The sequence below is a fragment of the Ranitomeya imitator genome, chromosome 1 (assembly GCF_032444005.1).
Source record: "Ranitomeya imitator isolate aRanImi1 chromosome 1, aRanImi1.pri, whole genome shotgun sequence".
Taxonomy (NCBI): Eukaryota; Metazoa; Chordata; class Amphibia; order Anura; family Dendrobatidae; genus Ranitomeya; species Ranitomeya imitator.
The window spans coordinates 591140941-591285119 of NC_091282.1; the positions used below are offsets into that span (position 1 = coordinate 591140941).

Sequence of the window (144179 nt, forward strand, 5' to 3'; positions counted from 1 at the left end):
AAATTTTTCTCTGCCTGATCCACCGAATTAGGTTCATCGTACAGCAATCCGAGCGCCAGAAAAAACGCATCAATATTACATAATGCAGGATCTCCTGGCGCAAGGGAAAATGCCCAGTCTTGAGGGTCGCCACGTAATAAAGAAATAATAATCCTAACTTGTTGAACTGGGTCACCAGAGGAGCGAGGTTTCAAAGCCAGAAACAGTTTACAATTATTTTTGAAACTCAGAAATTTAGCTCTATCTCCAGAAAACAAATCAGGAATAGGAATTCTTGGTTCTAACATAGAATTCTGAACCACAAAGTCTTGAATATTTTGTACTCTTGCAGTGAGATGATCCACACATGAAGACAGACCTTTAATGTCCATCACTACACCTGTGTCCCGAACCACCCAAATGTCTAGGGGAAAAAAAAGGCAAAACACAGTGCAAAGAAAAAAAATGGTCTCAGAACTTCTTTTTTCCCTCTATTGAGAAGCATTAGTACTTAGGGCCTCCAGTACTGTTATGAATAGGTAATTCAGAACCACAATGGACATTGAAGTTCAGAGCACACAAAGTGACCTGAAAATTACCAAAAAACATAGGACGAGCTCTGAGACGTGGGAACTCTGCTGACCGCAATCCCGTGGAGCGCTCCTGACCAGACCTATGCGCCTCGAGCACAGCCTGAGAAACTAGCTAGCCCTGAAGATAGAAAAATAAGCCTATCTTGCCTCAGAGAGATACCCCAAAGGAAAAGGCAGCCCCCCACATATAATGACTGTGAGTTGAGATGAAAATACAAACGCAGAGATGAAATAGATTTAGCAAAGTGAGGCCCGACTTACTGAACAGACCGAGGATAGGAAAGATTGCTTTGCGGTCAACACAAAACCCTACAAACAACCACGCAGAGGGGGCAAAAAGACCCTCCGCACCGACTAACGGTACGGAGGTGCTCCCTCTGCGTCCCAGAGCTTCCAGCAAGCAAGAAAAACCAATAATGCAAGCTGGACAGAAAAAATAGCAAACAAAAATAACACAAGCAAAACTTAGCTTATGCAGAGCAGATAGGCCACAGGAACGATCCAGGAGGAAGCAAGACCAATACTAGAACATTGACTGGAGGCCAGGAGCAAAGCACTAGGTGGAGTTAAATAGAGCAGCACCTAACGACTTCACCACATCACCTGAGGAAGGAAACTCAGAAGCCGCAGTACCACTCACATCCACCAACGGAAGCTCATAGACAGAATCAGCCGAAGTACCACTTGTGACCACAGGAGGGAGCTCTGCCACAGAATTCACAAAAGGTCTTCATGTGAGCCAGTTTCTTTGTAGCGCTGGATGGTCTTTGCAACTGCACTTGGGGACATAGTAACATAGTAACATAGTTAGTAAGGCCGAAAAAAGACATTTGTCCATCCAGTTCAGCCTATATTCCATCATAATAAATACCCAGATCTACGTCCTTCTACAGAACCTAATAATTGTATGATACAATATTGTTCTGCTCCAGGAAGACATCCAGGCCTCTCTTGAACCCCTCGACTGAGTTCGCCATCACCACCTCCTCAGGCAAGCAATTCCAGATTCTCACTGCCCTAACAGTAAAGAATCCTCTTCTATGTTGGTGGAAAAACCTTCTCTCCTCCAGACGCAAAGAATGCCCCCTTGTGCCCGTCACCTTCCTTGGTATAAACAGATCCTCAGCGAGATATTTGTATTGTCCCCTTATATACTTATACATGGTTATTAGATCGCCCCTCAGTCGTCTTTTTTCTAGACTAAATAATCCTAATTTCGCTAATCTATCTGGGTATTGTAGTTCTCCCATCCCCTTTATTAATTTTGTTGCCCTCCTTTGTACTCTCTCTAGTTCCATTATATCCTTCCTGAGCACCGGTGCCCAAAACTGGACACAGTACTCCATGTGCGGTCTAACTAGGGATTTGTACAGAGGCAGTATAATGCTCTCATCATGTGTATCCAGACCTCTTTTAATGCACCCCATGATCCTGTTTGCCTTGGCAGCTGCTGCCTGGCACTGGCTGCTCCAGGTAAGTTTATCATTAACTAGGATCCCCAAGTCCTTCTCCCTGTCAGATTTACCCAGTGGTTTCCCATTCAGTGTGTAATGGTGACATTGATTCCTTCTTCCCATGTGTATAACCTTACATTTATCATTGTTAAACCTCATCTGCCACCTTTCAGCCCAAGTTTCCAACTTATCCAGATCCATCTGTAGCAGAATACTATCTTCTCTTGTATTAACTGCTTTACATAGTTTTGTATCATCTGCAAATATCGATATTTTACTGTGTAAACCTTCTACCAGATCATTAATGAATATGTTGAAGAGAACAGGTCCCAATACTGACCCCTGCGGTACCCCACTGGTCACAGCGACCCAGTTAGAGACTATACCATTTATAACCACCCTCTGCTTTCTATCACTAAGCCAGTTACTAACCCATTTACACACATTTTCCCCCAGACCAAGCATTCTCATTTTGTGTACCAACCTCTTGTGCGGCACGGTATCAAACGCTTTGGAAAAATCGAGAAAGTGATTGGGACACTTTCAAAGTTTTCCCAATTTTTCGGACTGACTGACCATTTCTTAAAGTAATGATGGCCTCTCATTTTTCTTTACTTAGCTGCTTTTTTCTTGCCATAATACAAATTCTAACAGTCTATTCAGTAGGACTATCAGCTGTGTATTCACCAGACTTCTGCGCAACACAACTGATGGTCCCAACCCCATTTATAAGGCAGGAAATACCACTTATTAAACCTGACAGGGCACACCTGTGAAATGAAAACCATTTCCGGTGACTACCTCTTAGCAAAGTTTGGATTTTCTTTTTACAATTAAGAGTTTGTTCACACTGGGTGTTTTTACTGCTTTTTTTCTGCAGCAAAACCTGATTTCTTGGCAAGAAATAAGCTGCGACAAAAGGGCATGTTTTTGTATGCTTTTTATGCTGTTTTGGTGCGTTTTTTTCATGCGTTTTTAGGGCTAACTTGTGTCTTTGTGCATGCTAATAAAGTTTAGTGCCCCCAAAAGAAAAAAAACTACTTCCTGTAGAACCATACCTCAAAATCCTTAACCCCTTAACCCCCAAGGGTGGTTTGCATGTTAATGACCGGGCCAATTTTTACAATTCTAGCCACTGTCCTTTTATGAGGTTATAACTCTGGAACGCTTCAACATATCCTGATGATTCTGACATTGTTTTCTCGTGACATATTGTACTTTATGATAGTGGTAACATTTCTTTGATATTACCTGCATTTATTTGTGAAAAAAATGGAAATTTGGCAAAAATTTAAAAAATTTCGCAATTTTCCAACTTTGAATTTTTATGCCCTTAAATCACAGAGCTATGTCACACAAAATGCTTAATAAGTAACATTTCCCACATGTCTCCTTTACAACAGCACAATTTTGGAACCAACATTTTTTTTGTTAGGGAGTTATAAAATTTGACCAGCAATTTCTCATTTTTACAACACCATTTTTTTTAGGGACCACATCACATTTGAAGTCACTTTGAGGGGTCTATATGATAGAAAATACCCAAGTGTGACACCATTCTAAAAACTGCACATCCCAAGGTGCTCAAAACCACATTCAAGAAGTTTATTAACCCTTCAACTGTTTCACAGGAATTTTTGGAGTGTTTTAAAAAAATGAACATTTAACTTTTTTCACAAAAAATTTATTCAGCTCCAATTTATTTTATTTTACCAAGGGTAACAGGAGAAATTGGACCCCAAACGTTGTTGTACAATTTGTCCTGAGCACGCTGATACCCCATATGTGGGGGTAAACCACTGTTTTAGACGCCCCCCCCCCGGCTCAATACACACAAAGGTTACCAAAAATGGTTTTCCTGTTATGTAAAACTTAAACTGGGCCTAATGGTGTCACCCCCACATGCCACACCTGTGACTTAATACCACCACACCATGACCAGGCCACATAGTGACCGAATAATACTACATACAAGGGACAAATACCACAACACCATTTCCAGACCACATATTACCACCACATAGTGACTGAATACTACAATACTGATCAGTAATAAAAAAAAAAACACAATACTATCACCATAAGTGCCAGTATTCACAGGAGATCTGTACTTAGTATGCAGTGTCTGTGTAGAGGTAATACAGAGATCACTGGTGACATTATACACAGGACCTCTATATAGTATACAGTGTATAGTGTCAGTGTATAGGTAACACTGACTCACCAGTGACGTCTCTAGGTGAAGTCCTTCATCTTTCATCCAGCACAGACCGCCATCATTCCTTCCAGCCAGGACTCGTTTCTGCAGGAAATAACACAGTTATCTCGAGCTCCGCTTGCAGAACACATTACTTAATTTTTCACAACTTCTACATTACATCACATGAAGAAAAAAAGGTGATATAGTGTCACTCTGCACAGTAACAGGACCGCCCCCCCATTTAAAACAGTATACTCAAAAAATAAAATAAATACATCACTGCAGTAATAATATCCCTTAATTATCCCCTATGGTAATAATATTCCACATCCTGGCCCCGTGTGTCTCATTCCTGGCTCCAGCCATATGTTCTCGCATCCTGCCCTCATGAGTATCCATTCTACCCCATATGATCTCCCCATCCTGCCCCACCAGCCTTCATCGTATCCATCCTGCCCCATGATCCAATCCTGCCCCGTGTCTCCAATCATGCCCCGTATCTACATTCTGCCCATGCCTCAAGTCCTGCCCCCAGTGTGTCCAGCATATTACCCCCATGTTGTCCAGCAATCTGCCCCAGTGTGTCCAGCATATTACCCCCATGTTGTCCAGCAATCTGCCCCAGTGTGTCCAGCATATTACCCCCAGTGTGTCCAGCAATCTGCCCCAGTATGTCCAGCACTGCCCCCAGTGTGTCCAGCAATCTGCCCCAGTGTCCAGCCTTTCCCCAGTGTGTCCAGCAGTCTGCCCCAGTGTGTCCAGCATATTACCCCCAGTGTCCAGCATTGCACCAGTATGTCCAGCATATTACCCCCAGTGTGTCCAGCAATCTGCCCCAGTGTCCAGCATTGCCCCAGTGTGTCCAGAAGTCTGCCCCAGGGTCTCCAGCATTGCCTCAATGTGTCCAGAAATCTGCCCCAGGGTCTCCAGTATTGCCCCAGTGTGTCCAGCAATCTGCCCCATGGTCTCCTGTATTGCCCCAGTGTGTCCAGCATTCTGCCCCATGGTCTCCAGTATTGCCCCGGTGTGTCCAGCAATCTGCCCCATGGTCTCCTGTATTGCCCCAGTGTGTCCAGCATTCTGCCCCATGGTCTCCAGTATTGCCCCAGTGTGTCCAGCATTCTGCCCCATGGTCTCCAGTATTGCCCCAGTGTGTCCAGCAATCTGCCCCATGGTCTCCTGTATTGCCCCAGTGTGTCCAGCATTCTGCCCCATGGTCTCCTATATTGCCCCAGTGTGTCCAGCATTCTGCCCCATGGTCTCCTGTATTGCCCCAGTGTGTCCAGCATTCTGCCCCATGGTCTCCTGTATTGCCCCAGTGTGTCCAGCAATCTGCCCCATGGTCTCCTGTATTGCCCCAGTGTGTCCAGCATTCTGCCCCATGGTCTCCTGTATTGCCCCAGTGTGTCCAGCATTCTGCCCCATGGTCTCCAGTATTGCCCCAGTGTGTCCAGCAATCTGCCCCATAGTCTCCTGTATTGCCCCAGTGTGTCCAGCAATCTGCCCCATGGTCTCCTGTATTGCCCCAGTGTGTCCAGCATTCTGCCCCATGGTCTCCTGTATTGCCCCAGTGTGTCCAGCATTCTGCCCCATGGTCTCCAGTATTGCCCCAGTGTGTCCAGCAATCTGTCCCATAGTCTCCTGCATTGCCCCAGTGTGTCCAGCAATCTGCCCCATGGTCTCCTGTATTGCCCCAGTGTGTCCAGCATTCTGCCCCATGGTCTCCTGTATTGCCCCAGTGTGTCCAGCATTCTGCCCCATGGTCTCCAGTATTGCCCCAGTGTGTCCAGCATTCTGCCCCGTGGTCTCCAGTATTGCCCCAGTGTGTCCAGCAATCTGCCCCATGGTCTCCTGTATTGCCCCAGTGTGTCCAGCATTCTGCCCCATGGTCTCCTGTATTGCCCCAGTGTGTCCAGCATTCTGCCCCATGGTCTCCTGTATTGCCCCAGTGTGTCCAGCATTCTGCCCCATGGTCTCCAGTATTGCCCCAGTGTGTCCAGCAATCTGCCCCATGGTCTCCAGTATTGCCCCAGTGTGTCCAGCATTCTGCCCCATGGTCTCCAGTATTGCCCCAGTGTGTCCAGCAATCTGCCCCATGGTCTCCAGTATTGCCCCAGTGTGTCCAGCATTGCCCCCAGACAGTCAGACATAAAGAAAAAAAAAAAGTAAAATCCTCACCTCTCCCGTTCCTAGCGCAGGTCCGGTGCAGCCAGTCAGCGTCTCTCCGGCTCTGCGACGCTCAGGACAGAGAGGCTGAGCGGCGCGCACAGTAGTGACGTCATCGTGCCCTCTGCTCTGAGACGTCGCAGAGTCAGAGGACGCTGAAGCCGCAAGAACCAGGAGAGGTGAGTATTAGAGCAGGGGCGGGGGTGGGGGGAGCTGGCCCTGGTCGTGGCGGCGGACGGCGCCGCCCGAAGATTTAAAGGGGCGTCTTTTTTTTTTTCTTCTCCTGCAGCGCCGGCCGCCCCCCGCATTGTGCTGCCCGGGGCGGACCGCCCCCCCCGCACCCCACTTCCTACGCCACTGCATGGCAGAGCTCGGAAGGAAAGGAGCGCTGTTTGACTTTTCAATGCAAAATTGAGTGGAATTGAGATAGGATGCCATGTCGCGTTTGGAGAGCACCTGATGTGCCTAAACATTGAAACCCCCCACAAGTGACACCATTTTGGAAAGTAGACCCCCTAAGGAACTTATCTAGATGTGTGGTAAGCACTTTGACCCACTGAGTGCTTCACAGAAGTTTATAATGCAGAGCAATAAAAATAAAAATAAACTTTTTTTCACAAAAATGATATTTCGCCCCCATTTTTTTTCCCAAGAGTAACAGAAGAAACTGTCCCCAAAAAGTTGTGCAATTTATCCCGAGCACGCTGATACCCCATATGTGGGGGTAAACCACTGTTTGGGAGCATGGCAGAGCTCGGAAGGGAAGGAGCGCCGTTTGACTTTTCAATGCAAAATTAACTGGAATTGAGATAGGACGCCATGTCGTGTTTGGAGAGCCCCTGATGTGCCTAAACAGTGGAAACCCCCCACAAGTGACACCATTTTGGAAAGTAGACCCCCTAAGGAACTTATCTAGATGTGTTGTGAGAACTTTGAACCCACAAGTGTTTCACTACAGTTTATAACGCAGAGCCGTTTAAAAAAAAAAACTTTTTTTCCCCCCAAAATTATTTTTTGGTCCCCAGTTTTGTATTTTCCTAATGGTAATAGGAGAAATTGGACCCCAAAAATTGTTCAATTTGTCCTGAGTGCGTTGATACCCCATATGTGGGGGTAACCACTATTCGGGCGCATGGCAGAGCTCGGAAGGGAAGGAGGGTCGTTTGGAATGTAGACTTAAATGGATTGTTCTGTTAGGCGTCACGTTGTATTTGCAGAGCCCTGATGTACCTGAACAGTAGAAACCCTCAACTGGTGACCCCATATTGGAAACTAGACCCCAAGGAACTTATCTAGATGTGTTGTGAGAACTTTGAACCACCAAGTGTTTCACTACAGTTTATAACGCAGAGCCGTGAAAATAAAAAAAAAATTTTTTTCCACAAAAATTATATTTTAGCCCCCAGTTTTATATTTTCCCAAGGGTAACAGGAGAAATTGGACCCCAAAAGTTGTTGTCCAATTTGTCCTGAGTACGCTGATACCCCATATGTTGGGGTAAACTCCTGTTTGGGTGCATAGCAGAGCTCGGAAGGGAAGGAGCACTTTTTTACTTTTTCAATGCAGAATTGGCTGGGATTGAGATCAGACGCCATGTCGCGTATGGAGAGCCCCTGATGTGCCTAAACAGTGGAAACCCCCCAATTCTAACTGAAACCCTAACCCAAACACCCCTAACCCTAATCCCAACCCTAACAATAACCCTAACCACACCTCTAACCCAAACATGCCACTAGCCCTAATCCCAACCACACCCCTAACACGCCCCAACACACCCCTAATCCTAACCCTAACCACACCCCTAACTCCAACACACCCCTTACCCTAATCCCAACCATAACCCTAGCCACACCCCTAACCCTAATCCCAACCCTAATTCCAACCTTAAATGTAATCCAAACCCTAGCCGCAACCCTAACCCTAACCCTAACTTTAGCCCCAACCCTAACTGTAGCCCCAACCCTAACTTTAACAAAAACACACCATAAGAGGAAAAAACCTCCACTATTCTTTACAACAAAAATAAAAATAGTACACAGGAAGAGATGCTTATCTGTTCAAGGCCTCCAAACAATTACACTAACCAAAGTGCAGCGGACCCAAGTTAAGATGGTAGATGACAGAAGCACAGGTGCAATAATACCGATAATGCAGCCAGCCTACAATCAGGATTTGGCCGCCTGGCACACCTGTGGAAAATTATCTGTATGTGGCATGTTCACACAGAAATGCAGAGCATATGGCTCAAGGCCTATTAATGACGCCACAAAGCGGGCCAGCCATTGCTATAATGCATCCTGTGTGAACAAAGGCCACAGTTTACAGAGCCATCTAGGGCCCAGCTGCACCCTGAAAAAAATGACGTGCCCAAAAACATAACAATGTATGCAAGGTATTGGTTGGTATTATGGCCATAATATTTAAGCTGGCAACCCACGCCAAGGGTCCTTACGTATTGCCAGTCCTACACTAAAAAAAACACACCAGAAGAGGAAAAAACCTCCAGGGAGCAGGGTGAGTATTTTAATCACAGCGAAGGGGGCGCACAGGAGGTGGGAGGGGGGTGGGGACATGGATCTTGATTTTACACATGATTATTCATATCTTCTCTACAGCAAACGCTGCTGCAGGGAAGATATGAATGACAGCTTCAGCACCAGTGGGGGGGACAGCGCTTAATGTAGCGCTGTCTCCTGAACGGCACACGGACTGCACACGGACAACGTCCGTATGCGGTACGTGTTTTACACTGACCCATTGACTTTAATGGGTCCGTGTAATCCGTGCGCTCCCACGAACACTGACATGTCTCTGTGTTTGGCACACGGAGACACGGTCGCAAAAAATCAATGACATCTGCACAGATGCATTGATTTTAATGTGTCTACGTGTGTCAGTGGCTCCGGTACGTGAGGAAACTGTCACCTCACGTACCGGAGCCACTGACCTGTGAAACTGGCCTTAACTTGAGTCCGCTGCACTTTGGTTATTGTAATTGTTTGGAGGCCTTGAACAGGTAAGCATCTCTGCCTGTGTACTGGTTTTTTTTTTCCAACCCTAACTTTAGCCCCAACCCTAACCCTAATCCTAATGGGAAAATGGAAATTAATAAATTTTTTACAATTGTATTATTTTTTCCTATCTAAGGGGGTGATGGAGGGGAGTTTGATTTACTTTTATAGCGGGGTTTATAACGATTGGCAGCTGTCACACGTCAGGTTTTTTTCCTGACAAAATCCGGAGAATTCTGGCAGAAAATCACGTTTTTTTCCGCGCGGATTTTTCGCGGTTTTTGCGCGTTTTTTGCGAGTTTTTTGCGCGGATTTTTTGCGGATTTTTTTTTTTTTTCCTGAAAGTCATTTTGGCTTAGAAATCCGCAAAAAATCCGCAAAAAGAATGAGCATGTCCATTTTTTTTGCGGAATGCGTTTTTTTTGCGGAAAAAAACGCATCCATCTGAACAAAAAATCCGGAATGCATTCTAAATAATAGGATGCATATTTTTAGCGTTTTTGATGCGGAATTATAGCGTTTTTATAGCGAAATTCCGCAAAAAAAACGCTAAAAATCCGGACGTGTGCACATACCCTAAAAGAAGCTTTTTATTGCAAGAAATAGTTTTTGCGTCTCCACATTTTGAAAGCTATAATTTTTCCATATTTTGATCCACAGAGTTGGACGAGTTGACGTTTTTACTGGAACCATTTTTGGGCACGTGACATTTTTTGATTGCTTTTTATTCCGATTTTTGTGAGGCAGAATGACCAAAAAACAGCTATTCATGAATTTGTTTTGGGAGGGGGGGCGTTTACACCGTTCCATGTTTTTGTAAAATTGATAAAGCTGTTTTATTCTTCAGGTCAGTACAATTACAGCGATACCTCATTTATATCATTTTATGTTTGGCGCTTTTATACGATAAAAACTACTTTATATAAAAAATAACTATTTTTGCTTTATTCTGAGGACTATAACTTTATTTTTTCGCTGATGATGGCTCGTTTTCAGCGGTACCATGGTTATTTATATCCGTCTTTTTGATCGCGTGTTATTCCACATTTTGTTCCGTGGTATGATAATAAAGTGTTGTTTTTGCCTAGTTTTTTTTTTCACAGTGTTCACTGAAGGTGACAGTTTTATAGGTCGGGTCATTACGGACGCGGCGATACTAAATATGTGTACTTCTATTGTTTTTTTTATTTAGATAAATAAATGTATTTATTGGAGCAATATTTTTTTTTTTATTTAGGAATTTTTTTAATTTTTTTTTTTACACATGTAAATATTTTTTTTTACTTTGTCCCAGGGGGGACATCATACTATAGTGTCAGGTCGCTGATCTGACACTTTGCAAAGCAGTGTGTCAGATCAGCGATCTGACAGGCACTGCAGGGAGGCTTCCCAGCGCCTGCTCTGAGCAAGCGCTTGAAAGCCACCTCCCTGCAGGACCCGGAAAGTGCCCCGCGGCCATTTTGGAACCAAGGCCTGCAGGGAGGAGGAGGTAGGAGACCCTTGGAGCAACGTGATCACATCACGTTGCACTGAGGGTCTCAGGGAAGCATGCAGGGAGCCCCCTCCCTGCGCGATGCTTCCCTATGCCGCCGGAACACTGCGATCATGTTTGATCGCAGTGTTACGGGGGTTACTGTGCCGGGAGCGGTCCTATCATGATTTTGCCTTGCTAGCTGGAAGCTCTGGGATGCAGAGTGGCACCTCCGCACCGTGAGTCGGTGCGGAGGTCTTTTTGCACACTCTGCGTGGTCTTTTTGTAGTTTTTTGTGCTGACCGCAAAGATACCTTTCCTATCCTCAGTCTGTTTAGTTAGTCTGGCCTCCTTTCCTGAAACCTGTTTCATTTCTGTGTTTGTGACTTTCATCTTAACTCACAGTCAATATACAGTGGGGCAAAAAAGTATTTAATCAGTCAGCAATAGTGCAAGTTCCACCACTTAAAAAGATGAGAGGCGTCTGTAATTTACATCATAGGTAGACCTCAACTATGGGAGACAAACTGAGAAAAAAAATCCAGAAAATCACATTGTCTGTTTTTTAACATTTTATTTGCATATTATGGTGGAAAATAAGTATTTGGTCAGAAACAAACAATCAAGATTTCTGGCTCTCACAGACCTGTAACTTCTTCTTTAAGAGTCTCCTCTTTCCTCCACTCATTACCTGTAGTAATGGCACCTGTTTAAACTTGTTATCAGTATAAAAAGACACCTGTGCACACCCTCAAACAGTCTGACTCCAAACTCCACTATGGTGAAGACCAAAGAGCTGTCAAAGGACACCAGAAACAAAATTGTAGCCCTGCACCAGGCTGGGAAGACTGAATCTGCAATAGCCAACCAGCTTGGAGTGAAGAAATCAACAGTGGGAGCAATAATTAGAAAATGGAAGACATACAAGACCACTGATAATCTCCCTCGATCTGGGGCTCCACGCAAAATCCCACCCCGTGGGGTCAGAATGATCATAAGAACGGTGAGCAAAAATCCCAGAACCACGCGGGGGGACCTAGTGAATGAACTGCAGAGAGCTGGGACCAATGTAACAAGGCCTACCATAAGTAACACACTACGCCACCATGGACTCAGATCCTGCAGTGCCAGACGTGTCCCACTGCTTAAGCCAGTACATGTCCGGGCCCGTCTGAAGTTTGCTAGAGAGCATTTGGATGATCCAGAGGAGTTTTGGGAGAATGTCCTATGGTCTGATGAAACCAAACTGGAAATGTTTGGTAGAAACACAATTTGTCGTGTTTGGAGGAAAAATAATACTGAGTTGCATCCATCAAACACCTGTTGTGAATTCTGTTGTCAAGCTCCCTCCTGTGGTCAGGAATGGTACTTCGGCTAGTTCTGTCCATGAACTTCCTTTGGTGGCGGTGAGTGGTGCTGCTGCTTCTGAGTTTCCTTTCACTGGTGACGAGGCTAATTCGTTGACTGGCTGCTCTATTTAACTCCACTTAGTTCTTTGCTCAATGCCACCTGTCAATGTTTCAGTATTGGTCTAGTCCGCTCCAGGATCTTGCTGGTGACCTGTCTACTCTATCAGAAGCTAAGTTCCTGCTTGAATTTTACTGTTTGCTATTTTCCTGTCCAGCTTGCTATTTGATTTTTGTCCTGCTTGCTGGAAGCTCTGGGACGCCGAGGGGGCGCCTTCGCCCCGTGAGTCGGTGCGGAGGTCTTGCACCCTCGGCGTGGTTTTTTGTAGGGTTTTGTGTTGACCGCAAAGTTACCTTTCCTATCCTCTCTCTGTTCAGTAAGTCGGGCCTCTCTTTGCTAAATCTATTTCATCTCTGTGTTTGTGATTTTCATCTTGTTTCACAGTCAATATATGTGGGGGGCTGCCTTTTCCTTTGGGGAATTTTCTCTGAGGCAAGGTAGGCTTTGTTTTCCTCCTTTAGGGCTAGCTAGTTCTTAGGCTGTGCCGAGTTGCATAGGGAGCGTTAGGCGCAATCCACAGCTATTTCTAGTGTGTGCGATAGGATTAGGGATTGCGGTCAGCAGAGTTTCCACTTCCCAGAGCTTGTCCTGTATTTTTGTCACTATCAGGTTTTTTCTGTGTGCTCTTAACCACCAGGTCCATTGTTGTCCTAACCACCAGGTCATAACAGTACAGGTGGCCCAAAGTACTAATGCATCTCAATAGAGGGATAAGAGAAGTTCTGAGACCATTTTTTTTTCTTTGCAGTGTGTTTTGTTTCTCTTTTCCCCTTTACATCTGGGTGGTTCAGAACACAGGTGTAGACATGGACATTCAAGGTCTGTCCTCTTTGATGGATAATCTCACTATAAGTGTACAAAACATTCAAGATTTTGTGGTTCAGAATCCGATGTCAGAGCCTAGGATTCCAATTCCTGATTTGTTTTTTGGTGATAGTTCTAAGTTCTTGAATTTCAAAAATAATTGTAAATTGTTTCTTGCCTTGAAACCTCGCTCCTCAGGTGACCCTGTTCATCAAGTAAAGATCATTGTTTATTTGTTACGCGGTGACCCTCAAGACTAGGCATTTTCCCTTGCGCCAGGAGATCCGGCTTTGCGTGATGTTGATGCGTTCTTCCTGGCGCTTGGATTGCTTTATGACGAACCTAATTCAGTGGATCAGGCAGAGAAAATCTTGCTGGCTCTGTGTCAGGGTCAGGATGAAGCGGAGATATATTGTCAGAAGTTTAGAAAGTGGTCTGTGCTCACTCAGTGGAATGAATGTGCCCTGGCAGCAATCTTCAGAAAGGGTCTCTCTGAAGCCCTTAAGGATGTCATGGTGGGATTTCCCATGCCTGCTGGTCTGAATGAGTCTATGTCTTTGGCCATTCAGATCGATCGACGCTTGCGTGAGCGTAAAGCTGTGCACCATTTGGCGGTACTATCTGAGCATGGGCCTGAGCCTATGCAATGTGATAGGACTTTGACCAGAGCTGAACGGCAAGAACACAGACGTCGGAATGGGCTATGTTTTTACTGTGGTGATTCCACTCATGCTATCTCCGATTGTCCTAAGCGCACTAAGCGGTTCGCTAGGTCTGACACCATTGGTACGGTACAGTCTAAATTTCTATTGTCCGTTACTCTGATTTGCTCGCTGTCGTCCTATTCTGTAACGACATTTGTGGATTCAGGCGCTGCCCTGAATTTGATGGACTTGGAGTTTGCTAGGCGCTGTGGTTTTTCCTTGGAGCCCTTGCAGTATCCTATTCCATTGGGAGGAATTGATGCTACGCCTTTGGCCAAGAATAAGCCTCAGTACTGGACCCAATTGACCATGTGCATGGCTCCTGCACATCAGGAGGATATTCGCTTTTTGGTGTTGCATAATCTGCATGATGTGGTTGTTTTGGGGTTGCCATGGCTACAGGTCCATAATCCAGTATTGGATTGGAAGTCTATGTCTGTGTCCAGCTGGGGTTGTCAGGCGGTACATGGTGATGTTCCCTTTTTGTCAATTTCGTCTTCCACTTCTTCTGAAGTTCCGGAGTTTTTGTCGGATTACCGGGATGTATTTGATGAGCCTAAGTCCAGTGCTCTACCTCCTCATAGGGACTGTGATTGTGCCATTAATTTGATTCCTGGTAGTAAGTTTCCTAAAGGCCGTTTGTTCAATTTATCTGTGCCAGAACACGCCACTATGCGGAGTTATATAAAGGAATCCTTGGAGAAAGGTCATATTCGCCCGTCGTCGTCACCGTTGGGAGCAGGGTTCTTTTTTGTGGGCAAGAAGGATGGTACTTTGAGACCTTGCATTTATTACCGCCTTCTTAATAAAATTACAGTTAAATTTCAGTACCCCTTGCCACTGCTCTCTGATTTGTTTGCTCGTATCAAAGGGGCTAGTTGGTTCACCAAGATAGATCTTCGAGGGGCATATAATCTTGTGCGCATTAAACAGGGCGATGAATGGAAAACCGCATTTAATACGCCCGAGGGCCATTTTGAGTACCTGGTCATGCCTTTCGGGCTTTCCAATGCTCCATCAGTATTTCAGTCCTTTATGCATGACATCTTCCGAGAGTATCTGGATAAATTCCTGATTGTATATTTGGATGACATTTTGGTCTTTTCGGATGATTGGGAGTCTCATGTGAAGCAGGTCAGAATGGTGTTTCAGGTCCTTCTTGCTAATTCCTTGTTTGTGAAGGGATCAAAGTGTCTCTTTGGTGTTCAGAAGGTTTCATTTTTGGGTTTCATTTTTTCCCCTTCTACTATCAAGATGGACCCTGTTAAAGTCCAGGCCATTCATGATTGGACTCAGCCGACGTCTGTGAAGAGCCTGCAAAAGTTCCTGGGCTTTGCTAATTTTTACCGTCGCTTCATCGCTAATTTTTCCAGTGTTGCTAAACCGTTGACTGATTTGACCAAGAAGGGTGCTGATGTGGTCAATTGGTCTTCTGCGGCTGTGGAAGCTTTTCAGGAGTTGAAGCGTCGTTTTTCTTCTGCTCCTGTGTTGTGCCAGCCAGATGTTTCGCTTCCGTTTCAGGTTGAGGTTGATGCTTCTGAGATTGGAGCAGGGGCTGTTTTGTTACAAAGAAGTTCTGACGGTTCGGTGATGAAACCATGTGCTTTCTTTTCTAGGAAGTTTTCACCTGCTGAGCGCAATTATGATGTTGGCAATAGAGAGTTGTTGGCCATGAAGTGGGCATTTGAGGAGTGGCGTCATTGGCTGGAGGGAGCCAAGCATCGCGTGGTGGTCTTGACGGATCACAAAAATTTGACTTATCTCGAGTCTGCCAAACGGTTGAATCCTAGACAGGCTCGATGGTCGCTATTTTTCTCCCGTTTTGATTTTGTGGTTTCATACCTTCCAGGCTATAAGAATGTGAAGGCTGATGCCCTGTCTAGGAGTTTTCTGCCTGACTCTCCGGGTGTTTCTGAGCCGGCGGGTATTCTCAAAGAGGGGGTAATTTTGTCTGCCATCTCCCCTGATTTGCGGCGGGTGCTGCAAAAATTTCAGGCTGATAGACCTGACCGTTGCCCAGCGGAGAAACTGTTTGTCCCTGATAAATGGACTAGTAGAGTTATCTCTGAGGTTCATTGTTCGGTGCTGACTGGGCATCCTGGAATCTTTGGTACTAGAGATTTGGTGGCTAGATCCTTTTGGTGGCCGTCTTTGTCACGCGATGTGCATTCTTTTGTGCAGTCCTGTGGGACTTGTGCTCGGGCTAAGCCCTGCTGTTCTCATGCCAGTGGGTTGCTTTTGCCCTTGCCGGTCCCGAAGAGGCCCTGGACGCATATCTCTATGGATTTTATTTTGGATCTCCCTGTCTCTCAAAAGATGTCGGTCATTTGGGTGGTTTGTGATCGTTTTTCAAAGATGGTCCATTTGGTACCCTTGTCTAAATTGCCTTCCTCCTCTGATTTGGTGCCATTGTTTTTCCAGCATGTGGTTCGTTTGCATGGCATTCCGGAAAACATCGTTTCTGACAGAGGTTCCCAGTTTGTTTCGATGTTTTGGCGATCCTTTTGTGCTAGGATGGGCATTGATTTGTCTTTTTCCTCGGCTTTCCATCCTCAGACAAATGGCCAAACCGAATGAACTAATCAGACTTTGAAAACATATCTGAGATGCTTTGTTTCTGCTGATCAGGATGATTGGGTGTCCTTTTTGCCGTTGGCTGAGTTCGCCCTTAATAATCGGGCCAGCTCGGCTACTTTGGTTTCGCCGTTTTTCTGCAATTCTGGTTTCCATCCTCGTTTCTCTTCAGGGCAGGTTGAGTCTTCGGACTGTCCTGGTGTAGATACTGTGGTGGACAGGTTGCAGCAGATTTGGACTCATGTGGTGGACAATTTGACATTGTCCCAGGAGAAGGCTCAACGTTTCGCTAACCGCCGGCGCTGTGTGGGTCCCCGACTTCGTGTTGGGGATTTGGTTTTGGTTGTCATCTCGTTATGTTCCTATGAAGGTTTCCTCTCCTAAGTTTAAGCCTCGTTTCATTGGTCCGTATAAGATTTCTGAGATTCTTAATCCTGTGTCATTTCGTTTGGCTCTTCCAGCTTCCTTTGCCATCCATAATGTGTTCCATAAATCATTGCTGCGGAGATACGTGGCGCCTGTGGTTCCATCCGTTGATCCTCCTGCCCCGGTGTTGGTTGGGGGGGAGTTGGAGTATGTGGTGGAGAAGATTTTGGATTCCCGTATTTCGAGACGGAAACTCCAGTACCTGGTCAAGTGGAAGGGTTATGGTCAGGAAGATAATTCCTGGGTTTTTGCCTCTGATGTTCATGCTGCCGATCTGGTTCGTGCCTTTCATTTGGCTCATCCTGGTCGGCTTGGGGGCTCTGGTGAGGGTTCGGTGACCCCTCCTCAAGGGGGGGGATACTGTTGTGAATTCTGTTGTCAAGCTCCCTCCTGTGGTCAGGAATGGTACTTCGGCTAGTTCTGTCCATGAACTTCCTTTGGTGGCGGTGAGTGGTGCTGCTGCTTCTGAGTTTCCTTTCACAGGTGACGAGGCTAATTCGTTGACTGGCTGCTCTATTTAACTCCACTTAGTTCTTTGCTCCATGCCACCTGTTAATGTTTCAGTATTGGTCTAGTCCGCTCCAGGATCTTGCTGGTGACCTGTCTACTTTATCAGAAGCTAAGTTCCTGCTTGAATTTTACTGTTTGCTATTTTCCTGTCCAGCTTGCTATTTGATTTTTGTCCTGCTTGCTGGAAGCTCTGGGACGCCGAGGGGGCGCCTTCGCCCCGTGAGTCGGTGCGGAGGTCTTGCACCCTCGGCGTGATTTTTTGTAGGGTTTTGTGTTGACCGCAAAGTTACCTTTCCTATCCTCTCTCTGTTCAGTAAGTCGGGCCTCTCTTTGCTAAATCTATTTCATCTCTGTGTTTGTGATTTTCATCTTGTTTCACAGTCAATATATGTGGGGGGCTGCCTTTTCCTTTGGGGAATTTTCTCTGAGGCAAGGTAGGCTTTGTTTTCCTCCTTTAGGGCTAGCTAGTTCTTAGGCTGTGCCGGGTTGCATAGGGAGCGTTAGGCGCAATCCACAGCTATTTCTAGTGTGTGCGATAGGATTAGGGATTGCGGTCAGCAGAGTTTCCACTTCCCAGAGCTTGTCCTGTATTTTTGTCACTATCAGGTTTTTTCTGTGTGCTCTTAACCACCAGGTCCATTGTTGTCCTAACCACCAGGTCATAACAACACCATACCTACTGTAAAGCATGGTGGTGGAAACATCATGCTTTGGGGCTGTTTCTCTGCAAAGGGGCCAGGACGACTGATCCGGGTACATGAAAGAATGAATGGGGCCATGTATCATGAGATTTTGAGTGCAAACCTCCTTCCATCAGCAAGAGCATTGAAGATGAAACGTGGCTGGGTCTTTCAACATGACAATGATCCAAAGCACACCGCCAGGGCAACGAAGGAGTGGCTTCGTAAGAAGCATTTCAAGGTCCTGGAGTGACCTAGCCAGTCTCCAGATATCAACCCTATAGAAAACCTTTGGAGGGAGTTGAAAGTCCGTGTTGCCAAGCGAAAAGCCAAAAACATCACTGCTCTAGAGGAGATCTGCATGGAGGAATGGGCCAACATACCAACAACAGTGTGTGGCAACCTTGTGAAGACTTACAGAAAACGTTTGACCTCTGTCATTGCCAACAAAGGATATATTACAAAGTATTGAGATGAAATTTTGTTTCTGACCAAATACTTATTTTCCACCATAATATGCAAATAAAATCTTAAAAAAAACAGACAATGTGATTTTCTGGATTTTTTTTCTCAGTTTGTCTCCCATAGTTGAGGTCTACCTATGATGTAAATTACAGACGTCTCTCATCTTTTTAAGTGGTGGAACTTGCACTATTGCTGACTGACTAAATAAAAAAAGCAAAAAAGTGGGGCAAAAAAGCCCCACTGTATGTGGGGAGCTGCCTTTTCCTTTGGGGAATTTCTCTGAGGCAAGGTAGGCTTTATTTTCTATCTCTAGGGCTAGTTAGCTCTTAGGCTGTGAAGAGGCGTCTAGGCAGAGTTAGGTACGCTCCACGGCTATTTCTAGTGTGTGTGATAGGATTAGGGGTTGCGGTCAGCAGAGCTCCCACTTCCCAGAGCTTGTCCTGTGTTAGTTTAACCATCAGGTCGTTCCGGGTGCTCCTAACCACCAGGTCCATAACAGTACAGCTGGCCCAGAATGTTAATGCATCTCAATAGAGGGATAAGAGAAGTTCTGAGACCATTTTTTTTTCTCTGCAGTGTGTTTTGTCTTTCTTTTCCCCTTAACCTCTGGGTGGTTCAGGACACAGGTGTAGATATGGACATTCAAGGTCTGTCCTCTTGTGTGGATCATCTCACTGCAAGGGTACAAAACATTCAAGATTTTGTGGTTCAGAATCCGATGTTAGAGCCTAGAATTCCAATTCCTGATTTGTTTTCTGGGGATAGATCTAAGTTCCTGAATTTCAAAAATAATTGTAAACTGTTTCTTGCTTTGAAACCCCGCTCCTCTGGTGACCCCGCTCAACAAGTAAAAATTAGGGTTGAGCGAAACGGGTCGTTCATTTTCAAAAGTCGCCGACTTTTGGCAAAGTCGGGTTTCATGAAACCCGATCCGACCCCTATGCGGGGTCGGCCATGCGGTACGCGACTTTCGCGCCAAAGTCGCGTTTCAATGACGCGAAAAGCGCCATTTCTCAGCCAATGAAGGTAAACGCAGAGTGTGGGCAGCGTGATGACATAGGTCCTGGTCCCCACCATCTTAGAGAAGGGCATTGCAGTGATTGGCTTGCTGTCTGCGGCGTCACAGGGGCTATAAAGGGGAGTTCCCGCCGACCGCCATGTTACTGCTGCTGATCTGAGCTTAGGGAGAGGTTGCTGCCGCTTCGTCAGAAGCAGGGATAGCGTTAGGCAGGGTTCATTAACCACCAAACCGCTTGTGCTGTAGCGATTTCCACTGCCCAACACCACCTTCGGTGTGCAGGGACAGTGGAAGCTACATTTTTTTTTTTTCCCCCCTCAGCGCTGTAGCTCATTGGGCTGCCCTAGAAGGCTCCCTGATAGCTGCATTGCTGTGTGTACGCCGATGTGCAAACCAACTGCTTTTTTCAAAGCACAAATCCTCTTGTTCCTTCCTTTCTGCACAGCTATCTTTTTGGTTTGTACACACTTTTTATTTAATTTGTGCATCAGTCCACTCCTTATTGCTGCCTGCCATACCTGGCTGAGATTACTGCAGGGAGATTGTAATTGAAGGACACTCCCTGTTTTTTTTTTTTTTTTTTTGTGGGAGATTAAGATTGACATTTCTGCTAGAGTGCCATCCCTGTCTGTGTCATCTCTCACTCAGTGGGCCATAGAAAGCCTATTTATTTTTTTGCTTGATTTGGGTTATAAAATCTACCTGAAAAAATCACTACATCAATCAGTGGGAGAAAAATATTGGCCTCAGGGCTTGTGTGCCACTCTTGACTCCTGTGTGCATCATCACTCACTCAGTGGGCCATAGAAAGCCTATTTATTTTTTTGCTTGATTTTGGTTCTAAAATCTACCTGAAAAAATCACTACATCAATCAGTGGGAGAAAAATATTGGCCTCAGGGCTTGTGTGCCACTCCTGACTCCTGTGTGCATCATCACTCACTCAGTGGGCCATAGAAAGCCCATTTTTTTTTTTTTTTGCTTTATTTGGGTTCTAAATTCTACCTGAAAAAATCACTACATCAATCAGTGGGAGATAAATATTGGCCTCTGGGCTTGTGTGCCACTCCTGACTCCTGTGTGCGTCATCTCTCACTCAGTGGGCCATAGAAAGCCTTTTTTTGTTTTATTTGTTTTCTAAATTCTCCCTGAAAAAATCATTTTATTTTATTTGGTTTCTAAATTCTTCCTGAAAAAATCATTTTATTCTATTTTTTTTTTCCTAAAGTCTCCCTGAAAAAAAAAAAAAAAAAAAAAAATCAGTGGGAGATTAATATTGCCCTTTCTGCTTGTGTGCCAGTCTTGACTCCTGGGTGTGCCATCTCTCTCTCTCTCTCCAATTGTGGGCCATAGAAAGCCTATTATTTTTTTTAGCTTGATTTGGGTTCCAAAATCTACCTGAAAAAATCACTACATCAATCAGTGGGAGATAAATATTGGCCTCTGGGCTTGTGTGCCACTCCTGACTCCTGTGTGCGTCATCTCTCACTCAGTGGGCCATAGAAAGCCTTTTTTTGTTTTATTTGTTTTCTAAATTCTCCCTGAAAAAATCATTTTATTTTATTTGGTTTCTAAATTCTTCCTGAAAAAATAATTTTATTCTATTATTTTTTTTTCCTAAAGTCTCCCTTAAAAAAAAAAAAAAATCAAATCAGTGGGAGATTAATATTTACATTTGTGCTTCAGTGACAGTCCTGCGTGTGTGGCATCTCTCTCATTTGTTGCCACCAACAACAGAGTGTGTAACATTGTGCCTGATTTTCGTTGTGGTCTCACTCACCTGTAAAGGGGTAGCTAAATCATACTGAAGTTATAGCTCACCGTGTAATTTGTGTGACAGCAACAAATACCGTTAGTTTGTTTACGTTTTTAAAACAATGAGGAAGTATGGTGGAAGAGGTCGTGGCCGGGGGCGTTCATTGTCAGCTGGTAATGAGGGTAGTGGTAGTGGTGGAGCATCAGCTGGTCGTGGGAAAAAAAATATTGCACCTAAGTCTGGAGCTGTGGAGCCAGGTTCGTCGTCTGGCTACACAAGGCCTCGAACGCTCCCTTTTCTGGGAGTAGGAAAACCGCTTTTAAAGCCGGAGCAGCAAGAGCAAGTTTTGGCTTATCTTGCTGACTCAGCCTCTAGCTCTTTTGCCTCCTCTCGTGAAACTGGTAAATGTCAAAGCAGCGCGTCGTTCGTGGATGTTCACGGTCAGGGACAAGTCGCTTCCTTGTCCTCTTCAGCAAAAACAACAACAGAGAAGAATGCAGCAGGCGACACAACGGGTTACTCCATGGAGCTCTTTACACATACCGTCCCTGGCTTAGAAAGTGAAGCAGTTAACAGTCCATGCCCATTACAAGTTGAATCTGACATGGAGTGCACTGATGCACAGCCACAGCCAGACTACTATGCTGGTCCTTTGACTCAGACCACAACATTGCCCTCGCAGGGTGCTGATCAAGAATCAGACCCTGATGAGACTATGTTGCCCCATCACGAACGCTATACCACCGACCGACACGGTGACACAGACGAAGTTGCACACGAGCTACAAGAAGAGGTAATAGATGACCCAGTTCTTGACCCCGATTGGCAGCCATTGGGGGAACAGGGTGCAGGCGGCAGCAGTTCTGAAGCGGAGGAGGAGGGGCCGCAGCAGGCATCAACATCGCAACAGGTTCCATCTGCCGGGCCCGTATCTTGCCCAAAACGCGTGGCAAAGCCAAAACCTGTTGGAGGACAGCGTGGCCATCCGGTTAAAGCTCAGTCTGCAATGCCTGAAAAGGTATCCGATGCTAGAAAGAGTGCAGTCTGGCATTTTTTTAAACAACATCCAATTGATCAGCGCAAAGTCATCTGTCAAAAATGTTCAACTACCTTAAGCAGAGGACAAAATCTGAAAAGTCTCAATACAAGTTGCATGCATAGACATTTAACCACCATGCATTTGCAAGCCTGGACTAACTACCAAACGTCCCTTAAGGTTGTAGCACCCTCGGCCAATGAAGCTAGTCAGCAACGCAACATCCCTTCCGGCAGTGTAGGGCCACCATTTTCCGCACCACCTGCAGTATCTGTGCAGGTTTCTTTGCCAGGCCAAAGCAGTCAGGGTCAGGGAATCACCAGTTTCGTAGTAGGAAACACTGCATCTAGGGCACCGGTGGCAACAATACCATCTCCCACCGTCTCTCAGTCTGCCATGTCCACCGGCACCCCCGCTAGTTCCACGATCTCCAGCTCTCCAGTCCAGCTCACCCTACATGAGACTATGGTTAGAAAAAGGAAGTACTTAGCCTCGCATCCGCGTACACAGGGTTTGAACGCACACATAGCTAGACTAATCTCGTTAGAGATGATGCCCTACCGGTTAGTTGAAAGCGAAGCTTTCAAAGCCCTGATGGACTACGCTGTACCACGCTACGAGCTACCCAGTCGACACTTTTTTCCAGAAAAGCCATCCCAGCCCTCCACCAGCATGTTAAAGAGCGCATCGTCCATGCACTCAGGCAATCTGTGAGCACAAAGGTGCACCTGACAACAGATGCATGGACCAGTAGGCATGGCCAGGGATGTTACGTGTCCATCACGGCACACTGGGTAAATGTGGTGGATGCAGGGTCCACAGGGGACAGCAAGTTTGGGACAGTTCTGCCTAGCCCACGGTCTAGGAAACAATTGGCTGTAGCCGTTCGCACCCCCTCCTCCTCCTCTTCGTCCTCCTGCAGAAGCGAGAGCTCGTCCACAGACCGCAGTCGCACAACCACTCCATCCGCAGCTGCCACTGTTGCACACCAGGTCTCCCATTATGGGGCAGCTACTGGCAAACGTCAGCAGGCTGTATTGGCTATGAAGTGTTTGGGCGACAACAGACACACCGCGGAAGTTCTGTCCGAGTTCTTGCAGAAAGAAATGCAGTCGTGGCTGGGCACTGTAGATCTTGAGGCAGGCAAGGTAGTGAGTGATAACGGAAGGAATTTCATGGCTGCCATCTCCCTTTCCCAACTGAAACACATTCCTTGCCTGGCTCACACCTTAAACCTGGTGGTGCAGTGCTTCCTGAAAAGTTATCCGGGGTTATCCGACCTGCTCCTCAAAGTGCGTGGACTTTGCTCACATATCCGCCGTTCGCCCGTACACTCCAGCCGTATGCAGACCTATCAGCGTTCTTTGAACCTTCCCCAGCATCGCCTAATCATAGACGTTGCAACAAGGTGGAACTCAACACTGCACATGCTTCAGAGACTGTGTGAACAGAGGCGGGCTGTTATGTTTTTGTGGGAGGATACACATACATGGGCAGGCAGTAGGATGGCAGACATGGAGTTGTCAGGTGTGCAGTGGTCGAAGATTCAAGACATGTGTCAAGTCCTTCAGTGTTTTGAGGAATGCACACGGCTGGTTAGTGCAGACAACGCTATAATAAGCATGAGCATCCCCCTAATGCGTCTGCTGATGCAAAGTTTGACGCACATAAAGGATCAGGCGTCTGCAGCTGAGGAAGAGGAAAGCCTTGATGACAGTCAGCCATTGTCTGGCCAGGGCAGTGTACAGGACGAGGTAGCGGGCGAAGAGGAGGAGGAGGACGAGGAGGATGATGGGGATGATTATATTTTTAATGAGGAAGCTTTTCCGGGGCCACTGGAAATTGGTGGCGCGGCAAGGCCGGGTTCTGGTTTTTTGAGGGACACAAGTGACGTGGATTTGCCTGAAACTGCCCCTCAACCAAGCACAACCGCAGATTTGAGAACTGGAACTTTGGCCCACATGGCGGATTATGCCTTACGTATCCTCAAAAGGGACACACGCATAACTAAAATGATGAATGATGACGATTACTGGTTGGCCTGCCTCCTTGATCCTCGCTATAAAGGCAAATTGCAAAATATAATGCCACATGAGAACGTGGAACTAATATTAGCAACCAAACAATCAACTCTTGTTGACCGTTTGCTTCTGGCATTCCCTGCACACAGCGCCCGTGATCGTTCTCACACGAGCTGCAGGGGCCAGCAGACCAGAGGAGTTAGAGGGGCAGAAATCAGAAGTGGCGTTGGCCAGAGGGGTTTTCTGACCAGGTTGTGGAGTGATTTTGCTATGACCGCAGACAGGACAGGTACTGCAGCATCAATTCAAAGTGACAGGAGACAACATTTGTCCAGTATGGTTATAAACTATTTTTCATCCCTTATCGATGTTCTCCCTCAACCGTCATTCCCATTTGATTACTGGGCATCAAAATTAGACACCTGGCCAGAATTGGCAGAATATGCATTGCAGGAGCTTGCTTGCCCGGCAGCTAGTGTCCTATCAGAAAGAGTATTCAGTGCTGCAGGTTCAATACTAACAGAAAAAAGGACTCGTCTGGCTACCCAAAATGTAGATGATCTAACCTTCATTAAAATGAACCACAACTGGATTTCGAAATCTTTTGCCCCACCTTGCCCGGCTGACACCTAGCTTTCCTATGAAAAGGTCTTGCCTGTGGACTATTCTGAATGCCTTTTCCAATCTCGTAATTTTCTGCACCTGATTGTCCAGCATACGACATGTTTACACCTCACTAAATGGCCAAACTCCCCACACGGGGCCGTGGTATCGACACTTGGCGACAGCACCCGTGAGAGTGCAGTTTGTCTGAAGAGGTGGGTGAGCCCGCTTTTGGTCGACGGCACTGCCACTGGGTCCCTCCTAGTACAATAAAGTGTCTCTGGCGGTGGTGGTGCGCACCCAACGTCAGACACACCGTTGTAATATGAGGGGCCCTGGGCCTGTACCGCCGGCCACAAGACAGTTTCCCCCCACCCCAGCTCAAACAGTGCTCTACCACTTGCAAAATTATCTCACAGCTCCACCAATGTTTAGTCTATGCGCTGACATCCTTCAATGCCTGCCACTGACAATACCATTGTATTGACATTTTTGTTATGTTAGGCCTTCGATGCCTGTCTGTGGTCACTCCTTCCACTAGGCCTCCACTGACCACACCACTGCTGCCCGTGTACCCCTGTAACCAATTTAAAATTGCCTACAGCCATGTGTTATTATTTTAGGCCTTCGATGCCTGTCTGCGGTGACTCCTTCCACTAGGCCTCCACTGACCACACCACTGCTGCCCGTGTACCCCTGGAACCAATTTAAAATTGCCTACAGCCATGTGTTATTATTTTAGGCCTTCGATGCCTGTCTGCGGTGACTCCTTCCACTAGGCCTCCACTGACCACACCACTGCTGCCCGTGTACCCCTGGAACCAATTTAAAATTGCCTACAGCCATGTGTTATTATTTTAGGCCTTCGATGCCTGTCTGCGGTCACTCCTTCCACTAGGCCTCCACTGACCACACCACTGCTGCCCGTGTACCCCTGTAACCAATTTAAAATTGCCTACAGCCATGTGTTATTATTTTAGGCCTTCGATGCCTGTCTGCGGTCACTCCTTCCACTAGACCTCCACTGACCACACCACTGCTGCCCGTGTACCCCTGGAACCAATTTAAAATTGCCTACAGCCATGTGTTATTATTTTAGGCCTTCGATGCCTGTCTGCGGTGACTCCTTCCACTAGGCCTCCACTGACCACACCACTGCTGCCCGTGTACCCCTGGAACCAATTTAAAATTGCCTACAGCCATGTGTTATTATTTTAGGCCTTCGATGCCTGTCTGCGGTCACTCCTTCCACTAGGCCTCCACTGACCACACCACTGCTGCCCGTGTACCCCTGGAACCAATTTAAAATTGCCTACAGCCATGTGTTATTATTTTAGGCCTTCGATGCCTGTCTGCGGTCACTCCTTCCACTAGGCCTCCACTGACCACACCACTGCTGCCCGTGTACCCCTGGAACCAATTTAAAATTGCCTACAGCCATGTGTTATTATTTTAGGCCTTCGATGCCTGTCTGCGGTCACTCCTTCCACTAGGCCTCCACTGACCACACCACTGCTGCCCGTGTACCCCTGTAACCAATTTAAAATTGCCTACAGCCATGTGTTATTATTTTAGGCCTTCGATGCCTGTCTGCGGTCACTCCTTCCACTAGGCCTCCACTGACCACACCACTGCTGCCCGTGTACCCCTGTAACCAATTTAAAATTGCCTACAGCCATGTGTTATTATTTTAGGCCTTCGATGCCTGTCTGCGGTGACTCCTTCCACTAGGCCTCCACTGACCACACCACTGCTGCCCGTGTACCCCTGGAACCAATTTAAAATTGCCTACAGCCATGTGTTATTATTTTAGGCCTTCGATGCCTGTCTGCGGTCACTCCTTCCACTAGGCCTCCACTGACCACACCACTGCTGCCCGTGTACCCCTGGAACCAATTTAAAATTGCCTACAGCCATGTGTTATTATTTTAGGCCTTTGATGCCTGTCTGCGGTCACTCCTTCCACTAGGCCTCCACTGACCACACCACTGCTGCCCGTGTACCCCTGTAACCAATTTAAAATTGCCTACAGCCATGTGTTATTATTTTAGGCCTTCGATGCCTGTCTGTGGTCACTCCTTCCACTAGGCCTCCACTGACCACACCACTGCTGCCCGTGTACCCCTGGAACCAATTTAAAATTGCCTACAGCCATGTGTTATTATTTTAGGCCTTCGATGCCTGTCTGCGGTCACTCCTTCCACTAGGCCTCCACTGACCACACCACTGCTGCCCGTGTACCCCTGGAACCAATTTAAAATTGCCTACAGCCATGTGTTATTATTTTAGGCCTTCGATGCCTGTCTGCGGTCACTCCTTCCACTAGGCCTCCACTGACCACACCACTGCTGCCCGTGTACCCCTGGAACCAATTTAAAATTGCCTACAGCCATGTGTTATTATTTTAGGCCTTCGATGCCTGTCTGCGGTCACTCCTTCCACTAGGCCTCCACTGACCACACCACTGCTGCCCGTGTACCCCTGGAACCAATTTAAAATTGCCTACAGCCATGTGTTATTATTTTAGGCCTTCGATGCCTGTCTGCGGTCACTCCTTCCAGTAGGCCTCCACTGACCACACCACTGCTGCCCGTGTACCCCTGGAACCAATTTAAAATTGCCTACAGCCATGTGTTATTATTTTAGGCCTTCGATGCCTGTCTGCGGTCACTCCTTCCACTAGGCCTCCACTGACCACACCACTGCTGCCCGTGTACCCCTGGAACCAACATCAGAAAATATAAAAATAAGTATTTTGCTTATAAAAAAGAAAATACTGGAGAGATATCAAATGCAGACATTTTAACATTAAAAACAAACACATACAACAAAAATCTGGTACAGTACTAAAAATGGCCACCAGCTACAATAACTTTCTCCTGCAAGTAGTTAACTGAAAGGTTTTTTCAATTTTAAACACAGATATGGCATCCACCGAGTGTTGTCCTGTCGCGTCTTCTTTATATTATTGCCAAGAAGATGCAAAACAATGAAAATAATAAAATCATTATTTACCAAAAAAATAGAGTAAGTCAAAACCACATTGCAAATAAACATTCATTACAAATAAAGAAGCAGGGCGCGTCCGAGGGTGAGTATATACCTAATAAGAATATAATCACCCTCGGACGCGCCCTGCTTCTTTCCGACAGCCTTCCTTCCTAAGAATCATCCCTTCCGTGGTGTAGAGAGAGGGTTTGTTACACTCCAAGGTGTTCCCCAGGTTGCCTTTCCTGAGCTTCGATCTTCCGGCTCTCGTTTAGTAGTTGTTGGAAACTACGCTGCATTAGGCCTACAAATTGGGTATGGGGTGTAGAGAGATGGTGTGTTACACTCCAAGGTGTTCCCCAGGTTTCCTCTCCATTGCTTCGATCTTCCGGCTCTCGTTTAGTAGTTGTTGGAAACTACGCTGCATTAGGCCTACAAATTGGGTATGGGGTGTAGAGAGATGGTGTGTTACACTCCAAGGTGTTCCCCAGGTTTCCTCTCCATTGCTTCGATCTTCCGGCTCTCGTTTAGTAGTTGTTGGAAACTACGCTGCATTGGGCCTACAAATTGGGTATGGGGTGTAGAGAGATGGTGTGTTCCACTCCAAGGTGTTCTCCAGGTTGCCTTTCCTGAGCTTCGATCTTCCGGCTCTCGTTTAGTAGTTGTTGGAAACTACGCTGCATTAGGCCTACAAATTGGGTATGGGGTGTAGAGAGATGATGTGTTACACTCCAAGGTGTTCCCCAGGTTTCCTCTCCATTGCTTCGATCTTCCGGCTCTCGTTTAGTAGTTGTTGGAAACTACGCTGCATTAGGCCTACAAATTGGGTATGGGGTGTAGAGAGATGGTGTGTTCCACTGTAGATAGATGGTGTGTTCCACTCCAAGGTGTTCCCCAGGTTTCCTCGCCAATGCTTCGATCATCATGCTCTCGTTTAGTAGTTGTTGGAAACTACGCTGCATTAGGCCTACAAATTGGGTATGGGGTGTAGAGAGATGGTGTGTTCCACTCCAAGGTGTTCTCCAGGTTGCCTTTCCTGAACTTCTATCTTCAGGCTCTCATTAAATTGTGGTTAAACGGAACAACTGCATTTGGCGTACTAGTTGGTTTGGGGCCTACTATCGGTGTCTGCCGCTCCTTGCTGTTCTCCTGGTTTCCTGTCCTGAAATTCCGTTTTCAGGCGCTCGTTAAGTAGTTGTTAATGTTAGACTGCATTTGGCCTACTAGTTGGGTTGGGGCCTACTATCGGTGTCTGCCACTCCTTGCTGTTCTCCTCCACTGAACAAAGCTGTGCCGCCTGTTTACTACTGTTGCCAATTTTGAACTGCATTTCGACTACTTACTGATTTGGGCCTACTCTCTGTGTCAGCCTCTCATTCCAGTTGTCCTCCACTGCAATGCCCCCTGATTAGTCCTGTGTTACCAATTTTGAACTGCATTTAGCCCACTTTATTCTTTGGGCCTATATCTGTGTTTCCTCCTCATCCTGCCCATTGCCCAGCCAGTGATAGATGAGTCTGCTGGTACATTGACCCATAACGCAACATTTCCCGTGCACGCTACACTGCAAGATTGTGACCCTGCTGAAAGTCAGGTCCCCCTTCCCGCATACCATACCACCTTACACGGGGACAAACAGGAAGGTGCAGATGAAAGTGCAGGTTCCTTCATCAGGTGGGGGGAGGAATACTAGTTGGCGACGTCACTGGCACAGGGCCTCTCATGGTACGCAAAAGTGTTGCTGCCGGTGGGAGGCGCCCCCGCCGTGCAAACACACCGCTGTACTTTGAGGGGCCCTGTGCCAGTGCCAATGCCAACGAGTGGGCCCCCCCTGCTTGCTCAGGTTCACAGCACTTGCAAAGTTGAAATACTTACCTCTCCCTGCTCCACTGCCGTGACGTGGTCCAGATTTCCTGGGCCCACTAATTACTTGAACCAGCCCTACCCACCACAACTTTAGCCAAATGACCCCCAATTTCAAATGCCTTCCAATTATTATAAGGTAAATTACGCTTGACAAGCTTCATTAAGAAGAATGGATGGTTTTGACATTAAAATGGGCACTCTAGGTGTTTTCCTGGCCCCCACTCACTGCCGACTATGCTGCTCCATTGACTTGCATTGGGTTTCGTGTTTCGGTCAATCCCGACTTTACGTCATAATCGGCCGATTTCACTCGACCCGACTTTTGAGATAGTCGGGTTTCGCGAAACCCAGCTCGACTCTAAAAAGGTCAAGGTCGCTCAACTCTAGTAAAAATCATTATTTCTTTGTTGCGTGGCGACCCTCAAGACTGGGCATTTTCCCTTGCTCCAGGAGATCCTGCATTGCGTGATGTAGATGCGTTTTTTCTGGCGCTTGGATTGCTTTATGATGAACCAAATTCAGTGGATCAGGCAAAGAAAATCTTGCTGGCTTTGTGTCAGGGTCAGGATGAAGCGGAGGTATACTGTCAGAAGTTTAGAAAGTGGTCTGTGCTTACTCAGTGGAATGAGTGTGCCCTGGCGGCAATTTTCAGAAAGGGTCTTTCTGAAACCCTTAAGGATGTCATGGTGGGATTTCCCACGCCTGCTGGTCTGAATGAGTCTATGTCTTTGGACATTCAGATCGATCGGCGCTTGCATGAGCGCAAAGCTGTGCACCATTTGGCGGTATTCTCTGAGCATAGGCCTGAGCCTATGCAATGTGATAGGACTTTGACCAGAGTTGAACGGCAAGAACACAGACGTCGGAATGGGCTGTGTTTTTACTGTGGTGATTTCACTCATGCTATCTCCGATTGTCCTAAGCGCACTAAGCGATTCGCTAGGTCTGCCACCATTGGTACGGTACAGTCTACATTTCTTTTGTCCGTTACTCTGATTTGCTCTTTGTCGTCCTATTCTGTTATGGCATTTGTGGATTCAGGCGCTTGTTGTGAATTCTGTGGCAGAGCTCCCTCCTGTGGTCACAAGTGGTACTTCGGCTGATTCTCTCTGTGAGCTTCTATTGGTGGAGGGAAGTGGTACTGCGGCTTCTGAGTTTCCTCCCTCAGGTGATCTGGTGAGGTCGTTAGGTGCTTCTCTACTTAACTCCACCTAATGCTTTGATCCTGGCTTCCTGTCAATGTTCCAGTGTTGGACTTGCTTTTCCCTGGATCATTCCTGTGGCCTGCTGCTCTGCATAGCTAAGTTCTTCTTTGCTATTTGTTTGCTATTTTTTCTGTCCAGCTTGTCTAATTTGTTGCTGGAAGCTCTGGGACGCAAAGGGTGTACCTCCGTGCCGTTAGTTCGGTACGGAGGGTCTTTTTGCCCCCTTTGCGTGGTTTTCTTTAGGGTTTTGTGTAGACCGCAAAGTTACCTTTTCTATCCTCGCTCTGTTAAGAAAGGCGGGCCTCACTTTGCTGAATCTATTTCATCTCTACGTTTGTCCTTTCATCTTAACTCACAGTCATTATATGTGGGGGGCTGCCTTTTCCTTTGGGGTATTTCTCTGAGTCAAGGTAGGCTTATTTTCTATCTTCAGGCTAGTTAGTTTCTCAGGCTGTGCCGAGTTGCATAGGCAGAGTTAGGCGCAATCCACGGCTGCCTCTAGTGTTGTTTGGAGAGGATTAGGGATTGCGGTCTGCAGAGTTCCCACGTCTCAGAGCTCGTTCTATGATTTTGGGTTATTGTCAGATCACTGTATGTGCTCTGACCGCTATGTCCATTGTGGTACTGAATTGCCTCTCATAACAGGCGCTGCCCTGAATTTGATGGACTTGGAGTTTGCCAGGCGCTGTGGTTTTTTCTTGGAGCCCTTGCAGTATCCTATTCCATTGAGAGGAATTGATGCTACGCCTTTGGCCAAGAATAAGCCTCAGTACTGGACCCAATTGACCATGTGCATGGCTCCTGCACATCAGGAGGATATTCGCTTTTTGGTGTTGCATAATCTGCATGATGTGGTCGTTTTGGGGTTGCCATGGCTACAGGTCCATAATCCAGTATTGGATTGGAAATCTTTGTCTGTGTCCAGCTGGGGTTGTCAAGGGGTACATGGTGATGTTCCATTGCTGTCAATTTCGCCTTCCACTCCTTCTGAAGTCCCTGAATTTTTGTCGGATTACCGGGATGTATTTGATGAGCCCAAATCCAGTGCCCTACCTCCTCATAGGGATTGGGATTGTGCTATTAATTTGATTCCTGGTAGTAAGTTTCCTAAGGGCCGACTGTTCAATTTATCTGTGCCAGAGCACGCCGCTATGCGGAGCTATATAAAGGAATCCTTGGAGAAAGGTCATATTCGCCCGTCGTCATCACCGTTGGGAGCAGGGTTCTTTTTTGTGGCCAAGAAGGATGGTTCTTTGAGACCTTGTATTGATTACCGCCTTCTTAATAAGATCGCAGTCAAATTTCAGTACCCTTTGCCGCTGCTGTCTGATTTGTTTGCTCGGATTAAGGGGGCTAGTTGGTTCACCAAGATAGATCTTCGAGGGGCGTATAATCTTGTGCGTATTAAACAGGGCGATGAATGGAAAACAGCATTTAATACGCCCGAGGGCCATTTTGAGTACCTGGTTATGCCATTCGGGCTTTCTAATGCTCCATCTGTATTTCAGTCCTTTATGCATGACGTCTTCCGAAAGTACCTGGATAGATTCATGATTGTATACTTGGATGATATTTTGGTCTTTTCGGATGATTGGGAGTCTCATGTGGAGTAGGTCAGAATGGTGTTCCAGGTCCTTTGTGCGAATTCCTTGTTTGTGAAGGGGTCAAAATGTCTCTTTGGAGTTCAGAAGGTTTCATTTTTGGGTTTTATTATTATTATTATTATTATTTATTATTATAGCGCCATTTATTCCATGGCGCTTTACATGTGAGGAGGGGTATACATAATAAAACAAGTACAATAATCTTGAAAAATACAAGTCACAACTGGTACAGGAGGAGAGAGGACCCTGCCCGCGAGGGCTCACAATCTACAAGGGATGGGTGAGGATACAATAGGTGAGGGTAGAGCTGGCCGTGCAGCGGTTTGGTCAATCGGTGGTTACTGCAGGTTGTAGGCTTGTCGGAAGAGGTGGGTCTTCAGGTTCTTTTTGAAGGTTTCGATGGTAGGCGAGAGTCTGATATGTTGTGGTAGAGCATTCCAGAGTAGGGGGGATGCACGAGAGAAATCTTGTATGCGATTGTGGGAAGAGGAGATAATAGGGGAGTAGAGAAGGAGATCTTGTGAGGATCGGAGGTTGCGTGCAGGAAAGTACCGGGAGACGAGGTCACAGATGTATGGAGGAGACAGGTTGTGGATGGCTTTATATGTCATGGTTAGGCTTTTGTACTGGAGTCTCTGGGTGATGGGGAGCCAGTGCAGGGATTGACAGAGGGGAGAGGCCGGGGAATAGCGGGGGGACAGGTGGATTAGTCGGGCAGCAGAGTTTAGAATAGGGTTTCATTTTTTCCCCTTCTACTATCGAGATGGACCCTGTTAAAGTTCAGGCCATTTATGATTGGACTCAGCCGACATCTGTGAAGAGCCTATAGAAGTTCCTGGGCTTTGCTAATTTTTTCGTCGCTTCATCGCTAATTTTTCTAGTGTTGCTAAACCGTTGACTGATTTGACCAAGAAAGGTGCTGATGTGGTCAATTGGTCCTCTGCGGCTGTAGAGGCTTTTCAGGAGTTAAAGCATCGTTTTTCCTCTGCCCCTGTGTTGTGCCAGCCAGATGTTTCGCTCCCGTTTCAGGTCGAGGTTGATGCTTCTGAGATTGGAGCAGGGGCTGTTTTGTCGCAAAGAAGTTCTGATGGCTCGGTGATGAAACCATGTGCCTTCTTTTCTAGAAAGTTCTCGCCTGCATAGCGCAATTATGATGTTGGCAATCGAGAGTTGTTGGCCATGAAGTGGGCATTCGAGGAGTGGCGTCATTGGCTTGAAGGAGCCAAGCATCGCGTGGTGGTCTTGACGGATCACAAGAATTTGACTTATCTCGAGTCTGCTAAACGGTTGAATCCTAGACAGGCTCGATGGTCGCTGTTTTTCTCCCGTTTTGGTTTTGTGGTTTCGTACCTTCCGGGTTCTAAGAATGTGAAGGCTGATGCCCTGTCAAGGAGTTTTGTGCCTGACTCTCCGGGTGTTCCTGGGCCGGCGGGTATTCTCAAAGAGGGGGTAATTTTGTCTGCCATCTCCCCTGATTTGCGGCGGGTGCTGCAGAAGTTTCAGGCTGAGAAACTGTTTGTCCCTGATAGATGAACTAGTAGAGTTATCTCTGAGGTTCATTGTTCGGTGTTGGCTGGTCATCCTGGAATCTTTGGTACCAGAGATTTGGTGGCTAGATCCTTTTGGTGGCCTTCTTTGTCACGGGATGTGCGTTCTTTTGTGCAGTCCTGTGGGACTTGTGCTTGGGCTAAGCCCTGCTGTTCTCGTGCCAGTGGGTTGCTTTTGCCCTTGCCGGTCCCGAAGAGGCCCTGGACGCATATTTCCATGGATTTTATTTCAGATCTCCCTGTCTCTCAAAGGATGTCGGTCATTTGGGTGGTTTGTGATCGCTTCTCTAAGATGGTCCATTTGGTACCCTTGTCTAAATTGCCTTCCTCCTCTGATTTGGTGCCATTGTTTTTCCAGCATGTGGTTCGTTTGCATGGCATTTCAGAGAACATAGTCTCGGACAGAGGTTCCCAGTTTGTTTCGAGGTTTTGGCGGTCCTTTTGTGCTAAGATGGGCATTGATTTGTCTTTTTCTTCGGCTTTCCATCCTCAGACAAATGGCCAAACCGAACGAATTAATCAGACTTTGGAAACATATCTGAGATGCTTTGTTTCTGCTGATCAGGATGATTGGGTGTCCTTCTTGCCTTTGGCTGAGTTCGCCCTTAATAATCGGGCCAGCTCGACTACTTTGGTTTCGCCTTTTTTCTGTAATTCTGTTTTTCATCCTCGTTTCTCTTCAGGGCAGGTTGAGCCTTCGGACTGTCCTGGTGTGGATACTGTGGTGGACAGGTTGCAGCAGATTTGGACTCATGTGGTGGACAATTTGACATTGTCCCAGGAGAAGGCTCAACGTTTCGCTAACCGCCGGCGCTGTGTTGGTCCCCGACTTCGTGTTGGGGATTTGGTTTGGTTGTCGTCTCGTTATGTTCCTATGAAGGTTTCCTCTCCTAAGTTTAAGCCTCGTTTCATTGGTCCGTATAAGATTTCTGAAGTTCTCAATCCTGTGTCATTTCGTTTGGCCCTTCCAGCTTCTTTTGCCATCCATAATGTGTTCCATAGGTCGTTATTGCGGAGAGACGTGGCGCCTATGGTTCCCTCCGTTGATCCTCCTGCCCCGGTGTTGGTCGAGGGGGAGTTGGAGTATGTGGTGGAGAAGATTTTGGATTCTCGTATTTCGAGACGGAAACTCCAGTACCTGGTCAAGTGGAAGGGTTATGGTCAGGAAGATAATTCCTGGGTTTTTGCCTCTGATGTTCATGCTGCCGATCTAGTTCGTGCCTTTCATTTGGCTCATCCTGATCGGCCTGGGGGCTCTGGTGAGGGTTCGGTGACCCCTCCTCAATGGGGGGGTACTGTTGTGAATTTTGTTATCGAACTCCCTTCTGTGGTCATGAATGGTACTTCGGCGAGTTCTGTCCATGGACTCCCTCTGGTGGCTGTGAGTGGAGCTGCTGCTTCTGAGGTTCCTTCCACAGGTGATTTAGTTTATTCTTTGGCTGGCTGCTCTATTTAACTCCACTCAGATCGTTACTCCATGCCAGCTGTCAATGTTCTTGTACTGGTTCAGTTCGCTCTTGGATCTTTCTGGTGACCTGTCTACTCCAGCAGAAGCTAAGTCCCTGCTAGTTAATTATTTGTTCATTGTTTTCTTGTCCAGCTTGCTATCATGATTTTGCCTTGCTAGCTGGAAGCTCTGGGATGCAGAGTGGCACCTCCGCACCGTGAGTCGGTGCGGAGGTCTTTTTGCACACTCTGCGTGGTCTTTTTGTATTTTTTTGTGCTGACCGCAAAGATACCTTTCCTATCCTCAGTCTGTTTAGTTAGTCTGGCCTCCTTTGCTGAAACCTGTTTCATTTCTGTGTTTGTGACTTTCATCTTAACTCACAGTCAATATATGTGGGGGGCTGCCTTTTCCTTTGGGGAATTTCTCTGAGGCAAGGTAGGCTTTATTTTCTATCTCTAGGGCTAGTTAGCTCTTAGGCTGTGAAGAGGCGTCTAGGCAGTGTTAGGTACGCTCCACGGCTATTTCTAGTGTGTGTGATAGGATTAGGGGTTGCGGTCAGCAGAGCTCCCACTTCCCAGAGCTTGTCCTGTGTTAGTTTAACCATCAGGTCGTTCCGGATGCTCCTAACCACCAGGTCCATAACAGGCAGGACAGCTGAATTGCAAGTTTCCTGTCCGCCACACACATCTGAAGACACAGTAACACATAGAGCCCGGGGTGTGATAGAGTCCCTGTAAAAAGGCTCGAGTTACCTGTCATACAGGTATTGTCCTATCCTATAGAGGGTCACAGAGATCTGTGAGGACCTCATCAGTAGCCATAGGCTGTAAGGGACTACAACACCAGAAGAGGAAGGATTTTAACTCCACCTGGTAAAGGGGACTCTGGATTCGCTTCTGAGCCGGACTCTGCCTGCCCTGTGATCTGGTACCCTGGACTGTGTCTGCCTGAAGACTTCAGAAAACCAGGTAAAGAGACTGCAAACCTGTGTCCTTGTTCTTTACTGCACCATTCACCATCTTCCATATACACACCGGGAGTCCTGGGGATATACTTCACCTGTGGGAAATTATACTGTACCATCTAGCTGCCATAACATCACCCCAGAGGACCCCTTAAAGCAGCGTCGGTCCCCATTGACCAAATACCACAGGTGGCATCACCAAATACCACAGGTGGCATCACGAACATAAACTTTATTCAATTATGCCTTTTACAAGGGCGCCCAGGGCCACGGTGTAGTGAGCTGGCCGGCTGTGACCGTTCTATTATCATTGACATAGAATCTGTGACAGACACTGCCCCCGTGTGGCCAGAAGTTATACCTATGCCGAATGTGAAGGAAAAAGCAGAAGTCCAGCGCGGGTGATGTCCATAAAAAATACCTTTTATTCCATATTCGTTAAAAGCACATAAATCCAAAGTCCATCTTCATATCCATAGACACAAAAAGGGGTGATTCATACCAGTGACAGTCACAGGCTTAAAGTGCATTAAAATCATACGCGTTTCAACGGTCGTGCCGCCTTACTCATTGTGATAAAAATAAAATGACAGAGGGCTGCCATATAGGACTAGGCCCATTAGGTTACACCCCCTGATCTTGCAGACAACAGAAACAGGGCAACACCTACAGGTAGTTAATGAGTTTAGCCTGAAATTTGCATGTACAAATACTATGCTTAAGGCAGGAGAAAGAGAGAGGGGAAAAAAAAAAAGTCTATGGACTTTTATATGGATGTTATATATACAAGAATTATAACTTATCATTCATAATAATTCATAAGATCCTGCCGGATATTCATGCCTAGGGGGGCTCTGGACTTAAGTTGATACATCCACCATATCTCTCTGTTGGTTATTTTTCTTTTTATATCTCCCCCTCGGAATGAAGCTTTAACCCTTTCAATCCCGCGGACCTCCAATGAGCTGACATCCCCATTGTGTTTATGGATGAAGTGTTTGGATGCAGCAGAGCTCTTATGGGTGATTTTATTCACTGCATCAGACAGGTGCCTCCTTATTCTCACTTTCAGGGGACCCCCTGTGCACCCCACATATTGCTGCTCACAGGTGGTGCAATTAATCAGATACACCACATTGGAGGTGTTGCAGTTAATGTAGTGGTTAATTTTGTAGGTCTTTTTGGTGACAGATGAGTGGAATTCCTTACTGTTCACCATATATTTACAGCAGGTGCAGATATTGTGCCCACACTTGTATGTGCCTTTAGTACTGAGCCAGTTTTCTTTCTCTTTTAACCTTTTGTCTTCACTAACAAAGAGGCTGGGGGATAAGATGTTGTTCAGACTAGGGGCTTTTTTAGCGATATAGCACACTGGTTTGGACAGGATTTGTTTCAGCTTTTTATCCTGGCTCAGCATAGGGATTCTTTTTCTGATGATATCAGTAATCTCTTTGAACTGAGGGCTGTATGTAGTGGTGAAGGTGATGTGCTCCTCACTGGACACACGGTTACTACTCGCCTTATTCAGCACAGTCTCCCGATCTATATCCTCCACAATGCTCTCAGCCCTCTGCAGCATCCAGCTGGGATAGCCCCTATGAGCCAGCCTGCCCCTCACCTCCCTCTTACTCCTGTCATACACTTCCTTGGTGGTACTGTTCCTCTTAAACCTGTAGAGTTCCCCCACAGGTATGTTTTTTATTACATGTCTCGGATGACATGATTTGGCATGTAATATGGAATTAGTCGCGGTATTTTTCCTGAAAGGGGAGATTGTGATGATTGAATCTGAATTTAGATCTAAAGTAACATCTAAAAAATTAATGTTTCTACCACCAATTGTATAGGTGAATTTCAAATTCATTTCATTATCATTCATATATTTGATAAGTTCAGATATCAAGTCCGCAGGTCCCTCCCATATGAGGAGCAGGTCGTCCAGATAGCGCCCCAGCCACCTAATATAGGGGGAGAAGGGGTTAACATGTGAAAACATGAACAAGCTCTCCCAGGCTGCCATATACAGGTTAGCGATAGATGGCGAGAACCTTGCGCCCATCGGGGCTCCGCAAACCTGCAAAAAAAACTCTTTATTAGGCCGGGGACACACACAACGTATAAAAAAACGGTCCGTTTTTGACTGACGAGAATCGCACAAATGTTACCAAAACAGTGATCCGTGTGCAGTGCGAGGATGCGATTTTCTCGCATCAAATGATCCGTTTGACATCCGTGTGACATCCGTATGGCATCCGTATGGTGAGATTTTCTCACACACTTCCAAAATGAGCAAATAATGGCTGAGCCTTTCCTGTCACCTGCCCAATGCCTGAGATTTTCTCGCAAGTCACACTGATGGTCCGTGTGCTGTGCTATTTTTTCTCACCCCCATAGACTTTCATTGGCGATTCTCGGCCGAGATACGCTGACAATCACAGCATGATGCGATTTCACTCGGATCCTGAATACGGCCGAGAAAATATCGGATGATGGGAGCTGCCCCATTGATTAACATTGGGACGAGTGCTATGCGATTTTTTATCGCATTGCACTCGTCCGTATTACGGTCTAGTGTGACCCCGGCCTTAAAGGAAAAAAAGTTATGTTTGAGGAGAAAGTCTCCTCAAACATAACTTTTTTTCCTTTAATAAAGAGTTTTTTTTGCAGGATTGCAGAGCCCCGATGGGCGCAGGGAGAAAGTCTCCTCAAACATAACTTTTTTTCCTTTAACCCCTTCATGACCCAGCCTATTTTGACCTTAATGACCTGGCCGTTTTTTGCAATTCTGACCAGTGTCCCTTTATGAGGTAATAACTCAGGAACGCTTCAACGGATCCTAGCGGTTCTGAGATTGTTTTTTCGTGACATATTGGGCTTCATGTTAGTGGTAAATTTAGGTCAATAAATTCTGCGTTTATTTGTGATAAAAACGGAAATTTGGCGAAAATTTTGAAAATTTCGCAATTTTCACATTTTGAATTTTTATTCTGTTAAACCAGAGAGTTATGTGACACAAAATAGTTAATAAATAACATTTCCCACATGTCTACTTTACACCAGCACAATTTTGGAAACAACATTTTTTTTTGCTAGGAAGTTATAAGAGTTAAAATTTGACCAGCGATTTCTCATTTTTACAACGAAATTTACAAAACCATTTTTTTTAGGGACCACCTCACATTTGAAGTCAGTTTGAGGGGTCTATATGGATGAAAATACCCAAAAGTGACACCATTCTAAAAAATGCACCCCTCAAGGTGCTCAAAACCACATTCAAGAAGTTTTTTAACCCTTCAGGTGCTTCACAGCAGCAGAAGCAACATGGAAGGAAAAAATGAACATTTAACTTTTTAGTCACAAAAATTATCTTTTAGCAACATTTTTTTTATTTTCCCAATGGTACAAGGAGAAACTGAACCACGAAAGTTGTTGTCCAATTTGTCCTGAGTACGCTGATACCTCATATGTGGGGGTAAACCACTGTTTGGGCGCACGGCAGGGCTTGGAAGGGAAGGAGCGCCATTTGACTTTTTGAATGAAAAATTGGCTCCACTCTTTAGCGGACACCATGTCACGTTTGGAGAGCCCCCGTGTGCCTAAAAATTGGAGCTCCCCCACACGTGACCCCATTTTGGAAACTAGACGCCCCAAGGAACTTATCTAGATGCATAGTGAGAACTTTGAACCCCCGGGGGCTTCACAAATTGATCCGTAAAAATGAAAAAGTACTTTTTTTTCACAAAAAAATTCTTTTAGCCTCAATTTTTTTCATTTTCACATGGGCAACAGGATAAAATGGATCCTAAAATTTGTTGGGCAATTTCTCATGAGTACACCGATACCTCACATGTGGAGGTAAACCACTGTTTGGGCACATGGTAAGGTTCGGAAGGGAAGGAGCGCCATTTGACTCTTTGAATGAAAAATTATCTCCATTGTTAGCGGACACCATGTCGTGTTTGGAGAGCCCCCGTGTGCCTAAACATTGGAGCTCCCCCACAAATAACCCCATTTTGGAAACTAGACCCCCCAAGGAACTTATCTAGATGCATATTGAGCACTTTAAACCCTCAGGTGCTTCACAAATTGATCTGTAAAAATGAAAAAGTACTTTTTTTTTCACAAAAAAATTCTTTTCGCCTCAGTTTTTCATTTTCACATGGGCAATAGGATAAAATGAATCCTAAAATTTGTTGGGCAATTTCTCCCGAGTACGCCGATACCTCATATGTGGGGGTAAACCACTGTTTGGGCACACGGCAGGGCTCGGAAGGGAAGGCGCGCCATTTGACTTTTTGAATGGAAAATTAGCTCCAATTGTTAGCGGACACCATGTCGCGTTTAGAGAGCCCCTGTGTGCCTATGCATTGGAGCTCCCCCACAAGTGACCCCATTTTGGAAACTAGACCCCCCAAGGAACTTATCTAGATGCATATTGAGCACTTTAAACCCCCAGGTGCTTCACAGAAGTTTATAATGCAGAGCCATGAAAATAAAAAATAATTTTTCTTTCCTCAAAAATGATTTTTAGCCTGGAATTTCCTATTTTGCCAAGGGTAATAGGAGAAATTGGACCGCAAATGTTGTTGTCCAGTTTGTCCTGAGTACGCTGATACCCCATATGTGGGGGTAAACCACTGTTTGGGCGCACGGCAGGGCTCGGAAGGGAAGGCACGCCAATTGGCTTTTTAAATGGAAAATTAGCTCCAATCATTAGCGGACACCATGTCACGTTTGGAGAGCCCCTGTGTGCCTAAACATTGGAGATCCCCCACATATGACCCCATTTTGGAAACTAGACCCCCAAAGGAACTAATCTAGATGTGTGGTGAGGACTTTGAACTTCCAAGTGCTTCACAGAAGTTTATAACGCAGAGCCATGAAAATAAAATAAAAATTTTATTTTCTCTAAAATGATTTTTTAGCCTGCAATTTATTATTTTCCCAAGGGTAACAGGAGAAATTTGACCCCAAAAGTTGTTGTACAGTTTCTCCTGAGTACGCTGATACCCCATATGTGGGGGTAAACCACAGTTTGGGCACATGTCGGGGCTCGGAAGTCAAGTAGTGACATTTTGAAATGCAGACTTTGATGGAATGCTCTGCGGGCGTTACGTTGCGTTTGCAGAGCCCCTGATGTGGCTAAACAGTAGAAACCCCCCACAAGTGACCCCATTTTAGAAACTAGACCCCGAAAGGAACTTATCTAGATGTGAGGTGAGCACTTTGAACCCCCAAGTGCTTCACAGAAGTTTATAACACAGAGCAGTGAAAATAATAAATACGTTTTCTTTCCTCAAAAATAATTTTTTAGCCCAGAATTTTTTATTTTCCCAAGGGTTACAGGAGAAATTGGACCCCAAAAGTTGTTGTCCAGTTTCTCCTGAGTACGCTGATACCCCATATGTGGGGGTAAACCACTGTTTGGGCACACGTCGGGGCTCAGAAGGGAAGTAGTGACTTTTGAAATGCAGACTTTGATGGAATGGTCTGCGGGCGTCACGTTGCGTTTGCAGAGCCCCTGGTGTGCCTAAACAGTAGAAACCCCCCACAAGTGACCCCATTTTGGAAACTAGACCCCCCAAGGAACTTATCTAGATATGTGGTGAGCACTTTGAACCCCCAAGTGCTTCACAGACGTTTACAACGCAGAGCCGTGAAAATAAAAAATCATTTTTCTTTCCTCAAAAATGATGTTTTAGCAAGCAATTTTTTATTTTCTCAAGGGTAACAGGAGAAATTGGACCCCAGTAATTGTTGCCCAGTTTGTCCTGAGTACGCTGATACCCCATATGTGGGGGTAAACCACTGTTTGGGCACATGTCGGGGCTCGGAAGTCAAGTAGTGACGTTTTGAAATGCAGACTTTGATGGAATGGTCTGCGGGCGTCACGTTGCGTTTGCAGAGCCCCTGGTGTGCCTAAACAGTAGAAACCCCCCACAAGTGACCCCATTTTGGAAACTAGACCCCCCAAGGAACTTATCTAGATATGTGGTGAGCACTTTGAACCCCCAAGTGCTTCACAGACGTTTACAACGCAGAGCCGTGAAAATAAAAAATCATTTTACTTTCCTCAAAAATGATGTTTTAGCAAGCAATTTTTTATTTTCTCAAGGGTAACAGGAGAAATTGGACCCCAGTAATTGTTGCCCAGTTTGTCCTGAGTACACTGATACCCCATATGTGGGGGTAAACCACTGTTTGGGCACACGTCGGGGCTCGGAAGGGAAGGAGCACCATTTGACTTTTTGAATAAAAGATTGGCTGGAATCAATGGTGGCGCCATGTTGCGTTTGGAGACCCCCTGATGTGCCTAAACAGTGGAAACCCCTCAATTCTTACGCCAACACACCCCTAACCCTTATCCCAACTGTAGCCGTAACCCTAACCACAACCCTAACCGCAACACACCCCTAACCACAACCCTAACCCCAACACACCCCTAACCCTAACCACAACCCTAATTCCAACCCAACCCTAACCCTAAGGCTATGTACCCACGTTGCGGATTCGTGTGAGATTTTTCCGCACCATTTTTGAAAAATCCGCGGGTAAAAGGCACTGCGTTTTACCTGCGGATTTACTGCGGATTTCACCTGCGGATTCCTATTGAGGAATAGGTGTAAAACGCTGCGGAATCCGCACAAAGAATTGACATGCTGCGGAAAATACAACGCAGCGTTTCCGTGCGGTATTTTCCGCACCATGGGCACAGCGGATTTGGTTTTCCATAGGTTTACATGGTACTGTAAACCTGATGGAACACTGCTGCGGATCCGTAGCGGCCAATCCGCTGCGGATCCGCAGCCAAATCCGCACCGTGTGCACATAGCCTAATTCTAAAGGTATGTGCACACGCTTTGGAAAACGCTGCGGATCCGCAGCAGTTTCCCATGAGTTTACATTTCAATGTAAACCTATGGGAAACAAAAATCGCTGTACACATGCTGCGGAAAAACTGCACGGAAACGCAGCGGTTTACATTCCGCAGCATGTCACTTCTTTCTGCGGATTCCACAGCGGTTTTACAACTGCTCCAATAGAAAATCGCAGTTGTAAAACCGCAGTGAAATGCGCAGAAAAACCGCGGTAAATCTGCCATAAATCCGCAGCGGTTTAGCACTGCGGATTTATCAAATCCGCTGCAGAAAAATCCGCAGAGGACCAGAATACGTGTGCACATACCGAAACCCTAACCCTACCCCTAACCCTACCCCTACCCCTACCCCTAACCCTAACCCTACCCCTAACCCTAACCCTACCCCTAACCCTACCCCTACCCCTAACCCTACCCCTAACCCTACCCCTAACCCTACCCCTAACCCTAACCCTAACCCTAGTTCTAACTCCAACCTTAGTGAAAAAAAAAAAAAATTCTTTATTTTATTATTGTCCCTATCTATGGGGGACAAATGGGGGGGGTCATTTACTGTTTTTTTTATTTTGACCACTGTGATAGATTATATCACAGTGATCAAAATTCACATTGGAACGAATCTGCCGGCCGGCAGATTCGGCGGGCGCACTGCGCATGCGCCCGCCATTTTGGAACATGGCGGCGCTCGGGGAAGAAGACTGACGGACCTCGCCAGGATCGGTAAGTATAAGGGGGGGAGATCAGGGCACAGGGGGGGGGAGATCAGGGCACGGGGGGGCGTCGGAGCACGGGGGGGGAGGGATCGGAGCATGGGGGAGAGTGATCGGTGTGCGGGCGGGTGGATCGGTGTGCAGGGGGGGGGATCGGTGTGCAGGGGGGGTGGTTCGGAGCACGGGGGGGGATCGGAGTGCGGGGGGGTTTGATTGGAGCACGGGGGGGTGTGATTGGAGCACGGGGGGAGCGGACAGGAGGACGGGGGAGCGGAGCACAGGACGGAGGGGAGCGGACCACCGATCGGGGGGCTGGGGGGGCGATCGGAGGGGTGGGGTGGGGGCACATTAGTATTTCCAGCCATGGCCGATGATATTGCAGCATCGGCCATGGCTGGATTGTAATATTTCACCATTTTTTTAGGTGAAATATTACAAATCGCTCTGATTGGCAGTTTCACTTTCAACAGCCAATCAGAGCGATCGTAGCCACGAGGGGGTGAAGCCACCCCCCCTGGGCTAAACTACCACTCCCCCTGTCCCTGCAGATCGGGTGAAATGGGAGTTAACCCTTTCACCCGGCCTGCAGGGACGCGATCTTTCTGTGACACAGCATATGCGTCACAGGTCGGATTGGCACCGACTTTCATGACGCATACGCTGTGTCACAGGTCGGGAAGGGGTTAATAAAGAGTTTTTTTTGCAGGTTTGCGGAGCCCCGATGGGCGCAGGGTTCTCGCCATCTATCGCTAACCTGTATATGGCAGCCTGGGAGAGCTTGTTCATGTTTTCACATGTTAACCCCTTCTCCCCCTATATTAGGTGGCTGGGGCGCTATCTGGACGACCTGCTCCTCATATGGGAGGGACCTGCAGACTTGATATCTGAACTTATCAAATATATGAATGATAATGAAATGAATTTGAAATTCACCTATACAATTGGTGGTAGAAACATTAATTTTTTAGATGTTACTTTAGATCTAAATTCAGATTCAATCATCATAATCTCCCCTTTCAGGAAAAATACCGCGACTAATTCCATATTACATGCCAAATCATGTCATCCGAGACATGTAATAAAAAACATACCTGTGGGGGAACTCTACAGGTTTAAGAGGAACAGTACCACCAAGGAAGTGTATGACAGGAGTAAGAGGGAGGTGAGGGGCAGGCTGGCTCATAGGGGCTATCCCAGCTGGATGCTGCAGAGGGCTGAGAGCATTGTGGAGGATATAGATCGGGAGACTGTGCTGAATAAGGCGAGTAGTAACCGTGTGTCCAGTGAGGAGCACATCACCTTCACCACTACATACAGCCCTCAGTTCAAAGAGATTACTGATATCATCAGAAAAAGAATCCCTATGCTGAGCCAGGATAAAAAGCTGAACCAAATCCTGTCCAAACCAGTGCGCTATATCGCTAAAAAAGCCCCTAGTCTGAACAACATCTTATCCCCCAGCCTCTTTGTTAGTGAAGACAAAAGGTTAAAAGAGAAAGAAAACTGGCTCAGTACTAAAGGCACATACAAGTGTGGGCACAATATCTGCACCTGCTGTAAATATATGGTGAACAGTAAGGAATTCCACTCATCTGTCACCAAAAAGACCTACAAAATTAACCACTACATTAACTGCAACACCTCCAATGTGGTGTATCTGATTAATTGCACCACCTGTGAGCAGCAATATGTGGGGTGCACAGGGGGTCCCCTGAAAGTGAGAATAAGGAGGCACCTGTCTGATGCAGTGAATAAAATCACCCATAAGAGCTCTGCTGCATCCAAACACTTCATCCATAAACACAATGGGGATGTCAGCTCATTGGAGGTCCGCGGGATTGAAAGGGTTAAAGCTTCATTCCGAGGGGGAGATATAAAAAGAAAAATAACCAACAGAGAGATATGGTGGATGTATCAACTTAAGTCCAGAGCCCCCCTAGGCATGAATATCCGGCAGGATCTTATGAATTATTATGAATGATAAGTTATAATTCTTGTATATATAACATCCATATAAAAGTCCATAGACTTTTTTTTTTTTTTTTTTTCCCCTCTCTCTTTCTCCTGCCTTAAGGCCCCTTCACATTTAGCGACGCTGCAGCGATACCGACAACGATCCGAATCGCTGCAGCGTCGCTGTTTGGTCGCTGGAGAGCTGTCACACAGACCGCTCTCCAGCGACCAACGATGCCGGTAACCAGGGTAAACATCGGGTAACTAAGCGCAGGGCCGCGCTTAGTAACCCGATGTTTACCCTGGTTACCATGCTAAAAGTAAAAAAAAAAAAAACAGTACATACTTACCTACAGCCGTCTGTCCTCCAGTGCTGCGCTCTGCTTCTCTGCTCTCCTCCTGTACTGTCTGGGAGCCGGAAAGCAGAGCGGTGACGTCACCGCTCTGCTTTCCGGCTCACAGCCAGTACAGGAGGAGAGCAGAGCACAGCGCTGGAGGACAGACAGCGGTAGGTAAGTATGTACTGTTTGTTTTTTTTTACTTTTAGGATGGTAACCAGGGTAAACATCGGGTTACTAAGCGCGGCCCTGCGCTTAGTTACCCGATGTTTACCCTGGTTACCAGTGAAGACATCGCTGGATCGGTGTCACACACGCCGATCCAGCGATGTCTCCAGGGAGTCCAGCGACGAAATAAAGTTCTGGACTTTATTCAGCGACCAACGATCTCCCAGCAGGGGCCTGATCGTTGGTCGCTGTCACACATAACGATTTCATTAACGATATCGTTGCTACGTCACAAATAGCAACGATATCGTTAACAATATCGTTATGTGTGAAGGTACCTTTAAGCATAGTATTTGTACATGCAAATTTCAGGCTAAACTCATTAACTACCTGTAGGTGTTGCCCTGTTTCTGTTGTCTGCAAGATCAGGGGGTGTAACCTAATGGGCCTAGTCCTATATGGCAGCCCTCTGTCATTTTATTTTTATCACAATGAGTAAGGCAGCACGACCATTGAAACGCGTATGATTTTAATGCACTTTAAGCCTGTGACTGTCACTGGTATGAATCACCCCTTTTTGTGTCTATGGATATGAAGATGGACTTTGGATTTATGTGCTTTTAACGAATATGGAATAAAAGGTATTTTTTATGGACATCACCCGCGCTGGACTTCTGCTTTTTCCTTCAAACTACTTGCTGCACTGCATGATCCGTGCGCTGGGCCTGAGAGGAGGTGAGCTGATCTTCGTTGCTTTTTCTATGCCGAATATGGTTACAGAGAAACAAACTGTATTGGCAGAACTTCCCCCTGTGATGTCATGTGAACAGGAAGGGGAGGGAATAAGAGAGCCCGGGAAACTGGTGTGTGCAGAGAGAGGTCTGTGTGTGCTGGCGTCCTCCTGTAGATGCGATATAGAAGATTGCCTGGATGACCGCTATCTCTTGGAAGCCGACATCCAGATTGTTCCCAGCTCCCACACTGCGGAGCACCCAACGGTGACATCTTCACAGATCCTGGAGCCCATGAACTGTAAGCGGGTCCTCTGTTGAGAGGCCGAACATTCCACCCTTACCTGTTGAATCCCAAGGACTACAGTCTGGACCTGAGAGACGGAGTTTTGTTTGACCCCTGTTGTTTTCTCTTCGGCTGGAGCGTCCCCCTGCAGTGACAGACAGGCCTGCGACGTGGGAAGATAACCTCCTGGAGCAAAGGAACTGGTAACGTGTGGATAGGGAAAGTGAGGGACAGTTTGTTATTACACGTTATTTCCGTGAATAGGCATATTTTGTACTGTCTATTATTGTGTTCCGCTGTGTTAAGGAAAATGTATAACAGTAAAGATACGGTTGTTAAAATGGAGTCTGAGTGTGGAAGTTTTGCTGGGCCAGATTATGGATATACATGGGCGACCTTACCCTCGGTCACTTCAACGGACTGGGTCGCCACCGTGACATCCCCCTGTGAACACCAGACCCGGTACCAGGTACCCCACGGCCCTGGCGAGCGACTCATCATGGCGTCACAAACAGGATGGACTAACCCAGCAAATCCGGTCATGTGAGCCTAAGAGACTGTGTTGTGCTAAGAGACTGTGCATTGTGAATTGTCATTAAAAAAAAAAGGTCCACCATTATAGCACCACGAGGAGCGCTGGAAAAGACAATTGCGCCATCGTGGGCGAGAACTAACTGTGTGTCGTGAAAATAATGGCCGCCCACTCCAAATACTACTGTAACATCCCACAAGCTCGCTGCCTCTGGGTAATCCTTGATGCTGATCTCTCCTTCAAACCACATATCCAAGACCTTTCCACTTCCTGCCGACTTCAACTCAAAAATATTTCACGAATCCGTTCATTCCTCAACCAAGAATCTGCAAAAACCCTAGTCCATGCCCTCATCTCTATCCTTGACTACTGCAACCTTCTGCTCTATGGCCTCCCCTCTAACACTCTCGCACCCCTCCAATCTATTCTAAACTCTGCTGCCCGACTAATCCACCTGTCCCCCCGCTATTCCCCAGCTTCTCCCCTCTGTCAATCCCTTCACTGGTTCACCATTGCCCAGAGACTCCAGTACAAAACCCTAACCATGACGTATAAAGCCATCCACAACCTGTCTCCTCCATACATCTGTGACCTCGTCTCCCGGTACTTACCTACATGCAACCTCCGATCTTCACAAGACCTCCTTCTCTACTCCCCTCTTATCTCCTCTTCCCACAATCGTATACAAGATTTCTCTTGCGTATTACCCCTACTCTGGAACCCTCTACCCCAACATATCAGACTCTCACCTACCATTGAAACCTTCAAAAAGAACCTGAAGACCTACCTCTTCCGGCAAGCCTATAACTGTCATGTCAGATGCTATTCACACTAGGGCGTCCGACAGACAGCGGTAATTCCACATTTGTCCACTATACGCTCAGTGGCGCCGGCTAGATTTTATCCAGGTTATCCAGGGTTAATCTGGCTGGTAATCTGGTTGGAGGCTGGGTAACGTCCGTGGCCTTTATATAGTCATTCTGGACTTTGGGCGTCGCCGATTATAGCTTGTGTCTTGTGCCTGGTGATCTCGGTTTGGAGTGGTGGTCTAGAAGTTGGAGTATCGTATCTGGTGGTGTATTATCCTTTGTCATATTTATCCTTCCTATATTTGTGTTATTTTTGCCCTGTGCACATTATAGTGTTTTCCTGTGTGTCTGCGGCGTGGTGCGTTTTCAGTTTTCCCTGTCTGTACTTTCTGTGTAGGTTGGTGTGTGGTCTTATCACTGGGTGGTGGGTGGAGGTTTCAGCATAGGGCTGAAACAGGAGTTAGGGTCAGGCCTGGCAGCCCAGACAAGCACACCATCAGTGTAAATGCTGGGAGAGGGACAGACAGGGTTTTCCCTAGTCTGAGGGATATCGCAAGGGCCCGGGTTAGCAGCTTTAGTCTACCCAATACCCCCGTGACATAATCGGCCTAAATAAATTTTGGATGCCATGGATCCCATGACTTCCATAACCCGCCAGTTGGAGGCGCTGTCCTTACAGGTCACTGAGTTGAAGGGGGCAGTTCAGCAACAAAGTCTTGTAGTGTCTAATGTACAAGCTGAAACTGCAGGTAGAGTCGCAGAGCCAAAGATCCCTTTACCTGAGAGGTTTGCTGGGGAACGCAGTAAATTTCTTGTTTTTCGTAAAGCTTGCAAATTATATTTTCGTATGCACCCGGTTTCCTCAGGTAATGAAGCTCAGCGTGTGGGCCTAGTATTGTCATTACTGAACGGAGACCCACAAGCATAGGCGTTTTCATTATCATCTGATTCAGCTGCATTTAACTCAGTGGAGACTTTTTTTTCTGCTCTTGGACTCATTTATGATGATCCTGACAGACTGGCTCTAGCAGAGTCTAAAATACGCGCTCTCCGCCAGGGGGAGCGAATGGTGGAGGATTACTGTTCTGAATTTCGCCGCTGGGCAGTGGACACACAATGGAATGACCCTGCGCTGCGGAGTCAATTTGTACATGGGGTTTCGAGAAGGGTTAAACAAGCCCTCCTTCTGTATGAGACTCCTGTTTCTCTAGAGTCTGCCATGAGTCTTGTTGTCCGCATTGATCGCCGTTTGCATCAGGGGGCGCAAGAGACGCCGTCTATGGGGGGGGGGGCGTAGGTGCACGTGTGGTTGCTGCAGGTGAGCCCACGGAGCCTATGCAAATCGCAGGGGTATCACATCATCTTGCCTCCTCAGGAAGCAGGGAGCCTGTTTTTGCTGTGGTAAAAAAGGGCATTATGTAAATGCTTGTGTTCTGTTTTCTAAGAAAAGCACAACGGTGGAAAACTTCTAAGCTCAGAGGGTGTGGAGGAGGCCAATCTGAGCTTATGCATATCCTCCATGGGGGTCTCTCAATGTATGCTCCCTGTCAGAGTTATTGTCGCTGGCAGAGAGCTGCCAATCACTGTTTTTGTGGATAGTGGGTCGGCCACTAATCTCATTGATGCGGAGTTTGGGCGCACGGCCGGGTTCACGGTCGATAAACTGCCTCATCCTATCTGGGTGGTCACCATCAATGCTACTCCACTCCCACAGGGGGAGATTACTGAGTTTGTGGCTGAGGTTAAACTCCACATTGGGGTCCTACATTCTGAGCAAGTTACATGTAGGGTGCTCAGTAATCTTTCTGCACAAATGGTTCTGGGTTTTCCATGGTTGTCTATGCACAACCCGGTGATTGACTGGAAAACTCAGGATATTATTCAGTGGAGCGGATTTTGCCAGGAGAATTGCCTGGCCACATGTGTGTCTGCTGTGACTTCCAGCATTCCTGAGTCACTGCTGGATTTCGCAGATGTGTTCTCTGAGAAGGGTTGCTCTGAATTGCCACCACATTGACCCTATGACTGTTCTATTAGGCAACGTTCACATTTGCGTTGTTGTGTGCTGCGTCGGCGACGCAACGCACAAAGCATGCAAAAACGCAGCAAAACGCAGTGTTTTGTGACGCATGCATTTATTTTTATAGCGCAAAAAAATGCAACAAGCAGTGTCCTCTGCGCCCTGACGCTTGTGCCCAAAAAACCGCATGCGTCACAAAACGCAACACAACGCATGTCCATGCGTCCCCCCATGTTAAATATAGGGGCGCATGACGCATGCGTCGCCGCGGCTGTGCCCGACGCAACGCAAATGTGAACGTAGCCTTAGGTTTAAACCAGGGGCCAAGTTGCCAAAAGCTAGGATGTTTAACTTCTCTGGTCCTGAGAGGCAAGCCCTAAAGGACTACATTGCTGAAAGTCTGAGCAAAGGGCACATCAGGCCTTCGTCCACACCGGTGGCAGCGGGGTTCTTCGTTAAGAAGAAAGATGGCGGACTACGCCCGTGTCTGGATTTCAGGGAGTTAAACCAGATTACGGTTCGTGATCCATACCCTATGCCACTGATACCTGATTTGTTCAACCAGGTGGCTGGTGCTAAGTGGTTTTCCAAGCTTGACCTCAGGGGGGCGTACAACCTCATAAGAGTCCGTCAAGGTGATGAGTGGAAGACGGCTTTTAATACTCCTGAGGGTCATTTTGAAAATTTGGTGATGCCATTTGGGTTGACAAACGCGCCTGCTGTATTCCAACATTTCATAAATGATGCGTTCTCGCATGTATTGGGGAAATTCGTTATTGTGTACCTAATTGACATTCTCATTTATTCATGCGAATGTGATACTCATTTAGAGCATGTGAGGCAGGTGTTATAGCTACTCAGAGAAAATAAGCTCTATGCAAAACTTGAGAAATGTGTTTTTTTCGGTTCAGGAGTTGCCTTTTTGGGTTATATTGTGTCTGCTTCAGGGTTTAAAATGGACGCTGCTAAGGTGCAAGCAGTGCTGCATTGGGAACGGCCTGATAACCTAAGAGCACTCCAGCGGTTCCTTGGATTTTCTAATTATTATAGAAAATTTATCAAAGATTTTTCTACCATTGCTAAACCGCTTACTGACATGACGAAAAAGGGTACCAATTTCTCTGCCTGGCCGGAGGCTGCTGTGCGCGCATTCGAATTTCTGAAGAACAGTTTTGCTTTGGCCCCCATTCTGGTGCAACCGGACGTATCAAAACCATTTTACCGTGGAGGTCGATGCGTCTGAGGTTGGAGTGGGGGCGGTGCTGTCAAAAGGCTCATCCTTGGGCGAGTTGCGTCCATGCGCCTACTTTTCCAAGAAGCTGTCGTCCGCCGAACGTAACTACGATATCGGCAACAGGGAGTTGTTGGCTATCAAGTTGGCTTTTGAGGAATGGCGACATTTCTTGGAGGGGGCGGTCCATTAGGTTACAGTTATCACCGACCATAAAAATCTGCTCTATTTAGAGTCAGCCAAGCGTCTGTCCCCCAGGCAGGCTCACTGGGCATTGTTTTTCACGCGTTTCAACTTTTTTGTCACGTACCGTCCGGGGTCTAAGAACACTAAGGCAGATGCTTTATCCAAGTGTTTTCCACAGGGAGAACCTCGGGAAGATCCGGTACCCATCCTCCAAAAGAGTGTAGTGGTCTCGACTCTCACGACAGAGGTTGAGGCGGAGATTGTCGAGGCTCAGGAGGAAGTACCACCAGAGCTTCCCATTAACAAATCATTTGTACCGCTCCATCTTCGCCTAAAGGTGTTGGGTGAGCATCATGATGCTGTTCTGGCTGGCCATCTAGGGGTTAAGGGTACCTTGGAGTTGGTGTCGCGTTGGTTTTGGTGGCCCAAAATCCAACAGGACGTGGTCTCGTACGTATCAGCATGTACCACGTGTGCTAGGGCTAAGACACCACGCTCCCGTCCTGCTGGCTCATTACATCCTCTAGGGGTACTCAGTAGGCCATGGATGGAGATCTCCATGGATTTTATTACAGACCTACCTTCCTCTGCTGGGAACACGGTCATCTTGGTGGTTGTTGATCGGTTCTCAAAGATGTCGCACTTTGTGTCCTTGCCTTCGTTGCCTAACGCAAAGACTCTGGCTCAGGTTTTTGTGCAGGAGGTGGTCAGACTTCACGGGGTCCCGTCTGACATAGTGTCTGATAGGGGTACTCAGTTTGTGGCGAAGTTTTGGAAAGCTTTTTGCTCACGGCTGGGGATCAAGTTGTCGCATTCTTTGGCGTTTCATCCTCAGTCAAATGGTCAGACCGAGCGTATGAACCAGAATTTGGAGCAGTACTTACGCTGCTTTGTTTCTGACAACCAGGAGGAATGGTCGACTTTCCTTCCTTTGGCTGAGTTTGCCATTAACAATCACCGCCAGGAATCGTCTGGGGAGTCCCCGTTCTTTTGTGTTTATGGATACCATCCTCAATTTTGTACTCTGCGTCAGGGTGTCTCTGCTGGCGTTCCTGAGGAGGACCAGCTAGGAGCACAACTGTCATCTGTTTGGAAGAGAGTGAAACAGCGCTTGCTGAGCGTGGGTGCTAGGTACAAACGACTGGTCAACAAGCCCTTCATTCTTGAGGTAGACGCTTCTGCCATTGGTGCTGGTGTGGTACGTTCCCAAAGGTCTTCTTCCAGACAACTGACTACTTGTGGTTTCTTTTCCAAGATCTTCACCGTCTCAGGGAGGAATTACGCCATTGGTGACAAGTAACTATTGGCCATAAAATTGGCGCTGGAGGAATGGCGTTATCTATTGGAGGGAGCCGTTCATCCTATCAAAATCTACACTAACCACAAAAATCTGGAATACATCCGCTCTGCGCAAAGACTTAAGCCAGGTGGTCTTTGTTCTTTGCCCGTTTTGACTTTGAGCTACATTTTCGTCCAGATAATAAGATCTGCAAAGCTGATGCCTTGTCCAGATCCTTTCTCGTAACCGACGTTGTGGAGGAACCTTCACACATCGTGGATCCCAGCAAGATCATTCCTGAAGCTCCTATCAGCATGACTTACTTACCTTCGGGTAAAACCTTTGTGCAGGAGAACAAGCGGAGTCGAGTGTTACGTTGGGGTCACACCTCTAAGCTGGCAGGCCATGTGGGATTCAAGAAAACACTCTCTCTTATCTCGCACTATTATTGGTGGCCGTCCCTTCTACAAGATGTCCGAAGTTTTGTGGTATCCTGTCCTTCCTGTGCAAAGAACAAAGTTCCTAGACATCTGCCCTTCGGTCTTCTGCATCCGCTGCCTGTTCCCTCGGTTCCCTGGCAACACATTGCTATGGATTTTTTGCTATGGATTTTATTACTGATCTGCCTCGGTCTTCTGGTCATATGGTCATTTTTGTAGTAGTGGATCGATTCTCCAAGATGTCTCATTTTGTCTCTTTGCCTGGATTACCTTCCGCTCCTGAATTGGCAAGAATCTTCATTGCTCATATTTTTCGGATTCACGGCTTTTCTCTTCACATAGTTTCTAAGAGAATGAGTTCAGTCTACCTCTCGGTTCTGGCGTGCTCTTTGCAAACTGATGAATGTAACTTTGGATTTCTCCTCAGCCTACCATCCTCAAACTAACGGACAAGCGGAGCGCACAAACCAGATTCTAATGACCTATCTACGTCATTTTTCTAATGTCCATCACAACGATTGGTCTGATTTGCTTCCTTGGGCCGAGTTTGCGTACAATAACCACACTAATGACTCTTCTACCAAATCACCCTTCTTCATCGTTTATGGGCAACATCCTGGTGTCCCTCTGCCGGTACTTCCTGCCTCGGGTGTGCCTATCTTCTGTCCGAGGAGTTCTCCAGGGTTTGGCAGGAGACCAAAGTCGCCTTAGAACAGGCACAGAACAGGATTAAGAGACATGCCGACAAAAGACGCCTGGATCCTCCGTTATACCAGCCTGGAGATAAAGTGTGGTTGTCGTCCAGGTTCATTTGTCTTAAGATTCCTTCGTATAAATTAGGTTCACGGTACATTGGTCCATTTGAGGTTTTGGCTCGTATCAGCGATGTTGTCTACAAACTAAAACTACCTCCTTCACTTCGCATTCCCAATTCTTTTCATGTCTCCCTTTTGAAACCTGTCATTTTCAATCAATTCCATGCTTCTCCTGGTCAATCACCTCTGCCAGTTTCCGCTCAAGATGTCTTTGAAGTTAAAGATATTCTTGCCATGAAAAAGTCTAGAGGTAAGACTTTCTTTTTGGTCGATTGGAAGGGTTTTGGTGCTGAGGAGAGGTCTTGGGAACCACGTGAAAGCATACAGGCTCCTCAGATTTTGACCAAATTTCTTTCCGGTATTAGAAGGAAGGAGTGTAAGGGGAGGAGTACTGTCACGGCGCCACCTGCCGCCGTGCCTGCCGCTCTCTCTGCACGCTGACATAACCGTCCCAGCACGCTCCAGTGTGCGCGCGTCTTCCGGACTCTTCTCCTGACTCGCCGCCAGTCCCTGGCTCACGTCGGGTGTGCGCCTCTCACTGCGCACGCGCACTTTCTCTCTCTGGTCTGCAGACGCTCCGTTCCTCCACTCTATGATTCTGGAGGATCTTGACCCGGAAGTTCTGCAGCACTCAGTCTATTTAAGGTAACTCCTTCCTCTGCTCCATGCCTGGTTGTCATTTGTCCTCATTTGACCCAGGTCCCTCTGTACCTTGCTCTGTCCTGTGCGTCCGCCATACCTTGCTCTGTCCTGTGCGTCCGCCATACCTTGCTTTGTCCTGTGCATCCGTCATACCCTGCCTGTCCTGTGTTTCCACCATACCCCGCCTGTCCTGTGTTTCCGTCATACCCTGCCAGTCCTGTGTTTCCGCCATACCCTGCTAGTCCCGTGTTTCCGCCATAACATGCCTGTCCTGTGTTTCCGCCATACCCTGCCTGTCTTGTGTTTCCGCCATATCCAGTCTGTCCTGGGCGTCCGCCATATCCTGCCTATTCTTAGTCTCAGTCATTGCCAGTCTGTCCTGTGTCTCCGTTATAGCCAGTTCTGCGTCTTTTCCGCTCCTACTTCCTGTCCCTGGGTGTCAGCTTCTGCGGCAATAGTCTTCCTTGGGCCTGCCCCTAACACTCCCTGTATTGGGGTGGTCCACCAGGCCAGCTCACCCTTGGGAGGTTCGTTGTCGTGGTTCTGCGGGTTCACTTTAGGAGTTCCAAAAGATCTGACAATCGGAGGAAGATGCTAAAAGTAATGTGGAGGACGACATGGCAAGCAGCCCGGACCCGGAGCGTGGGGTGGAAGCGGAGGACACCCCCAGCCACCTGGATGGAAGCCACGGCGCCCCGAACTCCTGCAAGCCGGAGTGGACAAACTCACCGACCAGCTCCTGCGGATGCAGCTGAATGCTGAGACCACGTGGAAGGCGGCGCAAGGAGAAAAGCTGCAGGAACCGCGTACCGTCCGACGGCCCTTGATACCAGAAGTGGAGTCCAGCACCGGAGACATCGCAGTGGCAGGTAAGGAGACCGACCCTGACCCGGTAGCCGAGGAACTCCTGATGGGCCCGCTAGCTGCACCACCCTTTTGTGGATCTGGGTGGATTCAGATCCTGGGGGAATGGGACCAGGCCACGGGGATGGAACATTTCATGAAGGCCCCGATCCAGCCCACCAGTCTGCCAGGCGAGGTATACGCTGAAAGAACTGTGTATCGCTGAGTGAACCCTGGGACAGATCTTATGGGGTTCCCCGGGGCAGAAAAGAAGGCAGGAGAGGTTATGGAGGTCCTGAGCTGGGATGAGTACCAGCAGCAGCTCTTCTGCAATGGAAGGAGAAGGACCAGGCCCGGCACAAAGCCTTTGATGAAAGGGACCTGTGCACTAAGGCTCAGGCCCACAAGGACCGACAGACCCATCAGGCCCCGCTGAAGCAGGGCGCGGTGGTAGCCTTCAAACTAAAAGAAGGCTGAGGATTTATGAAAGAGCCAGGCCTGTACGCTGAGATCTTTGTTAATAGGAGGGACGTGGAATCCCACCTCTGGGAAGGACACTCGGACAGGGACCTCTACCCCAGTGATCGCGTGACATACACAGGCATCTTGGTGACAAAGGGTGGTACGCTTTAAATGTGAAGAAGCTCAGGGACACTGCTCCAAAGCTGCCCAAACCAAAGACACCAGTAGCGCCGCCTAGAGCCAAAGAGGCCACCACTACTACCACTCCCACTGTGACACCACCCTCAAAAGCTATTAAAAAAACCACAGTGTGCACAATAACAATGCCCAAGTCCAGTTCCCTTCCACCGCACAGAGACTGTGATTGTGCGATTGATTTGATTCCAGGCTGTAAGTTTCCTAAGGGTCGACTTTTCAACCTGTCTGTGCCTGAACATACCGCTATGCGGAGTTATGTTAAGGAGTCTTTGGAGAAAGGGCATATTCGGCCATCTTCTTCACCGTTGGGAGCGGGATTTTTTTTTGTTGCTAAGAAGGATGGCTCCTTGAGACCCTGTATTGATTATCGCCTCTTGAATAAGATCACGGTCAAGTTTCAATACCCTTTACCTTTGCTTTCCGATTTGTTTGCTAGGATTAAGGGGGCTAGTTGGTTTACGAAGATTGACCTTCGGTGGGCATATAATCTTGTTCGTATTAAGCAGGGTGATGAATGGAAAACTGCATTTAATACGCCCGAAGGCCATTTTGAATACCTTGTGATGCCATTCGGGCTTACTAATGCTCCATCCGTTTTTCAGTCCATCATGCATGATATCTTCCGGACTTATATTGATAAATTCTTGATTGTATATTTGGACGATATTTAGATTTTTTCCAATGATTGGGAGTCTCATGTGGAACAGGTCAGGATGGTATTTCAGATCCTTCGTGACAATGCTTTGTTTGTGAAGGGGTCTAAGTGTCTCTTTGGGGTGCAGAAGGTTTCTTTTTTGGGCTTCATTTTTTCTCCCTCATCTATGGAGATGGATCCGGTTAAGGTTCAGGCCATTCATGATTGGATTCAGCCCACATCCGTGAAGAGCCTTCAGAAATTTTTGGGTTTTGCAAATTTTTATCGCCGTTTCATTGCTAATTTTTACAGCGTGGTTAAACCCTTGACCGATTTGACGAAGAAAGGCGCTGATGTGGCGAATTGGTCCTCTGCGGCTGTCTCTGCCTTTCAGGAGCTTAAACGCCGATTTACTTCTGCTCCGGTGTTGCGCCAACCGGATGTTTCTCTTCCTTTTCAGGTTGAGATTGATGCTTCTGAGATTGGGGCAGGGGCCGTTTTGTCTCAGAGGGATCCTGTTGGTTCCTTGATGAAACCGTGTGCCTTCTTTTCCCGTAAGTTTTCACCTGCTGAACGCAATTATGATGTCGGCAATCGGGAGTTCTTGGCTATGAAGTGGGCGTTTGAGAAGTGGCGACATTAGCTTGAGGGAGCTAAGCACCGTATTGTGGTCTTGACCGATCATAAGAATCTGATTTACCTCGAGTCTGCCAAACGGCTGAATCCTAGACAGGCTCGATGGTCCTTGTTTTTTTCCCGTTTTGATTTTGTGGTCTCGTATCTTCCGGGTTCTAAGAATATTAAGGCTGATGCCCTCTCTAGGAGTTTTTTGCCTGATTCTCCTGAGGTCCTTGAATCGGTCGGCATTCTGAAAGAAGGGGTGGTCCTTTCTGCCATTTCCCCTGATTTACGACGGGTTCTTCAGGAATTTCAGGCTGACAGACCTGACCGCTGTCCAGTGGGGAAACTGTTTGTTCCTGACAGATGGACTAGTAGAGTGATTTCTGAGGTTCACTCTTCTGTGTTGGCTGGTCATCCTGGTATTTTTGGTACCAGAGACTTGGTTGGTAGGTCCTTTTGGTGGCCTTCTTTGTCACGTGATGTGCGTTCTTTTGTGCAGTCCTGTGGGACTTGTGCGTGGGCCAAGCCTTGTTGTTCCCGTGCTAGTGGGTTGCTTTTGCCATTGCCGGTCCCTGAGAGGCCCTGGACGCATATTTCTATGGATTTTATTTCTGATCTTCCGGTTTCCCAGAGGATGTCGGTTATCTGGGTTGTTTGTGACCGGTTCTCTAAGATGGTTCATTTGGTGCCTTTGCCTAAATTGCCTTCCTTTTCAGATTTGGTTCCGTTGTTTTTTCAGCATGTGGTTCGTTTGCATGGTATTCCGGAGAATATTGTGTCCGACAGAGGTTCCCAGTTTGTTTCTAGGTTTTGGCGGGCCTTTTGTGCTAGGCTGGGCATTGATTTGTCTTTTTCTTCTGCATTTCATCCTCAGACAAATGGTCAGACCGAGCGAACTAATCAGACTTTGAAGACTTATTTGAGATGCTTTGTGTCTGCTGATCAGGATGATTGGGTGGCCTTCTTGCCATTGGCCGAGTTTGCCCTTAATAATCGGGCTATTTCGGCTACTTTGGTTTCGCCTTTCTTTTGTAATTATGGTTTTCATCCTCGTTTTTCTTCAGGGCAGGTTGAGCCTTCTGACTGTCCTGGTGTGGATTCTGTGGTTGACAGGTTGCAGCAGATTTGGGCTCATGTGGTGGACAATTTGGTGTTGTCTCAGGAGGAGGCTCAAAGTTTTGCTAACCGTCGTCGGTGTGTTGGTTCCCGGCTTCGGGTTGGGGATCTGGTCTGGTTGTCTTCCCGTCATGTTCCTATGAAGGTTTCTTCTCCTAAGTTTAAGCCTCGGTTTATTGGTCCTTATAAGATTTCTGGGATTATTAATCCGGTGTCTTTTTGATTGGCGCTTCCGGCCTCTTTTGCTATCCATAATGTCTTCCATAGATCTTTATTGCGGAAATATGTGGTGCCCATTGTTCCCTCTGTTGATCCTCCGGCCCCTGTGTTGGTTGATGGGGAGTTGGAGTATGTGGTTTTTCGAGGCGGAGGCTTCAGTACCTTGTCAAATGGAAGGGTTATGGCCAGGAGGATAATTCTTGGGTTTTTGCCTCTGATGTCTGTTATGGCTGGCAATCAGGCAACACAGCGTGCAGTAATCAGCGCACATACAGAGATCTGGCAATAACCCAAAACAATAGGACGAGCTCTGAGACGTGGAATCTCTGTAGACTGCAGTACCTGATCTATCCTCACACAACTGGAAGCAGCAGTGGATTGCGCCTATCCACTACCTATGCAACTCGGCACTGCCTGAGGAGCTGACTAGCCTGAAGATAGAAATACAAGCCTGACTTACCTCAGAGAAATACCCCAAAGGAATAGGCAGCCCCCACATATAATGACTGTTAGCAAGATGAAAAGACAAACGTAGGAATGAAATAGATTCAGCAAAGTGAGGCCCGATATTCTAGACAGAGCGAGGATAGCAAAGAGAACTATGCAGTCTACAAAAAACCCTAAAACGAAAACCACGCAAAGGGGCAAAAAGACCCACCGTGCCGAACTAACAGCACGGCGGTGCACCCCTTTGCTTCTCAGAGCTTCCAGCAAAAGATAATAACAAGCTGGACAGAAAAAACAGAAAACAAACTAGAAGCACTTATCTAGCAGAGCAGCAGGCCCAAGGAAAGATGCAGTAGCTCAGATCCAACACTGGAACATTGACAAGGAGCAAGGAAGACAGACTCAGGTGGAGCTAAATAGCAAGGCAGCCAACGAGCTCACCAAAACACCTGAGGGAGGAAGCCCAGAGACTGCAATACCACTTGTGACCACAGAAGTGAACTCAGCCACAGAATTCACAACAGTACCCCCCCCTTGAGGAGGGGTCACCGAACCCTCACCAGAACCCCCAGGCCGACCAGGATGAGCCACATGAAAGGCACGAACAAGATCTGGGCATGGACATCAGAGGCAAAAACCCAGGAATTATCTTCCTGAGCATAACCCTTCCATTTGACCAGATACTGGAGTTTCCGTCTAGAGACACGAGAATCCAAAATCTTCTCCACAATATACTCCAATTCCCCCTCCACCAAAACAGGGGCAGGAGGCTCCACAGATGGAACCATAGGTGCCACGTATCTCCTCAACAACGACCTATGGAATACATTATGTATGGAAAAGGAGTCTGGGAGGGTCAGACGAAAAGACACCGGATTGAGAATCTCAGAAATCCTATACGGACCAATAAAACGAGGTTTAAATTTAGGAGAGGAAACCTTCATAGGTATATGACGAGAAGATAACCAAACCAGATCCCCAACACGAAGTCGGGGTCCCACACGGCGTCTGCGATTAGCGAAAAGCTGAGCCTTCTCCTGGGACAAGGTCAAATTGTCCACTACCTGAGTCCAGATCTGCTGCAACCTGTCCACCACATTATCCACACCAGGACAGTCCGAAGACTCAACCTGTCCTGAAGAGAAACGAGGATGGAACCCAGAATTGCAGAAAAATGGAGAGACCAAGGTAGCCGAGCTGGCCCGATTATTAAGGGCGAACTCAGCCAACGGCAAAAATGACACCCAATCATCCTGGTCAGCGGAAACAAAACATCTCAGATATGTTTCCAAGGTCTGATTGGTTCGTTCGGTCTGGCCATTAGTCTGAGGATGGAAGGCCGAGGAAAAAGATAGGTCAATGCCCATCCTACCACAAAAGGCTCGCCAGAACCTCGAGACAAACTGGGAACCTCTGTCAGAAACAATATTCTCAGGAATGCCATGTAAACGAACCACATGCTGGAAGAACAAAGGCACCAAATCAGAGGAGGAAGGCAATTTAACCAAGGGCACCAGATGGACCATTTTAGAAAAGCGATCACAGACCACCCAAATGACAGACATCTTTTGAGAAACGGGAAGGTCAGAAATGAAATCCATCGAAATATGTGTCCAAGGCCTCTTCGGGACCGGCAAGGGCAAAAGCAACCCACTGGCACGTGAACAGCAGGGCTTAGCCCTAGCACAAATTCCACAGGACTGCACAAAAGCACGCACATCCCGTGACAGAGATGGCCACCAGAAGGATCTAGCAACCAACTCCCTGGTACCAAAGATTCCTGGATGACCGGCCAGCACCGAACAATGAAGTTCAGAGATAACTTTACTAGTCCACCTATCAGGGACGAACAGTTTCTCGGCCGGACAACGATCAGGTTTATTAGCCTGAAATTTCTGCAACACTCTCCGCAAATCAGGGGAGATGGCAGACACAATGACTCCTTCCTTGAGGATACTCGCCGGCTCAGATAACCCCGGAGAGTCGGGCACAAAACTCCTAGACAGAGCATCCGCCTTCACATTTTTAGAGCCCGGAAGGTATGAAATCACAAAATCAAAACGAGCAAAAAACAACGACCAACGGGCCTGTCTAGGATTCAAGCGCTTGGCAGACTCAAGATAAGTAAGGTTCTTATGATCAGTCAAAACCACCACGCGATGCTTAGCACCCTCAAGCCAATGACGCCACTCCTCGAATGCCCACTTCATGGCCAGCAACTCTCGGTTGCCCACATCATAATTACGCTCAGCAGCAGAAAATTTCCTGGAAAAGAAAGCACATGGTTTGAACACTGAGCAACCAGAACCTCTCTGTGACAAAACCGCCCCTGCACCAATCTCAGAAGCATCAACCTCGACCTGGAACGGAAGAGAAACATCAGGTTGACACAACACAGGGGCACAGCAAAAACGACGCTTCAACTCCTGAAAAGCTTCCACGGCAGCAGAAGACCAATTAACCAAATCAGCACCCTTCTTGGTCAAATCGGTCAATGGTCTGGCAATGCTAGAAAAATTACAGATGAAGCGACGATAAAAATTAGCAAAGCCCAGGAATTTCTGCAAACTTTTTAGAGATGTCGGCTGAGTCCAATCCTGGATGGCCTGAACCTTAACCGGATCCATCTCGATAGTAGAAGGGGAAAAGATGAACCCCAAAAATGAAACTTTCTGCACACCGAAGAGACACTTTGATCCCTTCACGAACAAGGAATTAGCACGCAGTACCTGGAAAACCATTCTGACTTGCTTCACATGAGACTCCCAATCATCTGAGAAGATCAAAATGTCATCCAAGTAAACAATCAAGAATTTATCCAGATACTCACGGAAAATGTCATGCATAAAAGACTGAAAAACAGATGGAGCATTGGCAAGTCCGAACGGCATCACCAGATACTCAAAATGACCCTCGGGCGTATTAAATGCCGTTTTCCATTCATCTCCCTGCCTGATTCTCACCAGATTATACGCACCACGAAGATCAATCTTAGTAAACCAACTAGCCCCCTTAATCCGAGCAAACAAGTCAGAAATCAATGGCAAGGGATACTGAAACTTAACAGTGATCTTATTAAGAAGGCGGTAATCAATACACGGTCTTAGCGAACCATCCTTCTTGGCTACAAAAAAGAACCCTGCTCCCAATGGTGACGACGATGGGCGAATATGTCCCTTCTCCAGGGACTCCTTCACATAACTGCGCATAGCGGTGTGTTCAGGTACTGACAAATTAAATAAACGACCCTTAGGGAATTTACTACCAGGAATCAAATCGATAGCACAATCACAATTCCTATGCGGAGGTAGGGCATCAGACTTGGACTCTTCAAATACATCCTGAAAGTCCGACAAGAACTCTGGGATGTCAGAAGGAATGGATGACGAAATAGACAAAAATGGAACATCACCATGTACTCCCTGACAACCCCAGCTGGTTACCGACATAGAGTTCCAATCCAATACTGGATTATGGGTTTGTAGCCATGGCAACCCCAACACGACCACATCATGCAAATTATGCAGTACCAAAAAGCGAATAACTTCCTGATGTGCAGGAGCCATGCACATGGTCAGCTGGGCCCAGTACTGAGGCTTATTCTTGGCCAGAGGTGTAGCATCAATTCCTCTCAACGGAATAGGACACCGCAAAGGCTCCAAGAAAAATCCACAACGTTTAGCATAATCCAAATCCATCAGATTCAGGGCAGCGCCTGAATCCACAAACGCCATGACAGAATATGATGACAAAGAGCACATTAAGGTAATGGACAAAAGGAATTTGGACTGTACAGTACCAATAACGGCAGAGCTATCGAACCGCCTAGTGCGTTTAGGACAATTAGAAATAGCATGAGTAGAATCACCACAATAGAAACACAGTCTGTTCAGACGTCTGTGTTCGTGCCGTTCTACTTTAGTCATAGTCCTGTCGCACTGCATAGGCTCAGGTTTACTCTCAGACAATACCGCCAGATGGTGCACAGATTTACGCTCGCGCAAGCGACGACCGATCTGAATGGCCAAGGACATAGACTCATTCAAACCAGCAGGCATAGGAAATCCCACCATTACATCCTTAAGAGCTTCAGAGAGACCCTTTCTGAACAAAGCCGCTAGTGCAGATTCATTCCACAGAGTGAGTACTGACCATTTTCTAAATTTCTGACAATATACTTCTACATCATCCTGACCCTGGCATAAAGCCAGCAGATTTTTCTCAGCTTGATCCACTGAATTAGGCTCATCGTAAAGCAATCCCAGCGCCTGGAAAAATGCATCAACATTACTCAATGCAGAGTCTCCTGGTGCAAGAGAAAACGCCCAGTCCTGTGGGTCGCCGCGCAAAAAGAAATAATAATCAAAACCTGTTGAATAGGATTACCAGAAGAATGAGGTTTCAAGGCCAAAAATAGCTTACAATTATTTCTGAAGCTCAGGAACTTAGTTCTGTCACCAAAAAACAAATCAGGAATCGGAATTCTTGGTTCTAGCATCGATTTCTGATCAATAGTATCTTGAATCTTTTGTACATTTACAACGAGATTATCCATTGAGGAGCACAGAGCCTGAATATCCATGTCCACAGCTGTGTCCTGAAGCACTTTAATGTCTAGGGGAAAAAAAAGACTGAAGACAGAGCTAAGAAAAAAAAATGATGTCAGGATTTCTTTTTTCCCTCTATTGGAAATCATTGAATGGCTCCTTGTACTGTTATGGCTGGCAATCAGGCAACACAGCGTGCAGTAATCAGCGCACATACAGAGATCTGGCAATAACCCAAAACAATAGGACGAGCTCTGAGACGTGGAATCTCTGTAGACTGCAGTACCTGATCTATCCTCACACAACTGGAAGCAGCAGTGGATTGCGCCTATCCACTACCTATGCAACTCGGCACTGCCTGAGGAGCTGACTAGCCTGAAGATAGAAATACAAGCCTGACTTACCTCAGAGAAATACCCCAAAGGAATAGGCAGCCCCCACATATAATGACTGTTAGCAAGATGAAAAGACAAACGTAGGAATGAAATAGATTCAGCAAAGTGAGGCCCGATATTCTAGACAGAGCGAGGATAGCAAAGAGAACTATGCAGTCTACAAAAAACCCTAAAACGAAAACCACGCAAAGGGGCAAAAAGACCCACCGTGCCGAACTAACAGCACGGCGGTGCACCCCTTTGCTTCTCAGAGCTTCCAGCAAAAGATAATAACAAGCTGGACAGAAAAAACAGAAAACAAACTAGAAGCACTTATCTAGCAGAGCAGCAGGCCCAAGGAAAGATGCAGTAGCTCAGATCCAACACTGGAACATTGACAAGGAGCAAGGAAGACAGACTCAGGTGGAGCTAAATAGCAAGGCAGCCAACGAGCTCACCAAAACACCTGAGGGAGGAAGCCCAGAGACTGGAATACCACTTGTGACCACAGAAGTGAACTCAGCCACAGAATTCACAACAGATGTCCATGCTTCTGATTTGGTTTGTGCCTTTCATCTTGCTCGTCATGATCGGCCTGGGGGCTCTGGTGAGGGTTCGGTGACCCCTCCTCAAGGGGGGGGGTACTGTTGTGAGTTCTGCTTTTGGGCTCCCTCCGGTGGTTGTAGGTGGTAATGCAGTTGTCCCTGGGTTGCAGTCCTGGTCAGGTGTATCTGCTGATTGCAGTTCTGACTGGGGTATTTAGGTGTACAGGATTCATTAGTCCTTGCCAGCTGTCCATGGTTTCTGGGAGGTGTTGGACCTCTGTCTGGTGCCTCCTGCCTTGTTGCCAAATCAGCAAAGATAAGTGTCTGGTTTTGTTTCTGTGGCACACATGCTGTGTGCTTGATAATGTAGTGCTATTCATTTGTTTTTTCTTGTCCAGCTTAGATTGTGTCAGTATTTTCTCAGTCTAGTTGGATTCTCTGGAGTTGCAGATATACGTTCCACGTCTTTAGTTAGATGGTGGAATTTTTTGTATTATCTGCTGTGGATATTTTTGGAAGGGTTTTAATATTGACCGCTTAGTATTCTGTCCTATCCTTTCCTAATTATCTAGAGTGGCCTCTTTTGCTAAACCCTGTTTTCTGCCTGCGTGTGTCTTTCCTCTCCTACTCACAGTCAATATTCGTGGGGGGCTGCCTATCCTTTGGGGTTCTGCTCTGAGGCAAGGTAGAATTCCTATTTCCATCTATAGGGGTATTTAGTCTTCCGGCTATGTCGAGGTGTCTAGGGTTTATTAGGCACACCCCACGGCTACTTCTAGTTGCGGTGTTAGTTCAGGATTTGCAGTCAGTACAGTTACCACCTACTCCAGAGAAGGTCTCATGCGGCTCCAAGGTCACCGGATCATAACAGGAAAGTTAGTTAGAAAGTGCCAGGAAGCAGACTGGAGCAGTCTGAGGCAGGAAGAACGTATGAGGGGCTGTGCAGCCACGACAAAGTGCTGCAGCTCCTGGATAGAGATACAGAAGGAAAGGACATTGTTCAGTGAGAGTGAAGGAGAGCGAGGCACAGGCAAGGACACCAGTGGAGGACAGCAGTGAGCAGACTGTCTCCCTGGCAAACCGCAGATAACCGGTAGCCCCCACACCAAGGTTGTAAGGGACTCTAGGACTTACATCAGAGACCGGCAGGACAGCTGAATTGCAAGTTACCTGTCCACCACACACACCTGAAGATACAGTAACACATAGAGCCCGGGGCGTGATAGAGTCGTATCCAATATGGGGGACAGAGAGAAGAATTGTGAGGACCTTATCAGAAGCCATAGGCAGTAAGGGACTACAACACCACCATGCTAGAGGAAGGATTTTAACTCCACCTGGTAAAGGGGACTCTGGATTCGCTTCCAAGCCGGCCAGACTCTGCCTGCCCTGTGATCTGGTACCCTGGACTGTGGCTGCCTGACGACTTCAGTAAACCAGGTAAAAAGACTGCAAACCTGTGTCCTCGTTAGTTACTGCACCATTCACCATCTTCCATTTACACACCGGGAGCCCTGGGGATATACTTCACCTGTGGGAAGTTATACCATCTATCAGCCATAACATCACCAAGAGGACCCCTTAAAGCAGCATCGGTCCCCACTGACCGAATACCACAGGTGGCATCACGAACATAATCTTTATTCAATTATCCCTTTTACATGGGCGCCCAAGGGCCATGGACCGGGTCGCCACCGTAACATCCCCCTGTGAACACCGGACCCGGTATCAGGTACCCCATGGCCCTGGCGGGTAACTCATAGATATATACACATAGAATACATAGATATCAGTGACACACACATATATATGTACACTGCTCACAAAAATAAAGGGAACACTAAAATCCCACATCCTAGATATCACTGAATGAAATATTCCAGTTGTAAATCTTTATTCATTACATAGTGGAATGTGTTGAGAACAATAAAACCTAAAAATGATCAACATAAATCAGAACTAATATCCCACGGAGGTCTGGAGTTGAAATTATGCTCAAAATCAAAGTGGAAAATGAAGTTACAGGCTGATCCAACTTCAGTGGAAATGCCTCAAGACAAGGAAATGATACTCAGTAGTGTGTGTGGCCTCCACGTGCCTGTATGATCTCCCTACAATGCCTAGCATGCTGCTGATGAGGTGGTGGATGGTCTCCTGAGGGATCTCCTCCCATACCTGGACTAAAGCATCTGCCAACTCCTGGACAGTCTGGTGCAACGTGACATTGGTAGTTGGTGCGAGACATGATGTCCCAGATGTATTTAATCGGATTCAGGTCTGGGGAATTGGCAATCCAGTTCATAGCTTCAATGCTTTCATCTTGCAGGAACTTCTGACACACTCCAGCCACATGAGGTCTGGCATTGTCCTGCATTAGAAGAAACCCAGGGCCAACCGCACCAGTATATGGTCTCACAAGGGGTCTGAGAATCTCATCTCGGTAGCTAATGGCAGTCAGGCTACCTCTGTCAAGCACAAGGAGGGCTGTGCGGCCTTCCAAAGAAATGCCACCCCACACCATTACTGACCCACTGCAAAACCGGTCATACTGAAGGATGTTGCAGGCAGTTCGCTCTCCACAGCGTCTTCAGACTCTGTCATGTCTGTCACATATGCTCAGTATGAACCTGCTTTCATCTGTGAAGAGCAAAGGGTGGCAGTGGCAAATTTGCCAATCCTGGTGTTCTGTGGCAAATGCCAAGGGTCCTGCACGGTGTTGGGCTGTGAGCACAACCCCATCTGTGGACGTCAGGCACTCAGACTCATGGAGTCGATTTCTAACCGTTTGCGCAGACACATGCACATTTTTGATCAGTGGAGGTCATTTTGCAGGGCTCTGGCAGTGTTCCTCCTGTTCCTCCTTGCACAAAGGCTGAGATAGTGGTCCTGCTGCTTGATTGTTGCCGTCCTACAGCCCCCTCCACATCTCCTGGTGTACTGGCCTGTCTCCTGGTAGCGCCTCCAGCCTCTGGACACTACGCTGACAGATACAGCAAACTTTCTTGGCACAGCTTGCATTGATGTGCCATCCTTGATGAGCGGCACTACCTGAGCCACTTGTGTGGGTTGTAGAGTCCGTCTCATGCTACCACGAGTGTGAAAGCACCACCAACATTCAAAAGTGACCCAAACATCAGCCAGAAAGCATTGGTACTGAGATGTGGTCTGTGGTCCCCACCTACAGAACTACTCCTTTATTGAGTGTGTCTTGATAATTGCCAATAATTTCCATCTGTTGTCTATTCCATTTGCATAACAGCATGCGAAAATGATTGTCAATGTTGCTTCCTAAGTGGACAGTTTTATTTCACAGAAGTTTGATTTACTTGGAGTTATTTTCTGTTATTTAAGTGTTTCCTTTATTTTTTTTGAGCAGTATATATATATATATATATATATATATATATATATATATATATATATATATATATATATATATACAGTATATCTATAATATAAGGCTGGGAGCGTCACTCTGTCCGAAGCCTTTATAGACTGCGCAAGCGCAAGCGCCGGCGCAGTCTGGACCCCACAGAGTGACGCTCCCAGGAGATCGCGGTATGCGTAAACACTGAACGCACACCGCGATCTCCAACGGAGAGGCAGGGACACGCCAGGAGGGTAAGTATAAGCTATATTCACCTGGCCCTGATCCAGCACTTCGTGCGGCTCCGTGTTCCGGGTCCTCTGCCTGTGACGTTCACAGTTCAGAGGGCGCGATGACGCGCTTAATGCGCGCCGCCCTCTGACTGAACAGTCACAGCCAGAGGACCCGGAAGAAGCGGCACGCAGCGCTGGATCAGGGCCAGGTGAATATAGCAAGTCTTGGGGGCCTGAGCTAGCGGCGACTCCGGCACCTGATCCCCACAGCGCGCCGGTGTCCTCGCCTGCTCAGGCCCCCCAGCACTCGGCGCTCAGCGACGATAGGTGAGTATGTTATTTTTTTTTATATATCGCAGCAGCATACGGGGCATATAATACTATGGAGCATGTTATGGGGGCCATAAACCTTTATGGAGCAGTGTACGGGGCATATACTATGGAGCATCTTATGGGAGCCATCAACCTTTATGGAGCAGTGTACGGGGCATATACTATGGAGCATCTTATGTGGGCCATAAACCTTTATGGAGCAGTGTACGGGGCATATGGATGGGAGCAGCCAATTACAGAATGGTGGCGCAGGATGGGAGCAGCACATGACAGAACGGGGGCGCAGGATGGGAGCAGGACATGACAAAACGGGGGCACAGGATGGGAGCAGCACATGACAGAACTGGGGCGCTGGATGGGAGCAGCACATGACAGAATAGGGCAGCACATGACAGAACAGGGGTGCAGGATGGCAGCAGCACATGACAGAACGGGGGCGCAGGATGGCAGCAGCACATGACAGGATGGGGGCGCAGGATGGGTGCAGCACATGTCAGAATGGAGGCGCAGGATGGGTGCAGCACATGTCAGAATGGAGGCGCAGGATGGGTGCAGCACATGTCAGAATGGAGGCGCAGGATGGGTGCGGCACATGTCAGAATGGGGGCGCAGGATGGGTGCAGCACATGTCAGAATGGGGGCGCAGGATGGGAGCAGCACATGTCAGAATGGGGGCGCAGGATGGTAGCAGTGCATGTCAGAATGGGGGCGCAGGATGGAGCAGCACATGACAGAATGTGGGAGCAGGATGGGTGCAGCACATGACAGGATGGGGGCGCAGGATGGAGCAGCACATGACAGGATGGGGGCGCAGGATGGAGAAGCTCATGACAAGATGGGGACGCAGGATGGAGCAGCACATGACAGAATGGGGACGCAGGATGGCAGCAGCACATGACAGAACGGGGGCGCAGGATGGGAGCAGCACATGACAGGATGGGGCGCAGGTTGGGTGCAGCACATGTCAGAATGGAGGCGCAGGATGGATGCAGCACATGTTAGAATGGAGGCGCAGGATGGGTGCAGCACGTCAGAATGGGGGCGCAGGATGGGAGCAGCACATGACAGAATGGGGGCGCAGGATGGGTGCAGCACATGACAGGATGGGGGCGCAGGATGGAGCAGCACATGACAGGATGGGGGCGCAGGATGGAGCAGCACATGACAGGATGGGGGCGCAGGATTGAGCAGCAGATGACAGGATGGGGACGCAGGATGGAGCAGCACATGACAGGATGGAGACCATATACCAATATAAATGCTCGCCACCTGGGTGTAGAATGGGTTCAATAGCTAGTATATTTATATTATGTGATGAAGTGACCCCTGTTACAGGTAGGGGGCGCTGCATGGTCTCTTCAGAATATGCATGGAGGCCATAAGAATGCATGGCAGTCCTGGGTATAACTGTGGTGATGAGACAAAGTGTGGAAGGATTGTAAATGGCCGGTATGTGTCGCAGAGGAAGTCTGCGTAGTAAGCCTGCAGTATTGTTGTTCTGGGACCTGTAGTCCCTCAAGTATTTGTATAGTTTATAGAGGGAAACTTACTGGGCTAGTTTGAAGAGCTGGGCGGGTCGAACTAGCCACACACACCTCCCACCTGTGGGGGTGGTTACAGCTTCATAATGTGACCAGGGTGTGGGTCACATGGTTGAGAGTGTTTGGACCTCTATTGTCTGTACTGTAGGTCCCAGAAGAGGTCAGGTCTGTGTTGGAAGCTCCTGTGAGTGGAGACTTCCTGGAAGCACCTGCAGAGACCGTGGACCTGGATGGTTGGTGTTGGAAGCTCCTGTGAGTAGAGATTTCCTGGAAGCACCTGGTGAGACCATGTACTTGCACAGCCTGGGACGGCTTCTGTGTTGTCAAAGACAGGACTGACAAGGAGACGGCATGAAGAGCGGCGCTCCTGGAAGGTAACCCCGGACAAGAGGCTTGTAATATATGGCAGAGAGGTTTATCTAATGCATGAACAGACTGGTGGTCGTGATATGTTCATGGATGTAATGAAATGGACTTTATGTTGTGTGGTTTATGCCGTATAAATAAACCAAATAGACTGTCTTTGTGAGAAAACTGTGCCTGACTACGATAATCCGCTGCCATGCGAGTGTTCCCCAACACAAACGGCAGGCGCAACGCTACATTATATATAGATACATATCTTTATATTCCAGAAATAGAAGAATAGCCAGTAATTCATTTGTCGGCTTCTGTAAAATCACTGCAGGAGCCGACAGAAGACATGGTTTACATACACTAAATAGATGCAGAATAGTTAGATATGAGACCAATACAATTACTACAGTGTGTGCAAATTAGAGGACATGTATGTAATTAATAAAAGATTATTTCTGGGGGAAAAAAATGGCGTGGGCTCCTGCGTAATTTTCCAACCCAGAGAGGGAAAGCCAGCGACTGGGGGCTGATGTTTATAGTCTAGGAAGGGGTTAATACCCATGGATCTCCCCAGGATATGAATATGAGCCCACAGCTGTATATTTAGCATTTACTGGCTGTTAAAATAGGGTGCCCCCCCCCAAAATGATGTGGGGTACCCTTATAATTAATATCCAGAAAAGGCTATGCAGACAGCTGCTGGCTGATATTCATAGCCTAGGAAGGGGCCATGGATATTGACCTTCCCCCCTGGCTACATACACTAGCTCTCAGCCACCCCCAAAATGGCGCATCTTTAAGATGCACCAATTCCGGCACGTAGCCTTTCTTTTCCCTCTGTCCTGGATCGGTGGCATATGGGGTAATAGTTTGGGGGCTGATGTGTTCTTTGTATTGTAAGGTCACATCAAGCCCAGCTTAGTAATGGAGAGGTGTCAATAAGACACCAATCCATTACTAATCCTATAGTTGTTACAGGTTCAATAACGACGCAGCCAGAATAAAGTATTTTAATTAAATAAAACACTAAACACAGTTTTTCATCTTTATTATCCATCTAATCCATACGACGCCCTCTTTCTCCTGTAATAAATAATTTTAAAAAAAAATATATACCATACCTGACCGTTGTTCTGTCCTACGCAGTAATCCATATCTGGGGAAAATACAGTTTGCAACCAGGAGCGGTGCTAAAATGACACCTGGTTTTGATGTGGGGCTCCCTGTTCTATATGGTTTCACTGTGATATCAGTGGCCCAAAGTAATTTAGTCCTTCAGACGGAACCTGAAAACCCATCTCTTCAGGAAAGCCTACAGCCTGCACTGACCCTGCTGCCGCCTCATCACTACCGAAGCTACCGCCTCACCAACGCCGGAGCTCCTGCAACCCTCAACCTACCGTCTCCTTCCCCATAATCCTGTAGAATGTAAGCCTGCAAGGGCAGGGTCCTCGCCCTTCTGTATCAGTCCATCTTTGTTAGTTTGTTTACTGTAAGTGATATCTGTAACTTGTATGTAACCCCTTCTCATGTAAAGCACCATGGAATCAATGGTGCTATATAAATAAATAATAATAATTTAACCCCTTAAAACATCAGTACTTATTCAAATATGTGAAAATTAGCTTTTTGCCAACTGTGATGCCAGATCTAATGCCCAGAACCCATTTGGGCCAGTCTAAAGAGACCTGTTTTTGATGTGGGGCTCCCTGTTCTCTATGTATGCACTGTGGTATCAGTGGTCCAAAGGCATTTAACCCCTTAAAATCATCAGTTTCTTATTCAAATATGTGAAAATGGGCTGTTTGCCCACTTTGATGCCAATTCTGGTACCCAAAACCCTTTTGGGCCAGGCTGGAGGGACCTGGGTTTGATGCAGGGCACCACTATCTGTGTATTTTAATTGTCAGAACAGTGGCCCAAAGTAATTTAACCCCTTAAAAACATCAGTTACTTGATCAAATCTGTGAAATCTTGCCCACTTTGATGCCAGTTCTGATGCCCAGAACCCATTTGGTCCAGGCTGGAAGGACCTGGGTTTGATACGAGGCATCACTATCTGTGTATTCGAAGTGTGACATACGATACGATACACTTTATTGATCACGGGGGAAACTACAGTATTACAGCAGCAATACAAACAGCAGTACATAAAATATTAGGACACAAATCTTGCACAAGTATACCATTACATAACAAGTAAATATGGGTAGTTCAGGTATATAAGTCACTGTTAATTGACATTAGTACACCAGCAATCAGTCGTTGTCTACCATCCTTAGGAAATTCTTATACATCCCCATAGCAGTGGGTACAAACGATTTCCTGAATTTCTCCTTGCACCTTACTAGGATTAGACGGCTGCTAAATGTGCTCTTCTGCTGAGATTAGTGGCTCAACGTAATTTAACCTCTTAAAAACACCAGTTAGGCCGGCCTCACACTCAGCGTATAAAATTACGGTCCGTTTTTTACGGCCGTAATACGCAGAAAAGTCCCCAAAATAGTGATCCGTATGTGATCCATAGGCAGGGTGTGTCAGCGTATTTTGCGCATGGCATCCTCCGTATGTAATCCGTATGGCATCCGTACTGCGAGATTTTCTCGCAGGCTTGCAAAACCGACATACGGACATACAATGGATCCATGGGCTCAAATAATCGTAAAACACACACACACACATATATATATACACACACATATATACACACACATACATACATATATAAACATATATACACATATATATATATATATATATATATATATATATATATATATATATATATATATATACACAGTACAGACCAAAAGTTTGGACTCAACTTATCATTTAAAGATTTTTCTGTATTTTCATGACTATGAAAATTGTACATTCACACTGAAGGCATCAAAACTATGAATTAACACATGTGGATTTATATACTTAACAAAAACGTGTGAAGCAACTGAAATTATGTCTTGGGGTTTTGTGTTTTTGATTCACCCTTTCCTTACCCGCTGGCTGCATGCTGGCTGCAATATTGGATTGAAGTTCATTCTCTGTCCTCCGTAGTACATGCCTGCGCAAGGCAAGATTGCAGCCAGCGGGTAAGGAAAGGGTGAATCAAAAACACAAAAACCCCGCCTCCATGGCTGAAGATTGTTCCCTCCAAATTCAGGTGACAGTGTCCCTTTAAGTATATAATTCCACATGTGTTAATTCAGTTTTGATTAATTCAGTTTGAATTTACAATTTTAATAGTCATGAAAATACAGAAAAATCTTGAAATGAGAAGGTGTGTCCAAACTTTTGGTCTATAATATATATATATATATATATATATATATATATATATATATATATATATATATATATATATATATATATAAATTTTTCATACAGCGCTAGATAGCTTAAAAGCCCAAATTTTGCACATCCACACTACTAACATTAGTAGCGTGGAATATGCAAAAAAAAAAAAAGGGGATATGAGATGGTTTACTGTATGTAAACCATGTCTCATATCATGTCGGGTTTGAGGAGGAGATAGGAAAAGCCGGCAATTGAATTACCGGCTTTTAAGCTATCTAGCGCTGTATGAAATATTAATTTATATACATATGTGTCTCACTGACACATATATGTATATATATTTATCCCTATACTATGTGTAGACATTTATCTTAGATATTCTATTCTAACCTGTCAGTGTGATTTTACTGTACACCGTGCTGAATTGCCGGCTTTTCTATAGAACACCGCTGTGTATTTATCTCAAGTCACACTGTTGGTCTGTGGGTAATCCGTATTTTTCTGGCCCCCATAGACTTTCATTGGCGTATTTTTTGCGCAATACAGTGACAAACGCAGCATGCTGTGATTTTCTACGGCCGTAGAAGACCGTATAATACGGATCAGTAAAATACGGCAGATAGGAGCTGGGCCATAGAGAATCATTGTACCGTGTGCAATCCGTATTTTCAGCACCTCTCTTACGTCTGTGAAACTCGTAAAGGCAAGGAAAACAAAACAGGCAAGACCGTATACACCCTCTCCTCATGATGTCACAAAGAGATATAAATGAGAGGTAACCGATGCCTGTTTATGGAACAGTGTAGGACACACCAAATACTGCTAAGCAAAAGGACAAAAAAAGGTGCAAAAAAGTCCGAAAGGGATAACAATATCTTTATTAAATATATATAAATATAGCAATACAAGTAATCAAGGATAATAGTGGGTTAAAATCTACAAACATGATATATAGAACGCATGGAGACAGACAACAGACTCCACAGCAGCAGTCAGGTAAAGCATACTGGGAAATATAAGGCACAAAATAGCCTCTGCACGCTCCATAGTAGTAACAATCAATCGTATCATATCAAGACCGGAGCCCGCAGTTATAAATAACAAGATAGTATATATCTAATATAATCACCCAGAGAAATACCGTGCCAGCTCATGATGTGGAGAGCGCGTCCACTCCAGACCCACCCCGACGCGCGTTTCGGAGATGTCCTTCCTCAAGTTTCGTGTCATGGCACTGCCGCAGACGAACATTATAGTCACCAGGGACAAGAATTGGCCAATGCGCAAACCCCCAGCTAATCAAGGCGCTCAGACCGGCACCGGAAAGCACGGGCCCATGCAGTCCGGCACCAGGCCGCGACCCGGAAGTAAGGGGATGATAATTACCCATGCGCATGACCGGAAGTAAATACATGGCCATCTTGAGAAGGGAAAAACACACATACATACAATATATATATATATATATATATATATATATATATAATATATATATATATATATATATATATATATATATATATATATATATATAATAGTGGTGCTAATGCGCAGGACCGGAAGCTTACTCGCGGCCATTTTTAAGAGGAGAAAATGCCCCTTATATGTAACCGGTCACCAAGTAACTATAATGCTGAGTGCACACACATACGTAGCATACATAACGACAAGGAATAGCAAGAATTCCACAACATACCACCAATGTGACAAATCGATATGTAATATAGATATCAATATCAATGTATAGTAAGTAACAGTATGTACATCGCGTTATTATAAACCAATAACAAATACTTTAGACAATCAAATATATTAATAATTACAAGGGAATATTAAAGGAATAAACATAACATAGGGCAGCGAAGAATTATACAGTTATATGTATCTGTCAATACAGTGGACCTCCAAGTATATACATGCACACAAAACACCACAGTAGATAGTTCGGAGCCAGGTTCATATCCTAAATATGGAAGCAGATATGGAATAAATCAATCCTGCGATATTCCCATGCCACAGCAATGATGGTATAAACTGCGGATAGATGTCATGACTGGTAGCGTAGTAATACTACAAGGATATAAAAAACACAGAAAATAAAAAAAACACATTAACAGAAGATAAAATAACTATACACAAGTCCGTAGACTAGGCGAACCCGAAGAAAAGCAGCCAATTCATAGGAAGGGAGCAAATGAAAGACATTCATTTAGGCCATGTGGATGAACCGTGTTTAGCTGCCAAATCCATCTCACCTCCAGCTAAGACGATTGGACAGATTGCCACCTTGAATATTGATTTTAACACTATCTATGCCACGTACTCGTAAAAGAGCACTGTTGCAATTGTGAAATAACTTAAAGTGGCGAGGGATAGTTTTCAGGGTGGCCGGTTCCGTGTGGCCAGCTGCCGCCTCAATGCCCAAAACATGTTCCCTGATACGAATCTTAAACTGCCTTGAAGTAAGTCCAGTATATACAAGACCACATGGACACGTGGCATGATATACCACGTATCTTGTTTTACATGTAATATACTGGTTAATTGTGTAGATCTTAGTACCATCAAAGTTAGTGAACATATCAGTACGGTCCATGTTAGGATAGGCGACACAGCCACCACACGGAACACAGCCAACCCTCCTTGGGAATCTGTCCAAAAATGTTGTTTTATGTTAATTATCATAGTGGCTGGAGACGAGAAGGTCACCCAGATTTTTCCCACGTCTATATGCTATAGACGGTCTATCAGGAATAATTTTGTCAAGAGTGGTATCCACTTTGAATATAGGCCAAGCATTTAAGATAGCGGAATGAACCCTGTCGGACTGGGAGTAAAAGGTGGTGACAAATCGTGTAGAGGATTGGAGTCGTGAATGATTATACAGAAGTTCCTGCCGGGAAGAGTATTTGGCCCTATGATATGCATATGTCGGCTATAACCCCTAGAAAGGAAACGTTGTTTAAGTTCCTCCGCCCTATGTTCAAAATCGGTATCCACAGAACAAATTCTACGGATACGGAGGAACTGACCAGTAGGGACCGACCTAATCATGTGCCTAGGGTGACCAGATGTAGCATGTAGGAGGGTATTTGTGGCAGTTTCTTTTCTAAAGACATCTGTCTGTAACATGCCAGAAGAATCCCTCCTTAATGTCACATCCAAAAAGTCCAACGTCACTTCACTAAAACAAAACGTCAAATGAATATTGCGGTCATTGCTGTTCAACAACTCAATAAACTGCGCAAGGTCGAACGGAGTGCCCTTACTTCCGGGTCGCGGCCTGGCGCCGGATTGCATGGGTCCGTGCTTTCCGGTGCCAGTCTGAGCGCCTTGATTAGCTGGGGGTTTGCGCATTGGCCAATTCTTGTCCCTGGTGACTATAAAGTTCATCTGTGGCGCTGCCATGACATGCCCCCTGAGGAAGGACATCTCCGAAACGCGCATCGGGGTGGGTCTGGAGTGGACGCGCTCTCCACATCATCAGCTGGCACAGTATTTCTCTGGGTGATTATATTAGACTAGATGGCAGCCCGATTCTAAAGAATCGGGAGTCTAGAATCCATATATACTTTATTTATTCAAATGTAAGAATAATACAATTAATAAATAATAGTAAGAAAGAACAAAAAATGGCTGCACTCACCAGCTCTTGATAATTCTTGTTATTTAAGGTACAGTTACACAGGATCCATGAACATGCTTATGAGGGGAGGGATGAAAGACATCAGACGACAACTTTGCGTGTTTGAATGCAGATATTAATAAATAGGCAGTTTATATTGCAGAGAAATTGCTGGGCAATAATTGACAATGTCCTTATGTGGCAAATAATAGAGCAATATACCCAATGTGGCAAAGAAGAGGTTAATAAACGGCAGTCTCTCAGTATAACAGTCAGTGAATAATAGGCAGTATATGGAGAAAACACCAAACAAAAGTTCAAAATTGGTGTGAAAATGTCACTGAACCACTTCACAACTAAATATATATAGTTTTGGTAAATGGTATTATCATTTTTTTGACGAAATTCGGCAGGAGCTTGAAGAGCAACGTCACTGGGCCGCCTCCACGCAGTAGAAACTTGCTGTGAGGTAAAAATTCAAAAATCACACCAAAATGGCGGGCGGAGAGTGTCACAGTACGGCACGTTTCTGATTGGTTGCTCGCAGCAGGCGGCAACCAATCAGACACTGGACACTGTTGACGTCACTTATCTCCGGACATTAGCTCCGGACATTAGCTCCGGACAAAGCCACGGAAGTTGGCACAAATTGCAGGAAGTAGTATTCTAGGCAATTATATATTAGATATGTAATATCTTTTTATTTATAACTGCGGGCTCCGGTCTTGATATGATACGATTGATTGTTACTACTATGGAGCGTGCAGAGGCTATTTTGTGCCTTATATTTCCCAGTATGCTTTACCTGGCGGCTGCTGTGGAGTCTGTTGTCTGTCTCCATGCCTTCTATATATCATGTTTGTAGATTTTAACCCACTATTATCCTTGATTACTTGTATTGTTATATTTATATATATTTAATAAAGATATTGTTATCCCTTTTGGACTTTTTTGCACCTTTTTTTGTCCTTTTGTCCGTAAAACTCGCTAGTGTGAGGCCAGCCTTACTTATTCAACTGGCCAAAATTGACTGCCCACTTTGATGCCAGTTCTGATGCCCAGAACCCATTTGGGACAGGCTGGAGTGACCCGGTTTTGATGTGGGGCTCCCTCTTTTATATGTGTGCAGTGTGAGATCAATGGCCCAAAGTAATTTAACCCTTTCTTCAACGCTCTTTGATACCTACTTTGATGCCCATTTTTGTGCCAGGTTTATTGTTTTTGTAGCAGTTTTTAAGTGTTTCACATCGGGGCACCTTGCTGCATTGTATGTTATTATTGTGATGCTTACTTTTTGTGGTTAAACCTATAAAAACAGAAAAGAAAAAAATTGCCGAATAAGAAACTGACGAATAAGAAATCAACTTCAGCTCCCAATAAGAAACCAACTTCAGCCTCCACCATAGGTGGCCCTCCAAATAGTGAGTGGGCAAACCTGATGTTCCTATTACATATAGATGAAAAAGAGAAAGGAAGGAAAACAATGGGACTGAGGTTTTATGAAACCGGGCAGTAGAAAACCCCAGTCCCATTGTTTTCCCTACTTCTCAGGCACATGTCCATGTGGTACTGCTGAAGCACATGGTTGCCACACATATGCCCCAAGTATACACACACAGACACGGATATCACTGGTGCCAGTTTTTCAAATCAGGACGTGTGAAACCGCCCTAAAGTGGTTAATATGGAGGCTATTAGGGCGTCGCTATTCTGAACGCCACCAAAACACAAGGCATTGTGGGCAGTCCCGTAGAATGACAGCGCATGCGCCACATGCATGCACGGCCGCGCGCACCTGGCGCATGCGCAGTAGCTAGGGCTACTGCGCGCCGCCCGAGGCTGCACGGCCTGGCGCACCTGGCGCATGCGCAGTGGCTAGGGCTACTGCGCGCCGCCCTAGACTGTAATAGCAAGTGGGCGTGTGCTCTCCCAGCGAAACATGCCCCAACCCCCTTCTTCCGCCTTCTCGTTTTGGCGGCATGCCAAGACAGCGGACACTGCTACTGGTATTAACCCTTTAGGGGGGGTGCCAAGTGATACCGGTATTAACCCTTTAGGGGAGTGCCAACAGTGATACCGGTATTAACCCTTTAGGGGGGTGCCAACAGTGATACCGGTATTAACCCTTTAGGGGGGTGCCAACAGTGATACCGGTATTAACCCTTTAGGGGGGGTGCCAACAGTGATACCGGTATTAACCCTTTTGGGGGGATAGGGCGCGGGGGGGCTCAGAGAGGGGGACAGGGCGCAGGGGGCTGTGTATGGATAGATAGGGGGTCCCTTAGGGCAGGGGTCAGTGTATGGATAGATAGGGGGTCCCTTAGGGCGGGGGCCCGTGTATGGATGGATAGGGGGTCCCTTATGGATTCTGGAGCGCGCATTTCGAATGTAAGGAAGCGCGCATTCAGGATCTGTATTCTGCCTGTAGTAACCTGTTGCCTTTATTCCCAGCGGATCCGTATTCTGCCTGTAGTAACCTGTTGCTTTTATTCCCAGAGGATCCGTATTCTGCCTGTAGTAACCTGTTGCCTTTATTCCCAGCGGATCCCTATTCTGCCTGTAGTAATCTGTTGCGTTTATTCCCAGCGGATCCGTATTCTGCCTGTAGTAACCTGTTGCCTTTATTCCCAGCGGATCCGTATTCTGCCTGTAGTAATCTGTTGCGTTTATTCCCAGCGGATCCGTATTCTGCCTGTAGTAATCTGTTGCGTTTATTCCCAGCGGATCCCTATTCTGCCTGTAGTAATCTGTTGCGTTTATTCCCAACGGATCCGTATTCTGCCTGTAGTAACCTGTTGCCTTTATTCCCAGCGGATCCGTATTCTGCCTGTAGTAATCTGTTGCCTTTCTTCCCAGGTGCTGCATCTCCTGGAACGTGTGCTTTTGCCAGAGCTGCTGATTCAGTTAGCAACATTGGCTATTTCGGAGACTGTGGATGACCTTAACAGTCAGGTAATGCCATGTACAAGCTCTCATCTCCTTCTCTATGTATCTGATATTTTTTGGTGAGTGACCAGATGTCTCCTGATTGTAGGCAACTTTGAGGACTTGTATCTTCAAGCATCACCTGGATTTCGGACACAATTCCCAGTCGTACAACGCTGTCGCGCATATTCCTGATCACAGCAGGTGAGATGGAAGTCTGATTACTCGTGGTGTGGGGTGCAGGGCCGACAGCTCGTGGTGTGGGGTGCAGGGCTGACAGCTCGTGGTGCAGGGCCGACAGCTCGTGGTGTGGGGTGCAGGGCCGACAGCTCGTGGTGTGGGGTACAGTGCTGACAGCTCGTGCTCTAGGGTGCAGGGCCGACAGCTCTTGGTGTGGGGCGGAGGTGTGTACGTTGTGCCTGAGCCTTAGACCCCAGTGTATGCTCCATACATGGCCAAATGGAGGATGGAAGCATATCTTTTTAGTGACAGGCCCTGATCATGAGCCGCTCCGTACACCGGCTCCTGGCCTGTAATGTACATGCACCTCAATGGTTGGGAATGTATTAAAGGCACCGCAGGAAATGGCAATGGGCAGAAATCTCACAGTGACCCCACTTGTTAAAGTGAACCTGTCACGTCGGTTTGCCCCTGTAAGCTGCGGCCACCGTCTTTCAGGGCTTATATACAGTATTCTATAATGCTATAGATAAGCCCCCGGTCCAACCTGAAATAGAAGAAAAACAAGTTTTATTATACTCACCCTGGGGCGGTTGGTTCCGATGGGTGTCCGGCGCCTCCCATCTTCATGCGATGACATCCTCCTCCTTGCTTTGTGTCGGCTCCTGCGCAGGCGTACTTATCTGCCCTGTTGAGGGCACAGTAAATTACAGCAGTGCGCAGGTGCCTGGAAAGGTCAGAGAGTCCCAGAGACTGCAGTACTTTGCTGTGCCCTCAACAGGGCAGACCAGTACGGCTGCGCAAGAGACGCGACACGAAGCAAGGAGGAGGACGTCATCGTATGAAGATGGGAGGCTCCGGACCGCGATTCCCATCGAACGGGACAGCCCCCCCCCCCCCCCTCTCCCGGGTGAGTATAATCTTGTTTTCCTTCTATTTCAGGGTAGATCGGAGGCTTATCTACAGCATTACAGAATACTGTAGATTAGCCGTGATAGGCAGTGGCCGCAGCTTAGGCCTCTTTCACACTTCCATCTTTGAGCTCCCGTCACAATCCGTCGATTTTTGAAAAAACAGGATCCAGCAAATTTTTCTGCTGGATCCGGTTTTCCTCATAGACTTGTATTAGTGACGGATTGTGACGGATGGCCTTCCATTTCATCGTGCACTGGATCTGTTGGAAAATTGCTGTCCGTCGGGTGGAGAAAACGTTCAGAGGAACGTTTTTTCTGCACGTTATAAAATTGCTCAGCGACGGGTTCTGCGCTGTCCGTCGTTGGCTATAATGGAAGCCTATGGACGCAGGATCCGTCGCTGACCGTCAAAAGCAGGAATCCAGCGACTGGTCCCGTCTTTTGAAACTGATCATGCGTGTAAGAATTTCCCGTGAGGGAAATTGTCTCTCGCGCTCTCTCTTTTTACAATTGATGCTCCCTATGCAGCATCAATAGTAAAAAGATATCATGTTACAAATATTAAAAAAAAAAAATAAAAAAAAACAAACCACGCAATATTCTTACCTTCCGGCATCCCGCGCAGCGTTACCGATGCTCCCGATGCCGCCGGCATCTTCCGTTTCCAGAAATGATACGATGACCTCGAGACCGCTAGGTCTTCTGGGTTATTGCCGCAATGCATAACTGGGAACGCTAGCTGCCGGGAGCCGGGATTTTTTTTTTTTTCCCTTTTTCACCTGGGTTGTGTTGTGTATTCGTTTTCGCAGCGGAAAACTGCTGCGAAGACGCATACACAACAGGTGCACATAGCCTCGACGGGTCTGTCAGGAAAACGGGCCCAGTGCACACGTTTTCCACAATCTGCACAGGATCCGTCATTTCAACTTCTTGACGGATCCTGTGCAGATTTGGAAGACGGAAGTGTGAAAGAGGCCTTACAGGGCTAAAACGACGTGACCGGTTCCCTTTAACCCTCACTTAGCCAGAGTAGGTGCCTAGTTACACTCTGCGGTCAGGAGTGCTGGAATATTAGGGGCTGGTTGGTTCCTCATCCCCCGTCCCCCCTTTTTGCAGACAGCTGGATTGCCTTCGGCAGCTGGTCATCCTGTGTGAACATTCACAGCTCCATGAACTTGTGGAATTCCCTTAGGTGAATTTACAGTGAGGTGAGCGTCGCCCGGCCGGAGCCATCGTCTTCTTACCGAGCCGGCTGTACATCACTGCTGTGTCTCCCTCAGGTTGTGAGCATCATTGAAGCTCGGGCTCGAGCCGCGGATCTGCTGACCCATAATATGCTTCCATATTCATTGGCACAACTATCCGAAAGGTATCGGGGGTTTTACTCTTCTGATCTTATCTCTAGTAAGAGATTGTATTACAAATTCTGGAGCCGCTAATTTTAGTACTGTACATTCCTCCTGGACATTATGTGAAGCCCCTCCATTTGTCTCTGCACACAGAGGGAAGGGGGGGGGGGCACACTCGGGGGTCAGGTAGTTATCCGTCGTATTTGAGATTGTCCCCTCTAGTGATCTCCATTCATCTTTTGATTTCCATTCATCTCTGCTGAATGTCGTTGTCTCCTTCCTCAGCCGGCGCCGTAATGTTTGTGTACAGGATGCATCTCAGCAGAGAGGTCCGAACCCATAAAGGTCTTCAGAAGCAAGTGAATGCGTACCTGGTGTGTCTGACCTGTCTGCGGCTTATACGGCCCGAATACTCCGGGATTGTGCAGCCGGCGTCAGGGGCAGTGGGAAAGAAATGTCTAGTTACAGGGGTTTTCCTGTCCATGGGGTGGATTCTCGTCTCAGGCGTTCACGGTAAAATCTGTCAGCCAGCACAAGTGTATGCCATTTATTATTATAGCGCCTTTTTTTTTAATTACAGCACCATTTATTGCAGTACGCTATAATACGCCATTTACCAAACTCTTCATTAAGAGTCACAGAACCGGCGCAGCACACCCATATCCATAGCTTCAACCCTTAGACTTATATTGGGGTCCAAGCCGTGAACGAACTCCGTCTATGCGCTGGTCGGAGCTGTGGAAATGGCTGAGCTGGTCGTGCAATGCCATTTCTGTAAGTGGATGGGCTCCGGCCGATGTGTCTGTAACCCTAAACACTTGACATATTCCCATCAGTGAGTGAGATAAAGTCCCTTTAAGGGTATGTGCACACGTCCGGATTTCTTGCAGAAATTTCCTGAAGAAAACCGGAAATTTTCTGCAAGAAATCCGCATTTTTTTTTTTTGCGTTTTTCTTAGCATTTTGCAAGCGTAATTAGGCTACGTTCAGATTAGCGTTGCGCGCCGCTGCGTCGGCGACGCAATGCACGACGCACGAAAAAACGCTGCGTTTTGCGACGCGTGCGTCGTTTTTTGACGAAAATCGGACGCAAGAAAAATGCAACTTGTTGCAAAAACGATGCACGTGTCGGAAAACGCAACAAGAAAAATGCATGCGTCCCCCATGTTAAACATAGGGGCGCATGACGCGTGCGTCGCCGCTGCGTTTCCCGACGCAGCGTCGGGAAACGCTAATCTGAACGTAGCCTTAGCTTGCAGAATGCTAAAGTTTTCCAAGCGATCTGTAGCATCGCTTGGAAAACTGACTGACAGGTTGGTCACACTTGTCAAACATAGTGTTTGACAAGTGTAACCAACTTTTTACTATAGATACAGCCTATGCCGCATCTATAGGACAGGACCGCGACGTCATCGCAGGTCCTTCACACAGAGCATCTATAGGAACAGAAGCGGCAGCATGCAGCGCAGAGAGGCGGGAAGACTCCGGGGCCATCAGAGGGTGAGTATATCACTATTTTTTATTTTAATTCCTTTTTTTTTTTTATACTAATTATACGGTGCCCAGTCTGTGGAGGAGAGTCTCCTCTCCTCCACCCTGGGTACCAACCGCACATGATCTGCTTACTTCCCGCATGGTGTGCACAGCCCCATGCGGAAAGTAAGCAGATCAATGCATGCAATGGTGTGCAGAATCCCCGCAATTCCGCATTTTTAATGAACATGTTGCTTTTTTTTCCGCAATGCGATTTTTTCACGGAAAAAAAAGCAACATTTGCACTAGAAATGCGGAATACACTGTAATTAATAGGAGGCATATGTAAGCGTTTTTATCACGTTTTTATAGCGAAAAATCCTGAACGTGTGTACATGGCCTTAGGCGTCCTTAGAAAAGCTGGTAATTCATGTGCAGTGTACAGTAAAATCACACTGACAGGTTAGAGTAGAATAATAGAATAGATATCTATGTACATAGAATAGGTATATATCTACTATATAAAGCTGAATGTGTGTGTGTGTGTGTGTGTGTATGTGTGTATGTCCGGGATTGGCATCTGCACCGTCGCAGCTACAGCCACAAAATTTTGCACAGTCACACGTCTGGACCCCGAGAGCGTCATAGGCTATGTTGTGAGGCGAAATTTTAACCCCGCGTGTTCCAATTCACCAAACAATTTTTCCCCTATCTACATAATGGGGAAAAGTGAAAGGAAAAGTGTTGGAGGCGTCGCAGCTACAGCCACAAAATTTTGCACAGTCACACGTCTGGACCCTGAGAGCGTCATAGGCTATGTTGTGAGGTGAAATTTTAACCCCGCGCTTTCCAATTCACCAAACTATTTTTCCCCTATCTACATAATGGGGAAAAGTGAAAGGAAAAGTGTTGGAGGCAAATTGACAGCTGCCAGATGTGAACAAGGGGGACTTAAAGAGTGAGAGCGATGGCGCCAAATATATAGTATATACCTGTGTGTCATCTCCTCCTGTATATAGTATGTACCTGTATGTCATCTCCTCCTCTATATAGTATATACCTGTGTGTCATCTCTCCTGTATATAGTATATATCTGTGTGTCATCTCCCCTGTATATAGTATATACCTGTGTGATCTCCTGTATTAGACCTCGTTACCACGTTATTTCCTCAGCATTTTTATACGGAGCCTATGACGCTCTCAGGGTCCAGACGTGTGACTGTGCAAAATTTTGTGGCTGTAGCTGCGACGCCTCCAACACTTTTCATTTCACTTTTTCCCCATTATGTAGATAGGGGCAAAATTGTTTGGTGAATTGGAAAGCACGGGGTTAAAATTTCACCTCACAACGTAGCCTATGACGCTCTCAGGGTCCAGACGTGTGACTGTGCAAAATTTTGCTTCTGTAGCTGCGACGCCTCCAACACTTTTCCTTTCACTTTTTTCCCCATTATGTAGATAGGGGCAAAATTGTTTGAATTGGAAAGCGCGGGGTTAAAATTTCACCTCACAACGTAGCCTATTACGCTCTCAGGGTCCAGACGTGTGACTGTGCAAAATTTTGTTGCTGTAGCTGCGACGCTTCCAACACTTTTCCTTTCACTTTTTTCCCCATTATGTAGATAGGGGCAAAATTGTTTGGTGAATTGGAACGCGCGGGGTTAAAATTTCGCCTCACAACATAGCCTATGACGCTCGCAGGGTCCAGACGTGTGACTGTGCAAAATTTTGTGGCTGTAGCTGCGACGGTGCAGATGCCAATCCCGGACACACACACACACACACACACACACACACATTCAGCTTTATATAGTAGATATATATATATATATAGTAGGTATATATATATATATATATATATATATATATATATATATATATCTTAACATTTCATAGATAGCAGAAAAGCTGGTAATTTGGTAATTCAATTGTCGGGTTCTGCATAATTATTACAGAAGCCGACAGGATATGAGACATGGTTTACATACAGTGAACCATTGCATATCCGTTGAATTTTTTTATGTCCCTCACTAGTAGTGTTAGTAGTGTGTGTGTGTGTGTGAAAAATTTTGGAGCTGTAGGTGTTAAATTAAATGATTAATACACACAACAGTGTCACGAACCTGCCTGTTGTGCTCCTTGGTCTTCATGATGCTCTCTGTGCTTCAAACAGAGCCCTGAGACTATCACAGAGCAGGTGCATTTATACGGAGACTTGATTAAACACAGGTGGATTATATTTATCATCATTAGGCATTTAGGACAACATTGGATCATTCAGAGATCCACAATGAACTTCTGCACTGAAAGTAAAGGGGCCGAATAATATTGCACGCCGCACTTTTCAGTTTTTGAATTTCCACAAAAATTTAAAATAACCAATAAATTTCGTTCAACTTCACAATTATGTTCCACTTGTTGCTGATTCTTCACCAAAAATTTACATTTGGTATCTTTATGTTTGAAGCCTGATATCTGGGAAAAGGTTGAAAAGTTCCAGGGGGCCGAATACTTTCGCAAGGCACTAGATATATATATATATATATATATATATATATATGTGTATATATATATATGTATATATATATATATGTGTGTATATATATATATATATATATATATATATATATATAATATACACACCTATACTATTTGTATATTTCTATTCTATCTATTGTATTGTAACCTGTCAGTGTGATTTTACTGTATGCGCACAGGAATTGCCAGCTGTTCTATCTATCTATCAATCACATTTATATTTATTTTTATATATAGTTATATATATATATATATATATATATATATATATATATATATATATATATATATATATATATACTAGATGGTGGCCCGATTCTAACGCATCGGGTATTCTAGAATATGTATGTATATAGCAGCCACATAGTATATAGCACAGGCCACGTAGTATATAGGAGCCATGTAGTATATAGCAGACAAATACTACCTGGCCTGTGCTATATACTATGTGGCTGCTATATACATACATACATATTGTAGAACACCCGATGCGTTAATACAGGCCACGCAATATATAACAGTGGCCACGCAGTATATAACACAGCCCAAATAGTATATAACACAGCCCACACAGTATATAGCAGCCACGCAGTATATAACACAGGTGACGTAGTATATAACACAGGCCATGCAGTATATAAAAGTGGCCATGTAATATATAGCACAGGCCACGCAGTACATAACACAGCCCACATAGTATTTAACACTGGCCACGTAGTATATAGCAGCCACGCGGTATATAACACTGCCCACGCGGTATATAATACTGCCCACGTAGTATATAACACTGGCCATGTAGTATATAGCAGCCACCTGATATATAACACTGCCCACGCAGTATATAACACTGCCCACGGGGTATATAACACTGCCCACGTAGTATATAGCAGCCCACGCGGTATATAACGCAGCCCACGCGGTATATAACGCAGCCCACGCGGTATATAACGCAGCCCACGCGGTATATAACACTGCCCACGCGGTATATAACATTGCCAACGCGGTATATAACACTGCCCACGTAGTATATAACACTGCCCACGTAGTATATAGCAGCCATGCTGTATATAACGCCGCCCACGCGCTATATAACACTGCCTATGTAGTATATAGCCGTGTGGGCACATATCCGTGTTAAAAAAAAGATAATTAAAACAAAAAATAGTTATATACTCACCCCCTGGGATCCCGCGAAGCTGTCCCTATGCGCGCGGCTGCCACCATCTTCCGTTCCCAGGATGCATTGCGAAATTACCCAGATGACTTAGCGGTCTCGCGAGACCGCTAAGTCTTCTGGGTAATTTCGCAAAGCATCTCTGGTAACGGAAGATGGCGGCCGTCGTGAGCGCATCGTCGGACTACGGAGGGTGAGTATAGCAGGTTTTTTGTTATTGTATTATATGTAACATTAGATCTTTTTACTATTGACGCTGCATAGGCAGCATCAATAGTAAAAATTTGGGGACACACAGGGTTAATAGCAGCGGTAACGTTACCCGCGGCATAGTGCGGTACGTTACCGCTGGCATTAACCCTGTGTGAGTGGAGGGGAGTATGCGGGCGCCGGGCACTGACTGCAGGGGAGTAGAGAGGGACTAATCAGACTGTGCCCGTCGCTGATTGGTCGCGGCAGCCATGACAGGCAGCTGGCGAGACCAATCAGCGACGCGGGATTTCCGTGACGGAAGTTGCAGACAGAAAGACGGAAGTACCCCTTAGACGATTATATATATATATATATAGATATATATACATACATGTGTGTTTTGATAAATATTTAGTATTAAAATGATGTGTAAATGACAGAGAACTGCTTATTGCAAATGGGTATGAAGCCTAAGGATGAGAACCGGCAAAGCCAAAGCTTGTCCTCCGCATGCGCCTGGACTCCCTGACCGTTTATGGTGAGAATTCACATCACATGACCGTCGTGACTAATGGTGAGGTCATTCATGGTGACGTAATGCCACACTCAGAAACTGTGAGGGATTAGAGCCATGGCAGCCGGGCTCAGACCATGTGTGCACCATTAATATCTTCCTCCATTTCCTTTACAGCTGCGGGAGAAGCTCAGTGACAAACTGAACTACTACTTTCAGAAGTTGGGAGACTCCAAGTTGCATCTGCTCCATTGGAGAAGCGAGCGCCGCTATGTGCTCCATGGTTTTCCCCTTTATATCTGTATTTAGTCATTTTTGTATAATAAAATTTTATATTTTCTATGTTTTTGCGATACTGAGTCGCTGGTTTCTCGGTAATGGGCCGTATCCTCAGCGTTAGTTAATTTACATCAAGTTTATGGCTTATATTTAATTCATTCATTAAACCACTAGCAGACTCCGCCCCTCCCGCTAAGCCCTTCCCACTTTTTAGAACTGTGTCATAAAGGAGGGCCCAGCTGGCGGAGCGTAAGTAATGGCTTTTTGTAGCTGCTTGCAAGCAGTGAATTGAAACATCCCCGTTCTTGCATTTTCACAACTGCCACGATATAAACACGAGCGGCTCGTGGTCCTCGTCCTCACGGGTCTCTTGTGTACAGATGTCATCGGTACGGCCGACGATGTGGTGCTGATCTGCTGCAGCAGCGTTGGAGGCGCTACCATGGTGGCCATGAGCTTTCATCCCTTGAACTGTTCTCTTTTTAAAGGGGTTGTCCATGACCGTGACATTGATGGTCTCTCATTAGAGTATGTCATCTGTGTGTGATCTGTGGGGGTGCGACACCGGCACCTCCGCCTTTTAAGTTGTTGGATGGAACGTGTCAGTCCCTGCGCTGCACTGCTCCGCCGACAGACGTGCTATACCCGACCTTGGACTCCGGTAGCACCACAAGGCCCAGCAAGACAAGATCTGGCTGTGTGACCGCTTTGCAGGAGTCCTCAGCTAGAGTGGGGACCCCTGCAGAGTGGTCAGACAGGTCACCTGCAGGTGACAAGACAGGTCACAGAGCAGTCACACCGCTGCTATGAGCTGTCATTGGTGGGATCGAATGATAACATCGATCCCACTAATCCCTGCAGGCCCTGTTGACCAGGCAACTGCCTAGGATCCCTCCGATCCTAGGCAGGTCACCAGCAGGGCACACAGCGGTCACAACGTGACCGCCGCTGTGCCCTATGATTGGCACGATTGTCGATAGCATCGATCGTGCCAATCAGCTCCTGCACTAGTCTCTGGCCTGCGATCGGTGCGATTGCAGCACCGATCCAGGCCGCTACAGCAGGAGATAGCCGGGTACATCAGGGCACAGTGCGGTAATACCGCCGCTGTGCCCTGCGATTGGCACGATCGGCGATCGCGCCAATCCAGGGGTCTTTTGCCGGTGCCTGACGTTGCCAGGCACCGGCCCTAGGATCAAGTACATCGGTACTCGATCCTAGCCTGGGACCTTATTGTTTCAGCCACTCCGATTGGCTGAAACAATGAGAAACGCTGTGATTGGCTGTTCAGAATTGAACAGCCAATCACAGCGATCATGAGGCCTGGGGGGCGGAGCCAGACCCTGGGATGCCGACGCCATCTTCCTGCAGGTAAGATGGCGCCGGAAATTTAATACGATCACCGTGACTTAAGTCGCGATGTCGCATTAAACAGTATGATGTACTATCCCGTCACTGGGAATTAAGTCCCAGGTCACCTTGACGGGATAGTGCGTCATATGGGATTAAGGTGTTAATAGCCTAGAGAGGGACCATGGTTATTGGTTCCCCCCTGGCTAAAAACCTCTGCCCCCAGCCACCCCAGAAAAGGCACATCTGTAAGATGCGCCTATTCTGGCACTTAGCCCCTCTCTTCCCACTCCACTGTAGCTGTGGGATATGGGGTAATAAGGGGAATACGGATATACTGGGAATAAAGGCAACAGGTTAGTACAGGCAGAATACGGATCCACTGGGAATAAAGGCAACAGATTACTACAGGCAGAATACGGATCCGCTGGGAATAAAGGCAACAGATTACTACAGGCAGAATAGGAATCCGCTGGGAATAAACACAACAGATTACTACAGGCAGAATACGGATCCGCTGGGAATAAACGCAACAGATTACTACAGGCAGAATACGGACCCGCTGGGAATAAAGGCAACAGGTCACTACACGCAGAATACGGATCCGCTGGGAATAAACGCAACAGTTTACTACAGGCAGAATACGGATATGCTGGGAATAAACGCAACAGATTACTACAGGCAGAATACGGATCCGCTGGGAATAAAGGCAACAGGTCACTACAGGCAGAATACGGATCCGCTGGGAATAAACGCAACAGATTACTACAGGCAGAATACGGATCCGCTGGGAATAAAGGCAACAGGTTACTACAGGCAGAATAGGGATCCGCTGGGAATAAAGGCAACAGGTTACTACAGGCAGAATACGGATCCGCTGGGAATAAACGCAACAGCTTACTACAGGCAGAATACAGATCCGCTGGGAATAAAGGCAACAGGTTACTACAGGCAGAATAGGGATCCGCTGGGAATAAGCGCAACAGATTACTACAGGCAGAATACAGATCCGCTGGGAATAAAGGCAACAGGTTACTACAGGCAGAATACGGATCCGCTGGGAATAAACGCAACAGATTACTACAGGCAGAATACGGATCCGCTGGGAATAAAGGCAACAGGTCACTACACGCAGAATACGGATCCGCTGGGAATAAACGCAACAGCTTACTACAGGCAGAATACGGATATGCTGGGAATAAACGCAACAGATTACTACAGGCAGAATACGGATCCGCTGGGAATAAAGGCAACAGGTCACTACAGGCAGAATACGGATCCGCTGGGAATAAATGCAACAGATTACTACAGGCAGAATACGGATCCGCTGGGAATAAAGGCAACAGGTTACTACAGGCAGAATAGGGATCCGCTGGGAATAAAGGCAACAGGTTACTACAGGCAGAATACGGATCCGCTGGGAATAAACGCAACAGGTTACTACAGGCAGAATACAGATCCGCTGGGAATAAAGGCAACAGGTTACTACAGGCAGAATAGGGATCCGCTGGGAATAAGCGCAACAGATTACTACAGGCAGAATACAGATCCGCTGGGAATAAAGGCAACAGGTTACTACAGGCAGAATACAGATCCGCTGGGAATAAACGCAACAGATTACTACAGGCAGAATACGGATCCGCTGGGAATAAAGGCAACAGGTCACTACACGCAGAATACGGATCCGCTGGGAATAAACGCAACAGCTTACTACAGGCAGAATACGGATATGCTGGGAATAAACGCAACAGATTACTACAGGCAGAATACTGATCCGCTTGGAATAAACGCAACAGATTACTACAGGCAGAATACGGATCCGCTGGGAATAAAGGCAACAGGTTACTACAGGCAGAATAGGGATCCGCTGGGAATAAAGGCAACAGGTTACTACAGGCAGAATATGGATCCGCTGGGAATAAACGCAACAGGTTACTACAGGCAGAATACAGATCCGCTGGGAATAAAGGCAACAGGTTACTACAGGCAGAATACGGATCCGCGATCCTGAATGCGCGCTTCCTTACATTTGAAATGCGCGCCGAAGTGCATAAGTGTGCGCTCCTGAATCCATAAGGGACCCCCTATCCATCCATACACGGGCCCCCGCCATAAGGGACCCCCTATGTATCCATACACTGACCCCCTATCTATCCATACACCCCCCGCCATAACGTACCCCTCTAATCTATCCGTACTCACCCCCCACCATAAGGGACCCCCTATCTATCCGTACACAGCCCCCTTCGCAGTAAGGGACCCCCTATCCATCCATACACTGACCCCCGCCCTAAGGAACCCCCTATCTATCCATACACAGCCCCCCGCACCCTGTCCCCCTCTCTGAGCCCCCCCGCGTCCTCTCCCCCCTCTCTGAGCCCCCCCGCGCCCTATCCCTTTTCTCTGAGCCCCCCCGCGCCCTATCCCCCCAAAAGGGTTAATACCGGTATCACTGTTGGAACCCCCTAAAGGGTTAATACCGGTATCACTGTTGGCACCCCCCAAAAGGGTTAATACCGGTATCACTGTTGGCACCCCCCTAAAGGGTTAATACCGGTATCACTGTTGGCACCCCCCTAAAGGGTTAATACCGGTATCACTGTTGGCACCCCCCTAAAGGGTTAATACCGGTAGCAGTGTTGGCACCCCCCTAAAGGGTTAATACCGGTAGCAGTGTTGGCACCCCCCTAAAGGGTTAATACCGGTATCACTGTTGGCACCCCCCCTAAAGGGTTAATACCGGTATCACTGTTGGCACCCCCCCTAAAGGGTTAATACCGGTATCACTGTTGGCACCCCCCTAAAGGGTTAATACCGGTATCACTGTTGGCACCCCCCCCCTAAAGGGTTAATACCGGTATCACTGTTGGCACCCCCCCCCCCCCCCCTAAAGGGTTAATACCGGTATCACTGTTGGCACCCCCCCCCTAAAGGGTTAATACCGGTATCACTGTTGGCACCCCCCCTAAAGGGTTAATACCGGTATCACTGTTGGCACCCCCCTAAAGGGTTAATACCGGTAGCAGTGTCCGCTGTCTTGGCATGCCGCCAAAACGAGAAAGCGGGAGAAGGGGGGTTGGGGCGTGTTTCGCTGGGAGAGCACCCGCCCACTTGCTATTACAGTCTAGGGCGGCGCGCAGTAGCCCTAGCCACTGCGCATGCGCCAGGTGCGCGCGGCCGTGCGCCTCGGGCGGCGCGCTGAAGCCCTAGCTACTGCGCATGCGCCAGGTGCGCGCGGCCGTGCGGATGCGGGTGCCGCGCGTGCATGTGGCGCATGCGCTGTCATTCTACGGGACTGCCCACAATGCCTTGTACCAAAACGACACGTGTTATTGAAAAAAAAACATGGCGACATCAAGCAGGTACGTCACCAGCCTCCTGGCCTGAAGAAAGCCGCCTATCAGAGCCCGGCTACGCCCACAGACGTAGTTGGAGTCACGTGGGCGAACCGGCGCTAGCACTATAAAATACGTACTGTTGACGTCAGCGGTCTCTTCCGCCTGTGTGTCTGCTGTAAGGCAGGCAGTCCGCTCCGGCTTTTTTCTCCCGTGAAGCGAATCAACCGTCATCCGCCACAATGGTAAGTAGCAGCCCTCTGCCTTGCCGCCCTGTTGTCCCATACGGTGCTATTTACCGAGGCTTGGCCCTATTTGTGGGGTGTGCAGCTATGCTCCAGACGTCCCGGCCAAACAAAAACCGCGGCCTATGGCTTTGTCTGCCCTCAGCTCCGGCCCCGCCCGCCTCTGGCCTGGCGGAGCAGGCAGCTGTGTAGCCAACTCCTGACCATGGGCTTCTCTCCGTGTCTCCCCGCAGACTATCCTCTTTAGGGTGACTGAGGCAGCCATGACGCTGCAGTTTTCTGCCTCCGGTGACGTTACCGCTGTGTTACGTCTCTGGACGTCTCAGGAAGCCAGCCTGTTTCTAGGTGATCCATTCTCTAGCACTGGTCTGTAACTGGTGCTCCTGAATGCTATGTATCTGGATGGGTCAGGAAGCCAGCCAGTTTCTAGGTGATCCATTCTCTAGCACTGGCCTGTAACTGGTGCTCCTGAGTGCTATGTCTCTGGACGGGTTGGGAAGCCAGCCAGTTTCTAGCACTGGCCTGTAAACCCCCCCCCCAACACTGCGGGCTGTTGTGCATTTGAACTTAAAGGGAACCTGTCACCCCGAAAATCGCGGGTGAGGTAAGCCCCCGATGTTACCTGAAAGAGGAGATAAAGACGTTATATTATACCCACCCAGGGGCGGTCCCACTGCTGGTCCGGTCAAACGGGCATCTCTGGTCCGCTGCGGCGCCTCCCATCTTCATTACAAGACGTCCTTCTTCTGATCTTCAGCCATGGCTCCGGCGCAGGCGTACTTTGCCTGCCCTGTTGAGGGCAGAGCAAAGTACTGCAGTGCACAGGCGCCGGACTTCTCTGACCTTTCCGGCGCCTGCGCACTGCAGTACTATCCTCTATCCGCAGAGCAAAGTACGCCTGCGCCGGAGCCGTGGCTGAAGATCAGAAGAGGACGTCTTGTAATGAAGATGGGAGGCGCCGGAGCGGACCAGAGACGCACGTTTGACCGGACCAGCAGCGGGACTGCCCCTGGGTGAGTATAATATAACGTCTTTATCTCCTCTTTCAGGTAACATCAGGGCTTATCTACAGCATTACAGAATGCTATAGATAAGCCCCTGATGCCGGTGGGCTTACCTCACCCACGGTTTTCGGGGTGACAGGTTCCCTTTAAGCTGTGGGTGAGTTTACGCAGCATCAAAGAGGCAGAATGTAGCCTTTTGAAGGCAGTGTGGGTGAGCTGGGTTTAACGTTGATGTTCCTGATAGTAAGCATGTACCCTGAATTGGAGCATCTTTAAACGTTTCGAAGCTAGTGGTCTAGTCACTTCTGCTGCCTGAGACATGTCATGATGTACTTGTTGCTTCTGGAACTTGTACTGGATCCATAGGGGTGAGGAAACTATGGAACAGGAAACCCTTTAAGTAATACATGGATATATACAGTAGGAGTTCTTGTTTCCCTCTGGGCATATGTAGCAATTTTGTAAGTTTAAACTTGATAAGGATAACTTGCCATTGATTTTTTTTTTTTTTTCTCTGCCTTCTAAAGAACCATAGCTTTATTTCCCCCCTCCACATGACTGTCATGATTTGCAAACAAATTGCTTGGTTCACATGTAAAAACTGCTGCCAAATTTTTAGGTTATGTTCACATATGGTTTTTATGCAAATTTTCAGCTGCACTAATCACCAGCTAAGTCTGATATTTCAGAAATCTCATGCACACAACTTGGTTTGTATTGAGGTTTTTGAGTAATACCTTAGTTATTGCAGAATAGAGCATGTTTCAGTGTTTTCAGCACTTTTCACCCATTAAAGGGAATCTGTCACCCCCAAAATCGTATTGGATAAGGCCACCGGCATCAGGGGCTTATCTACAGCGTTCTGTAATTCTGTAGATAAGCCCCCTATGTAACCTGAAAGGTAAGGCTAAAGTTCACACTGTTAGCAGCAGCCCGTTCAGCACATACGCTAACGGGCTGCTGTAAAGCAAAGTGCCGCCATTTGCATCGCACTAGCGCAGATAGAGCATCTGCTAGCTCTATCTGCGCTAGCAGTGACAGACCTGGAAATGCTGCGGCCCACGTCTCGGGGTCCGTCACTCAACGACTGCACATCCCAGTGGGCGTGCGCTAGCGATGCATCCGACACTGCTTTCAATGGTGGCGTTAACAGACTACGTTACACCGCATTATGCTACGGTGTAACGTAGTCCGTTTAACGGAGACACTGAACGCAATGTGAACCTAGCCTAAGAATAACAGGTTATATTACTCGTCCAGGTCCGATGGGCGTCGCAGTCCGGCACTTCCTATCTTCATATGATGTCCTCTTCATGTCTTCCTGCCGTGGCTCCGGCGCAGGCGTACTTTGTCTGCTCTGAGGGCTGAGCAAAGTACTGCAGTGTGCAAGCACCAGGAAAAGTCAGAGAACGTATGAAGATAGGAGGCACTAGATCCGCACTGCGACACCCATCAGACTCAGACCGCCCCTGGGTGAGTATAATGTAACCTTTATTTCTCACCTTTCAGGTTACATCGGGGGCTTATCTACAGCATAACAGAATGCTGTAGATAAGCCCCTGATGCCGGTGGGCTTATCTTGTACAATTTTTGGGGTGACAGGTTCCCTTTAAAAGCAATGGGTGGTGCAAAAGACCCTGAGATGCAGGGATCATTTTTTGTGTGAACGTGGCCTTAAATTGCACTAATGAATGTAGATATCTCTGGGTGAATGTGCCCTTACAGCTGACAGATGGGAAGTAATTCGACAGTTTGAACAGTCACTTAACTAAGTACTCCTTATTCAGGTGAACTTCACGGTTGACCAGATTCGTAACATCATGGACAAAAAGGCAAATATCCGAAACATGTCTGTCATAGCCCATGTGGATCATGGAAAGTCAACTCTGACAGACTCACTGGTGTGCAAGGCTGGCATTATTGCCTCTGCTCGTGCTGGTGAGACTCGTTTTACCGACACTCGTAAGGATGAACAGGAGCGGTGCATAACCATTAAATCTACGTAAGTAAATCCTATTGTCCCCATTTAACAATTTCAACTGTTAAAGTTGATTTGTAATACTTTTTTTTAATGTTTTAGTGCAATCTCTCTGTTCTACGAGCTTTCTAACAATGACTTGGCCTTCATCAAGCAGAGCAAGGATGGCTCTGGCTTTCTTATCAACCTGATTGACTCACCTGGCCATGTTGACTTCTCTTCTGAAGTAACTGCTGCTCTACGTGTCACTGATGGTGCATTGGTTGTTGTAGATTGTGTTTCTGGTGAGTTTACTTTGTTTACCAAGCTCTGGACACTCCTTGCAGTTGAGCTTTATTTTCTTCCTCTTTTCCTCATATTAGGTGTGTGTGTACAAACTGAGACTGTGCTTCGTCAGGCTATTGCTGAACGTATTCGCCCCGTGTTGATGATGAACAAGATGGATCGTGCACTTCTGGAGCTTCAACTAGAACCAGAGGAGCTGTTCCGGACATTCCAACGCATTGTTGAGAATGTAAATGTAATAATTTCTACATATGGTGAAGGAGAGACTGGTCCAATGGGTAACATAATGGTAAGTACTGGCAACTCTGAGGCTGCCGTCACACTAGCAGTATTTTACATCAGTATTTGCAAGCCAAAACCAGGAGTGGCACAATTAAAGGAAAAGTATAATAGGAACATATGCACCACTTCTGCATTTATCACCCACTCCTGGTTTTGGCTTACAAATACTGATGTAAAATACTGACCAAATACTGCTAGTGTGACGGCAGCCTAAGATGTGGTGCTCCAGGAACATGTTTCAAAGAACCTAAAACTGTCTAAAGTAGACTCAACATCCAGTCGTTTGTCTCCTTAGATTGACCCAGTCCTTGGTACTGTTGGCTTTGGCTCTGGGTTGCATGGCTGGGCATTCACACTGAAGCAGTTTGCTGAGATGTATGTAGCAAAGTTTGCCTCAAAAGGGGAAAGCCAATTGTCACCTGCAGATCGAGCAAAGAAAGTTGAAGACATGATGAAAAAGCTATGGGGTGACAGGTAAGGTTATGTGAGAAACTTTAACCTTTTTAGAGGCTTGGTGAGCTTTTTCTTGATGATTCTCTTTTCTTAATCAGATATTTCGATCCATCTACTGGAAAATTTAGCAAGACTGCCACCACTGCTGATGGGAAAAAACTTCCAAGAACATTCAGTCAGCTGATCCTGGACCCAATTTTCAAAGTGAGTAGTTGGTTTTTGTTTTTTTTTCCACTGTATTTACAGGTTTGTACTTGCTAGCAGCACCTGTGACACTTATTTGTGGGGATGTATATTCAGTATGCCACCCATGGTCTGTAAATGATGACTAAATATTTCTTCACTTTGACCTGAGAATTGATGAAGATATATTTTGACTGAAATCAGTGTGGTAGTGTTTTTTTTTTTTTATTTTTATTTTACCAAAACTAACTCATGTGTTTTTTTTTTTTTATAAGGTGTTTGATGCCATCATGAACTTCAAGAAAGAAGAGACTGCAAAACTGGTTGAAAAATTGGACATTAAGCTGGACAGTGAAGACAAAGAAAAAGAGGGCAAGCCTCTACTTAAGGTAAGAAACTTCTAATGTGATAAGTATATTACATTTTACTAAAAGGTTAATGATTTGTTTTCCTTTGCATTTAGGCTGTTATGAGACGCTGGCTTCCAGCTGGTGATGCTCTTCTTCAGATGATCACCATCCATCTGCCATCACCTGTGACTGCTCAGAAGTACCGTTGTGAACTTTTGTATGAGGGACCTCCTGATGATGAAGCTGCCATGGGTATGAATCTATGGCACTTTAAGTCAAGAATCCTACAATCGGTATTTGAAAACAAGGGCTTTTGGTATTTAAAGAAAACAAAACTCAATATTGCATTTTACAATGTCTTGAAGCCTACCTGGGCAACTGCAGGCCACATCTGGCCCTCTGGCTGTTCCAGTCCAGCCTGCAGACAAGACTAAAAGTGGCCCACAGGCTGCCCCATCCCCACAATCTACATCCTCACCTTTGCCATAGATGAATGCTATATACTATAATAAACTTAAGTAACAGAGCCCTACTAAAAAGCAAATTGCCAAAAATCAAGCCTAAACGCAAGGACATTGAATTAAAAAAACCTCAAACTCCATTAGTTTAATGTATAGGTTTTCAATCTTACCCCTTTATTAAAAAAAAAAAAATCTGTACAAACATCTGTCATGCACTTACTATGAACAAGAACTTATTGATCAACCTAACATATGGGTCACTGAATAAAAATGTAAGGGCATTTTCACTGCATCATGCAGTGTAAACTGTCTGCTAATCTCCCAACAAACCAGTAGGATTCTCATGTCAGGTGAAATCTTCTGGATTGCTAGAGGGATGCGTGTTGGCAGCATATCTACCTCTTGTGAGTTGTGCTGTCAATAACAATGGCAGTTTTTGTGCTTGGAATCTGTTAAATGGGTTGTGCAACCGTAAAAAATACATTTAAAAAAGCAGAAAAGATGAGAAAATTGGCTTTGCAATTTACAAGCTTAAGATTATGCTCCATTAAGTGTCATCTGAAGGATACTCCCTGGCATAAAATCTTGGAGGCTTTATCCATTCTTAGTGGCTGAGCTTGTGCACCTATATAAGGGGTCCAACTCCAGTGTGCAGTATATTCTCCCTGTGCTCACCTCACACAGGTCTGACAGCACTGAGAGCAGATTTTTGAAGGCACAAAAGATGTGAGTGATTCTCCACCCCCACACTCGCAGGTCTGACCTCTGGGTGAGCTCATTCTGCATCAGAGCTGTGTGCATGGGAAGCTTTGAGAGCAAATGCACTTCTCAGCTATATGCTCTCTGCTGTTAGACCTGTGAGGTAAGTGTAGGGAGCATATATTGGGCATACTGATTTTGTGGACCTCTTATGATGGGTACTGTGCTAGCTTGGCCAGCTGATCAGGGATGACATAATTTAAATAACCATTTGTTTCCACATTTTTGGCTTGGTTAAATGTATTTAATGGTGGCACAAGACCTTTAACCCCCTTTCTGACCTCGGACGGGATAGTACGTCCGAGGTCAGATCCCCTGCTTTGATGCAGGGCTCCGCGGTGAGCCTGCATCAAAGCCGGGACATGTCAGCTCTTTTGAACAGCTGACATGTGCCTGTAATAGGCGCGGGCAGAATCGCGATCTGCCCGCACCTATTAACTAGTTAAATGCCGCTGTCAAACGCAGACAGCGGCATTTAACTACCGCTTCCGGCCGGGCGGCCAGAAATGACGTCATCGCCGACCCCCGTCACATGATCAGGGGTCGGCGATGCGTCAGGATGGTAACCATAGAGGTCCTAGAGACCTCTATGGTTACTGATCACCGGTGGCTGTGAGCGCCACCCTGTGGTCGGCGCTCACAGCACACCTCCATTTCTGCTACATAGCAGCGATCAGCAGATCGCTGCTATGTAGCAGAGGCGATCGAGTTGTGCCTGCTTCTAGCCTCCCATGGAGGCTATTGAAGCATGGCAAAAGTAAAAAAAAGTTGAGAAAAATAAAAAAAATAAGGTTAAATCACCTTTCGCCCCAATCAAAATAAATCAATAAAAATCAAATCTACACATTTGGTATCGTCGCGCTCAGAATCGCCCGATCTATCAATTAAAAAAAAAGCATTAACCTGATCGCTAAACGGCGTAGCGAGAAAAAAATTAAACTCCAGAATTGTTTTTTAGGTCACCGCAACATTGCATTAAAATGCAATAACGGGCGATCAAAAGAACGTATCTGCACTCAAATGCTATCATTAAAATGTCATCTCGGCACGCAAAAAATAAGCCCTCAACCGACCCCAGCTCACGAAAAATGGAGACGCTATGAGTATCAGAAAATGGTGCTTTTTTTTTTTTTTTTTAGCAAAGTTTGGAATTTTTTTTTTTCATTACTTAGATAAAAAATAACGTAGTCATGTTAGGTGTCTATGAACTTGTACTGACCGGGAGAATCATAATGGCAGGGCAGTTCTGGCATTTGGTGAACCTAGCAAAAAAGCCAAACAAAAAACAAGTGTGGGATTGCACTTTTTTTGCAATTTCACCGCACTTGAATTTTTTTTTCCCGTTTTCTAGTACACGACATGCTAAAACCAATGATGTCGTTCAAAAGTACAACTCGTCCCGCAAAAAATAAGCCCTCACATGGCCAAACTGACGGAAAAATAAAAAAGTTATGGCTCTGGGAAGGAGGGGAGTGAAAAACAAACACGGAAAAATGAAAAATCCCAAGGTCATGAAGGGGTTAAGGATTGTTCTTTACTCGGTCTCCCTGTTTAAACAGGCATTGCATGGTGGCTGACAGCTGTTGTAAACCAATCACATTTTTTTGTTCCTAACAGGCATTAAGAACTGTGACCCTAAAGGACCACTTATGATGTACATATCTAAAATGGTTCCCACTACTGATAAAGGTAGATTTTATGCCTTTGGACGAGTGTTCTCGGGTGTTGTATCTACTGGCCTCAAAGTTAGGATTATGGGACCAAACTTTACACCTGGTAAAAAAGAGGATCTCTATCTGAAGCCCATTCAGAGGTAATTATTATAAATACCACAAGACTCTAAATGTTATCTGAAACCTATATATATATATATATATATATATATATATATATATATATATATATATATATATATATATATATATATATATATTTTTTTTTTTTTTTTTCTTTTTTATTTTTTCTCCCACCACCCCATAGAACTATTCTGATGATGGGACGTTATGTAGAGCCCATTGAAGATGTGCCCTGTGGCAACATTGTTGGTCTGGTTGGAGTGGACCAGTATTTGGTGAAGACTGGAACAATCACTACTTTTGAACATGCACACAACATGCGTGTTATGAAGTTCAGTGTGAGCCCTGTTGTCCGTGTTGCTGTGGAAGCAAAGAACCCTGCTGACCTTCCAAAACTTGTTGAAGGATTAAAACGTCTGGCAAAATCTGACCCTATGGTGCAGGTAAGCATTCAATTATTGGGTGACTCTCCTATAGTACATGGTAGAAATGTGTCAGACTGCCCTAAAAATTTTTGCTTCTGGGTAACTTTTCCTTACATGCATACAACCTTTTGTTCTCTTAAGTGCATCATTGAAGAGTCTGGAGAGCACATCATTGCTGGAGCTGGAGAGCTTCACTTGGAAATCTGTCTAAAAGATCTGGAAGAAGACCATGCCTGCATTCCAATCAAGGTAACCAAAACCACTGGCCTTTGTATGCAAGATGGCTGATTAAATCCATGTCTATAAGCACATTTTAATTTTTAATTGTGTGTTTTTTTTTTTTTTTTTTTTTTTTTTTTTTTTTTTTTTAGAAATCTGATCCAGTTGTGTCCTACCGTGAGACAGTCAGTGAAGGATCCAACCAGCTATGTCTGTCAAAGTCACCCAACAAGCACAACCGTCTGTATATGAAGGCTCGTCCTTTCCCTGATGGTTTGGCTGAAGATATCGATAAGGGAGATGTGTCTGCTCGTCAAGAGCTTAAAACAAGGGCCCGTTATCTCGCTGAGAAATATGAATGGGATGTCACTGAAGCAAGAAAGATCTGGTGTTTTGGGCCTGATGGGACTGGGCCAAATATCCTCACTGATGTCACAAAAGGAGTTCAGTACTTGAATGAAATAAAAGACAGTGTAGTGGCTGGCTTTCAGTGGGCTACAAAGGAGGTATGTCTTAATCTGAATACAAGAGCCTGTACCCTTTTTAATAGTTAAGATCCTAAATCTAATCTCGGGTTTATAGTCGAGTTAACATTCCAAGAGATTGATGCGTGACTTGGTACTTTCTGTGATGCACCTAACAGCCTTATTCAGTAAAATTACTGGATAGCGTCATGTTTTCATTTACATTTTGGTGCTAGTTTTCAATTTACTAAAAATCTAAACTTTTTTTTTTCTCAGGGTGTTCTTTGTGAAGAGAACTTGAGAGGTGTACGTTTCGATGTGCATGATGTGACCCTTCATGCTGATGCTATTCACAGAGGAGGTGGACAGATCATCCCCACTGCCCGTCGCTGCCTCTATGCTTGTGCACTAACTGCACAGCCCCGCTTGATGGAACCAATTTATCTTGTAGAGATCCAGGTTTGTACACTGAGCAAGAGATCTAAATCTGTATGTACAATTTTCCTGAGGCCCCCCCCCCCAAGATCAATGTTCCCTTACTGCTAAGTCTGACACGAGGCAGTGTTCAAACCAGTTTAAAATTTTGCAGTTGCAAAGATAAAACTTAAATTTCCATTGATTAAACTGCAGATTTCTTCTCTGAAGTTGGCTATTAAATCAATAATCACCTTTTGCTCATAACTTTAGTTTAACATGCATGATTCTGAGGTTCTTAAATGCTGTTCAAACCATAACTTTTTTCCTTTCATGGTTTTCTCCCTACTCAATTTTAAAAACTGTAATTTCACTAACTCTGCTAGTTGAGGCACACTGTCATGCAGTCTGGCCTAAGATAATGGGTATAGAAAAGTCTAAACTTTATATTAACAGTCCTATTATTTTAACAGTGCCCAGAACAAGTGGTTGGTGGAATCTATGGTGTCTTGAACAGAAAGCGTGGACATGTGTTTGAGGAATCACAAGTTGCTGGCACACCTATGTTTATTGTTAAAGCTTATTTGCCTGTCAATGAATCATTTGGTAAGAGTAATCCACCATCCCCCCCCCCCCCCCCCAATTGTTTTGTAGGATAATGTAAACTTGATGTGCAGCTTACATAATTATAATTAACAACTCACTGATGCAGAAGACATCTCCCAAATGCTCAGGGCATTTAACTTTTACTAATGAAGTTCAGTGTGAAAGATCTGGATTTAGTCAGTCTGCTTGTTTCAGTTCTGATAAATTTTATTTTCTGCTGCAGATTTAGAGCACAGAATTTTGAGTACTGCTAGATGACCCCACCCTACTGTCAGTTTAGCTATGGGAAGAAAGCTTCACAATTTGTGGCACGATGTACAGAGTTCCTCTTTAAGGAGGACAACATGGCAGCCAGTCATGTGTCTAAAACCGCTTTATGAAACCTGCAGCCCAGTATGACCATGCTGGAATTGGGCTGTTTTCCTCTACATCATGCTTTCAGACTAAGTGGCAAAAACCTGGTTCCATGCTAAGTTTTTTTTTTTTTGTTTTTTTGTTTTTTTTCTGGATTAGAGGAACAAACTGCTAGTGTCTTTGATTTAATAAAAAAAAATAAAATCAGCTACTAGTGCACATTATGCTGATGTATTGACATGTAAGTCTCTAACTTACATGTTAAGAATTTGAATTTAACAATACTTGCAGGAGCTGTTCCATGTAATCTAATTCTTCTGTTTTGTAGGCTTCACTGCTGATCTGCGATCCAATACTGGTGGCCAAGCCTTCCCCCAGTGTGTGTTTGACCACTGGCAGATTCTTCCTGGTGATCCTTTTGATGCTACTACAAGACCAAGCCAGGTTGTTGCAGAGACCCGTAAACGAAAGGGTCTTAAAGAGGGTGTTCCTGCCTTGGACAACTTCCTGGACAAGTTGTGAGCTCTGAACACATTTTCTGAATCTGAACTTGACAACTTTGTTTCTCAGTTTGACATCTTAACTTTGCAACATGAAATGCTTGCTCCTCCCATTAATGTCAGGCCATAAAAAAAACCTATCTTGATGCTGTAACACTTACAAAATGGTAACTCTTAAAACTTAGTCTCCTTATCAAGTTGGATTTATAGGGACTGCTTTGAGCATCACTGAGAATCCTGTACTGTCACAGCATGAATATCAGCATTGTATTGGTGCCATTAATAAAACTTGTATTTGAGCACAGTGTCCGTAATGTGTATGTGTGTATTTTTTTTTTTTTTTTTTTCTCACAAGCTGGATGGCATTTAAAGATGGTCATTTCTTGCAGCTTAATATACATCTAAATCAATGAACACTTAAGGGGTTGTCTTGCAGTAGTAACGTAAATAAATTTGCTGACCTAGTTTGGTTCTGGAAACTCACTACCATGCTGCATTTGGTCATATGTTGACTTGTTCGACTCTGGCCAGCAGCTTGGCTGGGAAGAGAGGCTAGATTCTGCTCCTCATCTATAAATGTAATTTCGCCATTGATTAATGCCTACACTAAACATGTATTTTTGTTTAAGTTGTAGATGCTGCAAACAATCTAAATACTGTAAGACTTTTTCCCATCGCCCATGACAGCACAAGAGAGGGGATCTGCCCTTCAAGATAAAAGGCAGCTCTTCTCTCCTCATCAGTTGGTTTCCTGTCCTTGACAGGGAATCTTCAAGATGAAGATCTTAAGAAATGAAGAGGATGCCCGTGCCCTCGACGGGTGGTATTGGGCAGCTGAGCTGCTGCATCCATCGCCGGGTATCGGTAGTTCCTTCGGAGGCCATATCTCACCATGCCCTCCCTGAGTGAAGCATGGTCACAGCCCGTGAGGCAATGCCCAGTTAAAGATAATACAATTGAATGGTGGCCATGCAGACCCTTGAGGCACGTCGGTGCCTGGGAGAAATAAATTCCTCGGAGGCCATGAGTAACCATGACCTCACTGTTGAATGCAGTGTCCACTCAGCCCACGAGGCAATGCCTGGGTGAAAAGGAAGCCACGTCTCGCTGTGCCCTCCCTGGTGTGTATTGTAGCCACGCAGGATGCCAGAGGGAGATAACATACTTTGGTGGTGCTGTGCAGTACTCTCTCTGGTGTGAATACCCTGCAGCCCCCTGAGGCAGGTGAAAGCAGCGCGTCCCCCCTCCCTCCTACAGAGCTCTAATCCTGGAGAGGGTGGCTGCGAAGTGTCATAGCAGACAACACGTGGAGGCGGTTAGGGATGCTGGATATAACTCCTGCACAGGCAGGAAGTGAAATGCCGGCTACGAGCTATTACAGCCAGGGGCTGGGGGCATATACCGGAGGCGACACCAGTGCAAACCAGAAGTAAAATACCAGGAGCAGGTGGGGTCAGGAGTGACATGGCAACCGCATGGGGTTTGTTAACCAGAATTGCAAGCATATACCCAGCGTGCACCAGAAGTAGGATACTGGGGGCGTGTGGTGGTCAGGTGCTGTGGGCGCTCTTTAGGATGCAAAAAAAAAAAAAAGATGCGCATGTACCTCTAGAGAACGGGCGAGAAAAAACGTGTGGGAAGGGGAGGCACCCTTCTCAGGCTAATGAAGCATAGGAGTATTTAAAGATGGCAGGCTTGCAGGTGGGTGACAATCATGGAAGCCTTGTCGCCTGAACACTTTTAGCCTAACCAGCAGCAGGAGCCAGAAACATGGTCACGCTCACAGGATAAGAAATAACCATGCTACAACAGTGGAGGTCACTCCAGCAGCATATGTGCGGGGGGGGGGGGGGGGGGGGGTAGATATGGGGAATCGCCATAGGGGTCCATAGTCTCTCAAAGAGACATTATGACCAGGCAACCTCCAGATCCGCTAAGCATCCAAGTGGTGAGTGAGCTTCAAGAAAGTATAGCAGTCTGTTTCTATATATTGGTGGGGTGGAGTATTGGGGATCCTTAAGAGTAAAGCCAAGTTTAAAAATAGTGTCCCCTATGCAGATGACTTATAGAGGCCCACTGGAGTAAAAAGCTATGTCAGGTCACCTATGATAGGACGATTGCAGAAGACTCCCACCTCTTCTGAAAACTTAAAATCTGATACAATCCGAAGTCTGTAGGTCCCATCAGGGCATTACAAGCCACAGCAGATGCAGACTAAGGCCAGCCTCACACTAGCGAGTTTTACGGACGAAAGAGAGGTGCAGAAAATACGGATTGCATACGGTACAATGCATCTCTATGGCCAAGCTCCTATCTGCCGTATTTTACTGATCTGTATTATACAGGCTTCTACGGCCGTAGAAAATCGCAGCATGCTGTGTTTGTCACTATTGCGCAAAAAAATTGCCAATCAAGTCTATTGGGGCCAGAAAAATATGGATTACACACGGACCAGCAGTGTGACTTGCGAGAAATACACAGCGGTGTTAGAGAGAAAAGCCGGTAATTCAGTGCGGTGTACAGTAAAATCACACTGACAGCTTACAATAGAATAGGTAGAATAAATGTGTACACATAGAATAGATATATATATACCTGTAGTTACCTTCAGTTGCGGTGAGGCGCCCTCTGCTGGTTGTCCTCATGAACTCAAGCCTGGGAGCTTTTTGAATAATTTCCCACTCTCGAGTTCGTATGAGGACAACCAGCAGAGGGCGCCTCACTGCAACTGAAGGTAACTACAGGTCATTGACCTACATTACCTTCATTCGCTGCTCTTTTACAGCCAGGAGCACAGCTGCATTAGCAGAGCTCCTGGGTGTAAAATTAGTTAACCCCTTCAGATAGATTTACATCGTTGGACGTGACAGATCGTCGGAAGGTAAGGATATTGTTGTTTTATTTTTCTTTTGTTACAGTGCGAGGGTCTTCAGGTGGATTACCAGGATAATTAACTACTCCAACAACCTGTGTCTTTATTTCATTAAAATACTTTGAAATGTGTTTTTTATTAATCCTTTCATACAATTGGATTAATAATGGATAGGTGTCATAATTGACGCCTCCATTATTAATCTGGCTTAATGTCACCTTACAATAGCAAGGTGACATTAACCCTTCATTACCCCATATCCCACCGCTACACGGGAATGGGAAGAGTGGCCAAGTGTCAGAATAGGCGCATCTTCCAGATGTGCCTTTTCTGAGGTGGCTGGGGGCAGATGTTTTTAGCCAGGGGGGGGCAATAACCATGGACCCTCTCCAGGCTATTAATATCTGCCCTCAGTCACTGGCTTTACTACTCTGGCGGAGAAAATTGCGCGGGAGCCCACGCCAATTTTTTCCGCCATTTAACCCTTTCCTAATAGAGCGCCCAAATTTTGCACATACACACTACTAATAGTAGTGTGTAATATGCAAAAAAAATGGGGATATCAGATGGTTTACTGTATGTAAACCATGTCTCATATCATGTCGGGTTTAGGAAGGAGATAGCAAAAGCCAGCTATTGAATTACCGGCTTTAACGCTATCTAGCGCTGGATAAAATAATAATATATATACATATGTGTCTCACTGATTATATATTTATATTTTATGTCCGTATGTCGGTTTTGCAAGCCTGCGAGAAAATCTCGCAGTACGGATGCCATACGGAGGATGCCATGCGCAAAATACGCTGACACACCCTGCCTACGGAGGAGATATGGACCACTATTTTGGGGACTTTTCTGCGTATTACGGCCGTAATTTACAGACCGTATTTTTATATGCTGAGTGAGGCCGGCTTAAGGCTATGTGCACACGATGCTGATTTAGTGCGGATCCGCAGCGTTTTTTTTTCCCGTGCAGAAATGCTGCAGATCCACAAAGAGATTTACAGTACAATGTAAACAAATAGGAAAAAAATGCATAAAACCCACAGTCCCAAAAACAGCCTAACAACCTCACGCTATCCGGGTGAACCGGCAACAAACGGAAGGCAGACTCAATGTCGGTCTTAGCTAACAATGCCCCCCATTAAGAACTTCGAAACATTACAGGAGGAATTTCGGCTGCCAAGCTCTGAACTGTACCAATATAACCGCATCTCTCATGCATATCGGGCACAATGTAAGAGGGGGGCCTATGGAGATCCAGGTGGATCTAATGCTAGATTTTATCCTCATGGGGGAAGGCACGAAGGGGGTGATCTCAGGAATATATGAATTCCTTCTATTTTCCTTTTTAGAGGGGCACCCTATCAGAGCCAGAACGAAGTGGGAGGCAGACTTGGGGGCGATTGACGGCAATCAGTGGGACTCAATATTGGAATACGTGCCCAGGATCTCGATGAGTGAGCCTGGGAGGCTGTCACAGCTGTTGGTTATTCATAGGGCTTATAGAACTCCGGACATGTTGTACAAAGCTGGTCTAAGACCTAACTCCGAATGCCCTAGGTGCTCGCAGTCCGAGGCGGGTATCCTCCATATGATGTGGCAGTGCCCCAGGTTGTCCTCGTTTTGGATCGTGGTGCTAAATAAAGTGGAACTAACTTACAAATGTTTGATACCACGGGATCCTCTGGTATGCATATTGGGTTACGTGGAGGAGATTGCAACTGATAACTCGTACAAAACAGTTATTGCGAGATTGCTCGAAAGTTGATCGCTAAGTTTTGGATAAGGGTAGAGCCACCAACGAGAAGAGATTTCATGACACAAGTGGACTATATCGTGGCATTGGAGAAGAGCATTTATTCTAAAAGAAACAAGATGGACCTTTTCAACAAGTTGTGGAATCCTTGGCTCGAGTCGACGTGATCTGGAGATTGTTTTCTAGCTTTTGGGTACTCTGCCCCCGTGGGAGCAGTATTGACATGACACCTTCTTGTTCTTGGTTAAGGATAGATGTTTGGGAGGATCGGAGTGGTTCTTGTTGGGTCTCCGGGGGTGGGGGGGAAGGGAGGGGAGGGAGGCTGGTTTGGGATTAAAAAGTTTATTGAAAATGCAAAACATATGTATGTACTGTTTACAGCAATGTAATCTACATATACTTTTCTTACTGTTTAATAAAAATATTTGATTAAAAAAAAACTGCCACAACTCCGCACCCATTTAGCCGCCTTATCAAACGACGTATAAACAACGGAACAAAGCTCCAGGTCGATTCCATCATTCACCGACCTCCCTTTTGGATACGATAAGTGCTGAATAAGCGTAAACTTGTTAGGATCTTTTTTGGGAACCACACCCAAAGGTAACACAACCAGGTCGTCCAAAGGAGGAATGGCAAATGGTCCTGACATCCTACCTGAAGCGACCTCCTTACTCAGTTTCTCCGACACAACCGGTGCATGTAACTCAGCCAATCTAAGGTTCTTCAAACTATGGGGTATAACAAAATCCAGAGCGGGTATCCAAAACCATCACAAAACCCCGCCCACAACAACTCCGCCCTTTCCCTGTCAGGAAACCTATTTAGATAGGGGACCATCGTGTCCAGCTTCACTGGTGTCGCCCCCTTTGGAATTACTATCCGGCTTCCCTTTTTTCTTAAAGCATCTGGCTGCTCCATGGGAAGACCTGTTGCAGTGTGAACACAAGTGCTTGAACCTACATGTGGCTCCGAACTTACACTGGCCCTCGTTAAATTGCCAGCACACACCGTGTTTTTGCCCTCCAGCCTGCCCTGACTGACCCCTGGCACCTGAAGAACTGCCTTGCGAAGCGGCCTGGCCAGAAGTTCCGGCCTCGCTTTGAAAGGAATGGCCAAATTTTGTTGGCGCTATCACCCGCAACCACAACCCTATGTCCTTCTGATCCCACCGAATCGCAGGACAAACCGCCTTCCTTTTTCTAAACTGTTCGTCGTAGCGCAACCACGCTTGGACCCTGTAAGCCCTATGCGCCTTCCCTATGGAATCCATGTAGCAAAATAAAGCGGAACAATTCTCCGGGGCCCTCTCACCAATGACGCTAGCCAGGATCGCAAATGCCTGGAGCCAATTCACAAAAGTCTGAGGAATGAGGTGCCATCTCCGTTTTTCCTCATCCTCCTTCTTGCTATCCTCCTTCTTGCTCTTGTCTAAATTAAATTTCTCCAACGGCAAAAGCGAAAAAATCTCCACGTACTCGTCTTTCCAAATCTTTTCGTGCACCTCCTTCTTCAAATGAGCCCCTCTAACGGACCCTGAAAACAAACGTAGACCTCGCCCCACGCCTTATCATCCAAACGGATCCCACCCTCCTTTTCCTTCTCGGACTGTACGGACACAGATACCGGCTCAGCCGACCTGACCCGCACCGCTGTACCGCTACTCAACGACTCCTGGCCCACATCAGAGGGTCCCACCCCCGCCGACAATGGGGACGGCCCAGGCCTAACGCCGCCCAACCGCAACAGCAGCTCACGAACATTTAACAAAACCTCCCCCACCTCGACACCACCCGCGTCGGCCCTCGATCCAACCCAATCACTCTGCCCTACGGACCCCAACACCCGATTACCAACAACAGACGAAGATGTTAAAAAAGCTGGTGACAAACAAGACAGACGCATGCTCACCAGGCTGCAGGGGAGCTGTGATGCCGCAGATACCCCCAGCCGCAGATGCCGTGGTCGTTCAGCTGTCTCCGGATGTCGATACCATCCTGGGACTGTCCTGAAGATGAGGTCCGCCTCCCAGAGAAGATCTCGCCGTCCCAGCATCAGCAGAGTTCGCTGCCATGGAGCCGTCCACCACTAGTGCAGCCCAATGTAGGGGAGCCCCAATACCGAGCCCACCGATCATGTCGCCGCCGTCCGATCCCGACGAGGTAACGAGTCCCGCCCCGATTGCAAGTGGCATGTGGGGTCCGGGATCCGAGGCCAGGTCCAGCCTGCACGCCCTGGCTGGAGCTCTGCCCAGCGCCGCGTCCGCACTCCCACGCCATCGCCCGATGCCAGGTGTAGTAGGCCGCTCAGCGCGGTCATCGTTAGGGCGACCCGCCGCACCATCCCTGTGCACACCGCTGATGCTGGCAAGCATGGGCCCCGCCCCCCGGCGCGAAGGAGAAGGCCCAGCCGCCGCAGGCCCCAGCACAGCTGGCGGATTCCTCCCGGACCGTGGCCTGCTCGCGCGCTTACGAGCAGGTACCCGGTCCGGAGGGTCCTGTTTGGGGCTCCTGCGCCATCGCTGGGAGGTCTGAGGGAGGCCGGGAGACAGCCATTCCGGAGGATGCACACACACAGGATTGCCGCTCACCGGAACCGCTCGGCGTGGAACCCTCGCTGCTAGGGTTGAGCGAAACGGATCGTTCATTTTCAAAAGTCGCCGACTTTTGGCACAGTCGGGTTTCATGAAACCCGACCCGATCCCTGTGTGGGGTCGGCCATGCGGTACGCGACTTTCGCGCCAAAGTCGCGTTTCAATGACGCGAAAAGCACCATTTCTCAGCCAATGAAGGTGGACGCAGAGTGTGGGCAGCGTGATGACATAGGTCTTAGTCCCCACCATCTTAGAGAAGGGCATTGCAGTGATTGGCTTGCTGTCTGCGGCGTCACAGGGGCTATAAAGGGGCGTTCCCACCGACTGCCATCTTACTGCTGCTGATCTGAGCATAGGGAGAGGTTGCTGCCGCTTCGTCAGAAGCAGGGATAGCGTTAGGCAGGGTCCATTAACCCCCAAACCGCTTGTGCTGTAGCGATTTCCACTGTCCAACACCACCTTTTGTTTGCAGGGACAGTGGAGGCTACATTTTTTTTCCTCAGCGCTGTAGCTCATTGGGCTGCCCTAGAAGGCTCCCTGATAGCTGCATTGCTGTTTGTACACCGCTGTGCAAACCAACTGCTTTTTTCAAAGCACAAATCCTGTTGTTCCTTCCTTTCTGCACAGCTATCTTGTTTGTTTGTCCACACTTTTTATTTAATTTGTGCAGCAGTCCACTCCTTGTTATTGCTGCCTGCCATACATTGCTGAGATTACAGGGAGGGAGATAGTAATTGTATGACAGTCCCTTTTTTTTTTTTTTCGTTACATCTGTTCAAGCCACGTTCTGCCAAAGAAAATTTACTCTAATACAGTGGCCCAGATTTATTCACTAGTCTCCCTGAATAAAAAAAAGGGTGCAGATTAAAATTGGCAAATCTGCATCAGTGATAGTCCTGTGTGTGGCATCTGTGTCTCATTTTCTGGCACAGAAAACATACAGTCTAACAGTGGGCCTGATTTCTTGCCAATTCTCCCAGAAATAAAAAAAAAAATAGTGGGAGATTAATATTGGCATTTGTGCTTCAGTGCCAGTCGTGTGTGCCATCTCTCTCAAATTGTTGGCCACAGAAAGCCTAGTGTGTTTTTTTTTAATTTTGGTTTTTAAATTCTCCCTGATAAAAAATAAATAGTGGGATATTAATATTGGCATTTGTGCTTAAGTGCCAGTCGTGTGTGCCATATCTCTCAAATTGTGGGCCACAGAAAGCCTAGTGTCTGTTTTTTTTTATTTTGGTTTTTAAATTCTCCCTGAACAAAAATAAATAGTGGGAGATTAATATTGGCATTTGTGCTTGAGTGCCAGTCGTGTGTGCCATCTCTCTCAAATTGTGGGCCACAGAAAGCCTAGTGTCTGTTTTTTTATTTTGGTTTTTAAATTCTCCCTGAAAAAAAAAAAAGTAGTGGGAGATTAATATTGGCATTTGTGCTTGAGTGCCAGTCGTGTGTGCCATCTCTCTCAAATTGTGGGCCACAGAAAGCCTAGTGTCTGTTTTTTTTATTTTGGTTTTTAAATTCTCACTGAAAAAAAATAAATAGTGGGAGATTAATATTGGCATTTGTGCTTGAGTGCCAGTCGTGTGTGCCATCTATCTCAAATTGTGGGCCACAGAAAGCCTAGCCCCTTCACCCCAAAGCCTGTTTTCACCTAAGTGACAGGGCCAATTTTTACAATTCTGACCACTGTCACTTTATGAGGTCATAACTCTGAAACGCTTCAACGGATCCTGGTGATTCTGACACTGTTTTCTCGTGACATATTGTACTTCATGATAGTGGTAAAACTTCTTCGATATGACTTGCATTTATTTGTGAAAAAAGCAAAAATTTGTCGGAAATTATGAAAATTTAGCAATTTTCAAACTCTTAGTTTTTATGCCCTTAAATTAGAGAGTTATATCACATAATATAGTTAATAAACAACATTTTCCACATGTCTGCTTTACATCAGCACAATTTTGGAAACATAATTTTTTTTTGTTAGGACGTTATAAGGGTTAAAAGTTGACCAGCGATTTCTCATTTTTGCAACAAAATTTGCAAAACCATTTTTTTACGGACCACCTCACACTTGAAGTGACTTTGAGGGGTCTATATGACAGAAAATGCCCAAAAGTGACACCATTCTAAAAACTGCACCCCTCAAGGTACTCAAAACCACATTCAAAAAGTTTATTAACCCTTCAGGTGCTTCACAGGAATTTTTTGAATGTTTAAAAAAATTGAACATTTAACTTTTTTTTCACAAAATTTTTACTTCAGGTCCAATTTGTTTCATTTTACCAAGGGTAACAGGAGAAATTGGACCACAAAAGTCGTTGTACAATTTGTCCTGCGTACACTGATACCCCATATGTGGGGGTAAACCACTGTTTGGGCACATGGCAGAGCTCGGAAGGGAAGGAGCGCCATTTGACTTTTCAAAGCAAGATTTGCTGGAATTGAGATCGGAGCCCATGTCACGATTGGAGAGCCCCTGATGTGCCTAAACAGTGGAAACCCCCACAAGTGACACCATTTTGGAAAGTAGACCCCCTAAGGAACTAATCTAGATGTGTGGTGAGCACTTTGAACCTCCAAGTGCTTCACAGAAGTTTATAATGTAGAGCCGTTATAAAAAATTTATATTAATTTTCACAAAAAATGATTTTTTGCCCCAAATTTTTTATTTTCCCATGGGTAAAAGGATAAATTGGACCCCAAAAGTTGTTGTGCAATTTGTCCTGAGTACGTCGATACTTCATATATGGGGATAAACCACTGTTTGAGCGCATGGCAGAGCTCGGAAGGGAAGGAGTGCCATTTGACTTTTCAATGCAAAATTGGCTGGAATTGAGATCGGACGCCATGTTGCATTTGGAGAGCCCCTGACGTGCCTTAACAGTGGAAACCCCCCACAAGTGACCCCATTTTGGAAAGAAGACCCCCTAAGGAACTTATCTAGATGTGTGGTGAGCACTTTTAACCCCCAATTGTTTCACTAAAGTTTAGAATGTAGCATTGTGAAAATTAAAAAATCATTTTTTCTTTCCACAAAATGATGTTTTAGCCCGCAATTTTTTTTTCCCAAGGGTAACAGGAGAAATTGGACCACAAATGTTATTGTCCAATTTGTCCTGAGTACGCTGATACCCCACATGTGGGGGGGAACCACCGTTTGAGTGCATGGCAGAGCTCGGAAGGGAAGGAGCACCGTTTGAAATGCAGACTTAGATGGAATGGACTGCAGGTGTCATGTTGAATTTGCAGAGCCCCTGATGTACCTAAACAGTAGAAACCCCCCACAAGTGACCCCATATTGGAAACTAGACCCCCCAAGGAACTTATCTAGATGTGTTGTGAGAGCTTTGAACCAACAAGTGTTTCACTACAGTTTATAACGCAGAGCCGTGAAAATAAAAAATATTTTTTTTTCCACGAAAATGATATTTTATCCCTTATGTTTTTATTTTCCAAAGGGTAACAGGACAAATTGGACCCCAAAAGTTGTTGTCCAACTTGTCCTGAGAACGCTGATACCCCATATGTTGGGGGGAACCACTGTTTGGGTGCAAGGCAGAGCTCGAAAGGGAAGGAGCGCCATTTGAAATGCAGACTTAGATGGATTGGTCTGCAGGCGTCATGTTGCATTTGCAGAGCCCCTGATGTACCTAAACAGTAGAAACCCCCCACAAGTGACCCCATATTGGAAACTAGACCCCCAAAGTAACTTATATAGATGTGTTGTGAGAGCTTTGAACCAACACGTGTTTCACTACAGTTTATAATGCAGAGCCGTGAAAATAAAAAATATTTTTTTTTCCACGAAAATGATATTTTATCCCCTATGTTTTTATTTTCCCAAGGGTAACAGGACAAATTGGACCCCAAAAGTTGTTGTCCAACTTGTCCTGAGAACGCTGATACCCCATATGTTGGGGGGAACCACTGTTTGGGCACACAGGAGAACTCGGAAGGGAAGGAGCACTGTTTTACTTTTTCAAAGCAGAATTGGCTGGAATTGAGATCGGACGCCATGTCGCGTTTGGAGAGCCCCTGATGTGCCTAAACAGTGGAAACCCCCAATTATAACTGAAACCCTAACCCCAACCCTAACCCTAGCCCTAGCCCTAACCCTAGCCCTAACCCTAGCCCTGGCCCTAACCCTAGCCCTAACCCTAGCACTAATGGGAAAATGGAAATAAATACATTTTTTTACATTTTATTATTTTTCCCTAACTAAGGGGGTGATGAAGGGGGGTTTGATTTACTTTTATAGCGTTTTTTTGGCGGATTTTTATGATTGGCAGCTGTCACACACTAAAAGACGCTTTTTATTGCAAAAAATAGTTTTTGCATCACCACATTTTGAGAGCTATAATTTATCCATATTTTGGCCCACAGAGTCATATGAGGTCTTGTTTTTTGCGGGACGAGTTGACGTTTTTACTCGTAACATTTTCGGGCAGATGACATTTTTTGATCGCTTTTTATTCCGATTTTTGAGAGGCGGAATGAACAAAAACCAGCAATTCCTGAATTTCTTTTAGGGGGGCGTTTATACCGTTCCACGTGTGGTAAAATGGATAAAGCAGTTTTATTCTTCGGGTCAGTACGATTACAGCGATACCTCATTTATGTAATTTTTTTTATGTTTTGGCGCTTTTACACAATAAAAACTTTTATATAAAAAAATAATTGTTTTTGCATCGCATTATTCTGAGAGCTATAACTTTTTTATTTTTCTGCTGATGATGCTGTATGGCGGCTTTTTTTTTGCGGGACAAGATGACATTTTCAGCGGTACCATGGTTATTTATATCCGTCGTTTTGATCGCGTGTTATTCCACTTTTTGTTCGCCTGTATGATAATAAAGCAATGTTTTTTGCCTTGTTTTTTTTTTTTTTTTTTTGCGGTGTTCACTGAAGGGGTTAACTAGTGGGATAGTTTTATAGAGCGGGTCGTTACGGACGCGGCGATACCAAATATGTGTACATTTATTTATTTTTTTTTTACATAAATAAATGGATTTATTGGGAAATGTTTTTTTTTTTTATTTGGGGATTTTTTTTATTTTTTTTTACACATTCTATTTTTTTTTTTTTTACTTTCTAACATTGTCCCAGGGTGGGACATCTCTGTATTAGATCAGATCGTTGATCTGACACTGTGCATAGCACACTGTCAGATCAACGATCTGACATGCAGTTTAGCTGGCTTCCAGCGCCTGCTCTCAGCAGGCGCCGGCTAGCCAGGTCACTTCATGACCCGGAAGGAGTCCGGCGGCCATCTTGGATCCGGAGACTCCTTCCGGGTCACCGGAGCAACGCGATCTCATTGCGTTGCTCCGGTGGGAGAGCGCAGGGAGCCCCCGTCCCTGCGCGATCCCCCTCTATGCCGCTGTCACTACTGACAGCGGCATCAGAGGGGTTAAATGCCCACGATCGGCGATAGCGCCGATCGTGGGCATTGCTGTGGGGTGTCAGCTGTCATATACAGCTGACACCCGCACCCGATCACCGCGGCGCTCAGCGCGAGACCGCGGTGATCGGTGCGCCGTACTAGTACTACTGCTGGCACTAATGCAGTGCCGGCAGCGCAGTACTAGTACGGCGCATGTCACGAAGGGGCTAGTGTCTGTTTTTTTTATTTTGGTTTTTAAATTCTCCCTGAAAAAAAATAAATAATGGGAGATTAATATTGGCATTTGTGCTTCAGTGCCAGTCGTGTGTGCCATCTCTCTCAAATTGTGGGCCATAGAAAGCCTAGTGTCTGTTTTTTTTATTTTGGTTTTTAAATTCTCCCTGAAAAAAAATAAATAGTGGGAGATTAATATTGGCATTTGTGCTTCAGTGCTAGTCGTGTGTGCCATCTCTCTCAAATTGTGGGCCACAGAAAGCCTAGTGTCTGTTTTTTTTGGGGGGGGAGTTTAAATTCTCCCTGAAAAAAAATAAATAGTGGGAGATTAACATTGGCATTTGTGCTTCAGTGCCAGTCATGTGTGCCATTTCTCTCAAATTGTGGGCCACAGAAAGCCTAGTGTCTGTTTTGTTTTGTTTTTAGTTTTTAAATTCTCCCTGAAAAAAAATAAATAGTGGGAGATTAATATTGGCATGTGTGCTTCAGTGCCAGTCGTGTGTGCCATCTCTCTCAAATTGTGGGCCACAGAAAGCCTAGTGTCTGTTTTTTTTTATTTTGGTTTCTAAATTCTCCCTGAAAAAAAATAAATAGTGGGAGATTAATATTGGCATGTGTGCTTCAGTGCCAGTCGTGTGTGCCATCTCTCTCAAATTGTGGGCCACAGAAAGCCTAGTGTCTGTTTTTTTGTTTTGTTTTTTGGTTTTTAAATTCTCCCTGAAAAAAAAAAAAATAGTGGGAGATTAATATTGGCATTTGTGCCTGATTTTCCTTGCATTCTCTCCCACCTATAAAGGGATATCTAAATCCTACAGAAGTTTGAGTTCACCTTGTAAGTTGTTTTACAGTAACAAATACCGTTACTTTGGTTACGTTTTTAAAACAATGAAGAAGTCTGGTGGAAGAGGTCGTGGCCGTGGGCGTTCATTGCCAGCTGGTAATGATGGTAGTGGTGGTGGAGCATCAGGTGGTCGTGGGAAAAACAATATAGCACCGAGCTGTGGAGCCAGGTTCGTCGTCTGGCTACACAAGGCCTCGAACGCTCCCTTTTCTGGGAGTAGGAAAACCGCTTTTAAAGCCGGAGCAGCAAGAGCAAGTTTTGGCTTTTCTTGCTGACTCAGCCTCTAGCTCTTTTGCCTCCTCTTCTGAAACTGGTAAATGTAAAAGCAGCGCGTCGTTAGTGGATGTTCACGCTCAGGGACAAGTCGCTCCATTGTCCTGTTCAGCAAAAACAACAACAGAGAAGGATGCGTCAGGCGACACAATGGGTTACTCCATGGAGCTCTTTACACATACTGTTCCTGGGTTAGAAAGTGAAACAGTTAACAGGCCATGCCCATTACAAGTTGAATCGGACATGGAGTGCACAGATGCACAGCCACAGCCAGATTACTATGCTGTTCCTTTGACTCAGACCACCACATTGCCCTCGCAGTGTACTGATCCAGAATCAGACCCTGATGAGACTATGGTGCCCCGTCACAAACACTATACCACCGGCTTACACGGTAACACAGACGAAGTTGCACATGAGATAGAAGAGGAGGTCATAGCTGACCCAGTTGTTGACCCCGATTGGCAGCCATTGGGGGAACAGGGTGCAGGCGGCAGTAGTTCTGAAGCGGAGGAGGAGGGGCCGCAGCAGGCATCAACATCGCAACAGGTTCCATCTGCCGGGCCCGTAGATGGGACAAAACGCATGGCAAAGCCAAAACCTGTTGGAGGACAGCATGGCCATCCGGTTAAAGCTCAGTCTGCAATGCCTGAAAAGGGATCCGAGGCTCGAAAGAGTGCAGTCTGGCATTTTTTTAAACAACATCCAATTGATCAGCGCAAAGTCATCTGTCAAAAATGTTCAACTACCTTAAGCAGAGGTCAGAATCTGAAAAGTCTAAATACAAGTTGCATGCATAGACATTTAACCACCATGCATTTGCAAGCCTGGACTAACTACCAAACGTCCCTTAAGGTTGTAGCACCCTCGGCCAATGAAGCTAGTCAGCAACGCTACATCCCTTCCGTCACTGTAAGGCCACCATTTTCCGCACCACCTGCAGTATCTGTGCAGGTTTCGTTGCCAGACCAAAGCAGTCAGGGTCAGAGAATCACCAGTTTCGTAGTAGGAAACACTGCATCTAGGGCACCTGCAAGAATACCGTCTCCAACCGTCTCTCAGTCTGTTATGTCCACCGGCACCCCCGCTAGTTCCGCGATCTCCAGCTCTCCAGTCCAGCTCACCCTACATGAGACTCTCGTTAGAAAAAGGAAGTACTCATCCTCGCATCCGCGTACACAGGGTTTGAACGCCCACATAGCTAGACTAATCTCGTTAGAGATGATGCCCTACCGGTTAGTTGAAAGCGAAGCTTTCAAAGCCCTGATGGACTACGCTGAACTACGCGATGAGCTACCCAGTCGACACTTCTTTTCGAGAAAAGCCATCCCAGTTGTCCACCAGCATGTTAAAGAGCGCATTGTCCATGCACTCAGGCAATCTGTGAGTACAAAGGTGCACCTGACAACAGATGCATGGACCAGTAGGCATGGCCAGGGACGTTACGTGTCCATCACGGCACACTGGGTGAATGTGGTGGATGCAGGGTCCACAGGGGACAGCAATATTGGGACAGTTCTGCCTAGCCCACGGTCTAGGAAACAGTTGGCTGTAGCCGTTCGCCCCCCTCCTCGTCCTCCTGCAGAAGCGAGAGCTCGTCCACAGACCGCAGTCGCCGAACCACTCCATCCGCAGCTGCCACTGTTGCACACCAGGTGTCCTATTATGGGGCAGCTACTGACAAGCGTCAGCAGGCTGTATTGGCTATGAAGTGTTTTGGTGACAACAGACACACCGCGGAAGTTCTGTCCGAGTTCTTGCAGAAAGAAACGCAGTCGTGGCTGGACATTGTAGATCTTGAGGCAGGCAAGGAAGTGAGTGATAACGGAAGGAATTTCATGGCTGCCATTGCCCTTTCCCAACTGAAACACATTCCTTGCCTGGCTCACACCTTAAACCTGGTGGTGCAGTGCTTCCTGAAAAGTTATCCGGGGTTATCCGACCTGCTCCTCAAAGTGCGCGGACTTTGCTCGCATATCCGCCGTTCGCCCGTACACTCCAGCCGTATTCAGACCTATCAGCGATCTCTGAACCTTCCCCAGCATCGCCTAATCATCGACGTTGCAACAAGGTGGAACTCAACACTGCACATGCTTCAGAGACTGTGCGAACAGAGGTGGGTTGTTATGTATTTGTGGGAGGATACACATACATGGGCAGGCAGTAGGATGGCAGACATGGTGTTGTCAGGTGTGCAGTGGTCGAAGGTACAAGACATGTAACATAGTAACATAGTTAGTAAGGCCGAAAAAAGACATTTGTCCATCCAGTTCAGCCTATATTCCATCATAATAAATACCCAGATCTACGTCCTTCTACAGAACCTAATAATTGTATGATACAATATTGTTCTGCTCCAGGAAGACATCCAGGCCTCTCTTGAACCCCTCGACTGAGTTCGCCATCACCACCTCCTCAGGCAAGCAATTCCAGATTCTCACTGCCCTAACAGTAAAGAATCCTCTTCTATGTTGGTGGAAAAACCTCTCCTCCAGACGCAAAGAATGCCCCCTTGTGCCCGTCACCTTCCTTGGTATAAACAGATCCTCAGCGAGATATTTGTATTGTCCCCTTATATACTTATACATGGTTATTAGATCGCCCCTCAGTCGTCTTTTTTCTAGACTAAATAATCCTAATTTCGCTAATCTATCTGGGTATTGTAGTTCTCCCATCCCCTTTATTAATTTTGTTGCCCTCCTTTGTACTCTCTCTAGTTCCATTATATCCTTCCTGAGCACCGGTGCCCAAAACTGGACACAGTACTCCATGTGCGGTCTAACTAGGGATTTGTACAGAGGCAGTATAATGCTCTCATCATGTGTATCCAGACCTCTTTTAATGCACCCCATGATCCTGTTTGCCTTGGCAGCTGCTGCCTGGCACTGGCTGCTCCAGGTAAGTTTATCATTAACTAGGATCCCCAAGTCCTTCTCCCTGTCAGATTTACCCAGTGGTTTCCCGTTCAGTGTGTAATGGTGATATTGATTCCCTCTTCCCATGTGTATAACCTTACATTTATCATTGTTAAACCTCATCTGCCACCTTTCAGCCCAAGTTTCCAACTTATCCAGATCCATCTGTAGCAGAATACTATCTTCTCTTGTATTAACTGCTTTACATAGTTTTGTATCATCTGCAAATATCGATATTTTACTGTGTAAACCTTCTACCAGATCATTAATGAATATGTTGAAGAGAACAGGTCCCAATACTGACCCCTGCGGTACCCCACTGGTCACAGCGACCCAGTTAGAGACTATACCATTTATAACCACCCTCTGCTTTCTATCACTAAGCCAGTTACTAACCCATTTACACACATTTTCCCCCAGACCAAGCATTCTCATTTTGTGTACCAACCTCTTGTGCGGCACGGTATCAAACGCTTTGGAAAAATCGAGATATACCACGCCCAATGACTCACCGTGGTCCAGTCTATAGCTTACCTCTTCATAAAAACTGATTAGATTGGTTTGACAGGAGCGATTTCTCATAAACCCATGCTGATATGGAGTTAAACAGTTATTCTCATTGAGATAATCCAGAATAACATCCCTCAGAAACCCTTCAAATATTTTACCAACAATAGAGGTTAGACTTACTGGCCTATAATTTCCAGGTTCACTTTTAGAGCCCTTTTTGAATATTGGCACCACATTTGCTATGCGCCAGTCCTGCGGAACAGACCCTGTCGCTATAGAGTCACTAAAAATAAGAAATAATGGTTTATCTATTACATTACTTAGTTCTCTTAGTACTCGTGGGTGTATGCCATCCGGACCCGGAGATTTATCTATTTTAATCTTATTTAGCCGGTTTCGCACCTCTTCTTGGGTTAGATTGGTGACCCTTAATATAGGGTTTTCATTGTTTCTTGGGATTTCACCTAGCATTTCATTTTCCACCGTGAATACCGTGGAGAAGAAGGTGTTTAATATGTTAGCTTTTTCCTCGTCATCTACAACCATTCTTTCCTCACTATTTTTTAAGGGGCCTACATTTTCAGTTTTTATTCTTTTACTATTGATATAGTTGAAGAACAGTTTGGGATTAGTTTTACTCTCCTTAGCAATGTGCTTCTCTGTTTCCTTTTTGGCAGCTTTAATTAGTTTTTTAGATAAAGTATTTTTCTCCCTATAGTTTTTTAGAGCTTCAATGGTGCCATCCTGCTTTAGTAGTGCAAATGCTTTCTTTTTACTGTTAATTGCCTGTCTTACTTCTTTGTTTAGCCACATTGGGTTTTTCCTATTTCTAGTCCTTTTATTCCCACAAGGTATAAACCGCTTACACTGCCTATTTAGGATGTTCTTAAACATTTCCCATTTATTATCTGTATTCTCATTTCTGAGGATATTGTCCCAGTCTACCAGATTAAGGGCATCTCTAAGCTGTTCAAACTTTGCCTTCCTAAAGTTCAATGTTTTTGTGACTCCCTGACAAGTCCCCCTAGTGAAAGACAGGTGAAACTGCATGTGTCAAGTCCTTCAGTGTTTTGAGGAATGCACACGGCTGGTAAGTGCAGACAACGCCATAATAAGCATGAGCATCCCCCTAATGCGTCTGCTGATGCAAAGTTTGACGCACATAAAGGAGCAGGCATCTGCAGCAGAGGAAGAGGAAAGCCTTGATGACAGTCAGCCATTGTCTGGTCAGGGCAGTGTACAGGACGAGGTAGCAGGCGAACAGGAGGAGGAGGACGAGGAGGATGATGGGGATGAGTATTTTTTTAATGAGGAAGCTTCTCCGGAGCCACTGGAAATTGGTGGCGTGGCAAGTAGAGTTGAGCGACCTTGACCTTTTTAGAGTCGAGCCGGGTTTCGCGAAACCCGACTATCTCAAAAGTCGAGTCGAGTGGAATCGGCCGATTATCGCGGAAAGTCGGGGATCGACCGAAACACGAAACCCAATGCAAGTTAATGGGGGAGCATAGTCGGCAGTGAGTAGAGGCCAGGAAAATATGTACAGAGCCCATTGTATTGGCAAAAACATCCATTCTTGCTACTGAAGCTTGTCAATCGTAATTTAGCTTATAATAATTGTAAGGCATTTGAAATTGGGGGTCATTTGGCTAAAGTTATGGGGGGTAGGGCTGGTTCAAGCAATTAGTGGGCCAAGGACATCTGGACCACGTCACGGCAGTGGAGCAGGGAGAGGTAAGTATTTCAACTTTGCAAGTGCTGTGATCCTGAGCAAGCACGGGGGGCCCACTTGTTGGCATTGGCCCTGCACAGGGCCCCTCAAAGTACAGCGGTGTGTTTGCACCGCGGGGGCGCCTCCCACCGGCAGCAACACTTTTGCGTACTATGAGAGGCCCTGTGCCAGTGACGTCGCCAACGAATATTCCTCCCCCCACCTGATGAAGGAACCTGCACCTTCATCTGCACCTTCCTCTTTGTCCCCGTGTAATGTGGTATGGTATGCGGGAAGGGGGACCTGACTTTCAGCAGGGTCACAATCTTGCAGTGTAGCGTGCACGGGGAATGTTGCGTTATGGGTCAATGTACCAGCAGACTCATCTATCACTGGCTGGGCAATGGGCAGGATGAGGAGGAAACACAGATATAGGCCCAAAGAATAAAGTGGGCTAAATGCAGTTCAAAATTGGTAACAGGACTAACCATGGGGCATTGTTTTGTTCAGTGGAGGACAACTGGAATGAGAGGCTGACACAGAGAGTAGGCCCAAATCTGTAAGTAGTCTAAATGCAGTTCAAAATTGGCAAGAGTAGTAAACAGGCGGCACAGCTTTGTTCACTGTAGGAGAAAAGCAAGGAGCGGCAGACACAGATAGAAGGCCCCAACCCAACTAGTAGGCCTAATGCAGTGTAGTTTTCAACAACTACTAAACGAGAGTCGGAAGACCGAAGCAATGGAGAGGAAACCTGGGGAACACCTTGGAGTGGAACACACCGTCTCTACACCCCATACCCAATTTGTAGGCCTAATGCAGTGTAGTTTTCTACAACTACTAAACGAGAGTCGGAAGACCGAAGCAATGGCGAGGAAACCTGGGTAACACCTTGGAGTGGAACACACCGTCTCTACACCCCATACCCAATTTGTAGGCCTAATGCAGTGTAGTTTTCTACAACTACTAAACGAGAGTCGGAAGATCGAAGCAATGGCGAGGGAACCTGGGTAACACCTTGGAGTGGAACACACCGTCTCTACACCCCATACCCAATTTGTAGGCCTAATGCAGTGTAGTTTTCTACAACTACTAAACGAGAGTCGGGAGACCGAAGCAATGTAGACAAAACCTGGGGAACACCTTGGAGTGGAACACACCGTCTCTACACCCCATACCCAATTTGTAGGCCTAATGCAGTGTAGTTTTCTACAACTACTAAACGAGAGTCGGAAGACCGAAGCAATGGCGAGGAAACCTGGGGAACACCTTGGAGTGGAACACACCGTCTCTACACCCCATACCCAGTTTGTAGGCCTAATGCAGTGTAGTTTTCTACAACAACTAAACGAGAGTCGGAAGACCGAAGCAATGTAGACGAAACCTGGGGAACACCCTGGAGTGGAACACACCATCTCTACACCCCATACCCAATTTGTAGGCCTAATGCAGTGTAGTTTTCTACAACTACTAAACGAGAGTCGGAAGACCGAAGCAATGTAGACGAAACCTGGGGAACACCTTGGAGTGGAACACACCGTCTCTACACCCCATACCCAATGTGCAGGCCTAATGCAGTGTAGTTTGCAACAATTACTAAACAAGAGTCGGAAGACCGAAGCAATGGCGAGGAAACCTGGGGAACACCTTGGAGTGGAACACACCGTCTCTACACCCCATACCCAATTTGTAGGCCTAATGCAGTGCAGTTTTCTACAACTACTAAACGAGAGTCGGAAGACCGAAGCAATGTAGACGAAACCTGGGGAACACCCTGGAGTGGAACACACCGTCTCTACACCCCATACCCAATTTGTAGGCCTAATGCAGTGTAGTTTTCTACAACTACTAAACGAGAGTCGGAAGACCGAAGCAATGTAGACGTAACCTGGGGAACACCTTGGAGTGGAACACACCGTCTCTACACCCCATACCCAATTTGTAGGCCTAATGCTGTGTAGTTTTCTACAACTACTAAACGAGAGTCAGAAGACCGAAGCAATGGCGAGGAAACCTGGGGAACACCTTGGAGTGGAACACACCGTCTCTACACCCCATACCCAATTTGTAGGCCTAATGCAGTGCAGTTTTCAACAACTACTAAACGAGAGTCAGAAGATTGAAGCAATGGCGAGGAAACCTGGGGAACACCTTGGAGCGGCAGACACCGTTAGTAGGCAATACCGAAGTAGTAGCCCCAATGCAGTTTTCAAATTCCTAGAGGCTGAAAACCAGACTATTGATGCTCAGCTTTTTTCAAAGGAGGACAGCTGTATTGAGTGGCGCTGACAGACACAGGTAGTAGGCCTTAAACCAAAAATGTGGCTCAATGCAGTTTAAAAAAGGTTACAGGGGTACACAGGCAGCATTGGTCTGGTCAGTGGAGGACTATTTCAATTATGGACCGCAGACAGACTTTGTATGCCTACTATTAAAAAAAGGATGCTCTATGCAATTAAAAATAGGTTCCAGGGGTACACGGGCAGCAGTGGTGTGGTCAGTGGAGGAGTATTGGAAGGAGGAACCACAAACAGGCTGTTACGCTCACGCCCTGACTGGTGGGCGTGAGCTCGGGGGTTTTGTGGCCCCACTGTGCCACAAACCAGACTACCCTGGAAGGGGCGTGACTATGACAGCTGCCTGGGTTTTCACTGGAGCCTCTGATGGTGAGGACAGGCTTGTGCAGCAGGCAGCTGCCAGGTGCTACTCCAGGGTGGTGTCTGGCTGTGGCTGCTGATCCCACTTGGGAGACAGGAAGACCAGGATTGGTGCGGGCATTAGGCAGGACTGGCAGAAGAGCACGGCTGGAACACAGACGAGTAGGCTGGCATGGCTGAGACAGGGCTGGCAGAGACACGGCAGAGAACACAGGGCTGGCAGAGACACGGCAGGAAACAGGACTGGCTAGGACAGCAGGAACACAGGACTGGAAGGCAGGGCAGGAACGGCAGGACTGGCAGGAACACAGGATTGGGAGGCACGGCAGAGAACACAGGACTGGTTGATGTGGTATATGAAGGAACAGGTAAGGGCCTGTTCACACTGGACGTGCAGGTACAGATTTGTAGTTTGGAACACAGGGCTGGCAGAGACACGGCAGAGAACACAGGGCTTGCTAGGACGGCAGGAGACACAGAACTGACTTAGGACGGCAGGAGACAGGACTGGCTAGGACGGCAGGAAACACAGGACTAGCTGATGAGATATTAGAATCAGGCTGCACTCAGATGACACCCGAGTGCAGTCCAATTGTGAGTGAGATGAAGGAACAGGTAGGGATATATAGTTTGGAGGAACAGGTGGGGATATATAGTTTGGAGGAACAGGTAGGGACCTGTTCACACAGGAGAGGAGTGAAAAACTGCAGATAGGAATGGAAAAGCAGCAAGCGGTAGCGTAGCGACAAAAGCTGAGCAGAGCCACAAAGAATGTGGAGAGAAGCTGCAGCAAGAGATACTGCAGAAGCTAAGCAAAGTGGAACCGCAAGGATTGCAGAGGGGAACTGCAGCAAGAGGTTTCTGCAGAAACGGGAGCGGAGCAGAGCAAGACGGAGCAGAACCGCAGAAGTGCGGAGCAGCGGCTAAGCCACCAAGATGCAGAGCAGGCAGAGCCGCAAGAGTGCGGAGTGCAAGCAGACCGAGAACACAAGGAAAGACACAGCAGGGAAGGAAGGCACACACAAGGAGACCGAGACAAGACTAAGTACAGACAAGGCAATGGAACAAGACACAAGGACCAGGATATTCTGCCTCCTGGAGGGCGGACAAAGATAAAGGCAAATGCACAGAGAAAAGCCTCCAGAGAGGGAGCAACACAGAGCTAGACCTGGCAAACTCAGAAGCAAAACACTAACTGAGCAAACACATTGCACAGGCCCAGACCACAGGGTGGAGCTGCACTATATACAGGAGGCCTCTTGATAATTGGTCAGGAACTGATTAGACAGGTGCACCTGATTCCTATAAGAACCAGAGAGTTCAGGCGCCGACCCCCTATACACATAGCTATGAGGCATGCACAGAGCAGAGGAACAGACTATGGAGCTGGCAAGAAACAGAAACCACATCATGGCCTGGAGCAGTGGGTAAGATTGTGTGAGAGATGTGAGGCCATGCCGTGATGCCAGCAGAGTTGTTACACAGGCCTAACATAACAAAATTTGGCTGTAGGCACTTTAAAATTGGTTCCAGGGGTACACGGGCAGCAGTGGTGTGGTCAGCGGAGGACAATTTGAATTAGGGACTGAAGACAGACTTTGTAGGCTGTCCCCTGTGGACCATGCATCCAACACATTAACCCAGTGCGCCGTAATGGACACGTGACTTTTTGTGGACATGCCTACTGGTCCATGCGTCTCTTGTCAGGTCAGGTGCACCTTTCTACTGTTTGATTGCCTGAGTGCTATGACAATGCAGAATTTTTCATGCCGGTGGAGGGCTGGGATGGCTTTTCTCGCAAAAGAAGTGACGACTGGGTAGCTTGAACCGTGGTACAGAGTAGTTCATCTGGGCTTTATAAATATAAAACAAAGAAAAAAAGTAGGCTCCATGCACTTTCAGCTGGGTTCCAGGGGTACACGGCCAGCATTGGTCTGGTCAGTTGAGAACTATTGGAAGGAGGGCCCGCAGACAGGCTTCGAAGGCGTAACATAATAAAATTGGGCTGTAGGCACTTTAAAATTGGTTCCAGGGGTACACGGGCAGCAGTGGTCTGGTCAGTGGAGGCCTAGTGGAAGGAGGGACCGCAGACAGGCTTCGAAGGCCTAACATAATAAAATTGGGCTGTAGGCACTTTATAATTGGTTCCAGGGGTACACGGGCAGCAGTAGACAGGTCAGTGGAGGCCTAGTGGAAGGAGGGACCGCAGACAGGCTTCGAAGGCCTAACATAATAAAATTGGGCTGTGGGCACTTTATAATTGGTTCCAGGGGTACACGGGCAGCAGTGGTCTGGTCAGTGGAGGCCTAGTGGAAGGAGGGACCGCAGACAGGCTTCAAAGGCCTACTATTAAAAAAAGGATGCTCTATGCAATTAAAAATAAGTTCCAGGGGTACACGGCAGCAGTGGTGTGGTCAGTGGAGGAGTATTGGAAGGAGGGACCACAAAAAGGCGTAGTAGGCCTAACATAACAAAATTTGGCTGTAGGCACTTTATAATTGGTTCCAGGGGTACACGGGCAGCAGTAGAAAGGTCAGTGGAGGCCTAGTGGAAGGAGGGACTGCAGACAGGCTTTGAAGGCCTAACATAATAACATTGGGCTGTAGGAACTTTACAATTGATTCCATGGGTACACGGGCAGCAGTGGTCTGGTCAGTGGAGGCCTAGTGGAAGGAGGGACCGCAGACAGGCTTCGAAGGCCTAACATAATAAAATTGGGCTGTAGGCACTTTATAATTGGTTCCAGGGGTACACGGGCAGCAGTAGACAGGTCAGTGGAGGCCTAGTGGAAGGAGGGACCGCAGACAGGCTTCGAAGGCCTAACATAATAAAATTGGGCTGTGGGCACTTTATAATTGGTTCCAGGGGTACACGGGCAGCAGTGGTCTGGTCAGTGGAGGCCTAGTGGAAGGAGGGACCGCAGACAGGCTTCGAAGGCCTAACATAATAACATTGGGCTGTAGGCACTTTACAATTGATTCCATGGGTACACGGGCAGCAGTGGTCTGGTCAGTGGAGGCCTAGTGGAAGGAGGGACCGCAGACAGGCTTCGAAGGCCTAACATAATAAAATTGGGCTGTAAGCACTTTATAATTGGTTCCAGGGGTACACGGGCAGCAGTAGACAGGTCAGTGGAGGCCTAGTGGAAGGAGGGACGGCAGACAGGTTTCAAAGGCCTAACATAATAAAATTGGGCTGTAGGCACTATATAATTGGTTCCGGGGGTACACGGGCAGCAGTGGTCTGGTCAGTAGAGGCCTAGTGGAAGGAGGGACCGCAGACAGGCTTCGAAGGCCTAACATAATAACATTGGGCTGTAGGCACTTTACAATTGGTTCCAGGGGTACACGGGCAGCAGTGGTCTGGTCAGTGGAGGCCTAGAGGAAGGAGGGACCGCAGACAGGCTTTGAAGGCCTAACATAATAACATTGGGCTGTAGGCACTTTACAATTGGTTCCATGGGTACACGGGCAGCAGTGGACTGGTCAGTGGAGGCCTAGTGGAAGGAGGGACCGCAGACAGGCTTCGAAGGCCTAACATAATAAAATTGGGCTGTAGGCACTTTATAATTGGTTCCAGGGGTACACGGGCAGCAATAGACAGGTCAGTGGAGGCCTAGTGGAAGGAGGGACCGCAGACAGGCTTCGAAGACCTAACATAATAAAATTGGGCTGTAGGCACTTTATAATTGGTTCCAGGGGTACACGGGCAGCAGTGGTCTGGTCAGTGGAAGCCTAGTGGAAGGAGGGACCTCAGACAGGCTTCGAAGGCCTAACATAATAACATTGGGCTGTAGGCACTTTACAATTGGTTCCATGGGTACACGGGCAGCAGTGGTCTGGTCAGTGGAGGCCTAGTGGAAGGAGGGACCGCAGACAGGCTTCGAAGGCCAAACATAATAAAATCGGGCTGTAGGCACTTTATAATTGGTTCCAGGGGTACACGGGCAGCAGTAGACAGGTCAGTGGAGGCCTAGTGGAAGGAGGGACCGCAGACAGGCTTCGAAGGCCTGACATAATAAAATTGGGCTGTAGGCACTTTATAATTGGTTCCGGGGGTACACGGGCAGCAGTGGTCTGGTCAGTGGAGGCCTAGTGGAAGGAGGGTCCGCAGACAGGCTTCAAAGGCCTAACATAATAACATTGGGCTGTAGGCACTTTACAATTGGTTCCATGGGTACACGGGCAGCAGTGGTCTGGTCAGTGGAGGCCTAGTGGAAGGAGGGACCGCAGACAGGCTTCGAAGGCCTAACATAATAAAATTGGGCTGTAGGCACTTTATAATTGGTTCCAGGGGTACACGGGCAGCAGTAGACAGGTCAGTGGAGGCCTAGTGGAAGGAGGGACCGCAGACAGGCTTCGAAGGCATAACATAATAAAATTGGGCTGTAGGCACTTTATAATTGGTTCCAGGGGTACACGGGCAGCAGTGGTCTGGTCAGTGGAGGCCTAGTGGAAGGAGGGACTGCAGACAGGCTTCGAAGGCCTAACATAATAACATTGGGCTGTAGGCACTTTACAATTGGTTCCATGGGTACACGGGCAGCAGTGGTCTGGTCAGTGGAGGCCTAGTGGAAGGAGGAACCGCAGACAGGCTTCGAAGGCCTAACATAATAAAACTAGATTGTGGCCCGATTCTAACGCATCGGGTATTCTAGAATATGCATGTCCCTGGCGGCCTCGACCAATCAGAGACGCGGGATTTCTACGTCGATGCTGTGCCCCTGGCGGCCTCGACCAATCAGAGAGGCGGGATTTCCAGGACAGACAGACAGACAGACAGAAAAACCCTTAGACAATTATATATATAGATTGGGCTGTAGGCACTTTATAATTGGTTCCAGGGGTACACGGGCAGCAGTAGACAGGTCAGTGGAGGCCTAGTGGAAGGAGGGACCGCAGACAGGCTTCGAAGGCCTAACATAATAAAATTGGGCTGTAAGCACTTTATAATTGGTTCCAGGGGAACACGGGCAGCAGTGGTCTGGTCAGTGGAGGCCTAGTGGAAGGAGGGACCGCAGACAGGCTTCGAAGGCCTAACATAATAACATTGGGCTGTAGGCACTTTGAATTCTCTTGCAGGGGTACACAGGCAGCATTGGTGTTGTCAGCGGAGGCCGATTGTAATGAGTGTCTGCCAGTTAGTAGTCCCAAACAATACATACATGTTAATGTCTCGCATTACAACAAAACGAAAACACAAAAGGGTGCAATCATTAGGTACAGGGGTGGGCTCCTCTGCGTAGTTTCAGACCTAGTAATTTGGCACAAACTATTTACTTGGGTAAATATAGGACACTGCCCCTGACTATGTTAAGTACCATCATACATGTCAACACAATGGTATTGTCAGTGGCAGGAATTTACGGATGTCAGCGCATAGACTAAACATTGGTGGAACTGTGAGAGATAATTGTGCAAGTGATAGAGCAATGTTTGAGCTGGGGGTGGGGGAACTCTCTTGTGGCCGGCGGTACAGGCCCAGGGCCCCTCATGATACAACAGTATGTCTGACGTTGGGTGCGCACCACCACCGCCAGAGACACTTTATTGTACTATGAGGGACCCAGTGGCAGTGCCGTCGACCAAAAGCGGGCACACCCACCTCTTCAGACAAACAGCACTCTCATGGGTGCTTGCGCCAAGTGGCGATACTACGGCCCCGTGTGGGGAGTGTGGCCATTTAGGGAGGTGTAAACATGTCGTATGCTGGACAATCAGCTGCTGCAAATTACGAGATTGGTAAAGTCATTCAGAGTAGTCCACAGGCAATACCTTTTCATAGGAAAGCTAGGTGTCGGCCGGGCAAGGTGGGGCAAAAGAATTCGAAATCCAGTTGTGGTTCATTTTAATGAAGGTTAGATCATCAACATTTTGGGTAGCCAGACGAGTCCTTTTTTCGGTTAATATTGAACCTGCAGCACTGAATACTCTTTCTGATAGGACACTAGCTGCCGTGCAAGCAAGCTCCTGCAATGCATATTCTGCCAATTCTGGCCAGGTGTCTAATTTGGATGCCCAGTAATCAAATGGGAATGACGGTTGAGGTAGAACATCGATAAGGGATGAAAAATAGTTAGTAACCATACTGGACAAATGTTGTCTCCTGTCACTTTGAATTGATGCAGCAGTACCTGTCCTGTCTGCGGTCATAGCAAAATCACTCCACAACCTGGTCAGAAAACCCCTCTGTCCAACGCCACTTCTGATTTCTGCACCTCTAACACTTCTGGTCTGCTGCCCCCTGCAGCTCGTGTGAGAACGATCACGGGCGCTGTGTGCTGGGAATGCCTGAAGCAAACGGTCAACAAGAGTTGATTGTTTGGTTGCTAATATTAGTTCCAAGTTCTCATGTGGCATAATATTTTGCAATTTGCCTTTATAGCGAGGATCAAGGAGGCAGGCCAACCAGTAATCGTCATCGTTTGAGGATACGTAAGGCATAATCCGCCATGTGTGCCAAAGTTCCAGTTGTCAAATCTGCGGTTGTGCTTGGTTGAGGGGCAGTTTCAGGCAAATCTACGTCACTTGTGTCCCTCAAAAAACCAGAACCCGGCCTTGACACGCCACCAATTTCCAGTGGCACCGGAGAAGCTTCCTCATTAACAAAATACTCATCCCCATCATCCTCCTCGTCCTCCTCCTCCTGTTCGCCCGCTACCTTGTCCTGAACACTGCCCTGACCAGACAATGGCTGACTGTCATCAAGGCTTTCCTCTTCCTCGGCTGCAGATGCCTGCTCCTTTATGTACGTCAAACTTTGCATCAGCAGACGCATTAGGGGGATGCTCATGCTTATTATGGCGTTGTCTGCACTAACCAGCCGTGTGCATTCCGCAAAACACTGAAGGACTTGACACATGTCTTGTATCTTCGACCACTGCACACCTGACAACTCCATGTCTGCCATCCTACTGCCTGCCCGTGTATGTGTATCCTCCCACAAAAACATAACAGCCCGCCTCTGTTCGCACAGTCTCTGAAGCATGTGCAGTGTTGAGTTCCACCTTGTTGCAACGTCTATGATTAGGTGATGCTGGGGAAGGTTCAAAGACCGCTGATAGGTCTGCATACGGCTGGAGTGTACGGGCGAATGGCGGATATGTGAGCAAAGTCCGCGCACTTTGAGGAGCAGGCCGGATAACCCTGGATAACTTTTCAGAAAGCACTGCACCACCAGGTTTAAGGTGTGAGCCAGGCAAGGAATGTGTTTCAGTTGGGAAAGGGAGATGGCAGCCATGAAATTCCTTCCGTTATCACTCACTACCTTGCCTGCCTCAAGATCTACTGTGCCCAGCCACGACTGCGTTTCTGTCTGCAAGAACTCAGACAGAACTTCCGCGGTGTGTCTGTTGTCACCAAAACACTTCATAGCCAATACAGTCTGCTGACGCTTGTCAGTAGCTGGCCCGTAATGGGACAACTGGTGTGCAACAGTGTAGACACAAAAGAGAATAGTAAAACCAAAAACACTCAGTTTGAAAAAATGTTGCAGTAATCCGCAAGTGCTAGTAAAAGATGTAAAAAACAGGGTATTTGGTTGATACGTTTTTTGCAAAAAATGTATACTAAGCTGCTCTACCAATCTTCACGGTATACCCTTATCAGAGCAGTCCTAACTAATGTATGCAATCCCTATCTGATGTATTTAAAAACCTGATCATCTGTATATAACCTGTGTGAACAGGGTTCAGAGAGGAAAAATCCATGTGTGCATACAGGGTAGAACAGCTTTTGTGCAGATAGCCCAAGAGGAGTGGTGGAACTCCCCAGTCTTGTAGACACAAGAGAACAATTATGGAAACAGGAACACATGGGCTACTTGCACAGTGAACAAGTCTGTATGATCATGTTCACACACCACCAAGAAACCTGAAGACACAAAAGAGAATAGTAAAACCAAAAACACTCAGTTTGAAAAAATGTTGCAGTAATCCGCAAGTGCTAGTAAAAGATGTAAAAAACAGGGTATTTGGTTGATACGTTTTTTGCAAAAAATGTATACTAAGCTGCTCTACCAATCTTCACGGTATACCCTTATCAGAGCAGTCCTAACTAATGTATGCAATCCCTATCTGATGTATTTAAAAACCTGATCATCTGTATATAACCTGTGTGAACAGGGTTCAGAGAGGAAAAATCCATGTGTGCATACAGGGTAGAACAGCTTTTGTGCAGATAGCCCAAGAGGAGTGGTGGAACTCCCCAGTCTTGTAGACACAAGAGAACAATTATGGAAACAGGAACACATGGGCTACTTGCACAGTGAACAAGTCTGTATGATCATGTTCACACACCACCAAGAAACCTGAAGACACAAAAGAGAATAGTAAAACCAAAAACACTCAGTTTGAAAAAATGTTGCAGTAATCCGCAAGTGCTAGTAAAAGATGTAAGAAACAGGGTATTTGGTTGATAGGTTTTTTGCAAAAAATGTATACTAAGCTGCTCGACCAATCTTCACGGTATACCCTTATCAGAGCAGTCCTAACTAATGTATGCAATCCCTATCTGATGTATTTAAAAACCTGATCATCTGTATATAACCTGTGTGAACAGGGTTCAGAGAGGAAAAATCCATGTGTGCATACAGGGTAGAACAGCTTTTGTGCAGATAGCCCAAGAGGAGTGGTGGAACTCCCCAGTCTTGTAGACACAAGAGAACAATTATGGAAACAGGAACACATGGGCTACTTGCACAGTGAACAAGTCTGTATGATCATGTTCACACACCACCAAGAAACCTGAAGACACAAAAGAGAATAGTAAAACCAAAAACACTCAGTTTGAAAAAATGTTGCAGTAATCCGCAAGTGCTAGTAAAAGATGTAAAAAACAGGGTATTTGGTTGATACGTTTTTTGCAAAAAATGTATACTAAGCTGCTCTACCAATCTTCACGGTATACCCTTATCAGAGCAGTCCTAACTAATGCATGCAATCCCTATCTGATGTATTTAAAAACCTGTGTTCCTGTTCCTGTTCCTGTTTCCTGTTCCTGGTGTGCAACAGTGGTAGCTGCAGATGGAGTGGTTTGCCGACTGCGGTCTGTGGACGAGCTCTAGCTTCTGCAGAAGGACGAGGAGGAGGAGGAGGAGGGGGTGCGAACACCTACAGCCAACTGTTTCCTAGACCGTGGGCTAGGCAGAACTGTCCCGAAATTGATGCCCCCTGTGGACCCTGCATCCACCACATTCACCCAGTGTGCCGTGATGGACACGTAACATCCCTGGCCATGCCTACTGGTCCATGCATCTGTTGTCAGGTGCACCTTTGTAATCACAGATTGCCTGAGTGCATGGACGATGCGCTCTTTAACATTCTGGTGGAGGGCTGGGATGGCTTTTCTTGAAAAGAAGTGTCGACTGGGTAGCTCGTAGCATGGTTCAGCATAGTCCATCAGGGCTTTGAAAGCTTTGCTTTCAACTAACCGGTAGGGCATCATCTCTAACGAGATTAGTCTAGCTATGTGGGCGTTCAAACCCTGTGTACGCGGATGCGAGGATAAGTACTTCCTTTTTCTAACCAGAGTCTCATGTAGGGTGAGCTGGACCAGAGACCTGGAGATCGTGGAACTAGCGGGTGTGCCGGTGGACATGGCAGAATGAGAGACGGTTGGAGACGGTATTGTTTCCGCCGGAGACCTACATGCAGTGTTTCCTACTACGAAACTGGTGATTCCCTGACCCTGACTGCTTTGGCCTGGCAAAGAAACCTACTCAGATACTGCAGGTGGTGCGGAAAATGGTGGCCTTACAGTGACGGCAGGGATGTAGCGTTGCTGACTAGCTTCATTGGCCAAGGGTGCTACAACCTTAAGGGACGTTTGGTAGTTAGTCCAGGCTTGCAAATGCATGGTGGTTAAATGTCTATGCATGCAACTTGTATTTAGACTTTTCAGATTCTGACCTCTGCTTAAAGTAGTTGAACACTTTTGACAGATGACTTTGCGCTGATCAATTGGATGTTGTTTAAAAAAATGCCAGACTGCACTCTTTCGAGCCTCGGATCCCTTTTCAGGCATTGCAGACTGAGCTTTAACCGGATGGCCATGCTGTCCTCCAACAGGTTTTGGCTTTGCCACGCGTTTTGTCCCATCTACGGGCCCGGCAGATGGAACCTGTTGCGATGTTGATGCCTGCTGCGGCCCCTCCTCCTCCGCTTCAGAACTACTGCCGCCTACACCCTGTTCCCCCAATGGCTGCCAATCGGGGTCAACAACTGGGTCATCTATAACCTCCTCTTCTAGCTCGTGCGCAACTTCGTCTGTGTCACCATGTAAGTCGGTGGTAGAGCGTTCATGACGGGGCAACATAGTCTCATCAGGGTCTGATTCTGGATCAGTACCCTGTGAGGGCAATGTTGTGGTCTGAGTCAAAGGACCAGCATAGTAGTCTGGCTGTGGCTGTGCATCAGTGCACTCCATGTCAGATTCAACTTGTAATGGGCATGGCCTGTTAACTGTTTCACTTTCTAAGCCAGGGACGGTATGTGTAAAGAGCTCCATGGAGTAACCCGTTGTGTCGCCTGCTGCATCCTTCTCTGTTGTATTTTTTGCTGAAGAGGACAAGGAAGCGACTTGTCCCTGACCGTGAACATCCACTAACGACGCGCTGCTTTTACATTTACCAGTTTCAAAAGAGGAGGCAAAAGAGCTAGAGGCTGAGTCAGCAAGGTAAGCCAAAACTTGCTCTTGCTGCTCCGGCTTTAAAAGCGGTTTTCCGACTCCCAGAAAAGGGAGCGTTCGAGGCCTTCTGTAGCCAGATGACGAAACTGGCTAAACAGCTCTAGACTTAGGTGCAATATTTTTTTTACCACGACCACCTGATGCTCCACTACCACTACCATCATTACCAGCTGACAATGAACGCCCACGGCCACGACCTCTTCCACCAGACTTCCTCATTGTTTTAAAAACTTAACCAAAGTAACGGTATTTGTTGCTGTCAAACAACTTACACGGTGAGCTATAACTTCAGTATGATTTAGATATCCCTTTACAGGTGAGTGAGACCGCAAGGAAAATCAGGCACAATGTTACACACTCTGTTTTCGGTGGCACCAAATGAGAGAGATGCCACACACGCAGGACTGTCACTCAAGCACAAATGTCAATACTGATCTCCCACTTTTTTTTTTTTTTTTTTCAGGGAGAATTTAGAAACCAAATTTTAAAAAATGATTTTTTCAGGGAGAATTTAGAAACCAAATTTTAAAAAAATGATTTTTTCAGGGAGAATTTAGAAACCAAATAAAAAAAAAAAATAGGCTTTCTATGGCACACTATTTGAGAGAGAGATGGCACACCCAGGAGTCAAGACTGGCACACAAGCAGAAATGCCAATATTAATCTCCCACTGATTTTTTTTTATTTTTTCAGGAAGAATTTAGAAACCAAATGAAAAAAAAAAAATAGGCTTTCTATGGCCCACTATTTGAGAGACAGAGATGGCACACCCAGGAGTCAGGAATGGCACACAAGCAGAAAGGCCAATATTAATCTCCCACTGATTTTTTTTTATTTTTACAGGAAGACTTTAGAAACCAAATTAAAAAAAATGATTTTTTCAGGGAGAATTTAGAAACAAAAAAAAAATGATTTTTTAAGGGAGAATTTAGAAACCAAATTAAAAAAAATAGGCTTTCTATGGCCCAATATTTGAGAGAGAGAGATGGCACACCCAGGATTCAAGACTGGCACACAAGCAGAAAGGCCAATATTAATCTCCCACTGATTTTTTTTTTTTCAGGGAGAATTTAGAAACCAAATTAAAAAAAAATAGGCTTTCTATGGCCCACTATTTGAGAGACAGTGTTAGGAGTTGAGTTTCCTCTGCTGCACAGGGGGAATCTCGATCCGTGTCTGCTGCAGTCTCCCATTCAGCATCGGCCGCAGTGGGGTCTGCTCAGCAGAGATGTCGCTCCCAGCGTCTCGCTGAGGCTGATTCTGTGCATAGGGTCACCACTGCCTTTTCTGGCTTTCCTATGGTACCCTGCACTGATCTGCGGCGAGCGGGTCTCTCTGGGACTAAGTCCTTATTTGCACACACTGAGCATCGAGGGTCACATGTTCGGTCACATGTTCAGGTACTGCAGCGCATCCCATTGGTCCTCCAGGAAGGTCCTGAAAGGGCAAAACTACGGTAGCAGCTTCCTGTGCTGCAACTATATAAACTGCGCATGACCGCACGGCCATGCACTAGTATTGTCTTATGTTATGTGCTTTGCGCCAGTGTGGTCACATGTATGTGTGTTCAGGGACCTGGCTGAAATAAGCCCCTAGAATGCTGGCTCCTCCGGCGAGGAGATTGAGTCTGAGTGTATTCAGGGACCCGGCTGAAATAAGCCCCTAGAATGCTGGCTCCTCCGGCGAGGAGTTTTGTGTGTTTGTGTGACCACTGACTGCTCTCTGTTTGGGCAGTTAGCCTGTGCCTCTGTGGAGTCTAACAGGGCACAGTGCTTTCCTTTCACAGCTACTCAGTGAATTAACTGAGTTAGTCTATACCGCCATATAGCTCCGCCGTTTGCTAGCAGCAGGTACTCCTGCACGGTGGACCCCGGGCTGCGAACGCACCAATATCAATAAACATCTCTATTTACTCGGTGCGTTCCGCTAGCCCTAACAGAATACTAGCGCCAGGGTCTGGCTAGTAAATGGCGGACATTCAGCAGTCTTTGCGGTATATCCAGCAGCTGGAGGGTAGGTTGGCGGCTCTCGAGAGCTCAACCTCAGCTGTGGATGTTACCGCAGTTGCTGTACAGGCTGCTAGCATGGCTGCAGCAACCTTGTCCACTGCCACCCCTGTTCCGACGTTATCTCGCCTCCCGCTGCCAGAAAAATTTTCTGGAAATAGCAAAACTTGTTAGGGGATTCGTGAGTCAGTGCTCTATTCACCTCGAGCTCCTGGCTGCACGTTTTCCTACAGAACGGGCTAAGGTGGGATTTATTGTGTCTCTTTTGTCGGACAGGGCGTTGGAGTGGGCTACGCCGCTGTGGGAGCGTGGTGATCATGTGGTGCAGAGTGCTCCGTTGTTCCTGAGCACTCTGAAAAAGGTCTTTTTAGGACCTCAAGTCACCCATGACACAGCGCTCCAACTACTGGCATTAACTCAGGGTGAGTCCTTGGTCAGCCATTTTTCCGTCCGCTTCCGTACTTTAGCTTCCGAGCTGGAGTGGTCGGATAAAGCCCTTATCCCCATATTTTGGAGGGGCCTGGCTGACCACATTAAGGACGCTCTGGCCACTAGGGAGATTCCTGCCACACTGGAGGAGTTAATAACTGCCTCTACTTGTATTGACCTCCGTTTTAACGAGCGGAGGTTGGAGCGAACCCTGTGTAGGCAGAGGTTTCGGCTGGCTCCCACCTTCGCCAAACCTTTGGAATCTCCAGTCCAGGCATCCGAGTCACATGAGGCCTTAGAGGTGACACGAGCGGGATCCAAGTCTCAGTCCGCCCGTGCACATAAGGTCCGTCATGTTTGCCAGCAGTCAGGACACCTTGCCTCCAAGGGTCCTCAGCGGTCGGGGAAACGTCAGCGTCTAGTGGCAGTTGGAGGAGGTACACTAGACACGGCGACGTTTGCCTCAAAGTTGTCCTTGAAGGGGACAATTACCATAGGCCCATCCACTCTTATGGTCGAGCTATGCGTGGATTCTGGGGCAGAGGGTAACTTTATGTCTTCCGCTTTTGCCCAGCGTCACGCAATACCCTTGGTGATGCTCGCCAAGCCAGTAACCGTTCGAATGGTAAATGAGTCAACACTACCTTCACAGATTTCCCACCAAACCATTCCTTTCACGCTATCTGTGTCTCCATCACATCAGGAGATAATCTCCCTATTAGTCATTCCTGAGGGAATTGATGAGGTCCTGTTGGGGATACCATGGCTTCGCTACCATTCTCCTCATATTGAGTGGTCCTCTGGGAGAATTTTGGGATGGAGTAAATCCTGCGAGGGTATATGTCTGAGGGAGTGCGTTCAGGTTGCTACTACACAGGTACCCACAGATCTTTCCTCTCTCCCCAAGCACTATTGGCCCTATGCAGACGTGTTCTCCAAAAGAGCTGCGGAGACCCTTCCACCTCACCGCCCCTATGACTGTCCTATTGACCTCTTGCCTGGTGCTGAGCCTCCCCGGGGTCGAGTCTATCCGTTATCTCTCCCGGAGACGGAGGCAATGTCCCAGTACATCCAAGAGAATCTGGCAAGAGGATTCATTAGGAAGTCAGTGTCACCGGCAGGGGCTGGGTTCTTCTTCATACAGAAGAAGACTGGAGACTTACGTCCATGCATAGACTACAGGGGTCTTAACGCCATCACCATTAAGAACAAGTACCCATTACCCCTGATAACTGAGCTGTTTGATAGGCTACGGGGAGCAAGGGTATTTACAAAGTAAGATCTGCGGGGTGCTTACAACCTGATTTGCATCCGTGAGGGGGATGAATGGAAGACGGCTTTTAACACCAGGGATGGGCACTATGAATATCTGGTGATGCCCTTTGGGCTCTGTAATGCCCCAGCCATTTTCCAAGACTTTGTGAACGACATCTTCCGGGATATGCTCACCACCTCGGTCGTAGTCTATCTGGATGATATTCTCATCTTCTCTCCAGATATTGACTCCCATCGGAGAGATGTTCGCAAAGTCTTCAACCTCTTACGGGCAAACTCCCTCTACGCCAAGTTGGAGAAGTGTGTGTTTGAGCAGGAGTCCTTGCCTTTCCTTGGTTATATCATCTCTGCCCAGGGTTTGGCTATGGATCCTGCCAAGCTACAGGCTGTAATGGACTGGCAGGAACCCCATTCTCTTAAAGCGGTGCAGCGCTTTATGGGGTTCATTAATTACTATCGCCAGTTCATTCCACACTTCTCAACTTTGGTAGCTCCCTTGGTTGCCCTCACCAAGAAGGGAGCAAATCCCAAGTTGTGGTCAGAGGAGGTCTCCAAAGCCTTTCTCTCGATCAAGTCACACTTTGCTAGCGCTCCCATCCTACATCGCCCCGATGTTGATAAACCATTTATCTTGGAGGTGGATGCCTCATCCATTGGTGCTGGAGCAGTCCTTTTCCAAAAGGATGCTCAAGGTCAGAAGCATCCTTGCTTCATCTTCTCCAAGACCTTCACACCAGCGGAGAGGAATTATTCCATCAGGGACAGGGAGTTGCTAGCCATGAAGTTGGCTTTTTCAGAGTGGAGACATCTCTTGGAGGGAGCTCGCTTTCCCTTCCAAGTCTTCACTGACCACAAGAACTTGGTATATCTACAAACGGCCCAACGGCTGAATTCTCGCCAGGCTAGATGGTCCCTGTTCTTCTCCCGGTTCCATTTTACTCTCCATTTCCTCTCCGGGGAGAAGAACGTTCGTGCTGACGCTCTCTCCCGCTCCGTAGTGTCATCGGAGGAGGAGGAGCCTCGGCTTATTGTCCCTTCTGAGAGCCTGAGAACTGTAGCTCCGGTTTCGCTAGAGTCTGTGCCCCCGGGCAAGACTTTCGTACCAGCTAACTTGCGACCGGAGGTTCTCTCTTGGGCTCACTCCTCCAGAGTGGGTGGGCATTTTGGGACCAAGAGGACATCTGAGCTTTTGGCGAGAACATACTGGTGGCCGCATATGGCCCGAGATGTCAGGGACTATATTCAGGCATGCGTTTCTTGCGCCCAGAATCGGTCTCCTCGGCAACGGCCTGCTGGGTTGCTTTACCCTCTACCGGTGGCAGACAGGCCCTGGGAGATGGTCGGGATGGACTTTGTGGTAGGCTTACCCAAGTCGCGTGGCTGCTCCATTATTTGGGTTGTCACCGACCATTTCTCTAAGATGGTGCATTTGGTGCCGCTTCCTCGGTTACCCTCAGCACGGGCCTTGGCGGTGTTGTTCATCAAGCACGTTTTCCGATTGCATGGTATGCCTGCTAAGATTGTCAGCGATCGGGGTCCCCAGTTCGCGTCTCGGTTTTGGAGAGAGCTCTGCCATTTACTCAGCATAGAGTTAAACCTCTCCTCTGCATACCATCCCGAGACAAATGGGTTGGTGGACAGAACCAACCAGACTCTGGTGACATATTTGCGACATTTCGTCTCTGCTAGGCAGGATGACTGGGCATCTTTGCTACCTTGGGCGGAATTTGCCTTGAACAACGCTGTAGCCGATTCCACTGGTCAAACAACTTTTCTCCTTAATTACGGCCAGCATCCGCGTGTCCCTGTGCCCATGCCCGTGTCATCCACCGATTCTAGGGTGGCAGACTGGGCGGTGGAGGCACGTGACATCTGGGACCGCACACAGGATGCCATGCGGGCCTCCAAGGAGAGAATGAGGGTTTCGGCTGATACACACCGGCGCCCCGCTCCGGTCTTTGCTCCTGGCGACTTAGTGTGGCTCTCCGCCCGTAAAATCAGGCTGCGAGTTGAGTCCACTAAGTTTGCTCCTCGCTACATTGGCCCGTTTAAGGTTCTGGAACAGGTCAACCCTGTGGTCTACCGTTTGGCTATTCCTCCACGCCTTGGTATCGCCGATACTTTTCACGTTTCCCTCTTAAAGCCCGTTCGTTTGTCTCGGTTTTCTGAGTCATCTGCTGGGACATCGGGTTCATCCACGGATGAGTTTGAGGTGAATGCTATTGTGGGGTGCAAGGTGGTACGTGGCAAGAAATTTTATCTGGTGGACTGGAAGGGTCACGGCCCAGAGGATAGAACCTGGGAGCCTGTGGAGCACATTCGGGCTCCACTGCTTATTGCAGCTTTTGAGCGTAGTGAGGCTCAAGGAGGGGGGCCCTAGGAGGGGGGGTAATGTTAGAGTCGAGTTTCCTCTGCTGCATAGGGGGAATCTCGATCGTGTCTGCTGCGGTCTCCCATTCAGCATCGGCCGCAGTGGGGTCTGCTCAGCAGAGACGTCGCTCCCAGCGTCTCGCTGAGGCTGATTCTGTGCATAGGGTCACCACTGCCTTTTCTGGCTTTCCTATGGTACCCTGCACTGATCTGCGGCGAGCGGGTCTCTCTGGGACTAAGTCCTTATTTGCACACACTGAGCATGCCCAGGGCAAGGTCTCCCATTGGAGGTCGAGGGTCACATGTTCGGTCACATGTTCAGGTACTGCAGCGC

At 46.8% G+C, this 144179-nt stretch overlaps 2 protein-coding genes and 1 non-coding gene across 6 annotated transcripts; all 3 read left to right on the forward strand.

Annotated features, from left to right (window-relative positions):
• Positions 1-71157: 71157 nt before the first annotated feature.
• Positions 71158-89937, forward strand: LOC138680625 (nuclear pore complex protein Nup160-like). 4 transcript variants are annotated; one of them, XR_011321708.1, is made up of 6 exons: positions 71158-71432; positions 81191-81286; positions 81369-81463; positions 83470-83561; positions 83634-83722; positions 89771-89937. XR_011321708.1 is itself a non-coding variant. In XM_069767949.1 (4 exons), the coding sequence occupies exons 1-4, from the start codon at positions 80314-80316 to the stop codon at positions 89796-89798; spliced, it is 246 nt and encodes an 81-aa protein (XP_069624050.1). In that variant the 5' UTR covers positions 80301-80313; the 3' UTR covers positions 89799-89937. The 4 variants fall into 4 exon arrangements, 1 of the variants encoding a protein (XP_069624050.1); XR_011321709.1 differs by having other exon boundaries at positions 83546-83722; XR_011321705.1 differs by lacking the exons at positions 71158-71432; positions 83470-83561 and adding an exon at positions 80301-80340.
• Positions 89938-94543: 4606 nt separating this feature from the next.
• Positions 94544-105644, forward strand: EEF2 (eukaryotic translation elongation factor 2). The gene is made up of 15 exons (XM_069767959.1): positions 94544-94802; positions 97594-97808; positions 97887-98068; positions 98147-98358; positions 98647-98825; positions 98903-99008; positions 99263-99376; positions 99451-99589; positions 102175-102370; positions 102538-102796; positions 102920-103027; positions 103150-103503; positions 103738-103920; positions 104349-104481; positions 105164-105644. Exons 1-15 carry the CDS (start codon positions 94800-94802, stop codon positions 105355-105357), a joined length of 2577 nt encoding a protein of 858 aa, XP_069624060.1. The 5' UTR covers positions 94544-94799; the 3' UTR covers positions 105358-105644.
• On the forward strand, positions 99122-99187 carry LOC138660512 (small nucleolar RNA SNORD37). The gene has a single exon (XR_011317902.1). It is a non-coding gene; the product is annotated as a small nucleolar RNA SNORD37 (small nucleolar RNA).
• Positions 105645-144179: the final 38535 nt, after the last annotated feature.

What these genes read in the sequence shown, in the direction of transcription:
- LOC138680625 (XM_069767949.1), top strand. Translation starts at nt 80,314, where the DNA reads ATGCCAAGACAGCGGACACTGCTACTG. An exon ending in GACAGCGGACACTGCTACTG is followed by an intron (nt 80,341 to 81,190) that starts GTATTAACCCTT and finishes CTTTCTTCCCAG; the next exon opens with GTGCTGCATCTCCTGGAACG. An exon ending in CATATTCCTGATCACAGCAG is followed by an intron (nt 81,464 to 89,770) that starts GTGAGATGGAAG and finishes TTTCCTTTACAG; the next exon opens with CTGCGGGAGAAGCTCAGTGA.
- EEF2 (XM_069767959.1), top strand. An exon ending in TGTTGTAGATTGTGTTTCTG is followed by an intron (nt 98,069 to 98,146) that starts GTGAGTTTACTT and finishes TCCTCATATTAG; the next exon opens with GTGTGTGTGTACAAACTGAG. An exon ending in AATCTGACCCTATGGTGCAG is followed by an intron (nt 102,797 to 102,919) that starts GTAAGCATTCAA and finishes TGTTCTCTTAAG; the next exon opens with TGCATCATTGAAGAGTCTGG.